The 138,287-nt window shown below is 37.5% G+C and overlaps 8 protein-coding genes across 16 annotated transcripts in view; 2 read left to right on the top strand and 6 right to left on the bottom strand.

The window, feature by feature from the left end:
- Nucleotides 1-1,101, bottom strand: part of LOC121326123 (homeobox protein HMX3-like) — a 1,996-nt gene extending 895 nt beyond the window's left edge. The window contains exon 1 of the mRNA XM_041269295.1: nt 365-1,101. Coding sequence (XP_041125229.1) covers nt 365-656 — 292 coding nt within the window. The 5' untranslated portion in view covers nt 657-1,101. The remainder of the gene's footprint in view (nt 1-364) is intronic.
- Nucleotides 1,102-21,882: 20,781 nt separating this feature from the next.
- Nucleotides 21,883-29,226, bottom strand: LOC121325972 (short/branched chain specific acyl-CoA dehydrogenase, mitochondrial-like). Of its 2 annotated transcripts, XM_041269077.1 has the most exons (11): nt 29,127-29,226; nt 28,548-28,722; nt 28,293-28,393; nt 27,399-27,605; nt 26,684-26,854; nt 25,972-26,097; nt 25,171-25,263; nt 24,847-24,936; nt 24,260-24,397; nt 23,825-23,924; nt 21,883-22,754 (listed from the first exon to the last, which is right to left on the bottom strand). In XM_041269077.1, the coding sequence occupies exons 1-11, from the start codon at nt 29,157-29,159 to the stop codon at nt 22,678-22,680; spliced, it is 1,311 nt and encodes a 436-aa protein (XP_041125011.1). In that variant the 5' UTR covers nt 29,160-29,226; the 3' UTR covers nt 21,883-22,677. The 2 variants fall into 2 exon arrangements, with proteins under 2 accessions (XP_041125011.1, XP_041125012.1); XM_041269078.1 differs by lacking the exons at nt 28,293-28,393; nt 29,127-29,226 and having other exon boundaries at nt 28,548-28,636.
- Nucleotides 29,227-29,610: 384 nt separating this feature from the next.
- LOC121325974 (zinc finger protein Pegasus-like) lies at nt 29,611-33,365 on the top strand. The gene is made up of 4 exons (XM_041269079.1): nt 29,611-29,904; nt 31,074-31,246; nt 31,602-31,784; nt 32,168-33,365. The coding sequence occupies exons 2-4, from the start codon at nt 31,114-31,116 to the stop codon at nt 33,124-33,126; spliced, it is 1,275 nt and encodes a 424-aa protein (XP_041125013.1). The 5' UTR covers nt 29,611-29,904; nt 31,074-31,113; the 3' UTR covers nt 33,127-33,365.
- A 7,810-nt stretch (nt 33,366-41,175) lies between these two features.
- On the bottom strand, nt 41,176-44,217 carry LOC121326124 (L-seryl-tRNA(Sec) kinase-like). 2 transcript variants are annotated; one of them, XM_041269296.1, is made up of 6 exons: nt 43,804-44,217; nt 43,203-43,488; nt 42,752-42,953; nt 42,200-42,275; nt 42,010-42,103; nt 41,176-41,705 (listed from the first exon to the last, which is right to left on the bottom strand). In XM_041269296.1, exons 1-6 carry the CDS (start codon nt 44,020-44,022, stop codon nt 41,494-41,496), a joined length of 1,089 nt encoding a protein of 362 aa, XP_041125230.1. In that variant the 5' UTR covers nt 44,023-44,217; the 3' UTR covers nt 41,176-41,493. The 2 variants fall into 2 exon arrangements, with proteins under 2 accessions (XP_041125230.1, XP_041125231.1); XM_041269297.1 differs by having other exon boundaries at nt 41,595-41,701.
- Nucleotides 44,218-53,607: 9,390 nt separating this feature from the next.
- Nucleotides 53,608-57,735, top strand: c13h10orf88 (chromosome 13 C10orf88 homolog). Its single transcript, XM_041269270.1, has 6 exons — nt 53,608-54,273; nt 54,698-54,901; nt 55,217-55,289; nt 55,465-55,665; nt 56,321-56,760; nt 57,093-57,735. The coding sequence occupies exons 1-6, from the start codon at nt 54,116-54,118 to the stop codon at nt 57,316-57,318; spliced, it is 1,302 nt and encodes a 433-aa protein (XP_041125204.1). The 5' UTR covers nt 53,608-54,115; the 3' UTR covers nt 57,319-57,735.
- Nucleotides 57,736-58,645: 910 nt separating this feature from the next.
- Nucleotides 58,646-64,129, bottom strand: LOC121326098 (CUB and zona pellucida-like domain-containing protein 1). The gene is made up of 11 exons (XM_041269269.1): nt 64,064-64,129; nt 63,603-63,638; nt 62,949-62,993; nt 62,474-62,590; nt 62,266-62,310; nt 61,803-61,947; nt 61,370-61,578; nt 61,006-61,181; nt 59,752-60,140; nt 59,172-59,434; nt 58,646-58,784 (listed from the first exon to the last, which is right to left on the bottom strand). Exons 1-11 carry the CDS (start codon nt 64,122-64,124, stop codon nt 58,738-58,740), a joined length of 1,533 nt encoding a protein of 510 aa, XP_041125203.1. The 5' UTR covers nt 64,125-64,129; the 3' UTR covers nt 58,646-58,737.
- A 14,210-nt stretch (nt 64,130-78,339) lies between these two features.
- On the bottom strand, nt 78,340-98,191 carry htra1b (HtrA serine peptidase 1b). Of its 2 annotated transcripts, none has more exons than XM_041268257.1 (9): nt 97,398-98,191; nt 92,285-92,384; nt 91,788-91,992; nt 82,372-82,566; nt 81,935-81,967; nt 81,192-81,306; nt 80,674-80,731; nt 80,168-80,263; nt 78,340-78,765 (listed from the first exon to the last, which is right to left on the bottom strand). In XM_041268257.1, the coding sequence occupies exons 1-9, from the start codon at nt 97,858-97,860 to the stop codon at nt 78,597-78,599; spliced, it is 1,434 nt and encodes a 477-aa protein (XP_041124191.1). In that variant the 5' UTR covers nt 97,861-98,191; the 3' UTR covers nt 78,340-78,596. The 2 variants fall into 2 exon arrangements, with proteins under 2 accessions (XP_041124191.1, XP_041124190.1); XM_041268256.1 differs by having other exon boundaries at nt 92,285-92,387.
- A 10,360-nt stretch (nt 98,192-108,551) lies between these two features.
- LOC121325600 (pleckstrin homology domain-containing family A member 1-like) lies at nt 108,552-137,614 on the bottom strand. 6 transcript variants are annotated; one of them, XM_041268398.1, is made up of 14 exons: nt 137,488-137,614; nt 129,834-129,945; nt 125,325-125,485; nt 123,812-123,868; nt 123,618-123,663; nt 120,153-120,250; nt 117,959-118,090; nt 117,162-117,302; nt 116,913-116,981; nt 114,665-114,729; nt 113,949-114,012; nt 113,564-113,653; nt 112,916-112,990; nt 108,552-110,100 (listed from the first exon to the last, which is right to left on the bottom strand). In XM_041268398.1, exons 3-14 carry the CDS (start codon nt 125,463-125,465, stop codon nt 109,729-109,731), a joined length of 1,350 nt encoding a protein of 449 aa, XP_041124332.1. In that variant the 5' UTR covers nt 125,466-125,485; nt 129,834-129,945; nt 137,488-137,614; the 3' UTR covers nt 108,552-109,728. The 6 variants fall into 6 exon arrangements, with proteins under 6 accessions (XP_041124332.1, XP_041124331.1, XP_041124333.1 ...); XM_041268397.1 differs by lacking the exon at nt 129,834-129,945 and having other exon boundaries at nt 137,488-137,613; XM_041268400.1 differs by lacking the exon at nt 129,834-129,945 and having other exon boundaries at nt 109,748-110,100; nt 112,950-112,990; nt 137,488-137,613.
- Nucleotides 137,615-138,287: the final 673 nt, after the last annotated feature.

The raw sequence follows: 138,287 nt of genomic DNA on the forward strand, positions 1-138,287 counted from the left end.
AATGGACACAACAACGTAATTATTCTCCTTGATTTAATAAGGCTGCACTGTTAGAACAGTATTTTTTGACAGGTATGCTACTGTATACAGGAAGCATAATATACATAGCCTTAGGCTGCTTGGAACAAGTTGACTGTCAGAACACATTTTTTTGTACTTTTCTATTGGAATTACACTTTTTACAAGAACCCCTGCCACATAATATAAAAATGCGTGGTGTTTAATTCGATTTGTTAAGGATGTCAAAGGCAATGTGCCGGTCATGTATTGTACAAATCTATATCGGATCACTCCCAACCACGTCCGAAATTACATTACAATTTTAACAAACCACGAAAAAACTATTTAACTTTTACGCACATACCTTCTGTTCTGTGTAAGTGGCCTGCAGATGCGAGGGTGTAGGGATACCACCAAGCCGGTGCTCTTTCTAAGTAGTGCGCTGGCAGCGCAAACCTCTGAGCAGGTACGTCAAACCTGGGAAAGCCGAGGTCCCCAATTTGAGAGAGAGCGAAACCAGCACCTTCCAGTGCACCTTTCATCGGGGCAAACAGAGTCTTTGGCTTGGGTGGTTTGCTATCACAGTTCAGTAGGTTCTTTATGGAAAAAGAAGACTCCTTGGGTTGACTTGAGTTTTCTTGCGCTGTCTCAGGCATGGCTGTGTGTTGTTGGTGGCCGATGTCTCAGACCATAAAAATATAGAACGAGGTTTCCGCTAATCTTTTTCGTATGTTGTTGTAGTTCTTCAGTGTCGTTAAAAATATTTCAGCGCGCAATTCGCGATAGATAGATAGATAGATAGATAGATAGATGGATGGATGTGATAATGCTCAAATATAATCTCGCATCCAAGTCTGCTAGAGATCCTCTACAAAATGGGACAATGTTCACTGCGTCAGTCCGGCGCCAGATGCTAATGATGAAATAAAAATGTCATCCAAGTTAAATGCGGTGAGTATACGGCGCTTGGGCACGTACAATGGCTTAAGAAAGAGCGTGGAAAAGGAGAGAAAGAGAGAGAGAATGGTTCTGCAGTGAGTCCACCCTCCCTATACTTTGCGCGTTGGCTTTAGGCTGTAAGCGCACGCCTGTTATTGGCTTTATATAGTCCAATTAGCCAGCAAATGAGGACGGGGCTATTAGCACAAAGGGATATGGACTCTGTTTAAGCACCACTAGAACAGCAGGCAAATGACTCAGATCTGACTATTGGTGCAAATTGCAGCTTCATTTCCAGCTTGCGACCAGAACAGATTTAGTTAAAGCCTCGAGTATATGGGTCTTTCTTTCTTTCTTTCTTTCTTTCTTTCTTTCTTTCTTTCTTTCTTTCTTTCTTTCTTTCTTTCTTTCTTTCTTTCTAATTACACCCAGCAAAACAGATAAACTTTAGGATGTACAAAAAGAAAGCCTGCTTATAGCCAGCATGTATAACAGATGCTAAGACACAGTGATACCGAGGAAAGTCTAATTTATTGCAGAGACGTGAAAGAAGCTCCTTACCAAGAATGAATCAATGGAAATGTTTCTTTTAATTTTGCAGTTCGAATTTATACACATTGCAGATAAAAAAACAAGACATTTTAAACATAAACTCAAATCAATAACAAGTGTGTGTTTCATTAATTCTATTTGATTAAGTATGGCTCAATTTAAACCGTTCATGTCTTCCAAATGGCTCAGTACATGTATTTGCCAACAGAGAATATGTCATGATATTCTATTTGTAGGTAGCATGTCTAAGCCTATAATGTATGTACGAGTTATGTAAAAAAATAATCAGAAGTGTGTGTGTGTGTGTGTGTGTGTGTGTGTGTGTGTGTGTGTGTGTGTGTGTGTGTGTGTGTGTGTATATATATATATATCGGTTTGTATGCATTAAACCCGTGTCAAAGGAATAATACCACTTTTTCACTTCCAATTATTATCCAAGTTATAAAACAACGGTATATAGTTTAAACATAGTTTAGAATTCTGTACTAATAATAATAATAATAATAATAATAATAATAATAATAATAATAATAATAATAATGAAAACCAGAGAACTCTGATAACACATTTGGTTTAGTTTTTGACTTTACTGTAAATCAAATAATTTGTCATGAGAGCAAAACCATGATGTTTATGCCAAACCAGTGTCTGTATATTTCACATTTTTTTTATTCTGTGACTGCTAAGTATATTTACTGTAAAGGAAAAAGTCCATATTCTATCAGTTGTGCATGAATACAAGATACTTTTTTTCATATCTCTTTCATGTCTCCTCTGTTTAACTTAACAGGTTCTAACAATGCAAAGTTAATTAGGTAGCTAAATCTTCTCTTGCCTTTTCTTTTAACTCATTCATCATTTCTCTTGGACAAAGAATAAAAAAAGCGGTATTCACAAAGAATGTCATCTTGAATATCTGAAACGATGAATCGCAGGCTATAGCCAATTATTTTTCACAGAAAAACAAAATCACCCGCGTTAGTCGCAGATGTTTTTAAGTGCAACCTGTGCTTATGGTCTTGTAAGCTAATATATAATAGATAACTAATATCCAACTTGCGACACGCTTTTGGTTGTCAAAAATGTAATGATTGTAATGTAATTGTTGTTGTTTTTTGTTTGTTTGTTTTTTAAATGATTAACTTCAAGTATTGTGTTATTGAAAATTAAAAACTGGTAGGTAATTGTCCCAGCAAAATTAAACAGCAGTGTGTGTGTGTGTGTGTGTGTGTGTGTGTGTGTGTGTGTGTGTGATGCTCCTTTGTTAGGTTTGCACGGTCTGCTTTATGACTTCAACTATCCAGCTAAACAAACGCGTGCCGGACTGTATGTTAATGAGCCCTCATCATTACTATATCATTGCAATAAGAGAGTGGATGGGTAGCAGGCATAATTGGTTTGCTTTATTTCTATTCACAAGCAATATTGTGAATGTTTCTATGATTTTTTGTGAGTTAGAGAAAGATGTCGGGTTTTTTATTTTTTCTGTGTAACTGGATAAACTGAAGAGCACCACAACAAGCGCACCGGTAATTACATGTTGTAAATCTAGGTTATTATTGGGAATCTAAATTGTGACGGGTTTAGGAAGAAGAACAGACAGACGACTTATACAATACGAATCTTCCGTTTTAGGTATAGGCCTATTAGAATTAAAATAGACAGAATACATACTACATAATTACCCAACAAAAAAGTCGCACTCATGAGATTTTGATTTCTTTTAAAGTATTGTCTATTTCTAATCCTTTCCACCTTCTAAACTTTAGCACTGCTTTCGCAGTATTCCTTCTAACAGACAATGTGCCTTTGCTTAAAAATAAAGCTTTGAGCAACAATCCCTGGCTTTCGGGTTATTTGCCAGTGTGTGTGGTGACGTGCATTATTAATAATATCTGAAGAGCATTTAAAAGATTATTATTTCCCAACACCACATCAGTAATTTAAATGCTCGATTTGAAATTGCTTTGATCGGTGTTAACCCCGACTTACTATAAAAATGTAGGCCTACTCGAATTAGCTTTAGGAAAAAGTGTTGTGTTACAAGCCATTGAGTTTTCTTTTCCCAGCTAATATTTTACCTTCATTGTTATATATGATTTTAAAACAAACCCCGGGAAGAAAGACATCAAGACAAGCCCTTGTGGATATATCTGTAGGTCACCTCCACTCCATATCATATTTCTTAGCGCCGTGTTTTGCTATGTGTGTTATGTTCATTAGTAGCCTATTTGTGATTATATGCCTGCACTGAGAGATAAAGATCATCAAACACTCAAATCATGCTGACATAGCGCCCTCTATGGGAGGTCTACAGTATATTCCACTTTTCCAACTGCATGCTTTAGAAAAGATATACAGACAACGCATTCGCTAAATAGCTTGTTTAATTATCGATTAGGAGGATTAGTATATTAGTAATATTATAGTATTAATTTTTAAAGGGGTGGCTTTTGGGTTTAAGCTTACACTGTGAAATCCAACTAGTTAGTAGATCAACATAAATCCTACTGATACATGAGAGCCTCTCGGATACAGTGATAATTCCTCATAACTATATATATTTATTATATATATATATATATATATATATTATATATATAATATATATATATAATATTATATATATCATATATGTATATTAATAATATAATTTAATAGTTTGAGAATATACTGTATCCGAGAGTACTGTATCCACCCTCCCACCCCCCACCCCCACACACATTGCATTTAAAAGTCAGTCTTATTTATAAAGATGCAGTTTAGTGTAAGAGTCAAGAGTCAACCTTTGATTTTCCCCATAACTTTAAAACACTCAATCTTGAGATGTGTTTTCTATAAACATTTTAAACACCAACACAAATAACTTCTCAAAATCTTCTTAAAATAACCTCAGTTAACTGGAAGAAAAGTGATCGCTCTTAATAGTGAATGTCTTAATTCAAATGTAATTAAATATTAACAAGCTTGAAGGATTTACTATCACATTTCACTTAAGTAAACAGTTATTTAAAAATAGCCTACTCGTGAATTCTCACAATCTCACGAATAAGCAAACTTTTTAACAGTATGAGTAGGGCCTATACCCATTTTCTCCCGAAATAATGTTTAGTTCATATGAATTTACTACGAGATCATGTTAGTTAGTTAATAATTTCAGTGTTGCTTCACGTGCAGCGTAAGCATCAAACTATTGGAGATTAACTATGTCGTTTTTATGTTTTGTATTTTGTGCAGATCTCTGACTTCTTCAGTAAACTTCCATTTTCTTTTATTTGATCATTTTAAATTTGTTAACTTTTTTTTTTTTTTAAAGAATGATATGGTTCTTTTTCACTTTTCAATCTATTAGACCTGCAGTCAGACTTGTTTGTCTGATTTGCCGAGTCAAGGTCACCCTAGAAATAACTCCATATAGTCCAACAATTATTATTTACTTATCTTATACGTTAGAAACTTGAATCAATATGTAATTATCGTTTCATTATGTGACACAAATGCAGCAATATGCTATGATGCGATAGAAAAACAATAGACCACACATGAAACTCATACACCCATATTTAACTAGCTAATGAATATCTCATTAATATCTTATTAACAATCATATCGGAGAATGTTTTGCTGTCGATTTCTATCACTCGAAAGGTTGGACCTCTAACCAGACAGCTAATATAAAGTGTAAACAAAAAAAAAAAAAAAAAAAAAAAAAAACAGCTTCTGACCGTTTTTACAATTGACAAAGACTCGATACACAACATATTTTGTTGCAGGGGTGTCGTCTTCACCAGTTGAGTAGCAACTAGAGATATGTAGATTTTTTTTATATACGGTTTTACCTATCCTTGGGTAATAAATTGTTATTTATATAACATACTGACCTTAATTCTGATACAAACAACACCGAATATAATATATCCGTGTGGTCTTCGGATACTTAACTACAGCAACCGGTACGTATGCTAAGAGCGTGCTTGTTTTCTACACCAACTTGGCTAAAAAAAGGAAACATTGTTTATTAAACGTTTATTAAACGAACAAAACTGATTTGACTGCCATGCAGTAACATTAAAAGCCATTTAAAAGCCATTTTATTGTCTTGCCTATTTGCTATAAGGCAGGTGTCACTTGTGGCTGCACCTGTGAACCAGATCCTGTTTGGAATGTTGGTGACAGGAAAATTCTAATGCAGAATATGGGCCTAAATTCCATCCTGAGTCCACTCGCTTGTTTCCATATTGCGTGTGTGTGTGTGTGTGTGTGTGTGTGTGTGTGTGTGTGTGTGTGTGTCTGTCTGTCTGTCTGTCTATCTATCTATATACATACACAGAGGAAATATATGGAGGAAGTTTAATAATGCATGTATTGAATACATTTAAGCTCTGGACTAGACAAGCCATTAATTCTAGTCTAGCCTACCGCTTCTTAAAGGTTAACGAAGAACATAAAATATTTGCAATTAGCCACATGTTCACCATTTGTACAAAGTGGTATTTCACCATATTCTCAAGCATTATACAGTATAATCCCGGTTGTAACTCATTAACCACATCAGCAGGGCCACCCATAAAATTCGATATACCGTAATTCTTATCAATACTTTAAAATGTCCTATGAAGACGAGCAGAAGTTTTTGACAAAACAAGGTGCTATTCTGCTGTAATTAACTTTAATAAACGTCACACAATAATATTATAATAACATATAATTATTATATATTATTATTAATATTATTATTATTATTAATAATAATAAATAATAATAATTGTAGCTTGTGTCTATGTAAAACAAGTTATATTTCTATAGGTCCACCTGCAGCAAACAGTGATATAGCGCACTCTGGTGGTAACATTCAGCATTACCAGGTCTAGTCTTTCCTTTGGATTTGTGTTCACATCTGCATTAACCATTTAAGAGCTCAAGGCACCTTAGAAATTATGCCCTTGTACTGTCTTGTATTATCTGCCCACAGCTCTGTGATATTTTCACCTATTCAAACTGTAAGAAATAAAAATAACATTTTCTTTTTAAAATTTGACAGCACATTCATAAGGGATTTCAACTTTAATACAAATGTGTCATAATAGAAAGATTTCCAAATAGAAAGTTTGAGTTGCCTAATTCAAATACAACTCACAAAGGTTTCCCTGGGGGTCCCCAGAATATTATGGAAATGTCCATCAGCCATCGTGTTTAATGAACAGAGGAATGCTCACTGCTGTGGTGCCAGACAGGTCTCGTGATACAGGCTATATATTGTATAAAAATAATCAATATGAATACTTCTTTGACTTGAATGTAGGAAAGGTAGTGAGACAGGCCTTATAATTCTTACAGGCAATATTAAACGTAGACATTTACATTCAACGCAGCACATGGTCATTCTTATTTCAATTTGCCTTTACCTGGTTGGGGATACTTACCTTAAAATATTTTTTATAAAGCTGTCCTCTAACCAGTCAATGAAAAGTGGTCCTTACACTGAGCTAGCCTCAAAGAAAGATGTATACAGCTGTATTATTACAGACAAAAAAGTGCCTTGTTAATAATAATAATAATAATAATAATAATAATAATAATAATAATAAATAATAATAATAATAATAATAGATGAAAATGCTGTGTTTTTACTTACTCCTCTGTCTGGAATGCTACAGTATTCAAAGCTACATCACTGAACAGAGCAATAAAGGTAAAGGAATACAATGACCAATGGATCAATTTCCATATTTCGTAGGCAAATGATGTTTTTTTTATTTATTTAAAAGAAAAAAGGTAAACCTTGTTGGTAATAAATGTTTCAAACAAAGATGAAGATGGCTTTTGTTTGTACATTTCCTTAAATTCTTGTTTTCATGTATATATTTCTTTGTCCCTGAGCTGGGCCCAGTGTTAGAAGATGTAATATGCTTTGACTTTTATATTATTTATTTCAAAGCCGCGTTATTGATTATTTCGCATGGAAAATGACAAATGGCACAAGAGAGAGACACGGTCAGCAAGTTCTATTAAAGAAATGATAGTATTGCTCATGGATTGTTAAAGGGCTCAGTTTAGATACTTTATAGCTTTACATCCATCACCATTTAATGGACAAATGAGGAAAAATATGAGCTGTGGGGATGGCTGCTCCCTCGCTTTAACTTTTATTTGTAATTGGTAGGAAAACTGGAGATGGATTTTTGTTTTGATACGTGGTTAGAGCTTCCTTCTTGGATTAGAACTCATAATCAAACAGCTGCCACATAACTTTAGATTAAATATTAAATCAGGGGGAGTGGGGGGGGGGGGGGGGGGGTGGGAACCATTTATTGTAAATTGGTAGCCATGTCAGAGACTAAACTGAGTGAAAACATTCGGTAAGCTCTTAATAGCAAATAGAATGGAACGACTTCCACACCACACCCACACAATGTGTGGTGTGTCACACAATAGGGATATAATTATATATATATATATATATATATATATATATATATATATATATATATATATATATATATATATATATATATATATATATATATATATATATATAGGTGTGTGTGTGTACTGCATGTGTTTATTTAAGTTTTTATAGACAGCAATAATAATATTGATATATTTTATTTGACAAACTGGAATTTCATTTGTTGGCTATTTTATCTCCATTTTGCTTATTAAATATTTTGGTATCCCTAAAATATATAATCATGTTTTTCTTTATGGAATAATGCAAAACAGCAACCCATCTCACTCGTGCAGTGGTGTCCTACACATTGTCCAGTTCCAATGTGTGGTATGATTTGTATTGAGCTGTCCTGGCCCACTACTTGCTTCTACACAACCAGACTATTAGACATTAATGGTCCCTTAAAGAAACAGATGTTTGTGTATTTCCTTCATGAGTTGTTCATTTTCAGCGTGTGGGTGAAGAGAATCGTTAAAGCCTCCAAGGTCACCAATTCTTCCCTTAAATTTGTTGTCTGCAGTGCGTGCATTTAACATCTAACTACAGTAATCAGAATGCCCTTTCCCTGACCCTACCAGGTCTTATTGTAATGGGCTGCTTATTGACACTGGGAATGGACAAGACATTCTGAGATATGAATCATGCGAAATACAAAAAGAAGGTAGGATATTAAAAAATGATGATAGATTTCAATATGAAAACTTGTATAAACAAGCAATAGTACTTTTAAAGGGATACAAACATGGAGTATTATTTTAAAAAAATAGTCTGGTCTTACCCAGTAATGTTGCACTTTTACATACTTACCACATGCTTATAATATTAATTTAATGTGCCTTACCGTAGGTGACTGTTCAGAACTCAGCAATCTGAACAGATGTAAATGTGTGCAGTATTGATGTATCCCATCATCTTTGAGTATATAAATATCCCGTATAATAATATAGCCGCTTTTTCAAAGGAGCACATGCACAAAAGATGCATACTTTTCTCTACCATATCTTGGGATACAGGGTGTATATATATATGTGTGTGTGTGTGTGTGTGTGTATATATATATATATATATATATATATATATATATATATATATATATATATATATATACACACACAGTACTGTGCAAAAGTTTTAGGCAGGTGTGAAAAAATGCTGTAAAGTAAGAATGCTTTCAAAAATAGACATGTTAATAGTTTATATTTATCAATTAACAAAATGCAAAGTGTGTGAACAGAAGAAAAATCTACATTAAATCAATATTTGGTGTGACCACCCTTTGCCTTCAAAACAGCATCAATTCTTCTAGGTACACTTGCACAAAGTCAGGGATTTTGTAGGCATATAGTCAGGTGTATGATTAAACAATTATACCAAACAGGTGTATAACAGGTGTAATTTATTTCTTTATGTTTTTTTTTTTTTTTTAGTTTTTTTTTTTTTTGGGGTAAACTTAAGGAACATTCCAGTATTTTAAGTTTTAAAAAGCATTCCGTTTTACTGCACATGTATTTTCTTGAAAACTAAATAAATGAACATGCAAAAGAGCTGTAAAATAAAAACACTGCAAGCAATTCATGTGAGTGGGGTTCTGCCCTTTTACAGGGAACCGTGACAGCTCTTAAAACACATCATTCCTGAACCTAGCGTTCATAAATCGGGAAGCTAGCGACCTGAACAACATACATTTTCAAGCTTATTGCCTGGCTAGCTTGAAGATGATCAATTCCATATTGGGACTCCATTATATCCTGAAAGAGTGCCTGTATCATAACCAAGCATTTTGTTTGCATTATGTCATTTCATATCGCTCTCTCCAGCGTGCACACCTGCCTTGCTGGCTGCAGACAGCCTGGGAGCTCTTTGAGACTCAGTTAGAGTTATACAGAGCCTGGTCCTGATGTGAATCGTACCTGCCTTTCTGTGTCATTACAAAGTGTAATCTGGTCTGGGAAACAGAAAGGTTCTTATCAGTGTCAGCCTGAAATATAGATATGGGCCTGGTTACAAATGACCAAATGCACAGGCGAGAGAAGAGGCTATCAATAAAGCAATTTCTAGTGTCATAACAGCTACGCTTTGTGCAAAGCCACCTTTCAAAAAAATTTTCCCTCTGAAAAACGCTCCAGCCCAACCATTAGGGGCTGCCTTGTGAATTTAATGGATTCCGTACAAATAATATTCCACTATAATGGAAAAGGTTGAAGTCAGTGAAGACAGATGAAGTCATAAACACGTATAATTGAGAATCAAAGACCGATAAATTTTAAACTGCTATTCATTTTCTCTTTTTAGATGATGATCCATGTCGCCAGGGTGCCTGGAAAATGGAAGAGATTACAGGGGGAAAATTATAACAATAAATTTTCTAAACATACACCTTGATTATGCTTCGATTTTTTTGGGGAGGCGAGGATTGCTGAAAGCTTGCAGCCTAAATGGTACCATAAAACAGGCTCCCTGCTCTTTTACCTCTGGAGCAAGACATGCCTGGAGGTGTGATTTTCCCTTTCTAAATGGAGGAAATGAATGGTGTAATTTATTGCAAACTCAAGCACAGTGAGATTAGATCAGCATATCCCATCAAAGGAACAACAATCAATCAGCTCCTAGTTAACAGCTTGAAACGCATAAACCAGGGCTGCTAATGGCTTTCCAATTTAACAGATTGATAGACTTATCCATTCCTAAGGGATGAATTAAGAAAATCGTCTACTTTCACACATGCTACTGGCACTTTTGACAGTTTTCTTTCTATCTTTTTTGTTTAACGGACACAGCTAAAGTTCTGACGATCTTTTAAAAGAGAGGAAGGAGCTCATAGATTTGTTATTCATACGGGCAAGTGAAGTAACCATGAATGAGTTCATTTAAATAACCTTGTTATTCAAGGGGATTGAAACCCAGGAAGTCAAGGATATTTAAGCCCAGCGGCAGAACAATATATAAATGTGAACTAGCTGACTTATTCCACTGAGTGTGCCCACACAGGCCTTGTTCGTCTGCTTTACTTTAATTACAATCACTAGAAGCTTTTTATGCAAAATAAAGAAATTGCTAAGAAACAAGTTTGTTTTTAATTTGTTATATAATATATGTGAGCCGCTGATGTCCACATGGTTACAGAAGTCCAATTCCTACTTTGATTGCATGCAGTGCCACAGTGCTACCTATGGACTAAAATATATGGTGCTGTTCTATATTGATTGTATAATAACATCTTGTTGTAGCGGTGTTGTTTTTCTTCATGCATTCTGACTTTGTTCTTACAGGTCACAAGGTCAGAGAGAGTGGCTCTGTGGACGTGCCTAAAGAAGCCATATTTTTGTATAGGTTGATTGGCCTGGTGCTCTATCTTGCTCTAGGTAAGACCCATTATACCAGGGCAATGGTAGCATCCTGACATCTACTAGCTGGTTTACCTGTAACTCACACCTTCTCAACTGTGTCATAGTTAACTTTTACACATGTGTGAAACATTACAGACTTGATGAGTTCTCATCATTTGGGAGTAAGATACTTGGTACTGCAGCTGAGGTCTTGAAAGTTTATTTACGTCATTTATTTTGCTACAGCAATAGCTCTGAGCGTCACCCCTATGCAGAATAAATGAAAATATTACATTCCAGAAAAAAAGTGGAATTCAACCTTGAATGAGGTGTGTTTCTTCATTCATTGTAAGCACCCACAAGATCTCCCTAAACTACCTGGGAAAATCACTTTCCTACTTTCAGGTCCATTATCACCCACTAACAAAGTTGGCAATATAATCAGCGTAGATCAGCACCATGAATGCTTTAAACATCTTGAAAACCTGGGTGTGACTGATTGCAAGTGTTAAAAACCCACCACATGCATCTTTTTTCTTTCAAACTGACCACTAACGATAAGACTGAGCTCAATCTAGTAATGAAGTATTGCTGAGTCTAAAGAAGCCTGATGTTTTGGAACATTAACAGCACTACTGATTCCAGGAGGATACAGTATTGTTTTTTTTAACACTTCTAATTTCAAGAGTGGCTGCTATGAAGAAGAAACACCTCCAGTTTTATTTGCCGTTGGTGACCCAGTGATTAACAAAGTGGACAATGAGGATGCGGAGATCATCTGCTCATTGCAATATTATTGCAACTACTTGTACTGCAATTGCTATTTGTTTGCTCTCATCCTGTACCTGGTAAAGTATGTTATTGTAGTCTTTCATTAATATTCACATTTTCTTCAGCGCACAGACATTATCAACAAGCTGATGTCACTGCAGTTTGGCTGCATTCTTTCAGTAGCTGTTGGAAATGTTCAATATGTGTGAGCAATACGAGTTTGTGCCGACAAAGAATAATGGCTCACTTTAAGGTTACAATTTTACCATTCACCAACACATATGTGCAGCTATTTTTCCACAGGTCACATTTTACATTAAGCTTCTTTTAAGGACATAATGAAATTCCTCTGCAAACCACATTTATAATTATGCTGTACCTACTGGTTGGATCGAAACACAGAATCTCCTGGCTCTCAGCCATACACTCTAATCACTGGAATTAACCACCTGGCTTCTAACCAGAACTAACCACAATATAAAAATGCACGCCACCTGCTGGACAATGCATGTGTTGCAGCTCATTAAAATGTCTGCAGACAGTGGCCTCCAATTTGAATCTGATATTAGGTATTTTTTCACGACTGATATCTGAATTTCACAAAAAGATTGCTGTAGACCTCAAACGAGGCTTGCTGTATTACAAAGCCATGTACGGTACTGTGTGACCTTTAACTAAGATACAACATAACAGAAAATGTAGTATAGGTATACTTTGATTTTCTTACAGATAATACCAGTGAAAAGGGGGATTTTGTGAAATGATTGAATATTTATGATGTTGGCACAACTTGATTCTCTTCTTACAGCTGAGCAATGCTTTTATTATCTATTGGATCCTGGTTCAAAACCCCACACCTTCCATTCATTGTAAAAGATGCAATACAGACAAGTAAGATTAGAGTTTATTGGATTATACACAAAATGCAATCCAAAGGGTCTACGGGAGACAAGAAGTTTATGCTGAAAGGTTTAGAAGACATAAGGATTATCAAAATAGTTCCAAATTATCTCTAGGAAATGATAACCAGCACCTCAACAAGCAGACTATGAAAGCAATTGTAGAAACAAATAGAAATACATGATTTGTGTTGAAGTGTCATTTCTGATGCTATTAACCCCCTTCCTTTAGTTGTTAAAAGGCATCAATTAGCCCATCCTATTAAACAGTCCAGTATGAATCAATGATTATAAGTACAAGGATACACGCAAAATAAATCCCTAATCTTTAAATGTGATCAGCTGAAACCTACCTGCTCAAACACGAAAATGCAAACAATTACCAAGTGACTGATCTCGTCAGGCAGATTGAAAAGGCCTTACTTACCATTACAGCTTGCTTTTAAACTGCTGTTCCAATCTCAAGGTACGGCTTTGCTATTTATTTCCATACCCGGAATGAAACTTTTCCTTCACCGTGTTATATGTTTAGCTTTCTATTTCTCTTCAATAGCACAGAAATTGGTTACATATTTTGTACAGCTCCCAAGCATATTACCCTATTTTTTCCCTTCAATTATTTATGGAAAACTATTTCATGCTTACTTACATTTCCCACTTATTTCCCCAGAGTGGCCTATAGCAGAATCAGTCCATTTCAAAAGCCTTAAAGCCAATTCTTTATTCGTTTGCAGGTTGCCCATTACAGTTCAGTGTGAATTGAAATAAAGGCAGGCCTGGGATGCTGTTATATGAAAGGATTCAATAGCTCAGATCACTTTGGGACAGGGCCCTAAAAAAAAAAAGTAGATTTATTACATACTGTCAATTTGGGTTGCAGGGTATGAATGTTTGAATTAATGAGAAGCGTATAATTACAAAAAACATCAATAAAATAACATTTGTGTCTAGCAACATGTTGTGTGATATGATTGAAAACACTCACCTGTGCTGTACAGTGTAGGCTTTTTGACCTGCAAAATTACAACCTCCTTTCAACTTATCATAAACCCTTGCTTTCATTAATACTGTTTGAGTCTAGTTTGGTAATTATACAATGTATATGATTGGTTTCATAAAGAACATAGCCAGCAAACTGTTTGCACAGAGATGTCTCTACATATTCATTTTAATATTGTTCCAGAGTAGAGTGCAATAAATGTCGAGTCTGATTAAATCTGTTGTCCAGTTCTGAATTTAGTCGAGCATTGCTGAATCGAGTTGAAAGTGATCTGTTAGGAATACTATACCCCAGCCCAGACTTGTGCAAAACGTTTGTACATGCTATGATAAATTCAAAGGACATTTTAATAAAGATAAATGGACATCAGTACTTAAGTGCTTAAGCTTGTTTTTTTTTTAATGACTCCTCATGTTTGAATTAAGCTTCTTTTACCGCAATCCAACAACTCATATCATTTAGACTTGCAGGGCCACCATGAACGGAGCACAAGGCAACATTCACAAGCACCTCCACATCAGTTCAGCAGTTTAAAAGCAGGCCTACAGTCAAGTGAAATGAGTTTAAGGCCTCTGATTCCCATTCAGAATGAAAGGCGGTACAATATAAAGTGTAATACGCTTTTGGGAGTGCCACATTTATTAATTTTTTGTAAAAATATGACAACATAAACTGTGTTGCCCTTATACAAAAGTGACAAATCAATGATAAGGCGAATGATCAATGTGAAGAACTGTGAAATATATCACTGATTGATATTTACTTTTTATGAACTGAATATGAATTAGAAACATTTCATTGTAAATGAAACATTGATTACATGAACGATTAAGTTCAGGATAAATTCAGTCAAAACCAAATCCAACTGTCAACTGTATCCAGCCCTATGTAACTGTCTGTCTGCTTGTCTTAATGTCCTTCTGCCCACGTGCAAAATTCATTTTTCATGAAATTTGTGTCAGTATTTGTAAAGTGACCTTAATAAACTCCGGCCGGTCCAGCCTGTTTGTCACTGTCATAGATGAAAATGTAATTAATGACACTCGGCCCTGACAGCAAAGTGCATTTGCCTTTAAATACCTCTCCAGCTGACTGAGTTTGTAGGAACCCAGCTGGACAAAGCTGCCTCCGATCAATAAGGTCAGAGTTCAGTCACCGTTCCCATCACTTCTGCCATTCCCATCATTTCCAAGCTAACGATGCCTGCAGGTGGATTATATGGCTTTTTACATTCATAGGCTGCCTCGGTTCACTAACAAGAATCATTAACCCTCCATCTAGAGAGATCCTTGTAAACTGCAAACAGCACTCAACTTTAAAGAAGTAAAAAGCTTCTGATGAACAGCCATTCCGCCCTCTTCAGGGTGCTGATGTAGCCACACTGGTTTCTATACGGTTTGAAGTGGAGGGCGTAAAATAAACAGAGTGTATATATGTAGGAATATCTACATCACTGTCCTGAAAAATGCAGAAATGTATTTTTGCTGCGCTTATGATATCGTGTGTGGTATTTAAATGGAATTTTCAAACCTGTGCATTATCCCACATGTATGGAATGTGGAGGTGGTGTGCATTGTATTTAAAGCATGGCACTGGCAACAGTTAGACAAGAATCAGGCAGGTAGCAGTCATCTGAGCTTCCCTTCCAAGCTCTGCAAGCAAGCACACCTACCTCAATCCTGACATGAACACCCTCAGCCTGCCATTCAGTCCTGGGACTCTCTCAGACATCGACAGCATGCCAAGACAACAGTAAAAATCATTGATGTGTATCAAAGGCGTATAGACTACCGATCAGGCAAAAAGGCCATTTAATGGCCCTATTCAAAATATTGGATACTCAAATAAGGGACAAGCTGTAGAATTTGTGCAGTTCTAATAGGATTCAGCAAGAAGAGAGATACCTACCCAAAAGTTCCAAAGGTACTTCCCTTTTTGAGCCTCCATAGAGGATCCTCACCACATCCGTGTCATACTAAAAATGCTGGGGCCATTTATGGAAATTAATTTGCTTTTAGAATACAATAAAAATTAAAAAACTTAAGCTATGGTAAGAGCCCGGTTTACAAGGTTTGGTTGTATAGCAATGATACCATTGCTACTCAAGGTTTTGCACCAGTAAGCTTGGATGTCTATATAGTCTTGAGATTCTGTGAGCTCTACAGGTAGAATAAGTTTAACAAACTACAATACAATTGCATTCTTCAGTGTTTCACTGCAACATTTAACTATATAAATGTAGTTTGTTTTGGTTTTGGTGAAAATTTTACGATTGAGTGTTTGAAGTTATAGACAATAATAATATAAAGTACAATCCTTACCAGATTTTCTGCTGTTCCTTATGAAACATGATCTAAATAAATAAACAAATAGTACAGAAAGTATAATACTTTCACCAGGGAACGGGCTATATGTTGTAATACTATGTGTAATTTGACATGACAGGGATATTTAAGAATGTGTTGGCGTATTCCTTTCATTATACACCCTGGGACAGACCAATCAGTTTAATAAATTCCTAACACTGAGTGAAATACTTGTTATAGGGTAACTGTGCATTTAGAGATATCATTCACGAATATGAACTATGGCTACCCCAGAAGACAAGCTAGAAAAAAGCTGTACAACCGACGTTTGGTCACTATAACTCATTGCTGGACACTTCATTTTCAGTTGAGTACGACTGGTCCAGTCAAAAGCTATTATCCCATCTTCTTTATTTGTAGCTCACGGTTTTGAGCTTTCAGAGAAACGAATAAATACTAGTAAAATGCCACTTCAATCAAACATATTGCACAATCCTTCTAACAGTTGATTGAGTCCAGATGGTAACCTGATATAGATGGAATCAACCCTTTAAAGGTACAGGAGTGTGCTCATGTATTACAACACCCCATAGCTTCTGTTGTTTTGATTTGCTGTGCATATTAAATCAAACCACTGTCACTGAAAAGCTTGGATAATTGTCAAACTTTGATTGACGACTTTAATAGGCCACAAATGCAATGATTTATAATAATAAAAGAAAAGGAATACATGGGCACAAATAGTAAAATCCATGTGGCTTTTTGGAGGTTGTTTAAGTTGCCTAATTAAAGCATAAAGTAGTGTAACATTCTATATGAAACATCTATTGTTTCTATATCACCGATTTCTGAGCAGAAATTGAAATTCTGACACCCAGAGGGTTTCATGAAGATGGGTATATAAAGGATAGAAATGACAAATCTTGAGGTGCTCGAATAAATTAGCATCTTTAAAAATTAATGAAACACACAGACAAGATTATTTAAATATGTTTCTTAACACACACAACACACACATATATATATATTATATATATATATCTAACTTATATATATAGTTATTATAGAGCAAATAGAAAAGATATATAGTTTTATCTTTGGATTTCAATAGAAAGGTGTGGTTCTTTTTTTATATAATATATATATATATATATATTATATATATATATAATATATATATATATATATATATATATATATATACCCCTTTCCTGATCTGGTCCCACAGATCCTAATCCTTTGCCAGTATTGTCTTGCAAAATAGCCCATCATAGAGCAAATAGATTATTCAAGAAATGGAGGTTCGTCTATTTAAGCGAAGGAGAAGAAAATTAATCAAGGGAATGGGTTTCGTGAAGCGTACAGCAAATCTAATCTGTCCTTTGTGAAAATGTAGCTTGCTCCAATTCTTGGTAATTGTGGACAACATGCTCTTTTGTGAAAAGCCACTTGATCTGTGCATAATTAGACATCTCAGTAGCCGCGTGTTAAAGGGGGGGGGGGGGCACTGCTTGCCAATGTAAAGTGTGATCTACATAATAGTATTTTTATCAAAGGTAGCAATTACATTCATTAGACAAGGTACGGCGAGGTAGCAAGCAAATTAAGTGGGTATGGATTGAAAAGCTTTGTATTTTCTTTCTTTTTAAAGACCCTTTTTTAACATTTTCAAATGCCTTATACAGAGCTGGAAACTTGTGAAATAAATTGTGTCTCACAGCGGGGGGGGGATTCAAAAGCCCTTCTTAGCCTTTTCTGAGTAATGATGTAGCAGCGTCAGTCTGAGGACAGTTACTATAGCTGCACTTTTCAAAAATTAAAAGCCTTTATTTCAACCTAATTTCCTATGCAGCTTTTAAATGAGCCCAACATATGATTCAAGTCTTTGAAAAGCTCTGGGGCTTCGCAGGATTAATTCACTGGTCTTTTCAGACATAAATGAATTGTTTTGTGTTCTATAAAACTGCAAACAGCACATAAATCAACCAGTTTAGAAGAGACACGAGCCTTTTAATTCTCCCTCTTTAAATTTGAATTAGGGCAAGTGGATAACGCTATGACTTTCTTCGTAACCAGGTGTAAAGCAGGGGTGATAAATATTTAGGGAGGCAGGAGCTACAGATGAAATGCAAAGGGAAAGCAGAGAAATGTTTGTCTGTGTCAGCTAAAATGGAACACACTTAATACACACTTAAGCATAAACCCTAATTAATACAGTTCATACTTACAAGCCTCTGTGACAGATTTACTTCTTTATTAATAGTAAATTATGTATTACAAATATAATAACAAAAGCATATTTATGATCTCTTGGTTTTTTCATTTTAGAAAGGTGTTATACACAACAATATATATATATATATATATATATATATATATATATATATATATATATATATATATATATATATATATAAATAAACAGTGGAGTTACTTATAGGCTTTGGATGTCATGGCAACTACAATAGTTTATTTCTATTTAAATCCATGAATGTGAATGTGATGTCATTCACCACATAGTGTAGTTGATGATGTAATTATCTGCTGTTCCTTTCTATTTAACCCTTCAGGCATCCTGGTACTGACTTAATTCTATATTGTATATTGTCTAATTTAACTGTTTCTAAAACTACGAATTTTAGGTTATTCCTGTTCTGCTTGTTCTTTGTAAAGTGCTGAACCACTCATTCATTTTCTTTTGTGTTTCTTGTGTCTGAAGGGTGATTCTGTATGCGTTTGTATAATGCTGTACCTGTCTCTCCTACATATTTAATTTTATTACATTTTGTTTTGCAAATCATAGTAGCAAATTACTAAAAACACATTGTTGCCATAGGTAAGATAATAATTGGTGTCTTCTGTTGCATAGTGTAAAGAAAAAACGGAGAAAATGCCTCCAGATAACCAGCACACATTTAAGTCGGTATGCATATTTGTTTTTTATTGATCTCACAGATTTAACTTGTGTTGTCACAGTTTTAACATCTGCACTCCAGCTATGTATATAAATAAAAGATTCATACTCTAAAGTCCAAAATACATTGCCCAACTAGTCCAGCCAAATATTGTCCTGTAAAGTGACCGATTCAAAAGCATAGCACCCTCTATCATTCAGTCCCAGGGAGAGTGGGGGGACAACACATACACTTACACAGAGCCAGCAAAGAAAATACATCTTTCTAATCATTTAAAAACCCTTGGAAGAGCAGCCAGTTAGCAGACTCCATGGCTTAATGTTGCTTTCCTTTCAGTTCAACATGCTGCACTTGTCAGAGATATCAAACTCTGTTTATGTACTCTGTGTGAACAGTTCATTAGGCTATACAATGCACTACAATATTTTAATTTGATCTGATAAAGTCATTACAGTTTAATTTTTTCCAGCAGCTAAAAGTATGCGCCCCTCCTTTACGGGTCATTAATGTCAAACAGGCTATAATTTTAACTTGTTTCAATATCCATTAATATCAGTTGCCCTTTTATACCTGTATATGAAGTATGACTAATTATGCTCACTGACACAAGCTTTCAGCTAATCAGTCTCTATGTAAATTATATGAGTATTTCTGCAATTCTACATGCATAATTGAACAGGTCAAAAGGTAGGTATTCCTGTTTGCTACCTTTTGTAGGGCTTGTAGTTAATATGATTAATCATAATGTTGTTTCTGTGTTTGGCAAGGCTTCTATCTCTGAAGAGTCTTTGCAAGGGAAACAATACATATGAAAAATATATAAATAATGTTTAAATGAGACAATACTTATTTAACATGCTACACCATTAGAAAATAGAGTCCCTGCGTGTTCTTTAGATTCTAAACAGTAGTGGGTTCTGCATAAAACCAAATGGCATTAAAAAAAGAACCCCTAATTTCAAGGAGTGAAGAAATTATTACTATTTTAGTAACAGATGAAACAATGAGCGATGCTCTAATTAATCCTCTTTTTAACTGATAAATTATTGTCACTGAAGGTAAATTATTTAAACTGAGTTCCTTGTGTCTGAAACCTGAGCATAATTACATTGCAATAAAATAACATTAGTGGTGACAGGTCATTAGAAGGTGTTGTAATTGACTGTCCTGCTTGATAGCAAATGGGTCGCATGAGATAGGCCAACCACTAGCTGAATGGAAGTTCAAACCCAGGGGACTTTCCTTTATTTTGAATGTGGTCAGTTTGTTTGTCTCACAAAATCAATTAAATAAAGAGCATCCTAAAACGTGGAGCATACATTTTCACTAGCACTCACATTTCACCCCTTGAGCTGAAATTCTTCAAAGAGAATGATTATGTTAAAACAGGTTCAAAATATACTGCTACACCATTACTGCTATATAGGAGACTGGACTCAGTGAATGCACCAACAGTTTACATTGTGCTGTAGTGTCATTGTGTTAAAGCGTATAAAACATATTATACTGCAGAATATTATTTTATAAATGTGGTTTACAAAAGGAGAGTGCAAAATAGTTCAGAACTGAAAAAAAAGAGCCGAATACAATTCTAAAAGAAAACATCTACAAAGGACACCAGGCAAAGCACAAAGCGTCTTGCAGTTAAGCAACCTGCTTTTTAATGAAATCCTGTAAACTAATTCCACCTTATTCTCTGCAGGCTCTGGCTGATAACAAATATAAAACACTTATTTGTTTTGAACTGTTGGATTGCTGTTTTTTTTTGTTTTTTTTTTGGTTTGTCACACAGCTCCACCTAGCGGTAATCTTGTTTTACACTCCAGATGCTTGTTGCTTGCAAGGCTAAAAAGCAATATTGCAACAGCACTTTGTTTATAATTAAGCCTTCCAGTTTTCAGATTTTATTTTCCATCTCCCTTTAAACCTTATTTAATAATTGTTAAGCCTTAACTGAATATCAGATTGTTTAAATTAGAGACGCACTACTAGAAACTAACGCAGTGAAAATTAATAAGCTGAATGAGGCAATTACAGCCAGAATGAAATGCAGGTTCAAATAGCATCAGATGAGATCAATACAAACGGCGTTTGTTAACTCAGTCAAGATATGCGGGTAAAAAGAAACAGCTTCCTTTGGTAATTAGTGTTTGATTAAGAAAGCAAAACTGCACAAAATATGTTGAAAGGGACGTGATCAAAAATAAAACCCCAAAACTAGCAGTCCTATTTATTATATACACATATATTGTTTTTTAAAAAAAATATTACAGTCGACTTTGAGAATTACCAGTTATTTATGTAAAACGTCTGTTACAGATTATGAAATTGTGATGGATATGCAATACTACATTTTCTGATTTAACTTATTTTTCTTGAATGTTGCTTTGACACATTCTTAGTCACAGACACTGTGATACGACAGGAGAAGCGTGTCAACACTTGTGCTTCATGGCCAGCAGGTTGATCTGACAGTGATTCCAGTAAATTAGCGGGCACTTAAGAACACTTTAATGACACAAAGATCAGGTCAAAATGGTGCTGGAGGTACCAATCAGTGGTTGAATAGATGTAATATCCCAGGGACTACCTTTATTAAAATGAATAACACTTTGCCATCGGGTGTCATGCGTTCTACTAAAAAGAATAAAACAAAGAGTCACATTTCATGCGAAATTCCTTTTAGAATTATAAAGGTGAAGAATATGAGAAAAACTGAATAGCACTTTAACACCCTTTATTAGAACACCACTTTACTGAATTGTATAAATACCCAGTATATACCAGAAGCATTACCATCCTATCAACGCAGCAAGAGATCATGTTTACAGTTTGAGTAACAGGCGCTGAAATACAAAGAAGAATGAACAGCTGTGCCTCAGCTTGTTCCCAGTTCTTCCACTACGTCATTAAATATAAATGCAAGGCATATTCCGTTTAGTTACATATTAAAACATGATATGGGTTGGTTCAGCTAAAAGAAACAAGTCTCCATTGTCAGTAACACAGAGTTAAATCAAGTGTGAATTGGAAATGACACGTTTCATCTCGTCAATTGGAGATGCCTCCAGTAACTGAGTTTAAGGCAATGCATTCCTTCCGAGTTTCAGTTACTCTCCTTAACTTACATTATACTTACTGCAGGAATCTGCTGTTAATTTAATACGCGGGACTTTGGTATTGCAGTCAGCAATAAAGTTGTATTTACGTTGATTGTAATACTACAGTGCTATGATGTACCATAATTCGATAACAATGGCACAACAGTAACTAATAAATAAAGGATAACATTCAATACATCTATAAACATTAACAAAGCAGATTACAGAACATTCTTAATCACAATATACTGTTTATATAGAAACATTATGCAACAGATCTCACAACAAGTAAGTATTTTCAAATTATTTTTTACATTTCTCTTACTATGTTATGACATTTGATTTTATTCTGAAAGGCTCTTAGTTATGTTGCTTCTGTACTGGGCTGTTCTAATGCTTCTCTATATATTATGTAGCTCAGGCTTCGTATTCCTGGTCGATGACCTTTGCCATTGTTGTAAGCTGTATGTTTGTTGTCCCTTCATAAATTGTGCCTGAAAAAAAATAAGCAGATGAAAAGTTTTTTTTTTTTTTTTTTTTGGTGACTATATTGTATATTAGGCTAATTGTGTTTTGTTGTTTACTAGTGCATAAAATGTTGTACATTTGTTATCCACAAAGGAGTAAATGTACTTACCTCAACTCCCACTAGATGGCAGAACTGGCCTTATTGGCCTTTTTACTTAAAAGTTGAGCCTAGTTTTCAAGTATGACAGTGTTAACAAACCAACAACACACCTCAGGTCTCACAGCTCTTTAACTGTGCAGCCTGCTGTACGAAGTTAAAAATAATAACAATATTAACATTATGCTGACCTAAAACTTTCTTGACCAAATGTAGTAGGGCCTAGTAGTCAAACTATGCATTGGTATGCAGCGCCACCCTAAAGTTGTCAAAAGAAAAGGAGACATTCTGATGTGACAGTCCTTTAGGAGGTGGGCCAGGCTTTTACTGCTGCCGATTTCAGCTCTTTCAAACCCAGGCTTCAGAACATCCAGAAACACACATGGGAATCATATTGGGTTACATGCTTTGCAGAGTACAATAGGTCACCCCATTCATGCTGGCACAAGAGGGCCACAAAGCCTTTTTCATGCACTGGATTCCAAACTTGTGCAAATGACTGTGTTGCAATTTAAACTGATCTCTTTTAGCTCGGAATTGTCTGTTTCTGTGACCTCTTTTGTGTACCTTTGCATCAGGTATCCTCTGTTTATAACACTAACACCCTGTAACATGCATACAGCATGTCATTAATGTGGTCAGCATCTCTTACACGAGGATTAAGACAGATTGATGACATTTAATTGTTGGTGCTTTGTTCTGGGCATACAGCTATGTTGAAGTCTTGAACTTTGATAAAGTCTTGAACTTTGATGTCTAAATAAATACTTTCCCCTACCTTTCTGTAAAGCTATGTTCCATGCATGTCCACACACATTCACATTAATTCCAGAGAAGTATAAGAAGTATAACATTTATAGTGATCACCAAACCATTTTTACAGATTACAAAACACCGGTGAGAGGGAATACAATTAACGAGGAAATAAACAGCACATACCTATTTTGCAGTCTCTGTAGTATTTTTCAATGGGATAATCTTTAGTAAATCCAACCCCTCCCATCCACTCAATACATTTAGAGCTTGTCAAGGTTGCGACCTAATGACAATACAGTGAAGTGAATGAAATGACAGTACCCTCTCTAAAGACAAAACAAGTACAGAAATGAAAAAGGACAATTAGGATTTCGTGGACTAAACATGCATCCTGTAAGATCATTTAAAGTGCACCCCCAGTGCAAAGCACAGTCCATCACCCACCTTGTTTTTCAAAGCATTTACAGCATTCTGCCTGCCCATTTAGAAAAAAGAAAAAGTGTTCTCTTCTGTCGCTGTCTGATCTAGACCAGTGACAGAGGTTTTTATGAAAAACTGGACTTGCAGGTGCCCCCACAGTGAGCCACACGGGACACCAGGCTTTGCACTCTTGCTCACCTCTGCAGCAAAGTATTTAGCCATGCAGGCCTCTTTGATGAAGGGTCTCCCAGTCTCTCTCAAGCGTGCTGCGTTGTACGTTAGCAGCCTCGCTGCCTCCAGCTGGGTAGCCACGTGGGCTATTTGATGCTGCATGCCCTATAAAATAAACTGCTCAAATCCCCACACTTGCAATGCTACAGGTTTAGTTGATCATATTGCCCTGTATAAATAAAATCAGTTCCGCATTACTCTGTGACCTTACCAAAGGTACTTCATTGTTGTACTGGTCTTTATTATTGAGATGGAATTGCCTGTTGTTTATTTAAGGAATTTAATCGTTTAGCCATTCTGAATACCAAAGCATTTATTTAGTCTTAAATAAACTTGAATTAACTAAATAAATAATAAACAACCTCCTGTTAACAAGACTAGAACCAAATAACTAAGTAATATTTCTCTTGCACAGTCTCCTTTCAAAACATTAACATGAACTTTTCAAACAGGTGTTAACTGAAAACTTTAACAAATACTGCCCCCTGTGTTCTGTTTATGGTTACACAAAACTGGCAGAATGGAAGACTTGACATTTTAAAAAGAAAACGTACCTGAAAGTCAAAGATCCTTTTCCCAAACTGCACTCTCTGCTTGGTGTATGGAATGGTGTTGTCAAAGCAGCCCTGAGCCAAGCCCAGCATCTTTGGAGAAAACAAAAAGGTTCATTTGAGAGGTTAGAACCAGACCTTTCAGCATCTCAAATAAAACCCATAAAGCCAACAAAGCTTCTATTTGTTCAACCTTTTGTAAGTTTGTAAATTTGACAATTTGAATAAACAATTATTTTAATGCTCAGTTCTTTGATTCACTTGAAGCATATTTTACAAAATACATATATCACACACACACAAACACACACACACACACAGACAGACCTGGGCAGCAATTCCAATCCTCCCCTCATTCAGCATTCCGATTGCATACTTGTATCCTTGGCCTAACTGCCCCAAGATATTCTTCTCTGGAACCTGTGGATTCATTAAAAAACACAGACATTTTTTTTGAGTTTAAAGTATCTGGCTTCTATTCAAACTTCTAAAAAGTTTGCATGCACACTTTGTTTACTGCATGATTTTTCCTCCCAGCTAAAACTTATTTCAATTGGACCCTAAATGCTGTTTTTTAATTTTATTTCATGAGGCAGATTCTTTATTGTGCTGTTGCTAAGACGCTATTAAAACTGCTGCTAAATTCATCTCTGACAAGTCTTTATAATCCAATCCATGCACTAGAAACAGGATGTTTTCTTTCATTATTTAAGGCTCTTTTCTCTGTTATGTGATTCTCACATGAAATGCGAGATGTGATGGGTGCAGAATGCTTAACTGTTTTTCTTCATTGAATACGAGAGGATATCATTTCTTAACTCAAATATTTAAACATCTATGTTATTGTTCTCCAATGATGTCACCCACTGTCAACAATGTGCCCATTAACGACATGTGACAAGCCCTCCTTAAGAGAGCTCTCTGTATTGCAGACAGGGGCAAATAGCTACCTTCCTCGGTAGTCTAAGCTGTTACTTCAGGGAGGTTCCAGAAGCACAAGTAATATATTTTGTGAATCAACTCGCTCGCTCACCTTTAGCAGCATGCAGTACAGTCTGATTCAAAATGCCACACATAGAAAAACTGTAGAAGGTAAAGGGTGGAGTTTCCTAACCGTGTATCATCTACCTTAACATTGTCAAAGGTCAGGGGGCAGGTTGACGATGCTCTGAGGCCCAGCTTGTTTTCCTTCTTCCCGATGTGAAGCCCCTCTGTGTCTCTGTCCACGATGAAGCAGGTGATCCCCTTGTAACCCTGGAATATTAGGGACATTTGGGTGAACAACCATGCCACCACAAATGGACACTTCAAGGCTTAGAAACCCATTGTCCAGTGTTGTCATGATCATATGCATTCTTGTGAAGACATAATAAAAGCAATCCACCTGCAGAACACTTTAGAAACCTGTGCTCAAAAGGGGAATATTATGTTCAACACTGACAGCTCAAAAGTTTCATATCTTTAAGTCCAAGCCCCAATCATAATGTGTTTTTTTTCTGTTTTGAGCCCTGTGCGCTCACTCATCCAGTCAAAAGAATACAGAAGTTATAATATTCTGACTCAACCTGGAGCAAACCCATTCAAACACAAGGTAAAAAAAATAAATTAAAAAAACACCTTTAAAAGGGGTAGTGATTTCACCCACAAAATAGAAGGTGTTGTTGTTTATTTCATATCTCTACTTGCACAAATATATAATATGACCCTGTCCCACTGTTTTTGAGTGGTTTGTTTTGATAGATTGCCCTTCTCCTTACAACTTCTGGTTAAACTGTTGTAGTTTATGGCATTCCAAGCAAGTGCAGATTCCTATTCAGTGCTAGAAGTTGTTCTTACTTACAGCAGAAGGGTTTATGTTAGCCATAACCAGGAACACGCCAGCCTGCTCCGCATTGCTAATCCACAGCTTGGACCCGTTGATGGTGTAGTAGTCCTTGTGCTTGTCAGCTCGGGTTTTCAATGAAAAAGCATCGCTGCCAGACTGTGCCTCTGAAAGGCAGAAACTCCCTATCTACAATAATGAAAAAAAGACAAGGGGATTTAGACTGACACTGGAAGGCTATGTTTTATTGGGGATGTTTTTCTCAGTGCCACCAATAAAAGAGACTTTTGTGGTCTTGAAAGATTTTGTATACATATTTGAGCTAATCCTATTTAAAAAAAAGGCATCGTCACAAGAAATAAATAAACAAATAATGATGGGCTCAACCTTTCTTCAAACTTGGCCCTTTCATACATGTTACATAATATAGACAGAAAAAACTAACTATAACAACATAGCAAAGTTAAGTTGAGGACAACAGTTTTGTAACAGTGCAATTGTGGAAATAAGACTCCTATTGCCTAGCAGTTAGACCCATTTCTGGATTTAACACAAGCTTGATTAGCCACAGTGTATAGGGAACAAGCTCAGGAGTGTCTTATTAAATGCTTAGTAAAACCAGGAATGGATCAAACTGCTATGCAATAGGAATCTAATGTCCCATCCCTGCAGTAGTTTCCATGGAATATTGGGGTCAATGTTCTGTAACTAATGGGAATCCAAGCTTCCTCACCATGTCGTTGGCCAGTCTGGTGAGATAACACTGCTTCTGCTCCTCAGTCCCATGGTCTCTGAACAGGGTGTTGATGAGAGTGTTCTGGATATCGCACAGCACTGCCACTGATGGGTCCACTTTAGCCAGCTCCTCGATGACCAGGATGGAAGAGAAGAAAGTGGAGCCAGTCCCTCCGTACTGCTCTGAGATCTCAATGCCCATCAGCTGGAACAAAGTAAGAGACACAAGCTCTTCATCCATAACTCTTAAGCACTCAGTCATAAGGTATACAGCAGTACTAAAAAGAAAGTTGGGGACAAAACTCAATTCTAAATCATGAAGTCACTATCAGCAAATGAAAATGCCAGGATTCAGAACATTCCGGTACATCTTATTTTGCCATGTGCTGTCTCTTTCACAGATGACTACTGTACTGTATGACAACAATTTCATATCATCATACACATGAGAGGGGTCATACGCAAAAAATATGTCTATTATATGATAATGAGTATCCCCCCAACTCAACACCACAGGACCATCATGACAGTAAAAACAGGCATAATGATGCGTGTGGTTTTCACAAATTCTACTGTGCATATACAGTATATATATATATATATATATATATATATATATATATATATATATATATATATATATATATATATACATACACATACACACACACATACACACACACACACTATGGGTAAATATCGGGACTTTCTTCCTATGCATCGGGAAGTGAGGCATTTGCTAGGAAATCGGGACTGTCCTGACCATATACACTGTTAGCATGTATGACCAATGAGCTAGATAAGGTTGACTCAGTTTATGATGATGAAAGTGCATATTATGTGTTTCTAAACATTTCCACCACAGAAGTATTTCAAGTAGAAGTATACACACCCCTTGTTCAAATAGCCCGAGTATAACTGACTCGTCCATACGCGAGTCCTCGTCCATTTTCGACACTAATGGAGCAATGCGCTCTTGGGCAAACTTCTTAACTGTAAACCAAAAAACAATATATAATATATATATATATATATATATATATATATATATATATATATATATATATATATATATTATTCTGAGCGCAGTGCCACATCATTCATATCCGTACAGATAAATGTGCTTGCTGTCTACAGCTTTACCAACCTGCTTCCTTCATCATTGACTCTTCTTCGGTGAAAGTTTGAAGGGGAGCGTAAAGGACACCGTTTGCACTGGCATGTTCTGTTGCTGCTGCTTCTGATGTGATAGACCTGGTTACAGATGACTGTACTTTCCAAGCAGACGCCAGGCTCCATGGTCTAACAACATTTCTTCCAAGCTGTTGACAATGGAGTTTTACTTTTTACTATAATCAATGCATGCCCTTTATGAAACTTGAAGTGATCATTGAAAACAACAATGCAGAATACATAAATAACTAAAACCAGTTGCATGGTAATGTGAAGAGATATCAGAGGAGAAAGGCACGGTATTACCACTGACTGTACCACTCAACAGACTGGTTTCGCACACCCCGATTACCATCTAGGTCCTGTGAGTATGGTACTCCACGGTATGTGGGTATAAGAATTACGTTCTGTAAGTACTTTTCAACATATTGCAAACGACCTATTCTAAACTACCTTGCTGCAAAATTATCAGTGGTAGATCATATTTGTTCAACAAATTCGCGAAGTGGTTGATTTCCTTGTCTTTGTTTTCTCTGATAAAACCTTCACTCACCTTAAAGCAGTTTCTCACTAAGGGAGCTGCCATTTTTTTGTTTTGTTTTTTTTTTTTTTTTACCCAGATTAACTCGCGAGAATTTAGTGTTTTAGCCAAGCCCCCCTTTCTTTAACGACAGTACAGAACTAAGCAATTGTATGGAAATTAAACGTGGCGTTTATTATTATGTATATATGTCTTCATATTTAATCATATAATACAGTTCTCCATAATGATTGGGTGTTTTAGGAATTTTACTGTAGATACGTACGCGTTTAGTTTAGCTTTAGCTTAATTTCACTGTCACATTTATGAACCCCTAACCATCGCCTCTTGGCGAAAATATTACCGTCACATCTGAACATATATGATAATACTACTGTTCTTGTTTGCTTGTTTGGTGTATTTGATCAAATTGTTAAAATGACCAAACACCGCTATGCGTATTTTCCATAACACTTTTTTTGGCTGGGAACCTTTCCTCATGTCACTCCGTGCGAGCACTGTTGCCTGTAGAGCTTATTTTCCTGCTGGACTGAACTTTCACCCCAGAAGCTCAACCTTGCTTTCCGTTTTGTTTTGGGTTGGTCGAATGGTTCAGTGTCTCCATGGAAATACTTCACTTAGTTATTATTGAATAGAAATTACAATATTCTTCTTCTTCTTCTCCGAGCCACGAATCCGTTTCTATCTGCGGAGAAGAAGGTGTATGGAGGAAGGCTGGTCGATTTCGACGGAAGTCATCTTCAATGTGGAGCGGAGTGTAAACATTTACATTGAACAAGCAGAACTGCGGGTAAGGTGGCCGTTAGCTTTTTACATCTTTTTTTGACAAATTAACTGGAATATATTTGATCTGTCAAGGAAAATAAATAATAATCTGTAGAGACTTAAGTATCTCAATACGAATTGAATACTTTCGCAGATAGTGTTTTGTTTGTTTGTTTGTTTGTTTGTTTGTTTGTCGTCACCTTAGCTGCAGTGAGTTTTTTGTTTTTAAACTGCCTGTGTATAGCTGACGGTAGATCCTTTAACTTTTAGTACTGGTGCCGTGGAACCAGAGTGACAGCTATTGTATGTATTTCAAAATTATTCCCTGCTAAGTAACATGTTTCAGATTTCGTTTCCAAAGTTTATTTGTTTTGTGTTGCTGTTTACATTAGATGACAGAATGTCTTGTGACTAGACATCTCACTGTCTACTCTGTTATGTCGGTTAGCTGTTGAGTTTAACTAAAACCGAACACAAATGAGGGTGTATACAGGTTTTGTGGCACATGATATATTTTTCCTTATTGTCAGCATAACAAGTATTACATTATATTTTAGTAGCTAGTACATTTCGTTTTGTCGTAGGTTTGTGTTCTAGTCATTGGTGTATAGTATGTGTATGTGAGGTAATAGTAACAGTAATAATAAATACGATTTTGGATTTATGCAGCTGGTTTTATGCAAAGGACATCTGGATACCTTGTTTATGTTACAACATGAATGTTCCGAGCTGTAGATTAATTTTAATGTATAATTTAAAATCCTGCACAGCCTGAAGATGTTTACTCATTAGAATGTGTTGTACTATATGTTGGTATACTGTATCAAGTCAGTATTAAGGCTTATTAAAAATCCTGCCCTGCTATTGTTATTTTAGGTTTATGGAAATTCCGGTGCCCATCTTATTCAAATTCAGAGTGATGCTTCACAGTTTTTCACATTTACGACTAACTTTTTTATTTTAATTGGTTATTGAACCATGTCCTCTTCTTTTCATCGGTGCACATTACTCAATTCACATTGTTTACCATATACATCTAAAGGGAAACCTTTTTTGTTGATGAAGACATTATTAAGCTGTTTATATTGGCCTGACGACAGACCTATATCCTCTGCACAGCAATACAAAAAGCACTGGATGCCAAAATTGTGTTTTAGGAAGACTGCAGTAACTTTGTATGTACATTGTTCATAGGTCTAAGACATCCCCATCACCACCCACAAAAGAATATAAGATGGGCGAAAAGAAACCAGAGCCTCTGGATTTCGTGAAGGATTTTCAAGAGTATCTCACCCAACAAACGCAGCACGTAAACATGATTTCTGGGTCTGTCAGTGGGGAGAAGGAAACGGAGGCACTTCAGGGAGGTAAGAAATGTGTCCCTAACTTGGAGCATATAGTGTAGTCACCCCACCTACCAAAGCATGGTGTTTCGGGGGCATGGTGTAGATTCCATCCGCTGGATGATATATAGTATTGGGAGAGTCCCACTAAATGTGCCTCTTGTTTATGTCATTGAATAGAAACATACTGCAGTGTTGGGGTGTTCTCAAGATTTCCCCCCTTAAGCCTACAGTGAATGAGGTTCAGCTTGAAACTAGCCATCTGATCCCCTTGGGCGTCAGGCCTGCCCAACTAGAGTACACAGACATCTTCTTGCTGAGCCTTAAGGTTGTTTGAATGTCAATGCAGAAAACCGACCTATAATTTCACTGCTGACAGCCGGGACAGAGAATGATCAGAATGGACTGGACCACCCTTCGGTGGAGGTGTCACTGGAGGATGGCTCGGGGATGCTGGTGGATGGGTTTGAGAGAACTTATGATGGAAAGCTCAAGTGTCGGTACTGTAATTACGCCAGCAAGGGGACCGCACGCCTTATTGAGCATATCAGAATCCATACAGGTAAGGTACATTAAAGAGTGCAGATACACCTTGAATAGCCCTGTGGCACATTAATACCTAGCCGTAAGAAACAACTTAGTCTTGTAAAACTGCACCTGGAAAGGTGGCATTCAACAGGTAAGTGCATTAAATAAAATAAAAACAAATTATATTGTATCCTGCCACATTCAACAGCTGTCTGCACATGCTTGAAATAATCTAATCTTGGTTGTAACCAAACAATATGTATATATATATATATATATATATATATATATATATATATATATATATATATATATATATATACACACACACACACCAGTTTGTGTTTTAGTTTAGTTTAGAGTAATGGGCTACTAGGTTTTATTAATGTAATGGTTTTATTTTCTCCACAATGGCAGGAGAGAAGCCTCACCGCTGCCACCTCTGCCCCTTTGCCTCGGCTTATGAGCGCCACCTGGAGGCACACATGCGCTCGCACACGGGAGAGAAACCGTACAAGTGTGAACTGTGCTCGTTCCGCTGCAGTGACCGCAGCAACCTGTCTCACCACCGCCGCCGCCGCCACAAGATGCTACCCATGAAGGGCACGCGCCCCTCACTGGCCAACAAGAAGATGCTTAGCATCCTGCAGAAGAAGTCCAGCAACCTGGGCTTCAGCCGCCGGCTCCTCATCAACTTCAGCCCACCCTCCATGGTGGTGCAGAGGCCTGACTATCTGAATGACTTTTCCCATGAGCTACCCAACATCCACACTGAAGCATATGAGAGCATTACCAGGTCTCAGGTGAGCAGTGGCAGTGGGAGTGGATGTCTTTCCAGGGACCCTCAGGATTTAATGGTGGACAACCCCTTAAACCAGCTCTCCACGTTGGCTGGGCAGCTCTCCAGCCTGCCTCCCGAGGGTCGGACCCCTGTATCCCCGGATGTGGTCTGCCGCGATGAGAAGCCTTTCTTGATCCAGCATCCATCAGACACACCTGTGGTGTCCACTGTGTCAACCAGCATGGCTCGGAGCCCTTCCCCCACCAGCCCTGAGCCCCATCCTCCCCCCCACCCCCACAGGAACTACAGCCCTGTGGCAGGGCCCAGCAGTGAGCACAGCGCCCACACTAGCACTCCCAGCATCAGCAACAGCCAGCCCAGCACCCCAGCCCCTGCACTGCCAGTGCAGGACCCCCAGCTACTCCACCACTGCCAAAACTGCGACACCTACTTTGCAGATAACATACTGTACACCATTCACATGGGCTGCCACGGTTACGAGAACCCCTTCCAGTGCAATATATGCGGGTACCAATGCAAAAACAAGTACAACTTTGCTTGTCATTTTGCACGGGGGCAGCATAAACAGCAATGACTGCAAGACCTTAAAGATGATAATAATAGTGGTTGTTGGATTACAGAGTAATTTTAATTTTTCCTGTTCCATGAATTTCCCGGAAAGCTTTCGTTGCTAATCCTAGGAATTAGATCCGTATTTTTTTTTTTTTTTTTTGGGAGAAGCAAACTTTGTGGGCTGTAAGCTTATTTTCTGCTTAGAAAAAGGTGCAGATAAATTAAAGCCAACGTCACTTCCTTTTTTTTTTTTTTTTTTTTTTTTTTTTTTAGCTCAGTAATCATAAAATAGTTTTTAAAGGGGAGCTCTAAACCTTACAACATCAGTGTACTCGTGAAAGCTGTGACTTTATTACTTCTGCACAAGAATTATTGCACATCCAGCAATTAAAACAATAGCTTGACTTTACTAAAGGCACGAGATAACACTGCGGTAAAGGCTCCAGCACACTTGAGCTGTTCATAGAGATTTTTTACATTAATAATATCATTAAGGCCTTGTAGTCACACTCCCTTACTAGCCTGTAGGTCTTCTAATGTAGGATCAGATCCCTTTGGGGTGATTTACAAACTTGCTGTAATTCTTTATCTTTGCTGTGCTGGATTAAAAGGTGTTGGTCTACAGTTAGCCAGAGGGGAATAAGACTTTCAGTCCTCTCTGCAGCTTAAGAGAGGGTATATCCAGCAGCCCTCTTTAAGCCTGATGCAGTAAGCTGTACTACTGTCAGGCATATGTTCTAGGGAAAAAATACATCTGTGAGAGAAATAAAATAATACTGCTGTATACTCTACCATACCAGCTCGATTTAATAGTGTTTCTAACAGGTACATTTATTATCTTTTAAGGAGGGGAGCTGTAAAGACCTGATTGACTACAGAATAACCAAAATATCATTATAAGACTTCTTTAAACTAGTACAGACTGATACAATTCGCAGTCTGCACTATTAATACTTTTGGGAGGAGCACTGGCATCTGAAGCTGAAAGAATATCTGCCCGGCTTTGTTTATGACATCAGCCGCTCTAAGGTTTCCAAAACATTCAGGCAATGCTGTCCAAACCCAAGCTACTACATTCTACAATACAGTATTATTTCAAGTGCTTCCACCACATGAAAAGGAAATGACTTGTACAGCAAGGATTATCGGTACTTTCTGGTCCATCATGGTGCATTTTCTGGGCTGTTTGTCATGAGATGTGTTACAGTAATACCTCCCCCCCTCCCTTTGTAGATCAAAGTACATTTCGGTTACGTTCATTTTTATTAGCAGGGTTGAGTACTCTGCTGTGTACCAGATAGAAACAGCTGTGTTGCATTATTCCTTAGTTACCAGTGTGTGATGGAAAGGTGAGCGCATTTCAGATTTTCACAAAGAAATCACAATCTGAATGAAAGGAAGAAGTATATTTTCCTGATTTAAAAAAAAAAAAAAAGAAAATACGGAATTTAAACTGAATTATCCAGCACTTTCTAATTAGCCACGGGATATGACTGAAATTGATCATTAGATGTGGAGAACAATAAAGAAAGCCTTTAAGAACTAATTACAAACACATCATTTCAAGTCCAAAGTATTCAATAACATTTTTTAAATATGTATTTTTAAACAGCATATTTTGTATGTGCATTATAGCAACTATTAGAATGTTTTAAACATTTATTTTTTTCAGTAACTTGCACATTTTATTGTGTGTGTGGAAGTGTTGTGCTGTAAATACCTATTACATCACTAATTATGCCTTGAAAATTATTAATTTAATAATGTGTTGGGATTAACTTTGTTTTTAAAACAAACCCGTAACTTTTCTTTGTTTATCCTTGTGTTGCCATTGTGCTTTGGTTACATAAGTATAATTGCAAATGCCATCTAGTCCATTCTACACTGCAGTACAGTACATAAAACAGGGTCCTACTTAATTATCAGAACTTTCTTTATTTTTGTAAATTGACAACATCTGTTTTTTTGCCCATTGAAAGACTTGCCAAATTGCTTTTTGACTCTACTGGGTATGTGTGTGTGATATACACACAGTTGTCGCCACTTTATCAGGACGCCTCGGGAGAAGGAAAAACATCCTGAATAAACCACTGTCCCAGTTAAATGAGAGGCAGTTGAGATGACCTTAGTCACATGTTTTCTTATACTTAATGAAAAGAAAAATAATGAAATCACATCACATTCTAATTAAATGTTAAATACATAATTCAAAGTACAAGTCAATGTTTTTTTTTTTTTTTTTTAATTATTATTATTCCTAAACAAAATGAATCGCACCTGCGATGTTGACACAGCAACTTTCTTTGCAACAGCAGCCTAAGAAACCACAGGATGACTCCTTCTTCAAGAGTTCAACGTGGTTTACGCAGTTTACACAAGGCATAGCGTAATCACATACTCACTGTGCTACGCGACCTGTCTTGCTCTGAAAAGTGATCTCCATTCATTATTTGTAAATACTATATTCCAATTAAACGACATAAATAGCATTAGGGGAAAAACCTTCTCCCAGAGTTGTATCCCATTAAACAGCAATCCCAATTATCAGTATCCCGATTATGCGGCGCTGACTGTTTCTATCTATTTCTATCCAGCTATCTGTCTGTCTGTGTAGATAGATAGATATAGATGGGCTTCAGTGAGTTAAAAGAAAATAATTCCATCTAGGGTTTCTGTGACCGAAGGTCAAGTAACTTATAAACTGCCACAGAAAAACCAGAGATGGAATTGCTGTAACTCACTGAAGCTTGTCTATTATTTTTTATAATACATTGATACCCTTGTGGTGCTAATATTAAAGAAGACGAGGTTCAGCAGTAGTTGTTTGATTTTTTACACTTGGTGTTTCAGTGCTGTACAGATGTTCTATGTCGCCATCCATTATTGCTTCAGCTTTATTTGGATGATTGCCTTTATCTTGTTTTAAGTTCCCGTTCCTCTCCAGTTTTTCTGTGATACAAATGTACCAGCTTTACATCTTTTTTTTTTTTTTTTAACGTATTCTCGTTTTGTTGATCATTAATGAACATTTCTGTACTGTGGGTGTTGTCTGGTGATTGAAAAAGACATTCTGTGTTTGAATTGAAAGTGAATATCTCGAGGAGTCGAGTGGGTCAAAGTTCAAGTATATTTTCCTCTAGAGGAATCACCACTTTTTTGATGTCACTACTGTGGCATTATGCCTTTTTTTCAAATGGCTCAGGATGCAAATATAGCCTTCATCCATGTATTATATACAGTGCCTATAGGAAGTCTACACCCCCTTGAACTTTTTTCACATTTTGGTGTGTTAGTGCCCCAGAGTTTCATGCATTTAAAGGATACTTTTTTTTTCCACTTATCTACACAGCATACTCCACACAGTTAAGGGGGGAAAAAAGTCATATATTAAAAATACAAAACTGAAGGATCATAATTGGATAAATCGTCCCGTCCCCCCCAAGTTAATACTTAGTGGAAGCACCTTTGACAGTAATTACAGCTGTGAGTCTTTTGGGATAGTCTCTACCAACTTTGCACACCTAGATTTGGAAATATTTGACCATTCTTTACAAAACTATTCAAGCTCTGTCAAGTTCCTTGGGGAGCGTTCGTGGACAGCAATCTTCAAGTCATGCCACAAATTTTTGATTGGATTTAGGTTGGAGCTGACTGGGTCACTCGAGGACATTTTCTTTTTTGTTCCTTAGCCACTCCAGTGTAGCTTTGGCTGTGTGCTTTGGGTCTTTGTCATGCTGAAAGGTTAACTTCCGCCCCAGTTTCAGCTTCCTTGCAGAGGGCAGCAGGTTTTCCTCAAGGACTCTGTACTTTGCTCCATTCATTTTCACTTCTATCCTGACAAGTGCCCCAGTCCCTGCCAATGAGAAACATCCCCATAATGTGATGCTGCCACCACATTGCTTCACATTAGGGATGGTGTTCTTTGGGTGATGCGCTGTGTTGGGTTTGCGCCAAACATAACACTTTGCATTTAGGCCAAAAAGTCCCATTTTAGTTTCATCAGACCTCAAAACTTTTTGCCACATGGCTTTAGAATCTCCTGAGTGTTTTTTTTCATACTTCAAACTTCAAGGTGGGCTTTCTTCAGTAATGGCTTCTTTCTTGCCACCCTCCTATACAGGCCAGATTTGTGGAGTGCTTGGGATATTGTTGTCACATGCACACTTTGACCAGTCTTGCCCAAAATGCCTGTAGCTCTTGCAAAGTTGCCATTGGCCTCTTGGTAGCCTCTCTGATCAGTCTCCTTGCTCGGTCATCCAGTTTGGAGGGACGACCTGGTCTGGGCAGGGTCTTGGTGGTGCCATACACCTTCCACTTCTTAATAATCATCTTGACCGTGCTCCAAAGGATTCTGAAGGCCTTTGATATTTTTTTTATACACATCCCCCAATCTGTGCCTTTCAACAACTTTGTCCCGGAGTTCTTTTGAAAGTGCCTTGGTGCTCATGGTTGCAGCAGAGGGAACCTACATGAACTGCTGAATTTATCCTGAAATCATGTGAATCAGTACAATTTAACACAGGTGGAGGCCACTTAACTTGGTGTGTGATTTTGAAGGTGATTGGTTACACATGAGCTAATTTAGGATTGCTATTACAAGGGGGTGGACACTTATCCAACCAAGCATTTCAGTTTTATTTTTTAATTAATTTTCTACAAATTTCTAGAATATTTTTTTCACTTGGAAGTTGTGGGGTAGGATGTATAGATAAATGGAAAAAAAAAACTATTTTAATGTATTTTAATTCCAGGCTATAAGGCAACAAAAGGTGAAAAGATTGAAAGGGTTGTATACCTTCTATAGGCAAGGTGTTTACATTCTCAAGCCACACTGCATTAAATGGGCAATAAAAGCTACACAAATAATTACCTTCCTAGTCACTATTGATTTAAAAAATTGCCCAAAATGTGTTAATTTGTTTTTGTATAGTTTTACTTTTCAGCTAAGAACATTTCTGACTTTGATGGTTTAGATGAAATTACACGTGAACTAGTATGCCACCATAACTGCAATATATAGACATACTGGGAAGCAGTGTAGCCCTTTCTCATGAAGGGGTAGATAAAATGCCCCCATCACAGGTGTAAAAAACTACAGTGCACATTTTGTTTTTCATTGGATGAAGATTGTATGTATATGTTGACTTGTCCCAGGTTGTGGCAGCTTCAAGTTTGCAGTATCTAATAAGTAATAACAAAAAATGAAAGTTTTAACTACAAGTTAACATATTTCTAATAAGGTGGTAGTCAATTTGTAGTCTAGGATTGTTTTTGTTAAGCTGTGCTTAAATTACTTATTTTGCTAAGCTTTGAAAAGTACCAGAATGGATGGGGGATCCACACACCAGTTTGAGAGTTTTAAGTGCCTACCAAAAATACTACTAACCAATAGTTTAACAGAGTTGTGTAGTCTGCACTACAGGGAAGCAACTGGCTAAAATGTCATGGGTTACTTATGACGCTAACCACCCTTTAACAACTTATTATGAGTGTGTGTAGTAATGTTATACAGTGAATATTCATGAGATGTGCATTTTATGGTGTCACGTGTCTTGCATGTATCTGGTATGGACTCAGAATCATCTTATCATTGCATATAATTAGTATTTTTTTCAGTGTATTTGGCTTAACCTAGGTTGTTTCCAAAGAAAAGCATGTCAGATGTGAAAAGGGAACAGTAGCCACTGCATAATAATACACTAATCCTAACTGCATTGCATTTATGCAGCTGTATTCAAATGCAAAATACAAAATTGCTTCAGTACACCATGCCTCTGCTTTTCCTAATGCAACATGTAAACAGTTGTGTTTTAAATGCTGTTTAGAGCGTATATATTTTGCATTCCTGATAGTATATTGTATTAGAAAAATATATTCTGAATTAAATAAACCACAGAATACTATAAATAACTAACAAAGGTTTGTTTTTTGTAGTTTTGTTTTTTTAAACAATACAGACCACAGCTAGTATTTATTGAATGTTTTTGAGCTTCATTGCTTCTGTTAGTTGAAAATGCCTTGTCTATTTATGGCAAGTCATGCTTTCTTGTGATTCACAAGTCTGAGAAGTGATACCGACTGTTACCTAAGGAATATCAACTGCCAGTCAATTCACTTTCAACAGTGCAGTGCATTCAAAGAGCAAGTTGTCCTTGTTTTTTAGCATTACTGGTACTGTATTATGTTTAGTTTTTTTTTTTTTTTTTTGCAATTGCTTTTGCAGCTGAATTGTCTGTCATTAGTAGTATTGTATATTACACATCTCAGTGATTTTCTTTTCAACATAATGTAGATGTTTGTTTTCATAATTGTTAACGTAGCCTAGGTCATTAATAGCTGTAAATGAAACCAGATTCCCCTATGTAAGTTCAAAAGGGGTGGCGCTTATTTTAAGATTGTGTTCAGCTGAAGAGTTCTCCGGTTTCTATAAACTTAGCACAATTGATTAATGACCCTGTGTATGCTAATGGTAAATATCAAAGCAATACCACCTACGTTGAAGCAAATATAGCAATGATACGTACAGCACAGGAGACAGTAAACGGCAGTTATGAAGCTGCACAATACTCTAGTAACACTTAAGCAGATAAATTCTATCTTGTGTAACATGCGCTATTCTTAACAACGAACAGACAAAGTTTTAAAAACAAAGTGTACTAATGTAAAAAATTTATAGAAAAAATATATATATAAAACGTCACCTCTAAAGTCATTAGGAAAGGTATGCTAATATTGGGAAGTAATATATAACTTGTTCTTCAACATACAGTATAGCATATATAATCCAGGCTGTTTGCATCACTCACTTGCTAATTGTCCAAGACAGGCAATGTTATTTTTTATTTGTTTTTTGCATACTCTTCGGATGCATATTTTGTTGTTGTACATCATGCAATAAGTGGTGGAAAATTGTGTTTAATGTAAATGTTTGTGCACAATGTAAAAGATGCCTAATTAAAGAAAAATGAACTAAGCAAAAGTAGAAGTATTACTGTATATGTGGCTTCATCTGTACTTCAGCCTTAAATTACATCTGCATCGCCATGAGATTCCATTAATTATATATGAGACAAATTCATATTAAGTACTTTCGTGAATGTTTTGTCAGTCCTGTAATCTGGTCAATTAAGGGTATTAAAATGATATAGGTCAGGATAATGACAAACAGGACACTATGCTTTCTGATCAAAGGGACGTGCAAGGCTTGGCTATGGAAGAATGTAGTAAACAGACTGAAATCATGGGAAATAACTGCATTAAGATGGGCTAAAATACCCTCATTTTGAAGGTTTCTGAATGGCATGACTTTTGATGGGGATCAACATGGGCCATCACATTATTTGTAGTGTCATTTGTCTTAATCTCTTGTATGGTGTACCCTTTGATTTGCTATTCCCCTTCGAGAAATTGTACTGTTTTTAATGTATTACCTTTATTAAGGGTTGCATTTTCTACCTAGAGAAACAAATACATAGTACAAATAATGGTGCACATTTGTATTATCATTTCAAGAAATAATACATGTACTCAAAGGTCCAGTGTTCAGTTTGGTTTTTCTTAAGTACTTTTATAGAATATACTCGTTTTCAAAATGCTGTCTAACAAGGCTGGAATTTATTTATTTTAAAAGTAGAATATCATAGAGGCTTTTCAAATGTAAATGTTCTCTCAGACATTAACTAAAGGTACATGAAACAGACTTTTAGATCAGTCTTCTATGGCAGTGTATTTCCAATGTGAAAGCCTTTACTTTTCTCCTCTGGATGTACCTGAAATATTAATTGTGACAGTAACGTCATCTGTAAAACATGTGTAAATGACTAAATTGTTGACATCAGTGCATTGTATGTGTAGAAACACAATGTATGAAAGACTGTGTAACTTAAACTAATGTCTATTTCAAACTTTAAAGCTCTGATTTTTGTACTTCATAAGTAAATCATTTTTCTAATGGGCTGCTAGTATGTTTGTGTTTTATTATTAGTTTACTTTTAAAACCAAACTTTCCCCACTCTGCAAACCAGCAATAGCCAAGAGGCGGTGTGATATACTGTACATTATTGCAAGGAAATGATTATGGAAATGTATTTATTTGTTGGAAGTATTAAAACAAAATAGCTTGGGTACATTATTTAAACATCCTTATTAATATACAGAGATTTTCAATATAAAACGGTGCTCCCTAGGTATTTCATGATTTGGTTGAGCCTACGTTGACAGTAAATTGCACAAGCACAATATTTTACTGTACAACTACCTTCACTAATCCACAGTTTTAAATATTAAAAAATTAAGGTCAGACAGCAAAATAAACAGAGCTGGGACAAACCAGGGACTATCTCATCAAATAGGTAATAAACAGGTTAATCTCTAATTGGCTACTTTGACTTCAAGGTGTATTTAAGCAAAATGTACCCATGATGTCCATTTTCAATTGCTCAAACTGTGAGACAACTAACCCAACCACATCCTTCTCCTTGCCACGGAAGCTGATGGGTTTCCCTCGCACCTGTCCTCGCCTCAGGTCCTCAAGAAAAACTCCTTTCAGCTTGTTGAGCTCTGCAGCCAATAATCTCATGTTGTCAGGGGATAACTTACTATCTTTGAAAGACAAACAAATACATATATAAATTATCTGACACTAAAAAAAAAAAAACTGCAGTTTATACCATTTGGGCACCAGGTGGCAACCGAGATGAACATAGTAACCAATTAGTGTTCATGATCTGTATCTAGAAAATAATACTTTATTAAGGCCATCTACTTACCCATACCAGGAAAAAAACTAAAATAACTGCAACAAAGAATTCAAGTTTGGTTCTGCATGTCTGGACTACAGCAGCTGTGTTTCCTGTAAACGGTACCTTCTCAAAGCAGCAAAAAATGCAAGGAAGCTGTGACCTACCTTTTGCCGTTTTCATGGCCAGGGATACAAGGTGCCTACATGCTTGATCAGCTTGGTGCAGAACACTAGTTGCACAACATAAACGGTCTGCTTCCTAAACAGAACCAAAGAAGAAAAAACATTGTGTAATCACTTGCATGCATTAGAATCCTTTCTGTGTATATTTTCTGTATTATATAATTCTCCATACCTTTTGTTCTCTGTTATCCTCCGACGGTTTCAGGGGGTTGTCTAAAGCAGAGTCGAATAATGCAATCATCTTCTGTCTGAATGAGAAAAGAAACAAAATAAATTAATTTTGACAAAATGCACAGTATACAGAAGGCAAGATCACTTATGGTGAAGTTATGAGCAAGACTGAGATTTTGGTCAGAGATAATAATAACTTAAACGCAAAAAAAAATATTTTAAACGGTTTATTCTTGTAAGTGTTTAAAAAAAAAGTCAACTGCTTAAAAAGCAATGTTTAAGTCAAAATGTGCTTTATGTAAAAATATTCATGTATGTTTTGTATTTGCAGAAGTGGTAAACTGACATCATTGATTGGGTCCATTTGAAAATGAACAGCAAATTAAACTACATATTTACAAAACTTTGGATCCAGTGTAAAGTTAATTATTAAATGTATTATTCTTAAACAATTATTAATGTTTTGTATTTACTGGGGCTTCAGCGTGCAACCATGCATTGTTTATGTCTACTTATGACAAATTTGTAAAGACTATTTTTAAACCTGCCCTACATGTGGTCATCTGAAATACAGCCCCCACTCTCCAGCAGCAAACTATTCTGCTCCCAGGGGTGTTTGCTGGGGTTAGGAGGTTCAATCCTGTGAGACATGGCCAAAATGACCTCATCTGGCACCGGGCTACTTCTATGTCGATTCCTCCACAGGCAGGTATCCTGGGAACACTCTAGGAACACCTGGCAGAATCCCAGAGAACCTAAACAACAACAAAAAAGTGTGATCACAGGAATGGAAATAAGATTCCCTTTGCATAGCAGTTCAATCCATTCCTGCTTTTACTATGAGTTTAACAGAGCTTGCTACCTATGCACTGTGGCTAATCAAGATTGTACAAAACCTGGAATGGGTGGAACTGCTATGCTATAGGAGTCTTCTATCCAATTCTGAATTATTTCATTTCTCTTAATTTAAAGCAAACGTACAAGATGCCTCTAGTAATACTTACTCTTCCTTGCCAGCTGGAAAACTTCATATCGCATGCTCCGATAGTAAAAATTATCATCTAAAACAATCAGAAGGGGTCTGGGAGATGACTGATGGGGAAGCTGTTCTCCACTGATTTCTGTTTCAGAGGACAAAGCACTCTGTGGCTGCAGGCTGTGAATAAAGCGCTTCCAGGTGACATCCTCTCTGAAGGGAGGTTTACACAGGGTGGGTGAGCTGCCAAGGAGCTGCAGAAAGTATTCCAGGCACTGGAGCAGTTTGAGTCTGTATGACCTCCAGCTGGGGAGCTGAAAAGAACATCTTGTTTTATTTATTTTTAACATGGTATTTTTGCATTTGTTGGTAAAACAACTATTAATATTTAACAGGTGATATATATATATATATATATATATAGATAGATAGAGAGAGAGAGAGAGAGAGCTTACACACACAATTATTAAAATTATCCAACATTCAGCTGTGGAAAGACGATTCCAATTGCACTGCAGTTTCACCCACTTATGGTTTCACAGGGTGCTTAATTAGTGCCACCTGAGCTTAAGGTACTAACAGAAAAATTCAGTGGTTACCATGTTAAAACCGCTATTGTATTATCTTACCGTTTCATCTACAGTGTCTGACTCTCGGAGATCCAGCTGTAAGTTAAACGCTTGCTCTGGAATGACATCATCGTAAGAAACCACCACGCAGTCCCAGCGCCTCCGCAGCCAGAGGTATTCCGGGAGAGCCCGTGATAAAGTCGACTTCCCCGCCGCTGGAAGACCGAAAAGGAGACACACACATACCTGTCTCTTCACCGGCTCGGTAGCGCTACTCATACTGCTGTGGTGGTGTTTGCCTGGTTATAGAGACATGCTGGTGTGAAAAATATTTATCTGAAACCACATTATCCAAAATACTGCTACATTTTATACTGCTGAAAAAAAAAAAAAAAAGTCGTGTTTTTAAAAGTGAGCAACATTTTTACTTCCTTGTTTTGGAATGAAAAAAGGGACGTTTCCGGAGGTTGTCGCGCAATAAGCTACACACTGCGTAACCAATCCGCACAGTGAATTTAAAAAAAGGCGGTCCTTATACGATTCCTCCTGTTTGGAAGAAGGCAGTTCAGTTTTTAATGAACATCATTAATGGATGTGAATACACGGCTTCAGCAAACTGAAATATTGTTGTTGTTTTTTTGTTTTTGTTTTTGTTTTTTTGTTTTTTTTGAGTTGTGTAAAAACTCTACATTGAAACAACAGTGTTCACAGTTTATAGAATAAAAGAGATACGTGACAAAAATGTTTGTGGGTTGGCTTTGTATCGCCACAGGAAAATAAATTGTTCTAACGGACCACTTTCCTAGTTACACCAAAAGGCAGTAAAAATTACATTTCCAAAGAATACGAAGATTTTATAATAACTCAAAGATTTTATTTATTGAATATGTATAGAAACAATAATGAGTTACAGTGAATACTGTGCACATGTGATAACTTATCAGTGAAAACCAGTTCAAGTATCTGCTTAAATGAATAAATTGCACATTGTAATCAAAACCTGCTTTCCGGTTGCTGTTCAGTCAATACAAAACCTATAGCTTTATTGAATCAGGCACTTTATGTGGTCAAAATGAAGGTGTGGAAACATTAGCGGGGTTTCACTGTATAATACAAGAAAGTTCTGCACCTCAGTCTACAAAGCATTCTTTATCAGTGAAGCCAATACCAGGATCATACAGAATCATGTTCATGAGCTATTAGCATTTACCGTCCACAGTTAAAATACACAGTTAGAATGGTAATAAAGTGCAACTGAAATGCACTTAGAATGCAGTTAAACTACAATCTCATGCACTATTCTGATCTGTTCACTGCCGTCATTCTGCTTGTCATTTGTGATGTAAAAGGTGCTACTGTCCCAAGCACAGCTCAGAATTGAAACCTTGAGCATGCTTAAACTAGTTTATTCAGGGCTGCTTACTCTCTTGTACACTTGATGTAACTGGTATCTGAGGGTCCACAATTCCCGAACCTGTCCCTCCTCATATTGGCAGTGATGAAACACCTATCGGGGGCCCTGCTTGCCATTGAAAAAAATCCAGATTCGCAATTAGGATGCAGATCCTCTTATGAAAAATATTTGTTCATAGAAAAACAGGCATGTTTGTTGCATCAACACTTGTGTGTTTTAGTGCACACTTTCCATATGCTACCCATTGCTGCAGTGGCCCAAACCAATGTAAACCATGTAAATGACTAGTACAACCATGGGAAAAGCATGGTAAAGGTGCAAAAATGCAGTGCAAAGGGCACTGCTATAGATGTGCTGCAACCTGGTTTAGACACTGGAATATCATTAGAGAAGAACACTAATATCATTCCAGTGTCTACACCTTTTTTGTTTTGTACAGAACCCCCACAGTGATAGCGCGCAACGTATTCACCTGGCTGTTGTGACATACTGCATAAACCTTTATTTCATCTTGTATCGAACCCCTAGAAGAGTTACTTAACTGTAGGCCAACTAAACATTACTGTAGCCCTTTAAAGCAATCCGGAAGCTCTTAACTGTAACAGGCATGTGCATGCAGCGGACAGCCCCGATTCTGAAACAATGGCAGATCCATAGATCTATTGAGAAAGCACCAATGTGTGAGGGGCTGTATCATTTCTGAAGTGCTATCAGTCTGAAAGTGTAACTTTCCGTGCTGTAACTTTTCTTGCTTGTGCAGCAAGTGTTTGTTCTACTGAGGGTCAGACTCACCCAGCACTCCCTGTCACATTGCTGAAGTGAATTTACACAAAATAACATGTTTTTTTTAGAAGATTGGTCAGCTCCCCCACTTCCTCTTTCACAGCTGTCTCATTGGACTTCTTTATGAGGTACTGGAAACAAAGAGGTTTACATTAGTTCAAAGTATAACTTGTTCTGACTTTCTTTATTTAAAAAAAATATTAATAAAACAACAACACTCACCCTCAGGCTGTCGACAACCAAAACCAACTCCACATAATGAGCCTGGAGCAGTTCTTCACACTTCTGCTGAAGATCATAGACAGCAGCTATTACTGTCACTACTCAGGAAAGGGAGCCATGTAAGATCTGTAGAATGTTATAAAATACATTGCCCCCTCCTCCCTTTTCCACCAACTCCAACAACAGCTAAACTGTCACATTTACTTGTTCTTTGTTTTGAAATCTGTTGTATATCAATGAATGCCATTTATCTTTATTTAAAAAAGAAGAAATGAAGGAATCCCAGCAAAGAGAATGCTTTAATACACAAATAAATGTACCCTGAAGAACCTTGTCATGGAGTGCACACTGTGCTGGTGGGACTCCGTGTTCTTTTCCTGACAAGTATCATTGGAGACTCCATACACAAAGGGCTCATTCTGAGCATGCTTCAGCTGGTACAGAAGGTGCTCCCATAGGATCAATGCCACAGCTCTTCTCACCAATGAGAAGAGTTATGGCATTGCAAAGAGGTGGAAACAAATGGCTTTCTCATTCGTTTTTGGTGCTGTGGCAGACATCACGAGAGCACCCGCTTGTTTCTCTGTTAACGCACACCTCATGGTGTCCATGTGGGATTATTTTTCCCATACAAACACAATCGTTATATTGTTTATTTCTGGTTTGGTAACTTTTCTTTCTGAAAAGAACTTGCGCTGACGACGGTTTCGAGTGAAGAGCATTTAGGAATCTAGCCCAGTGTCTGCGGTCCCTGGTACTGATTTTGCGCTGGATGAACACTGATAGAGGCACAGAATAAACCCGGCAACAGAAATTGACAATACACATGTTTCAAAATGTTCCATTAAACTTAATTAAATTATTTTTGAAATCAAGGTTGAAAAATAGTTTTTCAGTTATTGACAAGCGACAAGGATTAAAATGTTTCATGCAAAACTCACACGCGACTTGCAAAATTGTAATAATAACAAATGTGATTGTGTGAATGAAGTTATCTTTTGATATTCATTTTAAGCTGTTATAATCAGCTTTCTGGTTTACCAGACTTGTCAAAGCAGCTTTTAAATCACTTGGTAGTGTCTTAAAGTTAGACACCACTAAAACATCTTACCTTGTAAAATTATTTGTAAACAAAAGTAAGGGTTCGAGAAATATTGTTTTCTAGAAATGCAATGGGAATAATTGCCCGGATGTGTGAATCTTTATATAGATTCTATTTTGTTATTGTCTGATGCAAACATAGCACATTACCCTTCGCACAAAAGGTATAATTTACATACATGCTGAATCTCTGATCAACTCACCTGCTGCTGCAGGCCAATTGAAAAAATAAACTGATTTTGTTCCAACATAATTATCAATCTGATACTGCTCCTTAACTCCTTCTGCAAGTTCTCAGAGATATTGCAAGTTATTGTAGTTTATTTTTTAGTCTTTGTTTATGTGCTTTGACTATGTGTTCAGAAGCTGCTTTTCAGTTCTAGATACCGGGCAGTGTCTATATATTAGTAGGTTTTACAGTCCTCTTCATCAGTTCTGATATTTCTATCGACTCTACGTGGTTCTTACTGCAATGACTTTGTCTTCCTCTTGCTGTGCTTTGATTTGAGTCCAGGAATCCGTGCGAGTTGGAGTTGTCCGATTCTCTTTCACCAGACATGTATACAAATACAGGCTTGAGCAGCAAAGAATCTGTTTAGGTGCAGCAACCATGGACAAAGTGAATTGAGTTTCATTTCCTATTTATATGAACAACACCTCCTCTCTTGCTTGGGATAAATCTTACAATTATACAGGCACTTTGCTAATCTAACCTGCATCACACACACACACACACGTCAAAGGTGAATTAGAGCCGGAAAACAAATCTATATATTTATTACTAGTACATAAAATTAAGTTAAAATGCACTCGATGAAAACAAAATTATAACGCAACTTGAAAAAATTAGCAGACTAAACAAATATTATACCTAAAAGTAAACAAACACCTACAACTATTTATCTGTGAAAAGACAAGATATAAGATGTTGCACAATAAAGAGGCGGCTGAACCTGCATTATTTCACTGTGTCAAATATAACACGGATCTGTGTATTTTATTAAAACTTAGAAACAGAGCACATTATTAAAACAGGATTTTGTCAAAGTAAACCGAGACAGATATGACCACATCAAAATTGACCATATTGTTAAATCAGAAACAGTTTGCCACAAAAGTACTTCACGTCGCTGAAGTTTTTACAAGCAAAGCTAAACTATAAAAAGAACTAGCTGCAGTACATTCAAACTAGAACTCTACTATGGTGTTGTCTGTAGAATGAGAAAACCCACCTTTTTTATAACCTAGTGGTCAACTATATTACAGTGGTAACGTTCTACATGTATGCTTCCAAAATGAAACATTCAGTGAGAGCACAAACTGTTAAAGCAACAGTTAGCTACAAATGAAAATAAAACAGCTGCAGTAATTCTAGTCCAGCAGATTTTGTTGCTCTTAATGCTGGGGTGACTTTAAAGGAACTCTAATTGAAAATATTCTTCAGGGAACAGATCCCAGTTATTGTTCTTGCCTTGTGCAATAAATCATCCCCACAATGCTACACTTTAGAAAACTAAACATTTGAATAAAAAACAAACTGCCTTTCATGGGCCATACTTTGTCCATTACTAGAAAAGAATTGTCTACCCAGGTCTACTAAACAAAGTAAAGAACATACTTTAAAATTCACCAGTTCTAAAACTGGACTGGGAATTGTCTTGACGAAAACTTATATTCTCAGATTGCATTGCCTAAATTGTATGCATGAACTAAATCAGAATTATAGTGCAGCTTTTGGTTGCTATGGTAATTGGATGGCACTACAGCTGCACTATCATTTTGATTTAATTCAGCTCATAGCTTTCTGATTTCTAATTGCAATTTCTGGATTTCAATTTCTAACTTCTTTATCTCCAGTCGCATTTTCTTTTCTTCCAGTTTCTCTTTCTTCACGGCCGTCTTCAAGCCAAATTGATTCTCATCTTCCTGATTGGAAACCATCTCCATGTCATGGCGTGCAAACAGTCTCCTACCTCCCATAGCTCCTTTGCAAGAACCTGAACGTGTAATGCAAAAGTAACATTGCAACTTGTTGCATTACTACATTCATTTCAATGTATGCCTTCAGCCAATGTGTTGTCCTGTAAAGTCTCAACAACTGCAATTCCTTCCCTAGTCATACAACCATACTTTAAGATTCTCAATAAACTATGAAACTAAAAAGGGCTGTATTTAAATCCTTGCAAATGGCTGTGCTCAGAAGGTTGTGATCAACCTGTTGAATCAAATAGACCTTTGAAGATATGAGATTCCCTACCAGCCCATACGAATAGGCTGACATTTCCTATTAACATCCCATTCAATAGTTGATCAGAACAATCAGATTGGGTGCAGATACTGCCCCTTCCTTTTGTAAGTGTGACCTATCCCTACATCAGCACAGCCCATCAGGAACAATACAAGTACAATCCTATAGTTGCCTATGAAGTAACCTTTACTGATAGTGATATAAAAGCCTGGATATCTAAACTACTATGTTAATTTCTACTTACAGACACTACAACCGTTTGACTCTTCTTTCACTCTTAATTCTTTAACCTGTAAGGGATAAAGCTCTTGGTTCAATTCATGAAGACCATTTGCTTAAAATGAAAAATGTTATACCACAAAAAAAATAAAAAAAAAAAAAAATAAATGAAATGTGGTTTAATTTTACCTTTGTTTCAAAGGTGGTGCATTCGTGGGAACTCACTCTGGATGCATAGGCACACCTGACAATGAGTCGACGGCCCTCGTACACACTGTCATTCATCCTACTGATTGCCTGCTGTGCGCTATTTTGGTTGGCAAAATCCACGAAAGCGAAGCTTAAAAGAACAAAAGCAAAGTCTTACAGTGGAAAACTATCAAATGCTCCGAAATCAAATGCTGCACAAATGTTGTGAACATCATAAACCAGGCAGCTTTATACAGTATAGGCCACAAGATACAACCAGTGAGGAGAACTCAACTACCGACACTTTGAAGAGTTACCAGTTTTGCTTAAATATTTTTTTCCCCCCAGTTATACCAAGATATTTAAAAGCAACAAAATGCCCCAAGCCTCAGCACAAGCAAGCACAGGTTCTTATATTGTCTAGAAGGCCAGGGTACACACCCAAATAAGGTAGGCCACTTCGACAGAGCTATGCCCAAAGTTTCAACTGAAAATGAAATGGCCCAACTTACCACTTCTCCCTTCGAATGTACTATTCGAACACTGAGTGGATTAAATGCTTTGAACAGATCTGCAATCTCTTGCTGAATACAAAACAAAAATGCAATGTGTTATATGATATATTCCCATTTTCATGTGGCAGATGATTCTATTTTTGCATTTTCTTACATCATTGTTCTGCAATACCTACCTTCCTGACACTGAAGGGAATGTTGCCCACATACACCTCACGCTGTGACTTTTCCACTGTTAAAATAAATTAAATTAATAAAATGGAGTCATTGATTGTATGTAGGTTATGGTACTTCCTATTACTCTCATCAATTTGATTGTGGATCAGTGCAAGCCAGGTGTACAGGCTTGTTACGTGACTTCAGAATTAGGTAATTGTGTTCTAAAGGGTTAGGGTTAGCAAACTGCTGCTTGTTCCTTGTAGAAGAAATCATTTTGATGACTAACAAAAACAACTATGCATTTGCATTTCAATTAAAACCTATCGGAACGCATATTCCACACAGGAGGCTGTGTGGTCCGGTCGTAAAAGAAAGGGGCTTGTTGGCTCCGGTTCAACTCGCAACTTACTCACGGTGTGACCTTGTGCTCCATCTTTGAGGTGAGACATGTTGTAAGCGACTCTGCAGCTGATGCATAATTCACAAACCCTAATCTCTATAAATAACCTTGGATAAATAAACAAATACTACTGCTAACCAGCCCAGTAGTTATGTGTTACATACAGTACTTACCTCTTTTCTGGTAAATGGTTTCCATGGTAGAGTTAGTATGTTCTTTGAAATCCATCTTATCTTCAAGGTATCCTTGGAAAAATACAAAGTAACTTTTCAAGAGTATTGTACAACCTCTAATTTAAATCATTTGACGCGATTTTGTAATTGGTTCATGTATTTATTTATTTATTTTTAAGTGCACGTTTTGTAGTTTGCCCGTTCTCCGTGTTTGCTTGCGGTTTGCACCCGGCCCTCCACTGACAATCCTGAGGCACCTTCACCGTTTACTTTCAGCCAGGCTGTTTTCCGAGAACAAAAAAAAAAGGGAAACACAAACAACTTCTCGAAGAAGAGCTCAATGTTACATCGGAATGACACTATACTTATGAAGGGAAGGAATATGGTTGTTTGTATGTTGCCATATACATTAAATGTGTAAATTATATATAAATAGTCTGCTGTCCTGTGTACACACATATATATATGTATATATATATATATATATATATCGATAATATATATATATATATCTGTGTGGTGTGTTGTGTTTTTATATATATCATTTGAATTGTAAACTTACCTACAGCACACGTGGAAGGAAAAACTGAAAATGTAGACGTTCGTTTTTTAAAAAAATTGTATTAATAAAATAGATTAATACCCACGACACTAATGCAATCGTAACCTTGCAGATGAGCACAAGACTTTCTATAAAGACACGACTCCGTGATCACTTTATCTTATCCACGCGTTCACATGTGTGGCTTATTTTCATTTCCACGTGTTTGCTCAGAAGTTGGCAAGACAGCAGTGTCATCTTTGTAATTTATAGTTGTCATAGTTGTGGCATGTGTGTGTATTTTGGGAATATTAAAATAATAATAATAATAATAATAATAATAATAATAATAATAATAATAATAATAATAACGGGCAAAATAATTTAAAGTGAGGGAGGCTCAAAATACTGTACCTAGTGAAGCCAAGGTTTCGGTACTTAAGATTTAAAGGTATAGCTGTGTTTTGCTTCCTCAGTTTAAGAGTTAGTATTTACCATGTGATGAATAATATATACTGCAACCATATTAACCCTGGTTATATAACCAATGCTTGGCTACTTTTGTCTTAATTACTAAGTACCGGTAGTCCAAGATTAGTAATCAGAGTCTGAAACCAGTCTATAAGGTATTACTATAGCAGGGCCCACACACCTCATGCCACAGAGTGACAGGGTGACAACCAGCTGGTTTCAAATCTTCAAAGCCACTGGAAGGTCTAGCAGAGTGTGCATGCAGAAGGGTCATCTGCATTAGAACCTATGAAAGAGACACCAAGGGAAAATATTATGCACTTGGTTTCACCGACCCCGATAAACACTATTCTTGGACTGCCTTACCTAAGGTAACATCAGATAGTCCAGGATTAGTGTTAATCAGTGTCTATGAAACCAGCCAGTATTGTTTAATTAATATAACATGGTTGTGTGACACTGCACTTCTAAAAGCAAGGTTTCCTGCAGTCAAGTTATCCAGGATTTTCTTTTCTTCTCAATAGTCAGAAGTGAAAGTAACTCTAGTCTTTCTCCAGAATGGGCGGAATGCAGTTTGACGTGTAGATGATTAAGATGTAACATGTACCGTGCTTGACCCCAGGCTGAAACGATGCCAGTTTTGAATTTGACCCCACAGATTTTTGATGTAATCAATAAAGATCAGTTATTTTCAGAGGGTGGACAAAAATAAGAATTATAACCTGCCATTACAATGTCACTTTGGGAGTCCAGACATGACAAAGTTTAAACAGTTCCGTAGGGATAAAGACCACTCCTCAACAACTAGTACTAGGGCTGCAGGTACAAGTGTGTTCTATTGAATGGCCCAAACATATTGTCATCATCTTAAACAGTAATGTGTGCCTACCAAGCTCAACATTCAGCCTTTTATCAGTGTCTGCTGTCCTGCACTTCCCCATTAGCATCAAGGGGATTACGGTTAAGGCATTACAGAATGTGTGCCATTAATGACATTTGAAAAACGTTGTGGAAGGGACAGCCATATACAAAACTTATGGTGTTCAAACTATTTGTACAACCTGTCCTGCCACATTAACAAATAGTTATCTTGGGTAAAGAGACCTATCAGTACTTTTCGTACTAAAACAACCAAAAAAATAAATAAATAATACACGAAACGTACAAGCTTCTCTTGCTCAAGTTACGGCTTTCGCTGGGTAATACAGGTATGTCTGTATTAGGCCCTACTCGGTGATCTATCCTCTTGCCTGTTTCATCTACATTAAAACAAGGTGCACATTTAAAACATAAACACACAGATAAATTATTACAAATAGTTAATAATACAAATTAAATAGTTTAAAATACAAGTTTACATATCCCAGTATTCAAAAGTAGGACATTTGTTTTCTGGCAACATTTGTGGCTACCCGTTTACATGGGTCCTTCAGCAGGTTTGCCGCTTTGAACTGTCGTAACAAATGTGTATGTTGTGTTATTGTGTTTGGAGCAAATTTGTTCAGTCGTTTATTTTGAACTTGTACTGTTGGGTAATAATTCCGCACGATTAGATAACTAGATGAATTGCCTTTGGTATATTTAGTAAACAATGTGATGTGCACAGAGAGGGGAGGGTGAATTGCAAATCACTTTAGGAAAATAAATCAGGTTTTCAATAAAACTTATGGAAGACGGTTACAAAAAAAAAACCAAAAAACACATTTATCAGTGTTCTTGTTTAATAATATGTAGTTTAGCGGCCTCTTAATTCATTATTAATTCGGTCTTGCTGAATCAACTGTATCGTTACGTTTTACAAATTACAGTTCCGTATTGCCAAGTTTGCAATTAATATAACGATAGCAGCAATTGGCGTGCTTTTTTTTTTGGTGCAACTTCCGTTAAACACGTTGAATAGTAATACGGTGATTATAATATTTTAATTATCTAATAATATGGCAAACAAGTGTTTGTACTCAAATAAAAATGCACTCATTTCTGCACGTTCCTCTTGGGAGCTTTCATCTACTGTCCAGCTCTGGGATGTTTTGTGCTTGGTTACCGCGAACTGCCCTGCAGAGTTATCAGAAAAATGTGCAGGTGACTCAAATAAGTAAGTAGTTTGTGTTTATTAGCATTGTGTTTTAAGCCAATAATATTCTATTGAGTGGTTCTAGGTTTGAAAGTAGTTGATATTAGACGCTTTGTGTTGTTGGGTACTAATCATTTTGTGTACGTTGCAGCTGGATCATCAGGAAGCGTTAGTCTTGATAAGCCTGGCTTATTCGGCGTAACAAACGTTAGATTGTTATTATGATTATTCTAACAGACGAGTAAATATGTTACTTCTTGGTCATGTATTAGTGCTGGCAGACCAAGTGCTATTTTATTGTTCAAAACAATAAATGAGAGCAAATGTATGATCTTGGTCTATACACTTGCTTTAGTCCTGTCAGTTCAAAAAGGTAAGCAGTAGATTTTATATATTTGTTAGCTGTCAGATCCCAACTGTTATTCCTTCTGCTTGTACTTCACAGGGATGAGCTTGTGTTTCTGGAGCAGCCGCAGGACAATGGAGCAGATTACCCCTGTGTGCTTCATTTCCAGTGTACCCCACAGGGAGGCAGGGAAATAGCCTTTCTGCAGGTGGTAAGCGAGGCTCGCATCATAGAGGTATATTCAGACACAGAGTACTGTGGCACTTGTCGAGGAGACAAAGTCAGCAGTTTTCAGATCAATGGGTATGTTTTTTGTTATTATTACTTTACATACATAAATGTCTGATAGCGACCCATTTAAATTCCATCCCATTTAAATTCCATTTAGTTCAATGGTCTTGGTTCCTCCAGCTTGATTATAACTGCCTTTTAATATTTCTTACTTCCGCTAGAGGCACAGGTGTTGCAGAGGGGTAGGGGGCTGGTTACACTGATGCACCAGATGTAGATGGCAGGGGCACAGTGCTTTAAACTTCAACAGACTGTAATGACACTAACAGGAAAAGAAACCTAGCAAATCTAGAAGAATACATGAGTAAAAAATATTTTCTGTTGCAGTGTTAATGAAAATATTTCATTGTATAAGAAACGGGTACATCTCGAGTGTCCTGTGACATCTTGTGAAGTGAAGGTAAGAACTCCTGGTACTGTGGAAGCAGGTGCCATTACAGTCCCTCCCGCTATCCTTTAACCGATGGTGCTATACACTCAAGTCACGTTTATTATTGTTTATGGTCACAAAGAAAAAAATGATTTAACTAAAGCACTTTTTTTTATTTATTTTATTTTTTTTTACTTTTCTCCAGTTACTTTCCCTAGGTAGAAAAAACAGAGTGGGCATTAATAGTGTTTTATTAGGAGTGAAACCTGTCAAAACGCTTGCAAGCTTTCCTTCAGGAGGAACGAGCATTGACCTGGAGCGAGTTCAGACAATGGTGGAGTCCATGGGAACCAAGCTTTCCCCAGGGGCACAGCACCTCATGGACATGGTCCAGTTTCAGCAGAAGGTAGGTCAAGTGTTGCAGAGCATATGGGACTGTAAGGGGACAGTGTGTTGGGTGGGTTGAAAAGAGAAACTTATGATGAAATAATAATCATTTAAAATAAAATCAATCAATCTTTATTTTATATAGTGCCTTTCAAGTGGAACACCATCACAAAGCATTTAAGATGTTTTATCTATTAGGGGGTTTACTCCAGTGCTACAGTAAGGAAGGCAACTTGTATTTTCTGCTTGGGAGCTCCATGTTTTCATGCTGCTTGTTTAAGGAACTCACAAGGACATACCCCACCACTGTGCAGCACTGACTGCTAACATGATGCCCTTTAGCCTTTGGTAATGCTTCCTTGCGGACTCTCGTTTTATAAGACATTGCAGTTTGTTTGTTTTTTAAAGCACAACCCCTTCTATTTTTTTTAAGGAAAAAAAAATGAATCCATGATGTTAAATTGAGAAATGGCATTAGTGTTTTAAGAGCTCTTGTACTACTTAGTTGCTTTTTCTTTTTGTTAAATAAACAAGTTTTTAAAGACTGGAGTAAACAATTTTAAAATATCTCTTCTTACATGTTACTAAGTAATAATGCCAATTTGTCCTTAATTTATATCCCTAGAGAAATAAACAGTAATGAAAATAAGAATAATAGTATTTAATATTTCCAGAACCAGCAAGATAACCTGGGAGGCTTTCTGGGGCTTCTCATGGGAAATAGACAGTTTCCAGCTCTTGGAAAAGAAAATGCTAGATCCAGACCGACCCCTAACTTCAATGAACAAACTGAAGAGGATGAATTAGCAGGGGGCAGCTTGGATCACAACTCTGCTTCTAGCCTTGAAGCAGAAGTCACTGCGGGAAAAGTGCTGACTACTGAAAGTTTTCAATGTCCTTTTGAAGTGGAGAACAAGGTCTCTCCTGCAAACCAAATCACAGACATGGTCTCCTCCTACCTGCATAACCAAACGGAACAGAAGCAGAACACTACCGGTGTAGACATGCTGCCGTTCCTTCAGAGTGTGTGCGGTCAGGTGAAACAGCTGCGCATTGAGGATGGAGCACAGAAGAGTGAAGCAGTGCAAAGGAGAAAGCCAAGTCCAGAATTGCAGTAAGTGTCAAACAAGCATTCTGTTACTGTATCAACTAATTTAAAAATACTCTGTTCTACCGTTTCCACTAGAAAGGCATGCACTAGGATAGAGACATGTCTTCATTTAACTTGCTGTATATAAGGAAAGTGATCTCCCTTGTGGATACTGATACTGATATCTGACACTGGTAGTCTTTACAACTTGAAACCAGATACCAGAAATTAAAAATTGCTACAGTACACAATGTTGACATTTTGTACATTTTCCTATAGACCTTTGTTAATAAAAACCTGTCTGAAAGGTTACAGCTGAGCTGTGTTTCACTGCTCTATTTGTGTTTGCTTTACAGAAAGGAACACATGTGCTGCTCTTCATTAGAGAAGGTGCTTGTGAAGCAGATGGAGTTGATGGAGAGCAGACTCATGCACTGTATAGACCAGCGTCTGAATGCACTGGAGGACAGCCTGGAGAGAAAGGTCCAGTCCGCGCTGGACATCATTCGGAGGGCTGACGACCCCAAGACGGTCAAACAGGACTGTGGTTGCCATGGAGCACTAGTAAATGGAAATGCATAACCAAGACCAATCAGACGATGAGCAGAGTAAATGAAATGGGACGCTATTCAATCAATTTACGGGCACATCTAAATACTGCTGATATTTTAAGTTGTTAAATTAGAGCATTTAATATATTAAAAACAAAACACTAAAGAGCACTGTTACAGGATGCCTCACCTTGGTACCTAGTGGGCCATTTTAGACCTACCTTTAGTTTAGCTCAGTTGAACAGACCTGCTTGTGTGTGGTACTGATTGAGTTTAATATTTGAGCTGCATAGCCCCAGGCCATGTAACAAAATAGTAAAAACCCTCATTGTTGTTCTAGCATTTTAGAAAGGGATGTTGTTTTTAAGTAACAGTGTATGTTGCAGTTTGAGTACACTTTATTTTTTCTAAAACTGTATTATACAAGAAACCACTATCAGTTGACTATTTATTTTTTGTGTTAAGTTTTTAATGCACAAAACCATATCCTGCTTTCATGGTGTACTCTACACAACATGATATTTTCAAGATATTTATAAATACTGCCATAAACCTTTTAAAAGGTTTATAGTAATGTTTGATTAATGCAGCATTTCTGTTAAAAGGGAGGTGTTACATTCAGGCACTTAAAGAATATGTATTTATAAAGTTAATGCTTCTGAGTTCTATTTAGTACAGTTAAGATCTGCACATTCTTTTTTGTTCAGTATGTTGCAAATGTGCAGGATGTGTATTTACATTTCAACAAATTTTATTTTGGTGAATTTAGTAGACAAAAGACCACTAGAACGATGAGTACACAACAAAGAAACAGCATAATACCTAAATCAGGGGATCCATTTTTTTATGGTCTTTGAACAGATGCGATAAACCAAAATATACATTAATCAATGACAATCTTATTTGATTTAAAAAAAAAAAAAAAAAACAATTGAAGGAACTACCTGATACCCATTTTAGGCAAATAAGGAATGGTATGGTGAAGTAATTTGAAACTAAAAGAAACATGCTTTTAAAAGCCATTTTATTGCATTCCTACTGTTACAGCTTTAATAAGTAATATAATACTGTCTAAAAGATCATTATTACAAAAGAGAAAAACAGGATTTCAACATTGGGGTATGTTTTTGATTAGGTTTAAACAATGTTTAATGAATGGTTTCTACAGTAAAATTGTTGGCGTGTAAAGATGTAAGTTGCTAAGGATAATGTTGGTGCCTGCAGTGCCATTTATAAATGAAAATGACAGATTTCATTGTCATCCAAAGCTTTTCTGCTGGAGTGAAATGTGTTCTTTTTGTTGATGGTATTAGACCTAAGAAACCTAGTATCCCATACATTTAAATCCTGATGGTTATAGAGTGAGTTAAGGAATAAATAGGTTTGATATATAGTGCCGGTAACTGTAAAAGCTGCAGCTGTAGATTCAGAGAAATAACTGCTTGGACCTTTATGTGGGAGCTTTCGCAGGAGCCTTTTCACTGGCTTTCATCTGGTCTGAAAAGCAACAGATTAGATTTATTATAACAGATTTATTATAGTGTTATATAGACAGTCCTATTTCCTCTAATGTACATCTCTGAAGGATTTTGTAATGCTGCCTAATATAATATTGCCAAATGTAAATGTGGTTTCTTGGGATTACCCTTAAAAAAAAAAAAAAAAAAAAATAAAATGCTTTAGAGACATAAAATGCTTTTATATATATATATATATATATATATATATATATATATATATAAAATGATAAATAGATAGATCTATATATCTGTGGCTTATACAGGCAAGGTATAGACTGATCAATTTAAATACTTTGTGCTGAAAAAGTTAAAGAATACATAAATTAGTTTGATGTCTTTTTAGTAGTGCCTGCTCTCTGATTACCTCCAGGAGTATCCCCCCGCCTCAGTTGGATGGGTCCCACCACAACTTCAGTTTTCCTTTCGGGCAGGCTCAGATCCCTCTTGCTTCTGGGCAAGCAGCCTCTGTAGCAGCGAGCTGAATAATCGTAGACCTGGCACACTACAATTCTACACTGCAGGTACACTGAAGGGTGGCTGCGCAGAAACTTGAAGGCACTGAATTTGAATCGCGAAGTGTTGCTAGCATTAGAGTAATAGGAAGAGTACGTGCCATCTCTCACACACCTGAAAAATCAAACAATCAAAAACAGTACACATGTTGTATTATAAATCATCTACATTTCACAAGTGCTCTGTTAACTCAAATTCTAATGTAGAATTTATAATACGTATACAGGGTAAGTAGAGAGTCCCCTTTGCTCTGTCATTTGCATGCCTTTCTCTTTAAGGGTGCTCTATCCTGCCAACTGAAAAGTTGAATGTGCCACCTTAGGCGAAATTGGCATATATTTGTTCCTATTCCCCTTGCTCATCTTTTATAACTAGAAATAGCTCCTGCTAATGACAACATTGTGCAAGCTCAGTGAGAAGTGTAGTCCTACCCATTTCTAATTAAGTCGTGGGTCTTTGACACAAAGTCATGTGAAGAAGGGGAGGCCACGCAGGTATCCACAAACACAACGAGGTCCGGATCCGAGCTGTTTAGCTGCACTTGCACGAAAAGGTCTTGGTTCAAATCCACATAATATGGCCATTCATGAACAGGTCTCCAGAAGGAATCTGACGTGTAGAATGCCATGCTGATGCTGTATCGGCCCCAGCTGGTTTCGTTGGCAGTCACCTCTTCCTTCGCCATGTACACGATCTGCACTGTTGTGTTCTGTTCCATTTTGCAGCCCACACGAAGCTGCAGGTTGGTTTGGCGGGTGATCACTCCTCCAGAACTATAAGCTCTGATGTTATTGTAATAGGCAATGCTTCCGCTGTTTACCTGCAAAGGAAAATAATATCTGGGTTGTGGTGAAACTATACAGAGGGAAACTGAGCCCTACTCCAGCTATCTAGGTTACATTCTGTAAGTATTTCTGTACCAGCTCAATAAATAGTACATGGACTGTAGGTTCAAATACTAGCAAGGGAAATACAATAGATTTTTCAAAACTCTGAAGATAGATGTCTTCATATACAATACTGTACACATTTGTATAGTTACTTTAATGACAAGTATCTCTGGAAGCTTCTTATGTAACTATTGTTTAACTCTGGCTACCAAAATCGTTTTCAATCCTGGTTTAATTTGAGTAAATATTGAAAGAATCTTATAAAGTACTTTGACAAACGTTTTGACTCAATTGAAGATTGAAGTTTCTATACAGTAGTATTACTGTACTACATATTCTACTACTGGGTACCTTTATAGTTATGGATACAAAACCCCCAGCATTATTACTCATTTGGAAAGAATAAGCTATACCCACTTAGATAACTATTTACAGAATTATGCAATATTGCTTATTTTATTAATGTATTTTGTCTGAGATACACAATTGTATTACATATCAGTATTCCATTATTTATTTATTTATTTATTTGTATTATATTTATTTGACCCTTTCATTTTACCACTGAATTAAAATACTAGAAAAGCCTCTCTAGGTAGAGGACTGTGGCATTGACTGTGACTATGAATACCTGAATCTGTCGATTTGTATGCTACCACTGTATGCAGGTGAATTGGAAAGTGATTATATTGTGGAAACAATCAAATATTAATATTAAAAAGGTATGGCAAGTTGAAAGCGTTTAGATGAATGCAGGAATCCTGACCAGGCTGCATGGTCATGGACTGGCATTACCTCCCGGAACGTTCCACAGTGATTCAGTGGTATTCTGAACAGAACCTGAGAGCCCGTGGTTTGCGGTCTGCAGTTTGGATCATTCAGGTATAATTCACTGGCATTGTAGCCCAGGGACTCGATGTAAGACCTCTGCAAAGTCACTTCCATGGAGACAGAACTGCACTGGATGTTTGCTTTAAGAAAGCAGGAAACAGCCGCAGTGAAAATGGGTTTAAATTGTGCACTGTTTGCAATTTAAATGACTTTAAAAAAGATTTATCTCTGTGTATCCTGTTAAAGAGTATTACAATGAATGAGTTTATTTAGGCTTCTTTTAATATTGAGACTATAGGGGATATAAATAAGTGTGTATTTGAATTACCTCGGTTTTGATGTACAGTGTTGTATTGGGCATAAAACCCAGTAGCTGTGACAGACCCATCTGTTCTGAACACCACTGTCATAGTGTTTGAAGATGATTCAAATTCAGTTGTATTATTACGACAAATAAACCCAATGCGACGGTAGTTGGTTGAAGGTCCATCATATATTGAAATTGAATCACAGTTACAATTACCGCATGCTTCCATTCTGGGAAAAAATAAATATGTTTTTAAAACAAATTGTCACAGATATTTTACAGATTCTGCATATATTGAACAGTAGGTGCTACATTACACTTCTTAAAAATGAACTTGCATTTATAAAATAGATTTTCCTGTGACCTTTCTGTGCCGTGTCAAGTATGTGTTATGTTGACACTGGTGCCAAATGTGACTGCACTAATAATGGGTTGTTCCAAAAAGCATACTTACTGTATTTCAAGGAATGTCAAGTATATTTTATCATTTCTTTCAACCCTTATGTGCCATGTACAGTAGGCTCCATTTGGGTAATTGTAGGGGTAGTTAGGGCTTGAGAATGATCCATAAGGTCCTTCTAGGTAACCTCCACAGGAACCTAATTAAACAAACAAACAAAAAAAGCATACTCTGTTTGCAAGAAACTACTGCAGCTTTTCATATATAGCAAACAAACAAACAAACAAAAACAGCACTATACTACAGAATACTGTGTTTAATATGTGACATTCAAAGGCATTAGCAATATATGACGTAGTTGCTAGCAGTATTTAAACCCCATGTTTTTCTTCTTGTTGGCTTCAGTGCCTTTGTCCCTCCTTTAAATTTTGTTTGTTCCGAGCTGTAGTGCACTTGTTGGCTGAGCCACGGGGGACTCCAGGCTAATAGTTTATGTACTGAATCTTAAAATATCTACCTGCAGCTGGTGGTGTTGTTGGAAAGGGGGTCGAGTAGCAATAACCTGAGGAAACAAAATCTGTATTTAGTGCCTTAGCACACAGGCTGTACATGACCATTCTTATATGAACATTTCCATCTATGCTTGGAATGTGACTACCAACTTCTGACTGCACCTTCCACAGTAAGTCCTCAATTGTTAGTTTAATAGTCAATACATTACTTACCGCTATTCACATAGGAACAGTAGTTACAGAAGTCAGCACAGCAGTTACCATAATAAGCACAACTGGAACTGCAAGAGCAGTTTTGAGCATAACCATGGCACCTGCCATAGCATGATCCTGGTGATGAATAGAAAAAAAGAAAAATTTAGATTACCCATAAAAATAAGTGGTTGATGCAATCCGGGGGAATTCCCTGTTGCTATCAAATTCAGCCCTGACTTTTCACTTGCTAAAACCAAAAAGAAAGTGAAATGCAAAGGTATATGAGAGCACATAGGATCATGATGTGGTAAAAAAGGTTGTGTGCTTATATTGAGTCCAATCTTAATTCAGACAAACACCTTACCAAACCGGGGATGAAACACTAAAATGATACAATACAGCTTTTAACTAGGATCAGATAGATACTGCAGAATAGTAATATACCGGTATGTCAGTAAAACACTGCAGCTGTGTTAAAGCAGTTGGTACTCACTGGATATCGTTGGGTATCTTGTTGTGGTGTACCATTTGAGAGGATCTGAAAGAAACAAATTCATGCTTTTAACCACAGGATGGTGGAGGTTCTACACTGATTGAAATATAAAAGATTGTATCCATAGACCAGTTCAGTTATAGAATAACAAAGTTGATCCCTGTCTTAAAAAATGTATTTGCTCACTAGATAAATATAATGACAACAATGTAATGTTGTAATATATATATATATATATATATATATATATATATATATATATATATATATATATATACACACACACACATATATACACACACACACACACACACACACACACACACATTGTATATGTCGGTTGATTTGGAATAAAAACTTAGTTTGGGATTCTTGCATGCTGGATTGAGATTTGAGAAACGATTCATGACAAATTGTTTTTAAATAAAAGTTCAGCTTCAATTCTGGATTTTGGCTTTTTGTACGGCATTTGAATTAATTAACGAATAGTGCATACTGCATGTTTTTGGCAGCCAATGCTATGCTAGTATTAAATATTGTAATTGCGCGCTGTTTATCATCTTGTTCACCTTGTAGCATAGATCAAATAAAATAAAGGGCTTGAATCAATTCAATTCAACCATACAATGCTGGGCAATGCCAGATTGAAATTACCTGCTGTGTTAGATGAGGTTTGTTGGGCAGAAGATCCTGAAAGATACAATTAAACAGTGCAGAAATATTCTCATATTACACAACAGTGAGCTGGTTGTGGATGCTTTTGCAAAGGTTTGGACTTCAATGAGTTCATATTTTCTACCACAGTAAAACTCATTATATTCAGTGAAGTAGTCTTCATTATTTAGATTAAATGCAACATCTCCAGGCTTCTATGAAGTCATGGGCAAGGTATGAAAAATAAATCTGCACATTTACAGAAAACCATCAACTATATAAATTATATCCATTCGCTTTCCTTGTAATTCTTGTAAAATTTTTGCTGAAACCATACAATGATATTCACAACACTAATAAATTAAAGTATATCATTAAGAAAGAGGCAAGGCAGGGGGCAACTATTATTGCAACATGGTAAATTTTATTCTGCAGTGAAAATTATATCCATGGTAACATACCTGGGAATGCACCGTCAAAAGCAATCAGGGCATATACAATCAGTTTCACCGCAGTCTCCATTTTTCTCCTTTGCAGTCTGTTGTAGCGATCGGTCACACCTGCTATATATACTGTACCCTACCCATTGAACAATGGGACTGTTATTTAGCCCCAATTATTTATCAGAGCCACAATCATCCAGTTTAGAACTGGGCTGAAGTTAGTTACTTATTCTTGAATCGAGATTGAAGTTAGTTACTTATTTCCAATTCAAGACTGAAGTTAGTTACTTATTTGCACAGTTACTTATTGAATATTAGCTTACATTCATCGTTTTAAAGCAAGTGCATTTCTCTTCAAAATAAAGTAGATTAAAGAGTGACACCCGTTTTGTAACCGTACTGGGAGCGGGTAGACGCTGCCCTGGTATTCTGAAGGGTGACAATGACCCTGTCAGGTGACTCAAATGTCTCCGCTCAAGGGCCAGACCTAAAGTTCCAAGCCTGTTAGGTCTGAATGCCACAGAGTCCCCCACGCGTAGCAGGTCACAACAGGCTGGCATCTCCCACGGCTGACCGTACAGGACCTGTGCTAGTGCAGAGAATGAGATGACCAGATGTCCAACACATGTATGCTTAGACTCTCCTAGGGGGTTCCCACACCTAGGTTGGAAGTATCTGTGGTCACCACCGCTCTCCTCGTGACACTGCCCAGAACTGTGCCCAAGCACAGGTGAGCTGATTGCAGTGAAGGGACACAGAGAGGTCCCTACAACAACGGGCCAGCCTGCTTTCCAATATCTAATATTTCCAACAGCAGTGGGTGCACCTGTCATGCTTATCTTCTGCTGGGATGTTCCTCTTGCAAGCAGCACAAGAGTGAAACCTAGGCATGGTGCAAGGTTGAAATAAACAGTTCAGCCATGCCATATATGTGCACACAAAACAGACAGCAACGTTAACTGGAGTGCTGAGAACTGTAGTGTACAAGAATGGAGTACTGGTAATGGTCTTTGTCACCAAACCGAGCCGTTGTTACCGGTTCTGGAACCGAATCTGGTATCAACTAGATGATTTGTACTGACCTCAGTACTGAACAAGGTCCCTGGTACCTAATCTGGTACCTACCAGGTCATTGGTACCGGCCTGTAAAAAACAAGGTCACTGATACTAACCTTGTGCCAAGCAAGGTGGTTGGTAGCAACTATGGTACCAAACCAGGTTACTGGTACAGGCTCTGGTACCAAGAGAAGTGTCGAGCAGGTGAAGACCTAAAAGAGCCACTGGCAACTGCAAGAATGCCCTGCCGAACAGACGGGCTGTAGATTGTCTGCTAACCTGAAAAATCTTGTACCCTTTGTTGATGCTAAAGCACGCACAGCAATGACAAAAGATAATCTGAATAATTTCAGGTCGAAAAGGCTCCTGCCAAATAACAGCACAGTGTAGCCAAAAGCCCTTAACACTGGCAATGTCTATGGCACGAAAAACTGGCTGGAAAAAGCAGCCAGCTAGCGCAGGATATCCTGTGTACAAAGGCGAACCTAGTACAGGGAGACAGACTAACTGGTAAAAATGATACAGTTGTAGTCAAAAGTTTACAGACCTCAATGGAAATATATAATTTCTAGGAATCTCATGAAAACAAAGAATTTCAGGAAAAATATTTCATAGCAAAAGTTTTGCTTTTGTGGATGAGGAAAAAAGGTACAAGAAATACATGTCTACAATTATTTATTTCAGCATTTTTTTTCAAAACTCAAAAAATGCTAATTCAAAAGTGTTCATACCCTTTGATGCTATGATAGTATTGTCTACAAGGTGCTAGAAATTTCAATATGATAACGCAGAACCTAATTCTAAATAAGTCTAGAAAGTGCTGGATTGTAGGTGAACATTCTTAAGAGAGTATAAAAGGTTTAGGCATAGGATGATTGCTGTCATTACCAATAAGTCAATATGGGAAAAAGTAAAGCACTATCTGAAGATCTTAGGCAGAAAATGATTTATTGTCATAAAGCTGGAGAAAGATACAAGAAGATTTCCAAGCATTTACGTATCCCTATTTCAGCTATTGTTTCTATTATCAAAAAGTACAAAATTGATGGCACTGTCACAACACTCCCTCGGTCTGGATGAAAGAAGTTTCTTTCACCAAGAACAAGTAGAAGAATTGTGAGGAAGGTTAATAACAATCCCAGATTGACTGCCAAAGACATTCAAAGTGAACTGGCTGCAAGCGGGACTGTCTGTTAACTTTGAACATGAATTTAGTTATATTTTCTTTTTTGCTTTACATCTGTGAGGACTGTGCTTTTTTGGGTGCATTTCTGATGTATTTCTCTTGACTGAAAGTAGGACTGAATAGCCACAGCTGTGCCCCCAGCTACACATTATTATTATTATTATTATTATTATTATTATTATTATTATTATTATTATTATTATTATTATTATTGTATTTAGCTGACACCTTTATCCAAACTGACTTACAAGTGTTAGAGAAGTGCGATTCATAAATAAATACAACAAATAAACAAGTAGTGTGGCAGAACACAGCTCTGCCGTTTAGAAATTGGCAGGGATAGGGTTAATTTCCCCTACCTGCCTGGGTTTATTATGTTCAGGTGGCTGGGGTTGATTAGTTGATAAAATTATTAACTTAATTAACGATCAATTAGCACCCAGCCAACTGACATAAAAGGAGGCCTCTGATGCCCATTAAGAGGAGGGAGGTGAGGAAGCAGGTTGGTGGTTTTTGTTTGTAACGTTTGAATCCAGTGAAGGCATTGCCTAGCCTGGAAACCCTTATTTTTGTAAGTTTTGCTTGGCCTTTTGTTATTTGTGTTTAAATACTGTTATTTTTGCCCTTGTGCACTTTCATTTTTGTGTTTATTTATGAGGAGTTATTTTTTTGAACTGCAGTCTGTCTCTGGGCCTCTATATACTCTCCAGCCTGTAACACAGAGTAATAAAGGGAGAAGAACAGCAGTAGAATATAGGCTACAATGCGATAGGCAAACTCTCCTGAACAGCTGCTGAGGGAGTGACGTATACAGGCAGCATAGGCTTGCATGCCCAGACCTAGTATACTATATTTTTCATGTTTTGTATGTACATGCATCAGTTTACATACATTTCTTTTGAAATGTTAATTTTATTATAGTTTTTCATGTTTTGTAGTCATGCTGTATATGTACTCATTTTGAAAATAAATCCTTTTATGTTTGATATGATGTTCGTGAATAAAACTGAGTTGTATCTGATAGTTCTTTCATTTTCATATCAAAGCAGTTTAAAAAAGTATGGGTCAAAATAATGACCCACATGGGGGTTCTAGTGTTAAAAGAGGTTATTATTGCTAAAGGTTCCTCAACTAGCTCTTAATGTCGTTTTCCTTGTCAGGGTATGAATACTTCTGAATTACCATTTGGAGTTTTGCAAAAAAAAATGCTTAAATTGTAGACCTTCTTAACTGTTTTCCTCGTCCACAAAAGCAAAACTTTTGCTACACAAAATGTTTCCTGTAATTTCTAGAAATTATACATTTCCTTTGGGGTATGTAAACTTTTGACTACATAGTAAACATCCATGACCTACAATTTGTAGTTTTAGAAGGAAATAAGATAATGTACAATACAGATGAGTAAAGGAAATTAAACAGATAAAGTCTCAATACTATGATCCCTGAAAGTTGAAATAGAAAGGAATAGTAGATCATTAAATCAGCAGTTATGTACTAATTGACATCCTAAACAAACTAATACATTTAAATAGAAATAGCTGAGTGTAGTTGTCATGGAATCAAAACCTTGTAAGTATTGCTACTGTTTGTTTTCAAACACACTTTCCCTTGACAAAGGTATGTTAAATATATCAAAACATTGAGAAGCTGACTCTGAGCCGAGACGTTACATATAACAATTGCTAACAGAATACTTCGACACAAGGTCATTTAGTTTCTAGCCATTTATTATAAACACAAATTAGTTGAATAGTTAGATAAATCCAGAATGTTTAATACAATGGAAGGTGTCATTCAACCACAGCCAATGTTTTGCCAAACCAAATAAATAAGTCTACAGTTAAATTGTTATCTAAAGTGTACGACACTGGCCCTGAGAAATAATTGGGGCTAAATAACAGTCCCATTGTTCAGCGGGTAGGGTACAGTATGGTGTGACTAATCATTATAACAGACTGCAAAGGAGACTGCAGAGCAACTGACTGTATACGTGCTGATTGCTTTTGACAGTGCATTCACATGTTACAGTGCACTCTGTTTATAAGAATCTCATCCATCCCAGGTGATTTGATCCTTATAAGCGGTTGATTCTTAAAAGGGGGCCGATATGATTACAATTTGCAAAAGCGCCTCCGCACATCGGCAGTTTAAATACAGTATACAAATGTCAATGGTGCTCAATCACTGAGAAGAATACATCAAAACAATATAAACAAGTCCTGGTGTGTAAGCAGCTTGTTATATGATCTCGATTATGTTTACTCCAGGCTGCAGAATCCTATTTTACTGCAGTATACTTGAGAAGCAATCATCTTGTGAGGGTGCCTAGTTGAACTGTTGTGCTGTGTTACATGTAATGGCCTTTGAATTAAAATGACATTAGAGTACAATATTTACTGTCAGGACTACTACTGCATTTAACCATCTGTGGTTTGCTTTTTTCAAGTGCGATGCAAATCTCACAGTTTTTCACTAAGCGGAGATGCAAAGCTCTGCAATCCCACAATAACAGTGCTGTACTCAGTATGTATCCAATCAATGTCTATTCACTTTATTAAAACACATTTTCAGTAACAGTCAATATAAACAATACCTGTACAATGCAGTCATGTGTCTTTCGACACACATAAACTGCATGACTTGCTTTTTTTCTACTGGGAGTCGCTGCGGACCAGGGATTATACTGTATACACGGTGTGTACATACCCAATCACACAAGATGTGATCAAATTCAAATTCAAAAACAGATTTATTGGTTGTACACGTCATTGCACTTGATACAGTATCATATTAAATGCAGTCAGTTTGCCCTGAAATGATTCTTATAAGTGGATTGCATGATTCTTACAAGAGGAGTATTTTAGCATGGTTAGTATAGGAGTTATTTTGTCCCAGTGGTTTTGATCACTATATGCGGTTGATTCTTATATCAGTAATTCTTATAAACAGAGTGCATTATACCATGAATATAAATTACACTGTAGAATAAATTTTAGTGTTGAGTCGCCCCCCACCTTGTCTCTATCGTGATGATATACTTGCATTTATTAGTTTTGTGAACTAATTGTATGGTTTCAGCAAACATTTTACAACGAATGGGTGTCAGTTATATAGTTGATGGTTTTCTGGAAATTGTCAGCTTTTTTTTTATAAACGATTCCCATGACTTCATCAAAAGTAAATCCTGAAAACTACTTTGCTGAGTATAATGAGTTTTACTGTGGTAGAAAATATGAACCCATTGAACCCCAAAACTTTGTGTAAAATGAGAGTATTTCTGCACTGTTTAATTGTGACTTTCAAGATCTTCTGCCCAACAAACCTTGTCTAACACAGCAGGTAATTTCAATCTGGCATTGCACAGCATTGTATGATTGAATTGAATTGATTCAAGGCCTGTGTTTGATTTGATCTATACTACAAGGTTAACTTGGTCTATTGATGATTAACAATAGGATTAGGATTGAAAAACAAGATGATAAACAGTGTGCAATTCCAATATTTAATGCTAGTATTGCATTAACTGAAGAAAATATCATCCCCTCTTTCACACTTTTTGTTTCTTTTATACTTTAAGTGAACCTGTAAGGAAAATAAATTAAACCCCTATAACATTCAAATGATTCAACTTTAAAAACAACAATGTGGGTAAGGTAGCAGGTTTGACTAATGACTCCAAAATAGTTATATGCTCCCAATTAAACCCAGTACATTCAACACAATTAGTCTTGCCCTGTCAATTCTGTGTTCAGAAGTTTGCCAAATCAAATAAATGTGATAAGGAACTCTCAATAAATATATGCTGTTTAATAAAGTTAAATAACTTTATAGTTTCTCAAAACTCCAGCTGCCTTTAACGCAGCATCATAAAATCATATGAAATATTATATCCATTTGCAAGATTACGATGCCAATGTTATACAAGATAGAGCTCTTCCTTACCATTATATGGCATGTTAAAAGCATGAATTAGTTTCTTTCAAGAGCTCTTTCCAAAAAAATTTCAGGCATTCTAAAATGGTACAGCACAACAAGATACCCAAAGATATCCAGTAAGTACCAATTTCTCTAACACAGTTCCAGTGTTTTACTGACATACCAGTATATTACTATTCTGCAGTATTTATCTGTGTAGCGTAATAATTAAAAAAAACCTTTCCTGGGCCTGTGGAAAGAACTCAGATCCTGATTAATTATGACTACCCCCATGATCCTCATCGTATCATGCACTGTTAGCTTGCACTTTATTTTTGACGTGACCATGGCATGAACCCTAACCCTTTATTTGAATCAATGGTTCTTTTTTTCTTAACTTTATTTGTCCCTTACACTTCTAAAACAGCCCGTCTCTACAGAAGCACAGCCACTTCCAATACGTACTGCTTCCTCTTTTCACATGAATTTTCTTTCACTACAACTGTCTGCAAAGTACCAGACCTTATCAATTATGCATATTATTATTTCATTTTTAGGACCTTGTGAGGATCAACTGACTGGTGAAAGAGGAGAATTCACAAGCCCCAATTACCTGTACTCCTACCCAATAAATGCTCACGGTGTCTGGTACATAAAGGTTTATAGACACAGTCAAATACGCCTGACTTTGACAAGTGTTCAGTAAGTAGTACATTGTTCAGTGTGTTACTAAGAAGGGAAATTCATTTAGTACAGGGGTGTCCAATAACGGTCCTGGAGAGCCATTCCACTCCATGTTTAAAAGGTCAAATTAAATAATTAACTACTGTAGGATGTGAAGATTTATTTGGTTTAATTAAACAATTTAGAACAAAGTTGGAATAAAGATCAGGAGTGGAACCCCCCTGATTTAGAATATTCTCAACGGAACACGTGGCAGTTACTGTTACCATGGTGAACTGATAGCATAACAGAAGCAATCCTGGTGCATCCTGGTATTCAAGATGTGAACAAAAAAAATTAAAAAATTATATTTTAATTCATTAATAACACCATGAAGGGGAAAATTCCTCATTTGAGGTTAATCGTGTGACTGGTGCTTTTCTTTCAGCAACGACAACATACATACATGTATATGACTTTTTTTTTTCCAGTGAATGACCAATCAGCTGCTTCCCCTATTGACAGAAGACACTGTTCAGGTGAAATGACCCAGGAAGTGCAAACAGGTGACCCCCAGAATAAAGCACAGAAAGTGAGAGCCGCCTTCAACCAGAGTACCAGATGAGAGTATTCTCTCTCGTTCAGGGCTGAAGTGTGGCCTCTTGACCAGGGCCGGTGTGCAGTGTGCTAACCCTCACCCTCCCCAAGATTGCGAGGACCTTAAGTCTAATGTCCGGTTGAAGCAGCCATCTTGGGGGAGGTAAAACCACACATGTGCTTCAAACTCCATGTTGATGAGTCATTGTCTTATTAGCTACACCTGTTTCTTAGAGACAAGTGCAGGACTGATTCAACTGGTGGGTTTGGACGTATATAAGGGAAAGTGTGGCTAAGGGGGGGGGGGGGGGGGGGGGGTCATGCTGGGGAGGTCAGGATAGAGGAGAGGAGCCCAGAGTCTATGCAAACAACAGTAATATATATAGATATATATTGTGGAAACTAACCTTTTTGGTTTGAACGACACCAACTGACTGGTAGCTGTGGAAACAGGAGCTACTTTGAGACTGTTCCGGAACCTGCTGAGTGAGCCTGGGGAGAATACAAGGCTACCTGCACCTGGTTACCTGCTAGAATGAAAGGAACAACATCCAGGACCCTATTGACAGTGGTGACCAGACAGCAAAAAGAAGGGAGGTCATGATTGTTGGGGACTCCATACTGAGAAACACAGCAAGTTCAATTCGCAGTTTGGACCCCCTTACTACAACAGTGTGCTGCCTTCCAGGAGCCTCGGTCAAGCACATCACTGAGAACGTGGACAGGCTCCTAGAACGAGCAGGGGACGACCCGGTAGTAGTCATCCACATCGGTACAAACAACATTGGAAGAGACAGACCAAAATCCCTGCAAAACAAATTCAGAGAGTTAGGAAGGAAATTAAAAGAGAAAACCAACTGTGGTATTTTCTGGTATACTACCGGCACCTTGCAAAGGACCATATGGACAGCTGGAAATAATTAATCAAAACGCATGGCTGAAGACGTGATGCACACGAGAAGGCTTCACCTGTCTTGATCATTGGACCACATTCTACAACGAGGACTATCTGTATAGACGGGACGGACTGCACTTAAATAACAAGGGAACCAGTCTACTTGGAGAAAAGATCTTCGAGCAGGTTCAGAAGCATTTAAACTAGAAAGGGGGGAGAAATCAACAAAAAAACAGAAGGGAGACTGCATCAAAACAAGGACAACAACTCAGGTAAGACAACCATTAAATGTATTTATGCAAATGCTAGAAGTATCAGAAACAAAATTATAGAACTTGAAGCTACTGCACTAACAAGTAACTATGATGTGATAGGTGTTACTGAAACTTGGTTGTCTGAGAGTGATGGGGACGAATATAATATTTGTGGGTATACACTGTATAGGAAAGACAGGCAGGACAGAAGAGGAGGAAGGGTAGCGCTATACATAAGAAACAGTCTTGAAGCCCAGGTGTTAAACCTGGACAAAGAAAATAAAGCCGAATCAATCTGGGTCAGAATAATGGACAAAAATTCAAAGGACATAATAATAGGAGCATGCTATAGACCACCAGATTCAGACTGTGAGCAAAATAATCTGTTATACAATGACATTAGAAATGCGTGTAGCAAAGGAGAAGCCATACTAATGGGGGATTTCAACTTCCCCCATATAAAATGGGAAAACCCGGTGGGTAGCACGAAGGATGAAATTGAAATGGTGGAAATGACAAATGACTGCTTCCTAACACAATTTGTCAAGGCACCGACTAGAGGGGAGGCATGCCTTGATTTAGTCTTTTCAAATAACGAAGACAGAATAACTAAAACAGAGGTCAGAGAACCACTAGCAAACTCAGACCACAACATGGTCTCATTTGAAGTGTTTTTTAAAACCCCAAAAGTAAGGACTAAAGCTAAGGTTTACAATTTTAGAAAAGCAAACTATGAAGGTATGAAACAGACACTAACAGAAGTAGATTGGAGTAAAATAGAGAAAACATCCACAGAAAAAGGATGGCTGTTCTTCAAAAATGTAGTACTAGAGGCGCAAAACAATTACATCCCTAAAGTAGACAAATCTAAATGTAAAACTAAATTGCCAAAATGGTTTAATAGATCAATTAAAAAAAATATTCAGCAAAAAAAGGCACTTTACAGCGCATTGAAAAGGGACCAAAAAGAAAGTACGCAGAAAGAGTACACGGAACTGCAAACGCAAGTCAAAAAGGAAGTTAGAAAGACCAAGAGAGAAATAGAAATGGACATTGCTAAGGGGGCTAAAACCAATTCCAAAATGTTTTTCCAATATTACAACAGCAAGAGAACATTCAAAGAGGAGGTTAAATGTTTAAGAGATACAAATGGCAAAATCGTAGATGAAGAAAAAAAAAAATAGCAAATATATTAAATGATTACTTTTCACAAGTTTTTACAAAGGAAGATACGGACAACATGCCCCACATGTCATCCAGTTCCTATCCAGTTTTAAATAACTTTAGCATAACCGAGGCAGAAGTGTTAAAGGGACTAGGAGCTCTTAAAATAAACAAATCCCCTGGGCCGGATGAGATCCTCCCAATAATACTCAAAGAAATGAAAGAAGTTATTTACAAACCGCTAACCAAGATCATGCAGCAGTCTCTTGACACAGGGGTGGTACCGACAGACTGGAAAATTGCAAACGTAATACCAATCCACAAAAAGGGAAACAAAACTGAACCAGGTAACTACAGACCAGTAAGCCTGACTTCTATTATATGCAAACTTATGGAAACTATAATAAGATCCAAAATGGAAAATTACCTATATGGTAACAGGGTCCTGGGAGTCAGTCAACATGATTTTAGGAAAGGGAGATCGTGTCTAACTAACTTACCTGATTTTTTTGTGGATGCAACATCTATAATGGATAATTGCAAAGCATATGACATGGTTTATTTAGATTTCCAGAAAGCTTTTGACAAAGTCCCGCACAAAAGATTAATTCTCAAACTGAACGCAGTTGGGATTCAAGGAAACACATGTACATGGATTAGGGAGTGGTTAACATGTAGAAAACAGAAAGTACTGATTAGAGGAAAAACCTCAGAATGTGTGGTAACCAATGGTGTACCACAGGGATCAGTATTAGGTCCTCTGCTATTCCTAATCTACATTAATGATTTAGATTCTGGTATAGTAAGCAAACTTGTTAAATTTGCAGACGACACAAAAGTAGGAGGAGTGGCAAACACTGTTGCAGCAGCAAAGGTCATTCAAAATGATCTAGACAAGATTCAGAACTGGGCAGACACATGGCAAATGACATTTAATAGAGAAAAGTGTAAGGTACTGCACGCAGGAAAAAAAAAGTACATTATAAATATCATGTGGGAGATACTGAAATTGGAGAAGGAATCTATGAAAAAGACCTAGGAGTTTTTGTTGACTCAGAAATGTCTTCATCTAGACAATGTGGGGAAGCTATAAAAAAGGCTAACAAGATGCTCAGATACATTGTGAAAAGTGTTGAATTTAAATCAAGGGAAGTAATGTTAAAACTGTACAATGCACTAGTAAGACCTCATCTTGAATATTGTGTGCAGTTCTGGTCACCTTGCTATAAAAAAGATATTGCTGCTCTAGAAAGAGTGCAAAGAAGAGCGACCAGAATTATTCCGGGCTTAAAAGGCATGTCATATGCAGACAGGCTAAAAGAATTGAATCTATTCAGTCTTGAACAAAGAAGACTACGCGGCGACCTAATTCAAGCATTCAAAATTCTAAAAGGTATTGACAATGTCGACCCAAGGTACTTTTTCGACCTGAAAAAAGAAACAAGGACCAGGGGTCACAAATGGAGATTAGACAAAGGGGCATTCTGAACAGAAAATAGGAGGCACTTTTTTACACAGAAAATCGTGAGGGTCTGGAATCAACTTCCCAGTAATGTTGTTGAAGCTGACACCCTGGGATCCTTCAAGAAGCTGCTTGATGGGATTCTGGGATCAATAGCTACTAACAACCAAATGAGCAAGATGGGCCGATTGGCCTCCTCTCATTTGTAAACTTTCTTATGTTCTTATGTTCTAAAACACAGGATGGCTCGCAAGATCCTAGACGGATATCAATAGCGGCTGTACAGAAGAGACAGAAACAAATCAATTTTTTGTTTGTTACCGTTTTTTTTGTTTGGCTCTTCCCTGTAAATACCCCTGGTTTAAACGGTCATAGACCAGGAATAAAGGAAAGCTGCTTAAACAGCATTTACTTGGTTTGGGCTTCCAGTTTGTGTATGTTGTCTCCATCACCCACATGTGCTATTTCTTACAGGTATGAAAAGATACAGATACCTTTACCACAGCACAATGAGGATGGCTGCAGACACCACATGTACAGCAGAAAGAGAACTACTGTATAACTCTTATCAGTCATAACTTTTAGAAAAAGTACTTAAGAGTATTTACATTCATAATTTATTTCACCACCCTGTTACAAAAGGTGAAAATAAATTAGATACTGTAATGTACTTTAATGCCATACATATTTGCGAGCCTTTTAGTATGCGTTTTTTGTGTAGGAATAAAAAACTGCAAACATTTTTGGCACAAATATCAAATTCCACTAACATTACATATATCAATGCACTTGCAATACAAAGTATTGCAACAGGTTGGCAACATTTCTGGAGCAAAACAGGTTTTATGGATGTGATTCACCAAATATTTTGGTCACAAATATTTATGGCTTTACAGTAATTGCTATAGGTCCCAAAAATCATACACAAAAACAATTATGCTCTGCAGGCATCAAGTAATTGCCTGTGAGTCACAGCGTTGTGCGAATGGCAGGTATGTTTAAAACAGTTCTTCATAGGCTGCTGTTGATTTTCTAACAATTATTGTTATTTTCAACTGCTAATAATTACATTTTGAAAAAGAGAAAAAGCGTTTCACATAATTGTGAATCATACCCATGTTTTACAAAGCTGGTGGACACCACTGCATTTTGTGCATACAAAAACATGGCAGAACATTGCATTATTGGGCATACAGAACCATGCAATGGGTAATTACCAATAACAATTCCTGCTCTCACAGGTTAACCTGGTAGAATTATTGTGCAATTGTGTACCATGTAATTACACCAGGTATCCATTACACAGTAGTTACCAAGCAGGAGCAGAAACCATTGGTATTACATCAGGTTATTACAATGTAATTACATGGCTATTCACAAGCAGTGTTCCACTGCATTGTTATTGCTACAATTAACTTGAAATTGTGCAGTGACTGGATGGTATCACTAGATTTGGGTTTGTGGTTAAAAGCAGCATATCATTGCTTTAGTCTGCACAAGCAACTTAAGCCTATGGGGATTTAAAATGAGATTCCAGTTAACATACTGACACAACCACTTGCTACACAGAACTATCTGTTGGTCAGATTCTTAAAAAGCTGACAACAAATGCATTGAATGCAGAAAGAGAAAAGCCAAGTTGCTTTGTAAGGGTTAAGAGAGTGGGGGAGTGGAGAGATGAATAGGTGATAACGGCAGTTATGAAACCAGGCCATGGGACAAGGAGTGACCTAATTCAGTCTAGGACAATTTTATGTGTGATATTTTTGGCCTGGGCTTTTACCACAGTCCCAGATGATTTTCCTGTTGATCAGTGACGCGTGACCTCAGATGTGGTAAGTGGTAGCACCCTTCCATTGCAGTGGAAATTGTAAATAAAGTTCCCAGTATTCTGTCTTTCTTAAGACTCATCATATTAGCCATTCAGCACAGATGGGAAAAGATTGATGTTTTTGTAAATAAAATCAAAGCAAGTGAAATGAATATGTGGAGTGATCAGGTGAAGTGGTGTGGAAGTACACATTTAACATTATGTAACATTAACAGTTTCAGGGATATGGCAAGAGATCAAGAAAAAGTGGCAACAAACACTTCCCAGGAATGTCTGGCCTCGATAAATCTGCAATACCAGACAAATACAGCAGATGGCAGCAACTAATGATTAAGGACCTTGATTTTTTTTGCCGGCCACCAACAAATTCATAACTGAAGTACAGTGTAAAAACCAAAAGCACACACACTGTAGTTACAATAGTTTTGCAATGCATGTTATGATTTTGAACGGCTATTGAACTATTTTAACAGCCGAAGCATGCCCTGCACTTCTCGCCTCAATTATTGTGGTAACAATTAAAAAAAAAAAAAAAAACAAACAGACAAAAAAACACAGCAGCATTTTCTATGGGATACAGCACCAGTTGAAAGACTTTGAAAATCCTGGAGGAAAGGATTTTTTTTTTTTGTGATTAAAAAAAACCCAAAACATTTAACATTGAGCTTCCCAGCCACAACACAGATAACCAAGCATAATAACAATAACCACTGGGTGCATGTACTGATTCACTGAAACATCACTATCGCCTGGCTTCCACACTTTACATTACAAGCACTTCGAAAATCAGACAGGTAAGTTAATGCAAACATAAAGCTAATTCAGCAGAGTTGATGCAACTGTTAAAAACAAAAAAGTAGCATTGATCCCCTTGTATATTTTGCTTTTGTAAAGGAAAACAGAATTAGCCATCAACTGCATGAAGACCCTCAAATCAAGAACAGCCGTGATCTCTGACTCGGTATGATGAATATATGGAAGATGTCAAGAATGCTGTAAATATTGTACAACCTAAAAATATTTCTCTTTTTAAAGTATTTTATTCCCCTTTCTTGCAGATATCATCCAAAACAATTTTTGATAACAACAATAAACCATCCTTAAAAAAATATATATATATATATATATATATATATATAATATATATATATATATATATATATATATATATATATTTTTTTTTTTTTTTTTTTTTTTTTTTTTTTTTAAAGTTTTTTTTTTCATATCGATTTCAAACATTAGTCTCTGGTGGGTCTTGAACAATGATTATAATATAGATATATAAAAATAGAAACACAAATTGTCTGCTTGTATAGCTCTAACAGTAGTTAACAGCTTTCAAAGCATGCACTTAATCCCTTAACAAGTAAATACATGGGAAAAGAAGGAAAACAAAACATGGATGTAATCTCAGTTCTCTATATTATCAGAGTAGCCCCAACATCGGCAGGTTGTAACGGGGGGAGTTCCGCAAGTCACGTCCTGCAAGGGTCCATTGGGAAAGGCGAGAACCAGCTCGTAGTTGCGATCAGGGGTCGATCTCGTCGGGGATGACGGTCAGAATGACGTCTTCGTTCCCTCTGCGCACCACCATGCGCAGGGTGCTGTCCTTCTTAATGGCATCACTGACATCGCTGGATGAGGTTATTAGCTTCCCGTTGATGCTGATGATCACATCGTGTTCCTTCACCCCACCGCTGCAACAAGGAATCACATGGTCAGCTCTTCTGAACCCACCTCAATCCCATCAAGCACTCCTGTCTTTCCTAGACTTCCCCGTGTTGTTAAAAGGAAACTGCTCCCAAACTCTAATAGCAAAGTGGCTGTTGTTTTTTTTTTTATTTTCTTTTCTGATAGCTGTATTTGAAATGTTATTTTATTTTATTTATTTTCTTTCTGGCTGTACAATGGGAATACTGAGGCTTAGTTGAAATTGTTTCAATCCACTTGTCCATAATTCTCTCTCTGTCTCTCGATCCTCTACCCTGTTCTTACACAAAATAAACACCGACTGGACTAGCAGAAGCCAGTTTGATCAGCTCCCACTTCCGGTAGTGTACATATGTTATGGGTCATGCATTTTCAGACAGTGCTGTGGCACTGGCATTTCTTCCTATGCAAGTTCCAAAAAACAAATAAACCAAACTTTGTGAGATATTGGAACTAACTGGAAATAAATGGACAGTACCATGGCCAAACCACTCATCTTCCCAGCTCCTCAGCTGGCCTGGGCCAAGGATATTCTCTCTGAGTGGGCCACTGTCTGAAGTGCTGTTTTAAGCCAAGTTCTCCTAGCTTCCTGTTCTAGGTCACAGGCTGGCTCTTGTTGCATTAATAGAGCTAAGGCACAGTTTAACTACAATGTCTCTTCTAGTGCTGAAATCTACTTCCGCTCAGCAAATGGGCCAGAGGTCGCCATCTAAAGAAAGAGTGGCTTGTTAATTGGGAAGCAGCAACGCTGTACTGTGAACCCCTCTGTTGTGTGAAGCGGCAGTGCTGTACTGCAAACCCCTTTGTTGTGTGAAGCGGCAGTGCTGTACTGCAAACCCCTTTGTTGTGTGAAGCGCCAGTGCTGTACTGTGAACCCCTTTGTTGTGTGAAGCGGCAGTGCTGTACTGCAAACCCCTTTGTTGTGTGAAGCGGCAGTGCTGTACTAGGAACCCCTTTGTTGTGTGAAGCGGCAGTGCTGTACTGTGAACCCCTTTGTTGTGTGAAGCGGCAGTGCTGTACTGCGAACCCCTTTGTTGTGTGAAGCGGCAGTGCTGTACTGCGAACCCCTTTGTTGTGTGAAGCGGCAGTGCTGTACTGCGAACCCCTTTGCTGTGTGAAGCGGCAGTGCTGTACTGCGAACCCCTTTGTTGTGTGAAGCGGCAGTGCTGTACTGCGAACCCCTTTGTTGTGTGAAGCGGCAGTGCTGTACTGCAAACCCCTTTGTTGTGTGAAGCTGCAGTGCTATACTGCAAACCCCTTTATTGTGTGAAGCGGCAGTGCTGTACTGCAAACCTCTTTGTTGTGTGAAGTGGCAATGATATACTGTGAACCCCTTTGCTGTGTGAAGCAGCAGTGCTGTACTGTGAACCCCTTTGTTGTTCCACTTACGCTTCAGCTGGTGTTTTCGCGATGACTTCAATCACGTACGCTCCAGAGGTGACATCTGGAAAATCCTTGTGCTGTTGCTTCAGTTCCCTGGCAAGCCTGTAAAACAGTGCAATGAGTGTGAGGGAACCCAGCAACCTGCAAGCATTCTCAAAGAGACTCTAGGAGCAATCCCCCAAGACTTTACATTGTGTATACAAATCCACTTCACTGGAAAAAAACAAGCTTACATCTCCACACCACATGAATCAAGCTGCCTTTCTAAATTCAAGACATATTTCAATAATTGTAACTTTCAGACCAAGAATTGGATTTTATGCCGCAGTGTAACTGTGCTAGCTCGTTTGCATTGGATATTCTTTTTTTTCAGCAATGCTGCTATCTTTAGTATTAAAGCATGTTGCTTCTGAGATGGGTCGTACTGCGGATACATTTTATCTACTGGACTCTCTGAAATTGTTTTAAGACTAAGAACCTCTAGCAATGCTGTGTTGAAAGGGCTCACTCACGTGGTAGTGAGGCTCATCATTCTTACTCCAATATATTTTTTTTTTGGTGCAGTCATCCCTAAGTAAAAAAAAGCAGAAAGTCAATGAGTGAATGTTAAAATCACTGGCATATACACAAACACATGTAAAACATAGTAAATACAAGTATGGTCTAGGCATTACAGTGCACAATATACTTTGCAAATATACCATTCACCACAACTAGATCACAGCCAACATGGTAGGCAATCTAGGATGTTCACATCAGGCATCAATACCTCAAGCACACAGAGAGGTCTGCACATATTTATACATGCACAGTAATGAGATGTGTTGCGTCCACTTTCATTGGCAACGCACTACTGCAAAGTTTCCCCCATATTCTTCTGCAAGGATGTTATAAGTTTATGTTGAGATCTTCTTGGTAGGTTTAGAACACTCATCTTGCAGGAAAATTAAGCAACCTTTGCACTGGTGCAAACAGAATGGAAATTGGATCCGTTGCTGTATCCAAGGCAGAGAGGAAATCCTGGAGGTACCTTTCGCCTGTCGGTCGTGGGACTCTGCGAGGAACTGTCTGATTTTATCAGAGGGAATGGCGAAGGAGATGCCAGCCGTCACCTTCAGAGTGTTGATCCCGATCACCTCGCCATCCTTCAGAAGCAAAGAAATCCAGCTCAGCTCACAGGTTTTTTGCAGGAATTGTAGGTGGAATCTGGATGAGACCAGCTACTTGTATGCATTAGTTTGACGTGATTTACCATTGTAAGCATCCCCCCTTTGCACTTCCACCCCAGCTCCTGTTTCTCTGATCCAGATAAATTTATTCAAAAGCATGTAGTGTAAAAGCAGAATGATGTATGCACTGGAACACACTGGTCTAGTTCTTGCTTTTTGTACCACCCCAGTTCATCTTACTGAAGGTTTTTGTTTTAAAATGTTAGAACATTTATGCATATTATACTTAAGCATTACCACAATGAGGGGTATCAAGTTCCCCATGTTGGCACTAAGGTTTACTATCATTCGCAAAGGCTTAACAACAACCAAACCCAAAACGTGGTGCCCAAAATCACTGACTATGTAAGTTTCTGAGAAATTCACACTTACCTCACAAATGCAGCAAGACACACACACATTATATATATATATGCCCAACGTGAGTCTGGGTGTAACAAAGCTTTCTTATGCACCATGTCTGTTGTCACTGTCGTGTTATCATAAGAATCCCAGAGAAACAAAAAGGGGAAAAAAAAAAAAAAAAAAAAAGAAGAATGCTTACCAGATTCACCAGTGGGCCTCCAGAATTCCCATACTGAAAGCAAAGGCACAACAAGTTTGTTCAGCTGCCAAAGACTGTGCAAGATAAACATCAGCACTTTCCAAACACCTTATTTAGTTCCAGTATGGATGATATCATCCTTGAGCTAGATACTGTCTTTAAGTGAATCTGTTTTTTTAAATTTTTTTACTGTACTTGAAATTCAGTTCTGCAAATTACTAGATTAAGTACTCAGTTTGTTCCCTATAGGCCTTCAGCCTTAACCAATAACCTTAACCTTTACAAATACAACTGGAATGAATCCATTTAAGGTATTGCTTTGAACTATTAATCTGGACTCAGTGGATCCTGTGTTGGAGGGTTTTAGGACACCACAGCGCCTAATAAAACCTATAAACCTGACCCTAACCCCAAACCTTAAGCAATAGAGTACGCACGTTAATGATGGCGTCGGTCTGGATGTAGTCCATGTCCGAATTACGCAGGCCCAGCTCTTTGCCTCCTCGCTGGGTGGTGCTGACGATGCCGGTGGTCACTGTGTTCTGGAGGGAGAAGGGGCTCCCGATGGCCACCACAAACTCCCCCGGCCGCAGGTCAGCTGATCGGCCCAGCAGCAGAACAGGCAGCTTAGCCTGCGGAGAGGAGCCGGCGAAAATCAAACAGCAATGAAACCACTGCAGCCACTTCCACTGATACAGAAAGAAGAGCTCATCTAAACACAGGCTCCTAAGAGACACACCAACACCAGATAAGCAAATAGAAAAAAAAACAGATGGATTTAGCATACATACAGCTGTCTCTTTATATAAAGATTGTGTGCAATTATAGTGCATTTTCCCCCTGTGTTATGACTATGTAAAAAGACCTATAAGTGAAACCTGGCTAGAAATTCTGGAATAGAAATATAAAAATATAGCACGCTTTAAGGGGTGTGTGTGTGTATGATGTCATTGTTTGATTCCTGGTAATGCTTGTTTAATCTCTGGTCATATTTTAGAAACCATTTGGAGACAGAATTATTTACAGGATTATACATAAATTATCAGGGCAAGGAAGTGCACTGAGGGAAGAGATCAGTAAATCATCAACACGGACAATGATACACATAAATTCCCAAGGAAGTGCATCTGAGGGCCAAAACTATTTTGCCAAATACTTTAGGGGATCGTCTTGAAACATAGATAACGTCAGGTTCATCGATTTTCTAAAAGGGATTTCACGGTTCATTCGTGACACATAACATCTGAATCAGAATCTGTGTAGGCGCTGGAATGGTTGTGGCCTTTCAAAAAACACGAAAGTTTTTAAAGTATTATAAAGTATTAAAAAAAAAAAAAAAAAAAAAAATATATATATATATATATATATATATATATATATATATATATATATAATATATATATATATATATATATATGTCTATTTAATATAAAGAGTCTCAAATTCTCATCCAAATTCAGTGTTTGAAATACAGTAACTTTGGGGAAAAAATGTCCATGCAAATACAGGCATCTAGTTGTTTGTAAAATTGATCTAAACAGAGATGACCAAAGTTGGCCTTTCCACTCCTGATCTCTGTTCCAAACTTGTTCTAAATTGTTTAATTGAACCAATTAAACCTCCATCCAGACGCTGAAGTTCTTCATTATAGCATTTTACCTGTAAAGGTGGAGTGGAAGGGCCCTTCACAACCATGACTGGACACCCCTGGTTTTAATCAAAGTGTCAGTTTTTAGGTCCGACTTTGTATAGACCAGTAGAATGAACCCCCATGGTCTTTATACACCCAGCCAGCTAACTGAGAAGCAAGGTAAAAGCATGGCAAAGCAAAATTCCAGCAGAGCATTCTCAGAACAGAACAGCCATTCTGGAGCATTTCCACATCAAAAAAAAAAAATACATATCTAGCAGCATCGCTGCAGGCCAGAAGCCAAACAAGAACGACGTGTTACTGTTGCTGAAAAGACTTAACTAACACTTTGAACATGCACTTAGTACTGAGCTGGGCGAATTCCTGCAGATCCTTCCCTGCCAGTAGTAATCTGACTGTCAGTAAAACCCTGTAGTCATTTTTACAACTGCAGAACTTTACCGCATTCATGGATATTAGAGGTGTAGCGGCCCGAAGGTCTACATCATTGTGTTTGGTAGCGCCGAGCACACAGGATATTCATATAGGGAGGACAAAAAAAATTACAAGATATACAGTGATACAACTAATTTCATTTTCAGTAACAATGATGAAGGCGTTCATATTGGAATTTATATTATGCTTAAAAGGTGCATGGTACAGTGCATTTGTAACATTCTAAAAAACGTTCAGTGCCTGCAATGCATTGACATTTTAGTGCCACTGCCACTGAATATAATTGGAAAAGAGCTACGCTACTTTGAGACTAACAAAGTACTACACAGGACTCCTTGGCACTAGTTTACCCTTTGACTGCCACACAATCCATGTTCCTGCTGTGCTAGTACAAATGGCACTTTCACGTTGTTCTATTTAAATGGTTGTTCACAAACATTTTACGAACACGAACATTAAATTGCTCATATAATCTAAGAGAAAACACTCCAGTGCATTGATAACTTATAGATTTGTACGTGAAATCACATCTTTGCAGCAAAAGGAGAGTTTTAAAAGAGAATGCCACATGCCAGACAGAGGCAGTGGGTTTTTTCAAAGAGACCATACTATTTTTTTTTTTTTTGTAAGTTGCACATTGTTACAGCCTTTATGTTTAACCTTTAAGTTATCAGCGCATTAGGAAAGACTGTAAAACTTCTCGTCACTAAAAAATTTTAGCAAAACTCTCATCCCACGAGTCAGTGAGTCACGTTAGTTAGAATCTAAGTGCCAGAACTACAGCTGCTGAACGGATGGGAATTGTTTTCCCTATCTGGAGGTCTTTAAACCTATGACTAATGAAGCGGAATCCGTTTTTTGTGCTGAGCTGGCAAGCCTGAAATTCAGACAATAACAATCGTGAAACCACAAGGTTGCACCCAATCATGTCAAAAGTGTTTATAATCATGGGTCAATGTATGGGATCTGCATCCTCTGGTAAAATAATATTTGGACCAACCCTGTGAGTCACTCTCTCAGTTATTCAATGTAACGTGAGAGTTCCAAGACTCCAGGCTTAGCAGAGTGGTAAGGACCAATGCACTTGCAATCTGTCGGCTACTTCACTTAACGATCACGTGTCTTGCAGTAGCAGCCTGCTGCGATTAGAAATTTAATCGGATATCTGCCCTGAAATTTTATCAATTTGTTTCTTGCCATTTTATGGCAACACATGAATGCGATTATGACTGGAATTCATACAGTATGCGTAATTCTACATGGCCACATCACAATGCTCCCAGGCTCTTATTCCTGAAATCTTCACTTTTTCCCCCCTCTTATACACCCTACCATCTCACTGGAAAGTGTTTTTGAGTATCACCACTGGTAAAAGGTAGTTACAATTTAAAATTAGCCAAAAAGACAAAATGGATCATTTTTATAAGTGCATCTAAGGGGAATGTTTTTAAAGAACCAGAGCCGTGCTGGACTGGCTGCGAGTTCAACATTCACATGCCTGGGGGATGCGGGGCTCAGGATATTACATTCACATCCCACTCAATATACAAACACCTATTGTACAGGGCTTTCTGCCTCATTCTGATATAACTGAATACGAATGTTTTGCATTCCAGACTGTCATATCTGCAGATAGACTATCGGTTTAATCTCAATGTAACAGCATCACTTCTTTGTCAGCAGCTGCTGCACTACAGTAAATCACAGATTTCACATTCTATTGCACATGAAAAACTTCTCTGGGTTCCTCTTGCATTTTTCTGCTGAGAGCCAGTCTGCCATCTTATCAGGAGCGTGGGTGTCATCCTTAGACCACCTGACCAAACCAGTTAACTGCCCAGGCACAAAGTTAGGAACTCCATCTATCTTTGTTAGAAACAATTGTTCAATAGCATTTCTGTAGCTGTCAAGCAACAGTAGGGCAACTTCAGTTCATAATAAGGTAAATTAGATATCCCCCCAGTTTTCTACCCAATTTAAAATGGTTCAGTTCTTCCTGTCTCTGTCCGGCCTTGTCATAGGGTCAACTGTGATAATGCAGATAGTACCCTTTAGCCCACAGCGACACACTCTCCACATGACACTGTCTTTACTGTGCGAGCCATGGGTGACTCTACAGTACATTTGATCATTTTTAACAAACTTTATCTTACCAGAACAGAACCAGTTCCAACACTACTTGAGGAAATCACTTTTCAAACAAACATACCCCAATATATAAATTTCAACAGCTCATATTTTTAGGTGCCATCCAATTAACATTATGTTAATTGGATGGCACCTAAATTTGATTCAGATTTCAATATCTCAGCCAATCAGAAGTCAGTAAAATAAAAAAGCAGGTCTGCTCGTAGAATCCCTTATAAAAGTGGTATGTTTGCACAGTATGTTTTGCAATGTTCCTATGTGTTTCCCATGGTTATGGCATGTATTTACCATAGCTTACCTTGGTTTGCCATGTTTATTAATATGGTTTGCCATACCTGCCTGTTCTTCCCAATATTTTTCCATATTGGGTTTTATTACACTGTGCTGTGCTTCTCTGTGGTAAACTATTGATAAACCAATGCACAGTGGGATGTGCTTGGACTAGTAAAATAGAATCCCCCCTATTCAGGTACCAGACTCAAACAGATTCATGGTATCTGGGGTGAGTTTACTTGAGATCATACAGCTGGCACAGCACAGCAGCAAAACAGGAAAGTCAAGGCACAGACTCCAGTTGACTGTGTATAGCTGTATGGTACATGGGATTCTATGTGCCTCTTTTAAAAGAGGCTGACACCAAGTAACAAGACAGAAAGAAAAGGCTTTGGCATGCACCTCAATTGCTGGGTATTGTAGTTTATTACAAACTAAAGTGGAATTCTTGTCAAAATGACTTTCTCATTATAAAGAACCACGGTTATAGAACCCTAACCAAGCATTTTAGTACTGCCCATTTTTCAAAAAAAAAAAAAAGATTTAAATATTATGCTTTTAGTTAAAACCTTGCATTGTAAATACATACTACCTAGTACATCCTGCTATTGATGTGAAACGGGGCATCTGGAACTTCTTTTATCAGTTTGTATCAAATGGACATGATGTCATAATAAAAAAAGCTATGCTGTTTAATTACTCTTATTTAACTCAACTTATTTATATATATATATATACACACACACACACACACACACACACACACACACACACACACACACACACACACACACACACACACACACACACACACACACACACACACACACACACACACACACACACACACACACACACACACACACACACACACACACACACACACACACACACACACACACACACACACACTGGAGTATAGGGGACAATGTATAATACAAGCTAATTTCACCTACTCAAGGTCAGAAGAGCCAGTACGCGAATACCAGCCTACATTTAGGCAGCACCTTACAAAATTCTATATTAAGAAGACTCCCATGTTGATGTGATGAAGCCAGCTGAAATGTCTTTGTATCAGATGGCTTACATAAGATTAGCCATACAGTTTCATTATAAATTTATACCTATTCGACTACATGATATAAAAAATGTAGTACTGGCTTGGTGTAACCCAAAGCAGAAACCTATTCTGATTATGAATTACACAAGGCAAGATTCAGTATGGAGCAATGAAAGACAATACAACAGAGCGGTGTCTGTGTGCCTCCGAGTTCATGCTGCACTTGACCCACACTGCAGCTTGGCAGCCCTTGAGATTCTACATCATATTATGTCCTCGTAATATTAGAGCTTTAAATGTGCAATGATAAAATGTAATTTTATCTGAAATTTTACAACTCCACAATCTCTCCTTATATTATCAACTGTCTAATTCAAAACAAAAACTCCCTCATGCAATAGACCTAATGCTGGCGTTCTGCTCCCACAGTTCCCATTCTAGCAGACGTGGCCGACAGCTTATATTTGGATACAAAACACTGACGCTGTGCTGGAAAGCATGACGCTGTGCTGGAAAGTCTGGAACCTTGTCGATCCGAGGCTAGCTAAGTCGGGGAATGTGTTTGGCATCATTCCTTGCTTGATTTATGACACAGGATATGTGAAAACAATTATGATAATGTTGAAAAGGATATTGCAGTGATGTGAGCAAAATACACAGGAGAATGCATTTGTTGAATACTCTACAGTAACCCTTTACAGGTGTCAGAAGAATGAAAAGGGGGTCTGAACATGTAGAACAGCATGCCATGACATACCCAGACAAGCAATTTCCAAGATATACTTCAATAAGTAAATAGGTGGCTTACATTCATGCTATGGGACAAGTTTTCAAAGCTTAAGTAAATCTCCAAATACAAACAGAAGAGCATAATATTACATTTATTTAAAATGCCACAGCAAAGCAGATTCATTCTACTGAAATTAATTTAAAAAATTAGTACATTTTGATAAGCAGGCCCCAAGCATATTAACATCTTATGGCACATGTCCATAGATCAGTTAATTACTGGTCTTTGCTTCCCCAAACTGTATCACAAGATATCATTATATTCTGGTGAGAATTTCCTCAAGATACAGCCCTAAAAAACTCAGCCAGCAAAGTGTCAGTAAAGGGAAACAGGAACGTATCATGACCTACATTCACAGTACCGTCACGCTAAACGACATGACATTCACAAATAATGTACGGAAAAGCTATTTTCGATATAGCTCAGGCTAATTTGCAATTAGGTATGCATAAATCATTCAACTGTTGTGAAAGGGAACACAAAAATATAACTTGGCCACCTGTGCTTTCCTGTTCATCGGTTTCGTTTTTATTTGAAAACAACAGTGTTACCATATGTTGAAAACTTCCACGGACAGAAGTTTAAAAAAAAAAATATATCATAAAATATAAATCTTTGAGACAGATTTGTTTTATCTAGCTTTACTACACATCAGGACCTGCAGATTCAGAAATTTGGCTAGAAACCAACATAACCACAAAATGTTTCTAGCCATGTTTCTGTAGCTCAGGGGAGAGTGAAGCACATCCAAGCAAACTTCACTTCCCAGTATAGTACTTTACAACCTGGTGAAATGAGTCTTTTCCCAGAGGCAGTTATTCCGTATGAACAAGCTGAGGTTATTATCCCTTACAATTGTGATTTGTCATTTGATGTGTCATTTATTTAAAGGGGGGTTGACTGCACATATATGCACTAGCTGGCCAAAAAAATTTGTCAATCACCGTCGTATCCCAGAATTCAAAGCTTCTGCTGCATTGTTCAGTGTTGAAGGTGTCACATGATCACAAAACTTTGCTCGTGCTATTCTCCAGTACTATTTTGTAACCTAAGCAAAAATAGTACAGAAGAATCGCATGAATAAACTCTCTGAGTTAAGAATAAGATTAAAAAGCCACTGAGCTCCTTGTTCTTTTATGTTTCCACACAATATCCCTGTTACTTTTCTGTGGCCTGCAGTATTCTAATGGCTTGTTTGATCAGAAATTACAGGAAGTAAATACAAGGACAAACAAAAAAAAAAAAACATGTTTTAAAGCCTTTTTGTAAGATTGTTTGGTAACCACTGCCTCAATCAAAACTGCCAAACCACAAGGCTCCACCACGAGAAGCAGCCTTGCAGAATGGAAATGACTCATGGAAATGGAAAAAAACAAGCACGCCAATTAGGGAGTTTCTCTCCAGAGGTTCAATATCCATTACAAAAAAAGAGAGTTATTTCCACCAGGAGCTGATTATATCACAACAAGCCACACGGTTATCCAGACTTCATTTTTTATTTAACCCAATTGAGCCAATTTCAATGGCATTCTGTTTGGTTTTAGTATTTCTAAATCTAGCACTACTGTGTGTTTAACACGGTTTAACTGGGCTATGCAACTTTCATTGGTTGGTTTTGGGTCTGGTTTTCTGCAAAATAAAAATTAAAAAATTGGACTTTCTCCCATCGACTCTAGACCAGCTAAAGATTTACCACCTTGAACAGAAAGTAGTTTTGTCCACAGTTCTACTTTGTTCTATCTGCAATTCCTATCCTATTACTGTACAGAGCAGACTTGTCTGTACATGTTTTATTCTACAACTGTACTCATGTGTTGCTTGCCAATCTGAGTCAGACCTAACCGACAATAGCTCATTCATTTAACCCATGCTTTTATTTTTGATTACACTGCATGTTGCTTTACTTACCAATTCTAGCTACTGGGTTCATTCTCCAGCAAGAGCTGCCGTGGATTAGAGATGCACTGTAGAACAGGGGGATGTTGTAGCTAAATCGCATGAGGGTTATCATGTATTGTTTGTATTGCAATAGCATTTTAGGCTAACATATATCCACGAAACAAGCAGGCATGCTGTAATTACACTTAAAAGAGAACTTTCTGTTAAATGAGAAGTCAAGTCGACTGTGTTGTGTTCACCCTGATTAGCTACTAAACCAGATCCAATAAAGTGAAACACTCAACACTGTTCACAGAGCTTTAACTCCTTGGCTATTTAAAAGAATTTCCTACGGTTTTCACAACTGTCTAGGCCAGTTTCATTATATATCACACTTTATTTTATTCATAAAAAAAAAATAAAAAATAAACATTTGGAAAAAAAACATTCTTTAAATAATTCATCATTTAAAGATTTGTGAGTAGGAAACATCAGTGCTGTTCCCAAAGCAAAACTGCAAATGGAAAAGGCCAAAATTTCCCTGTACCTTTTCCAGCAGAGTAGGAAATGAAAATGTATTCTTTCTGTAAATGTGAGTAGAAGTTTTCAAATCTACATAAAACAAAAACAGCTGAAAAGCCAGGTTTTGAAGAGTAAACATTAAGAAGAAAAAAAGGTATTGCTGGCTAATGTGGGGAAAATCCACATTAAATTAGAATGTTTCTCTGTGGTACCACAATAACACTGCCAGTCTGCGAGCTGACACAAGCCGTGACATCCTTCACGACACACATTAAAAGCAAGGAGTGGTTTAGCTGAGGGCAATATGGCACAGTTACCTAACAAATGTCTCTCAACAGCTCTTAAATATCTGTGTCAGACGAGGTCAATGCTGTATTCCAGTGTAATCACCCTACCACCTCACATGAACCTCCGAGTCCAGTGCTGCAGTAAATGCTCCTTGGCTTTGTTTTATTCTGCTGAGCCCAGTTCCAGGGAAAACAAAGGAATTATCCACCTCTATTTCTCAATCCTAGCATGAGAACTCTCTCCCTCTTTCTTTATCACAGATTTTGTTTCCATTTTAACTAAGGGGACCAAATATATCTTCCCACCACAACACTATGCATTCAATTCCTGAGCTTGTACAGCTGATAAGTACTTAGTGTTTACACAACGCTGCACATAAAAGCCGCAACCTGAAATTGCCCCTCAGAGACCTTGAGAACCACAGTAGGGATCCAATATTTCAAAGCGCTAAGAGGAGGAGGGATGGAGAGGTCATGGCTCTCAGTGTGGGAAATTGAAAAGAATGAGTTTATTGGAAAAATGCCTGGCCATGTCTGCTGCTTCTGCAGTCTTGCATCCCCCCCCCCACCCACCCAATATTAGCTGTGACTGAAACAGCTATTAAAAGGCTTGAGCAATGCCAAGGAAACACTGGCTTGATACTGAGTGAGAGGGATTCCTATCAAGAGGGAAGATTCATGCAGTTCAGATGTGGTTTGATTGCTCAGTCCCACTGCCGTCCACCTAAAACAAGAACTTTAAATCAAGTCTTTCTTACCCTTTTTCACTACTTTTTAAAATAGCCCTCTATAGACAGAGTCCAGCTTACCGCAGTATCTATTTTAATTAGTGCAATGTCCGCCTTCTCGTCCACGTCCGTGATTTTGGCATCGTAAGTGGCCCCATTCTTCAGCTCCACCTTCACTCTGTGCTTATTGGCCACCACGTGAGCATTTGTAACAATCAGCCCATCCTCTGAGACTACAAAACCAGAGCCACTCGCCACGGCAACCTCCCGCTTCGAAAACGTCAACCTGAGAGACGGAGAAAGAGAGACTCGAATCCAATGAGGTGTAGCATTCAATATGTGCCTCCATTGTCACTGCTGTATTTTGTTTTTTTGTGGTGGTGGGGGGACTGTACAACACTAAAGTTAAGCTTGTGATGAAAATGCTTTGATTGGAAAGGAATACTGTGGTATACTATATGGAATACAGTAGTAATATATACTGTTTTTTTTTTTTTTTTGGACTACCTTAAAGTAGTACAGAATGTTCACAGGGGATACAGTGATAGACTAGAGGATATCGACTGACACACACGTACTTGCGGTACAGTTCAATGTGAACCACAGCGGGCGCAATTTTCTCCACCACATCGGCAATGAAGTTGTATCTGTGCCGGAGGCTGTCTGGGTTTGCTTGACCTGCTGAAGACAAAAATAATTACCACAATGTTCCAAAAAGCATAAGAGGGTAATTGCAAATTTCACACAGGAGTCTTCTCGTGACGTGAATTCGCGCACCAAGAGGATTTAAAACATGATTTAAAACATGATTTACTGTGTCCCTCAATAATCTTCAGTTTTCCACAAAAAACTGAAATATACACACACACACACACACACACACACACACACACACACACACACACACATAGATACAGCAGCAATAGACCTATTCTCTGTGTCTAGAAATCAAGGGTTAGAAAAGTTTGGCCTATGATATAATAGACCTTTTCTAACTATTGAAATCCAGCACTTGTTTTCAACTTGCATAAACCTTCAATTCGTAACAGATGTCAACCAAAACTTTTGCAATCACATATTTTATTTTATTTTTTTAAACCACTAAATCCAACATAGTCAAGTGTATCCAAACCAATCTATTAATTCAGAGGGGTCTGGCCCACAATCATTTCCGACGTTGCCTCTTATAAAACACGTTTTGAACTGTGTGAGGGGGTGATATAACAGAGTGACGGCAGGAAGCTCATGGAGTCAGCTTGGTGTTGACTCCAGCTGTTGACTTTCATCTCCCTGCCCAACGGCAATCAGCAACAGATTGTGGAACCCTGGGCCAAGCTTGGACCGAATCAATGCATTTATAATCGTCAAAGGATACTCTGCCAGTGACTTGCACAACAATGATTTGGTTTGGTTAAATGTTTATACAGCCGAGTCTCACTGATCCAAACTGACCCCTTGTGCATGTGCTTTACCATGCTTTCACAATGCAGTTACTCTTCTTTTGCTATGGAAAAGTTCTGTTCTGCAAATGAAAATCATGGGGGGCGCTAACTGCAATTCAGCAAGTAAGGAACGCTACTTTATCACTTTAGAAATTTTCCAATTCACCTATGCAACTATAAGCCAAGGAAAGTCATTGCTCATCCTTATGGGATCAACAGCATCAAATCAACAGTACAAAGATCACTCTTGAAATCGGGACTTAAAGGATGTGCTGCAGTAAGAATACCTCTGTTAAAAAAGGGGAACAAGACTAAAAGGCTAGAATATGTACAAGAAAACAGAAATTAGACTATGGAACAAAGGTCAAAGGTGCTTTGGACTGTTGATGGATGGACAACAACACCTGTGTCTTCTGCCGGTTCTTCTGTCAATTCAACGCTTGTCGTCTTTCTGTTCCTTAAGGATATTATCTTCAAGTATTGCTCATCCTTGTTAGACAGCTTTTTGGGTCTTTTAGTCCTAGGTTTGTCAATTACAGATGATGTATATTGCTGTTGGAGAGTGCTTTTCAACGTCATCCCAAGTCAGTTTTGTAACTCTGACTGGGCATGATACAGTTACTGTAGACTCTGGGGATTGTTTATCATGTCCCAAACAAAAACATCGGCTGTGCATGACTGGAAGAAAAATAAAGATTAAAAAAAACACAACAAAAAAAACCACACAGATTTCAAAATATGGTTATAAACCAAACAAACAAGACTAGAACAGAAAAAAGTTCAAAGTAGGTTTTGAAAAAATAATAAAAAAATAAAAAGAATAAATAAATAAATGGACAAATAACTATAGTTTTAGTCTGAGAGGCTTCCTGGGGTAACTGCTGCTTGTTTTGGTGGCCCCTGTAACCCTCACCATGAGTACTGGGGTTCATGCAGGAGTGCGGGGGTCAGACAAGACTGAAGCCATTAATGTCCGCTGTCACGTTTTATAGAGCAGTCATATACTTCTCCTGGTGCCTGACTTTGCCTCTTCATTGTTTTCATACATATTTCAAGCTGTGCTCATACCAAGTTTCTGTAGCCATTCCAACATCAATATACTGAACAGGTACTTTATATCAAGGGTCCTGACATGAGAACACAAACAGAACATATTTCCTGTACTATACGATACACCGCAGTCCTAACACAGCTACCAAGAATGAAATGAATGCACAAAAAATAACACTCCAAAAATACAAACAGGCATGCGACTAATTATGTAAGGTAAAATGAAGAAACAAATTAAACTGAAGCTTTGGAAGTTATGGCAGAGAATTAGTGAACATATAAAATTAAATAATAAAAAAGCCCCAATGACTGCTGCTTGTGGCTTTTCCTTCCTCAATGTATTTTCTTCAGAAGGCAAGACCTGGCCTCTCTATTATTACCCCCCTGCCTGCATCAGTCTCAGGTGAGATTCTCTCCCCTAGCTGCCTCAGCAGCAGCAGCAGCAATAGTGCATATGGGATGCACAGCAAACACCTTCACTGCAAAGTACATGTTTACCAATAAATTTAAATGGGGAAAAAATACATAGTTTTGAGTCTTTGAGCTGAAGCCTATATTTGCAGTTGGGGCTGGGTATATCCTGAAGCTACAAAAACATGCTGACCTACAAAAAAAAAAAAAAAAAAAAAAAAAAAACTGCTGCAGAAAAGCTGCATCCACTGCTCTCATGCCATCATAGCCTTGAAGAGCATGTGCTGTGGTTGCTTGACATGACAGGAAGCTGCTGACAATGGCTGGCTACTTCTTGTACGACTTTAAAACCAACGGCATCAGGGTCTTTCTTATTATTATTAAGGAGTCATCTTTTTCGTTGATACTACAATAATTGATGCTTTAATTGCTTATAATTTACAGGGCAGTAAAATCTAATTAAAACCACTTGTTTTATTGGTGCATTGCACAAAGCTGGAACCGAACTGCTAAATGTGATGGATGTATCCAACAGCTGCGTTTCTAGTTAAGAATGTAAGTCTGGCACAAGTGCAACTATAAGAACCGCAGCCATTAAGGAACACAATGAGCAGGGACACAAAATGGTTTATGTATTGATGTATTCGAAATGATGCACATGGAGAGGGCTTTAAATCAGTAGGGCAATAATATTCTAATATAAGTGTGCTTGATTGCAATGGATTACAGTATTCTCCAGAACACAACTGGGTCTATTTTAATGATCTTTCACAGGCTCCTTAAAGGAAGACCCAAAAAGTATAGATACTGCTTGTAGGCCACTAAGAACCCTAATTTATGGGATCTTACAAGCATCTAAGCTTAGCAAATCAGCTCTAATGCACTTAATAAGTTGTGTTATAAACTCTGGCTTTGTGCACCACATTCATTTGCATCCATTCCAAGAGCTATTAATAAATCCTCCTGGCAAAATCTGTACCACAGGGCTGAAGAAACAACAACTCGTATTTCCTTAATGAGCTCTGACTGCCCTCCTGCTGCTAAACTGGGCACAGATCAACTCAATGATCTTTTATACAGAGGACAGAATTATGAAGTTCTTCCTTACAAACTAGCAAAGCGCCCTTCGACTGAGTTGGAGTCGCTAGTATCAGAAGTCTTTGGTACTCAAAGGGGAGGCCTACAACCTTGGAGGAGCCTGACCTTGTGATCTCAGAAGCTAATCAGGTTGTGGGTCTGGGTGGTGCCTGGATAAGGGGCCTCAAAGGAAAACCATGTACTGTAGCAGTGTATGAAGTGTTTTTTCATGGCTCAGTAGCCGACTCCCAGTTTACTAAGGTAAGTTTTAATGCTGCAGATTGTTAAATTCCAAACACATACAAATAGGTTACTGCCACCCTTAACCCAACCCAAACCTCAACTCTATCCTCAACTCAACATCCAACCCCAACCATATCTCTAAACCCAGAAAGCCACCGAGCTTGAGCACACACTAATACTTTTGCAGTTTCCATGCTATACCTATGTCTATATAATGAATTAAGTGTACACTAACAATCTAACAATATTTTTTGTTTTTGTTTTGTTCTTTACCATAGTTCCCAGTGATCTGTCATGTTTATCTGTGAGTTATCAGATTTCAATGTGCTATATCTCCCCTTTGGTCACTCTGTGAATAACTTTCCAAGTTTCCTATCAATTTCACAATGCATACACCAGTATGTTTTTTCAAAGTTTCAGCATGGCAACTTCTCAAACTCAACAGAGTTCACACAAACTGGTTTACTGTCTTGGAATGTACTCCATCATTCTGCCTTTTTATTTAATTTCATCAGCAGGGATTGATTGTCAGAATCCCATTCCATAGCACTTAAACCCAATCCAGGTTTTACCATGTGCTGAATTAGCCAACATGTATAGCTAACATGCTCAGGACTGTCTTGCTGAGCTCGCACAGTGTAACCTGGATTACATTAAACTGCAGTGCAATGGAAGTCTCTTTTCCATCCCTGCTACATTGTGGAAAATAGGTTCTAAGGGTGAGATGAGCTCAAACAAAGCAGACTGTCAACAAAGTTTCCTTACAAGTTTCTTTACAATTTAACAATGTACAGAAAGATAAACTATGGAAGACTAAAGTAAAGTGCAACAAATTATTTGTAAACGTGCACATGACAGTGGGGTACTGCAGACATACACTACTTAACCTAGAATCACTGCAAAAACTCAGACACTGCCATCTGTCAAATCTCAACGCAGGCTGGCGAGTCTGGCAAGTTTCACACCACATAAACGCCAAGAAATTAGTCAGCCAGACCACTCACAGCATGCAGCACACAGCAAAACAGTCTGAGGCTGCAAATTCACTAAGTTGGCAAATGGACCTAGTGTTTGTTTTGGAGAGAAAAAACAAGAAGGCTTTTTCATCCTTAAAATTGATACTGTTTTAGCACAAAGGAGTTATTATACTTAAGGACCTGTTATTTGTATCTGTTTAAGTACTGCGTAATTATGTACAACGACACTAAGCCTACATATCATTTAGTGTAATGTTGTATACGCTGACGAACAATAGGGTTTTATTTTCTTTGCTGATAACTTGACTCAGTAATAATATACTCGGTGGTGTTATCTGCCTGGAACACACTTAAAACTGCAGTCTGACAGTACTTAAGGTAATGTTTATATTTAGTACAATTAATCAGTGCAACATTTTTGGGACTGGTGAATGATACAGCATGCTAAGTGTTCTACAGAAAACCGAACATGAAGAATATTTTTCAATTACCTTGTCCGCACGCTCCTCTCTGAATGAAGATCACAGGCGGCTGTTTAAGTTTCTCCGCACGCTGGCTGACACTTTTCAGTTCACAGATATTTCGGTAGGTCAAGCCGTCGCTCCCGCAAACTGTTTCAGAGCTTTCGCAGACGCACACCCCAGCTTTGCCCCTTCGTCTCACCGTCAGGGAGTGAGCTACGCCGTCTGAAACAGAGCACTCCAGTCCTTCTCCGCAGACCGGTTCCCCTAGCCTCCCTGAGCCGCCGCAGGACTCTCCCTCTCCGACTGCACAGACCGGGCAGCAGTCGCATTGGTCAAGTGTGTCCCCAGCGAGGCATTCTGTTGGAATCAGAGGACACTGGGACTTGTCGCATCGGTCGGAACAACCAACGACATATCGCTTAGAGATCCTGGCTTCTGCAACTAGCAATGGTACAAATAGCAAACCGGAGCAGAAAACGTGACAAAACATGATTACAGCTTATTTAAATAATAATTATAAATAGAAGGGAAAAAAGCGATGCAGAATTCAATTAAAAAAAAAAAAAATACAAATTCGACCTCCAAAAAAGTTTTTTTTTTTAAATTAATTATTATAAATGAACTTTGCATGGGTATGAGGTATTCAGTGAATACAACTTTAGTCAGAACGAAATACAAAAACGTAACTTAGTGAAAAAAAAGGATACTATATATCAACCGGTTCAAGTTCAAGGATCTGGTATGGTTAGTTACAGTACAGCTGTGTAAACCATTGTATTCAACCTCTCTTACGAAGCTCTGTCTTGTGCACGTTGTTCGTGTTTTTCTTTGCAAAGCTTTATAGAGAGGCTCAGTCATTCCATCTGACGTGACCCGCTTTGGAGACAATATACAAGGCCAACGATTGGTGGTTTGACCGTGACGTTCAATTTGGGAAGATTATTGAAACGACAAACACCAGCCCTCATGCATTATACAAACTTTTAGCAGCAGAGTACAGCTCTACCGTATTCCAATAATTCGTTTTCAGAACTCTGTTGACAAAAAAAAGTTAAGAAGTGGTACATCGTCAGAATGGGGTATGCGTACCAAAACGTGATCCATGTAATGTCAGAAAGCGATACATTGTCATATTGAAGGTGGCACGGTTTCGGGAGGTGCAATCAATTGTGATCTGATGGGTGTTTTTTTATTGTCAAATACATGTACATTTACAATTAATTATACTTTTTTTTTTTTTTTTTGGAAAATTAAAACACGAAACAGACAATCAATTTCTCTTTAAAAAAATCACGGCAAACAAGACACAACAAGACGTCAACAAAGCTGTACAATATATATATATATATATATATATATATATATATATATATATATATATATATATATATATATATATATATATATATATATATATATATATATATATATATATATATATATATATATATATATATATATATATATATATATATATATATATATATATATATATATATATATATATATATATATATTATATGAAATACCCAATACTCCCCCACTCTACCAGTGCCAATAGGGTTGTGCTTGATTTTGCAATTAAACCCCCAATGCCTGCTTTGTACCTGTGGACAACTTGATATCTCCATCCAGTTACAGCCCTGGTAAAACGCACTTTCAGATCCTGCCCAGCCCTTGGTTTTAAAACCAGGGGCTAAAAAAGAAAAAAAAAAAGCTTGAATACTTTATGAACATTTTTCAGAAACTGAACAGGAGACATTGAAATACTGGAGTAAACACAACCCACAGAGCACTATTACTAGAGATATATGTTGTGAAATTTTTGATTGCTGGTGAAATTTCTCACATGGTACCACTGGGGACTCAGAGTCAGTGGGACTATCTGCTGTAACAGATATCTGACTAACAGGTGTAATTTAAAATCTGTTTGAAGGACATCTGAAAGGGTATAGAGTCATACTAAAACTACCATTTTAGCAATAGTTATTTTTTGACACCTTTACAATGAGTTATACGCACGCTACCCTTGTTTTTGCTATTGGGGAAATGGGCGCCACATCATTTTCAGCATACAGAATACTGCTAAGCCTCTTTCTCAGCTGGAATTATATGCAGTGGGTCTCACTCATTTGAATTGTTATAACTTGTGGCCACGGCCATACAGACGGGTGCTGAGAGAAATATTGCTGTGTTTTGTGTCATGTGTTGTAGACTCATTTGAACTCGAGAGTTGAAGCTATGAAGCCATCGCTAACCCCAGGAGCATCTACCCCTGCACACAGCCACAACCCAGGAGAGCATCCATGCCGCAAGGTTAACTACTACGGAACTGTAAGGCGGTGCTCCTGAAGACATTGCCCAGCCGAGGCTGTGTGAAGAGGCTGGGACCCTGGGAGCCCAGAAGAAGGTTAGTTTAGGAAAGGTTGATCCCAAACAGTGTATAGAGAGGGTTTTTGCAGTGCTTGCCTTGTGTGGTAAATTTAGTTTTGTTTATTAAATGAGACACTATGGCTACCATTGCTGGTACCCTAGTGTCAGAGCTGGTGTTGATTAAATCTGTGTGCCTGTGTGCCGTGTCAACACCCAGTGCTCTGTGTCTGATTCATTATTATGCAGTGATGACCCACACAGGTAACAAACACCTGTTACACTTAAACACTGTGGTTAACCAAGCTTGTAGTTAAACCTGGAATGGGTGAAATTGATATGCAATAGGAGCTTTATTTCCATTCTTGTCCATTGTAAAGAAGTATCCCCAAACCTCACTCCCACTCCAGATGCTCTGACCTTGGCATCTCTGGAATGTGGCAATGGGCAGCCAGACTATCAACAGAAACCGTCAGTGAATACAGATTTCTGAGTTTACATCCCGTCCTTCATCTCAACAGTTCAGAACATGCTGTGCTGTACTCCCCATTACCATCATGAAACATGAGATACAGTACTTAGTGAGGTCACTGAGATGTGTTATTGTTCATCTGTATCAGCCTGTTATCTGCCCGGCACCTTGGGCCTCTATTGGTTTTTATTTATTTTGTCTTTCATAAAATGTTTATGGTCTGTTCTGCACTTGTTTATGCTGATATGGTCAACTTAACATATTTTCATCCTTCTTTAAGGAAGGAGTATGCCTTTAAATAAAAGCATTTGATTAGTTTACTGTGTAATAACATAGCAAGGCCCATGCAAGCACTGTACTTTCATACCTGTTTACAAAACTGACACAGTTACACTGGAACAAATGTATCCTCATGTTGTTTTGAACACAATGATGTATAACTGAGTGATCTCTACTTAGCTTTAAAGATAGAAGCGAGTAAATGCAGTACCATATTCCTTTATTAGCTTTAATATCCTATTTGTGTTCGGTCTTGTCCTCCATTGCTGTTTCCACTCGGCTCACTGCATTCTGCCATGCTTGTTAACTATTCCTGTGCCTGAAAGGGTTCCTCAGGACTTATTGTGAGGCGGGAAGCATATTAGTGCTGCATTGTGCACTGAAGCCTGTGTAACTCCGATATGCTTATACACAGAACATACATAGTGAGATATTTAACACGTTTGCTTGAATTAAGTCGCTTATTGTAAATTGAGGGCCAGACACGACACTTTACGGTGGGTCCACTAGAGGGAGCTCGTGTGCCATGTGGAGAGAAGTTCACCTTTGTTTACATAACGGGTTGTGTGTGTGCGCGTGTATACGATCAGGTATTCACCCATTCGATTCTTGTGGAGGATTTAATATGTCAAGTGGCCTTTCTCTTTTTTTTTTTTCAAAGTCTTGTTTATTAATAAAACATAGGATTTATATATTTTTTTTCCCCCCCAAGAAGCTGTCTGACAGTTTCGTGAAGCAAGGTGACTGTGCTGTTGAAAAAATTCATTTATTTGAAGCTCTAGGCACAAGCTAAACCATAAGACTGTTAGCTAATTGATATTTTCAGCCTGAGAAATGACAACTCTCTACACACATATATATATATATATATATATATATATATATATATATATATATATATTGCTGTTACCTTGGTAACCATATTATTTCCAGCTGCTCTTGTTGTTGTCACTTTACATGTCTTCCACCAGCACGTAACATCAGTCATGACTTCACCAGCAATGGCCGGTCTCCATCTGTCCACTGAAAATAGTTCACTCTGTTCTCGGAGCCCACTGGCAGCGAACCAAAAGGCAGTTACTAATAGGGGGTGGGTCACCCATCTTCGGATAAAGTACCAGATTTAGTTTGGATTCATGTTTCTGTTGCTGTTTTCAGTACATAAGGATTTTATGTATTTGAACAGCCCAGCACTGTGGATTTCTGCCTTCCATGCAATGGCCTAGCGTTTCAGAATTATGTAACTACATATCTAACTGGCGTGCAATTGTGAATACAGTTTGCTTTGTTTGCTTCAATGCTAGATGGAATATGGTGAAAATAATGTATTATCTTTGCCCTTTTTTTCTAGTTCTATAAATGCCATAGCAACAGAAAAACACCCAGCCTGTTCACCGTACAAAGTTTAATACAGGAATAAATCCTAAACCTGTAAACAAAGCAATAATAATCAATAACTGCATATTGCGATTCAGTAGATTTGGGTTATTGACTTAGTCTGTATTTATGTGTTGCTTTTACTTCCTAACCCTCTTACTTTACTTGTGTTGACTGCTGGGCCCACCCTGTTTGATTATCTGCTCTGAACCGCCCTGCAGCTGTGTGTATTTCTGGTCCAGTTTGCTATTTGCAGTTGCCAGAATCTCTAAGCGATATGTCATACAAGTCCCAGTGCCCTCCGATTCAAACAGAATGTCTCGGTCTCGCATTAACAACTGCATGACATGTTCCATGTGTTTGGTGACAGGAGGAGTACTGGGGGATTACAATAGGAATGTGTTGTATTCCGAGTCACTGTTTTCAGATGTCTTGAGTTCATTGGGAGTGAATTCCAGAGAACAGGCAGCCACACATATGAAGACAAGGAATTTATAAATAAAATAAACACTGGATGTTTTTTAAAACCAGTCTACCTGAAAACAATCAATCAAAGCATTGCAGCACAAACATCATAGTGCACAATTCCATTTTTTTTTTTTTTTTAACTTAAAGCATCAGCTTGTAACAGCCAAAAGGTCAAATAAGCAATACTTTTCAGTTTTTACACATTTGCGTATTCACATTGGCTATAACATTTTATAAATAAATTGAACTCTGCAACTGTTTAAGAGCTGAAAACAAGTAAGGTCTAATTAAGCAAATTATCAGTTCAATTAAAGGGTCTAGTTAAGTAATTGACAGTTCTGTTGGAATGAAAATCAGCACACATTAGTCGCTTCACCTACAATTCTTCCTTGGCAAGATTAACTACAAGCACTCTTGATACCAATAGTGGTAAGAATAACAATACTGCACTAGGATGGCTGCAGAGCTAACTCCTGAGCCTTGGGTCCTGGGTATGTCTGTTTCCGTAAACTAATGAAGGCTGTAACTTTATTGTTTCCATCAGCCAGGCTCTTGCTTCTGGAAAGTGATGGACTCTGGGGCTCTAAACTGCCTGGATCCGCTCCCAGAGCCGGAGATTAAAGGCTGCAACGCAGTCAGGGATTCAAGCTTGTTGGCAGAGTATGGAACCTCTTTTTAAGTGAAGAGCTAGGAGTCCTTCTTGCCCAACCTCCAAGCAGCAGCCGACAAACAGGCTCTGAGCTTAAACATACACACCCCTCCAGGCTTCGCTAACATTCATTGCAACGTTAAATTGAAAGAACAAAGTGGAAGATATATAAAATCTACGTGCCTTCAACACTACACCGATGTTTCATTTCCTGGTATTAAATGAATACCAAGTTCTATAGAAACGAACATTCTTCCACTAAGCTCTAGGTCCATTCAGTCCACTGGCTTAAATTCCCCATTTCCATTCCCATTCCCAGAATTTACTTGTCGTTATTAGGAAGCCCTAATACATATTTTACAGTCATGTTAGGAAAGAACACTTAAAAAAAGAAAGCCTGTTTCAGTAGATGGCACTGTTGTCTCAACATGCACAGCAATTGCATGAAAATCTGCAAAAGGTGTTTTTTTGTTTATGAAGAATCAATAGCCTTTTAACATTTCATCAGGACACTATAGCATCTATTAGCTCATGAGCTTAAAAAAAAAAAAAAACACATTTGAAAGCATATTTTTAATATTTTTATGAATAAAACACTGTTCTACATGTAGTAAACGAATCTAGACTGTTGTGGGTTAGAGCTATGTGTTTCAGGCCTAATAGCTTGAACAAACTCATTTTTTTGAAAATATTCAATAACAAAAAATAACCTTTATTATTCAGTAGTTTTCTTTTTGCCTTGTGTAAATGACGAACACGAACAACAGGAGTTCAAATGGACAAGGTAACTAACTGCCTGTTATCTGACAAGAGAAATTGAATATGATACACAAACAGAACCAGCAGGAATGACCTGGCCTCATTAAAGGGTGTTGTAAGAAATCAAATCACTGTGTTTTTGTGTAATTGAAACTCTGCTCAAATCCATTTGTGAGGTCCTTGAAATAGCTGCTCTGGAGGCACAGGTCACAGTTCAACCTTTAGGGCAGTCACACTTTACTGAAGACTTGATTATTACTGAAATCCAATCCCCACCAATATAAGTGGTGACAAAATCTTTACTGTAACTCACTGAACATTATACCGTTAGGTTTGATTATTTGATACGCTGCAGACAATGGACAGTTTTTTTGTGTTTTTTTTTTATTTTATTTTTTAATTAAAATGTCTTTAAAAAAATTTTGCATGAAAAACTGCAAGTTAATGACTAATGTCCAAGTGAAATTTAATTATCCTTGACGTGCCACATGAATATTGCATTACAAACCTTTGCATCCTGCAATGCACTTACATACAGTGAAGCATTGGAAGGACAATCCCACTGCACCACCCAGTTACACGAGTGAATTGCACTGTACAGTGGCGATTTAACAGGGAGGCTTGTGGCAATATCTGATCGTGATTCGTTATCAGGAGTTGAGCGATAGTCACACATTAGCATTTAGCAGCATATTCACTGGTCCAAAACACATAAAACTCAGTGAGAATGGGGCCATCTCTTCAATAAGAAAGACTATTTTAAAGCCTTGGTTATCATTGGGAAAATTTGAGAAAGGCAGAACACAAAATGATCCCAATCACCGCATGTATAAAGAGAATGACATCACAGGAAAAAAAAAATATTACTGTTTATTACTTTTAAACATCTATATTAAAACTATGTGAAGGTTACATTTATTTTTTTATTAGACAAGACTAAAAACATGATCATTTTGACATTAGGGGATTTTTTTTTTTTTTAATACAACTTTCAAAAACATTTGAACAATTCTCACAGATTTATAAAATGTGTAGTAACAGATAAATAACACACCAATTACAGATCAGAAGAAGCCAGAAATGAGAAGTGCACCCACTATATAGACATTACAACCACATTTACACAAACCCTAGTGCTTGCAACGTTTACCTTAACAAAACACATGCATCACTGGAGGAACAAAGCCAAGACACAACACACAACACATAATAAAACTCTAACAATAATCACGCACAGGTTTGAAAAAATCAAGCTAACAAAGCAACAGGTTTAACTTAATTAAACAAAACAAATGTATGTTAACTGTAACTATTACAGTATTTGTTTTATTTGAGGTGGAGAAGGGGCAGGCAGTGATTAGTTAAAAAGTCTAGTTTCAAAAGAGGACATCCTGAGATTTTTATTTTTATTGATCTACTGTGGTCCCAATAATTTTTTTTTTTAAGCCAGTATATATTTGGATTGGCAGGTTCAACCCAAAATAGATCACAACTCCTCCCTCGCTCAATGGCTAGTCGGTTTATTCTTTTGAAAGATTTTATTGTTTTGGAAATTACTCGACATTGTGTGTAATATAATATATATATATATATATATAATATATATATATATATACATATATATATATATATATATATATATATATATATATATATATATATATATATATATATACTATATAGTATACACATATATAGATACACATATATATATATGGATATATATATATATATATATATATATATATATATATATATTATATATATATATATATATATATATATATATATATATATATATATATATATATATATATATATATATATATATATGATAAATATATATACTATATATATATTATACACATATATATATATATATATCTATAATGTTCGAAGTACAAGCTACTGTTCATAACAGTAAAACGACATCAAAAGTTCGGTGACACACCGATTAACCAGATAGTAAAACGACATCAAGAAGTTCGGTGACACTCGATGTCATGGAACTCCTTGATGGCTTTTTACTATCCGATTATGAACAGGAGCTTGTATTTTATTTCGTATAATACCAGCACAAAAAGAAAAAAAAATAGGTAGCTACAATTAAACAAATCTTTACTAAAAATCACAAATTACTTTTTTTTTTTTTAAATAATAATAATTAGGTGCTGTCGGTTGGTATCTTGGCTTTTTCTTTTGGCTAACATCATATTCATAAAATTTCCTGTTGACTTGAGTTATTAAAAATGCAGTTATGCCCAAAAAGGCTGTATCTTAGTTTCGCGTGAATGGTCTTTGGGTGGTGCTGCAACAGATAATACTGGTTGCAGTTCACTGATCTCTGCATGGACAGATCAGACATGGTTTTCCTTAGTGTTGGAATTTTGCTGCTGTGCTACAAAGTTCTGCCTTTCAGCCTCTGACAACTGACTTTTTTTTTAAATAAATAAGCTTTCTATTTGGAAATTGTCTACTTGAACATTCAAAGCACTTTGAAACCGGACATTCTTTAAAAGTTTGTTCCATTTACATCAGATAGCGTCTGTAATCAAAAATATCAACGCTATCTGTCGTTATAAGAGATTACAGGATAGTACTGTCATCACAATAGGGATTAGGGTACAATGCTGTCGTCAGTAGTAGCCTGTAATCATTGAATTAAGAAAAAGAGTTTATAGGTAAATATCAGTTACACTGGTATTATACCCAGGTAATCCACTAATACAATGCTTCAAAGGACAGCACTGGACTGCTACAGAGTCCACAAATAAATGCCTACATCACAACAGTGGGGGTTAGTGGTCCTCTGCTGTTGTGTTGGGTCTCATTCTGCTCCCTGTTGCTGTGATATCACTCTGTGACGTGCAATAGAACACTGCTTGGTATCCTTGCAAAAAAAAAAAAAATTATATATTATATATATATATATATATATTATTTTATTTATATATCATCAAATCAAAACTTGCAAGCTATTGCCAACTTTGACCATTTTTGTGGTGTGCTGCATTAACAAACTTGAGACACCTCATTGTGGTTCAAGAGTTTAAATTGTTTTTTTGTTAGGAAAACAGCCTGCCTCTTCGCAACTGAATTAATGATTAAAAGATATTTAAGTGCATAACTTGAAAATACTCAAATCGTATGATCTGTAGTCACTGTAGAAGAAACAAGCTTCTCTTTTAATAATGGTATTACTCTTTTTGTGTTATTGTTATTGGAAGGATTAGCAAAAAACTGTATTAGCACCGACTTGGCTGCTTTACCTGTAAAACAAATTAGATTTTTGTCAGTTATTGATAAGAAATGTTATGATCTGGAGAAGGACTTTCAGCCCCTTGCTTGTTCTATGCCAAATATATCACTTTATTAATGCCACAGATTTTATGCAGATCCAAATGTTGTTCAAATAAAGTGAAAATTACTTTACATTGAATCTGATGCCTAATTAAAATTAAACAGTTATCGCAACAGTTCCGAGTTTATTTTTTTAATCTCTCTGCTGATGTTTGATTTACGGTACTACACTGTAGCCTCGCTCGTAGGTATTCTTTGCGAGGATGTCAACCTTTCCCTTTTCAACAGGTGGTATGCTATGTAACATAAAAGCAACTCAATTTTATTATTATGAATTATATTCAAATCAGCTTTATTGAGATTATAAAAGGTCTACCATTTATTGTTTAGTTTCAGGACATGCAAATATTTCTGATACAATGCTATGGATAAACTGCTGTATGAATTTGAACTATTGAAATAAATTATGATTTAGGAAGAAGCAGCAACTTTTCACCTGTAGTGTCCAAGAAATACCTACATATCTGAAGTATGAAATACGATAAAAACCAACAGCTTAAAAAAATAAATAAAACCGAGCACACAAAATATTGCCATCCATTTAATTTATATTGATGGCAACTGTCAGTAGCTTATGAAACAGCGAAACAAAAAAAGGCTTTGAACACCTTTGGCATTCACATATATGTGTGTGTGTGTGTGTGAGATTATATATATATTTATAAATATATAATATATATATATATAATCTATAATATATATTATATATATATATATATAATATTTACATGTCTCTTATTCCAAAATAGTCAGCCTGCTAGTGGGTTGGATCACACTTAAAATCAACAGACTGGAGTCTACACATTTGGTAGGTGTTGCATCTAAAAACAATTGTGGTTTTGCATTTTTCATTCAGTATTACCATAACCATGCTTAAACTATTTAAACCCATATTGCACACACTCAACACAAGTACTGTACTATGAAACACTTGGCAATTGGATTGTAAGCATGAGTTGTTTTCTCCACTGTTTGATCAATATATTTAAACTGTGTTTAACGCCAGGTAATAATATAATTCTGAAACAGCAGGTGCACAATTTCAAAAGTACAAAATTAAAAATACCAGAAGCTTGCCTTTATAGAAAGGAGACAGGCACAAAATGACAGGCCACAAAGATAGAATCACCCACATGCTCGACAGCCGAGGCACAAGATGAAAACCCCACAAGCATTTTATCATCATTAAAAATGCACAAAACAATAGTTACTGTATGCAATGTAAATACATGAAACAAACGGCAGTCTTGTGCCGAGGACTAACGGATAATCATTCTGTCAAAGAGCAAAATACATGAAACAAACGGCAGTCTTTTTTATATTTTATATATATATATATATATATATATATATATATATATATATATGATCTAGATTTTATTTTAAATATATTAGTATACATTCATGAATATATGTATATATTAGAATATTAGGGTATGGGATATATATAGAATTGGAGAAATATATTCCTCCACATTCACATCAAAGTACTTCAGCCTGCAGAACATGCAGACTTGGGCCGCTCAGCTGTGCTAGCTGCTAAGCCCACAGACCTGCAAATACTGTGTGCTAACTATTGAACGTCTGAAATTAGCACTGTACAGTGATGCCCTTCACAGAGGAAGATGGTATGGAGAAGTCGCATTAATACACATTAGGAAAGGTGTCAAATGACTGAAGCACAAAGTAATTCAAAGGGCTCTTCCAATAGTAATATGTCTTACTATACCGTGTTAGTCTTACTGTTAAACTTTGATTATAAAAATTTTGCATTCAAACAATGGGATCAAATATACTAAATAAACACAGAACAATAAATGACTTCTAAATTAGAAATCCATTTAGCTACTGGTCTAGACAACTGGGTTAAAACAGAGAGTGCTCCTTGGGAATGCTAAGGGTAAAATGCTATGCTTGCAGCACAAAATAAGTTTGGGGTTATTACAAATTCAACACTTTAGGTCTCCTCTCTGGCAATAGTATTTTTGGTTTTCATACTACAAAAAAAAACAAACAAAAAAAATAGTAAAAAATATGCTACAGGTTTTTGGGTGTTGTACTAACCCTTCACCTCTCAATCATTCTTCCATTTGGACTTGTACAATATGTCCCCCTTAACAATCCATCACCATTTCTTTTAGATGGCACCACTGACTTGCCACCTAGCCCCACCCAAATACAATGACTGACCCAATTACATGGAAACCCCATCTAATATTGAACCAGTGTGACTGCCAAAGCCCCCACTCTAAATGAAACCCTGAGTAGTGCCCAGTCACAGCATAAGGGGCCTCCTTGATAACAGCTGAGGTACCAGAGCCACAAAGGGATTCTCCACATGCAACATTTTGCCTCAGAAGGCATCTTGTAAAAAACCCTTTACAGCTGTATCACAGTACACAGCCATTACCCCTTTAGATTACATCAACAGAATTATATAAACAAATAAATAAAAAGAAGCAGTCGTGTTCTGCATTAACTCCAATAGAACATTCCTGCAGATCTTACTTATTTCATTTTATGACAATTTCTGTCTTCCTCTGGTTACCTTTCAAATCCAACTGGCAGTACACTTCCTCTAGCCACTACCTACCCAAACACCACCACCATTATGTGCTGCAAAGTCAGACATCACTGACAGGCAAATTATCATCATCCAGGTTGATGTGCTCTGAGGGCATTTCCTGAGTGCCGTCACAGGTTTGCGTGGTCCCCGGGGGAGCCGTGCAGGGAGTCACTTTGGAAGCTTGGTCTCCTGCAGGGAAAGCCGGGATCGAGTGCTTCCCTGGATGCAGGGTCTTGGAAGGAGGTTCATGAAGTCTTCGCTTTTCCAGGCCAGGCTGTTTGTGGAGAGTGTCTGGGGGTGCAGGGAAGGCGTACTGCGAAAAAGATGGTGGGGGGTAGGCTGCCGCCGCAGAGATTGGCGAGCGAGGGACTGGGGGGCCCTGGTCGCGGATGAAGAAGGAAGAGTTTGAGGAGGAATGGTTGCCGTGCTCCTGTAAAGAGGAGGGGTGTGTCGGTCAGAGACACAGAAACACAGTCAGGGAGTCAGTTACTTCACACTTCTTAGCACTGGTAGTAGCAGCAGTCATTTTTGGCATGTTAGTATTTCAGAGTCAGATTTTACTCTCTGAAAAACAAAAGCAAGGAGACAAAACAAAACAAAAAACAAGACAAGGCAAAAGCATCAGCAAACAGGGTTAAATTAAACAAGCATGCCTTGCTCCCGTGAAGCAATGCATTATTTAATGACTCTCCTCGTCTCATTCAACGCAGGCCTGCAGTAGCAGCAGAAAAAAGCCCCTGATGACTGCTAAAGCATATTAAATATTGAAAGCTATTCAATATTTAGCACTCTGTATGAACACCGCAGGTTGCAACAGGCTCTGTTTCTTTATTAGTTACAGCAGAGATAGAGATTGAGATGAAGTGCAAGCATACTGGAGGCCGCTTCACTGTTGTACACACACACAAATAATGTACATATGGTATATAATGTATATGTAGTACATACACACACACACACCTTTGCACAGCTACTTTTTGTCCAGATACTGCAAAAGCTCAAAATAAAAATAGTCACATTTATGGAAAGCCTAAATGGATAAATGTGTCATAAGCTCTTTGCCTGTGACAAGTAGTAAGTAACACAATGAAAATGTTAGCTAAGAAAGCCACCACAAGCCAGAGAAAGCCAGCATAGTTACAGCAGCAGTGTAAAGTGCATTATATATATATATTCAAAACAAAAAAGATGGGCACAGAAACATAACACACAGCTTCATATTCAAAAGGTACACCTAGCATGCTCAGGAAATAAAAATAAAAAAAAATATATAAAACCTACTAAAACAAAAAAAACAACCTTAAGAATCTTGTCTTCACACAACAAATATATTTCCAGAAACTGCAGCTATCTTCACAGAGCAGAACATAAAATTTAGGGCCTATTCAACTGTTCAAAACAGCAGCAGATCTAAAATACCTTTGTTTAAAATCATTCAAATAAATCAACATCCCCTAACTGTGTGCGCAAGTCTCTAGTGTTTTTATATTTAATAGCAAGTAAAATGTCAGGCTTGTTTCTATTAATTAATTTATTTAAATCAAAGGTATTTAGTAAAGCCACAATTCAGATCAACTGAATTGTCCCTTTTTCAACCCCAGTAGCCTCTCTGCCTGCCCTTGAAGAAAGGCTTGCATTTCCCTGTTACTAGCTCTTGCACCTTCTAATCAGATTAAACACTGTATTCCCTGCTGAAAGGCCCAGAAGTGAAAGGTACATATTAGGATTATTTACCGTGGGACTGAGTCAACAGACTTTTGCTAGTCACTAAAAAACATTAAGGAATGTCATGAGAAGAGCTTTTCTTTTTATAAAAGCCAGTTTGTAATGATTGAACTCAAGTTTGCCATCCACAAAACCATCTGAGTTTTTAGAAGAACAGTTTAAAAGCTAAAACATTCCTTAAAAACATTACTTGAGCTTGGCAACAGACGTCATTTTAAACAAACTGCTGCTCCCTTATGGAACTACTTCGACATTGCTTAATCTTTTAAGGAAAGGCACATTTCACTCCATAGTTTTAATGCTTTATTATACACGTTGGGTACCTTTACATTCTTGGCCTTTCAACAGTAGATAAATCAATATTCATAACAACAACATGCATGCATCACACATCCACATTCTCTTAGGCAGGTCAACAATCAAGTTGATGCTGGTTAGCAATATGGGAGAAAGGACTGAAATCAGAAGCATTTAGTTCAGCAGGGGGGTTAATTAAATCACATATGGTATGAACTCTCATGCGAACTAGACAGAATGTTAGCTGTAAAATGGGAGGGTTTCACAAAAGTTAAACCACTCTGTTTATGTTTTGTTCTTTGGAAGGTTTGCAATGGTGTTTAAAATGTGCGATGCAAGGTTTGATCCACTTTTTCTTTGTTTAATGTTTTTGAAACGGTAGCGATTTTAAGGCAATAGTTGTGGTCTGCGGCAGTTCCCTGGACACTCGTGTAGTAAAATGTGGCTGCTTCAGGAGTGCTTGACACCACTAAGGCAGGGATGCAAGTGCAGTTGTGGGACAAGGCAACTCAATTTGGGAAAACAAAGTCCTACAAGTCACTGGTCGGTAAACAGTGTTGAAACAAGCTGGAAACTACCAATATATAGTGCGGCTACAAATATACTGCGGCTTGAGGAACATGGCCCAGAAACCCATCACTAAATATAACCTTAATTAAAAAAGCAACAATTTGGTTTGTTTATAATTAGTTTCTCAAATCTATAAGCTACTGTGTGTGAATTTCCACGAAATGAAATCTTAGTAGTAGGGAGTTTCAGTAGTTTAGAAGGGTTTAACATAAATGCCCTGCATTATTTACAGTACGTGGCATTGGTGATGAGCGGTAATGCAAAACAGTTTAGAGTGAAGCCACAATGCAGCATCCTGGAAGAGTGATGGATGTGCTCATAATAAATGTAATTACCGAGGGAGGGTTTTAAAAGGTAAATGGACATGGCAACACTATCATTGTGAATGCTGAAGCCGAGTTGGTTTTGCCAGTAATGCCTTGCTGAAGTTGGAAATTAAATTTAAAATGAGGATGGCTGGGATGAGTTAGTCTCATTGATTTCAATAGCTTGCATTGATCAAGCGAGGTCAAGATGGTTTGGCGGGGAAGAGGGAAGAGCTGATTCGATTTATAAGCAAATGAAGCCTCCCAAGTCACATTCCTCCTGGGTTGTAAACAAAAAAAAAAAAAAAAAAAACTAAAAACAGCAGCCAGTTTGACATGAGAGCTCACATCCGTGCTGCATTCACCATGTGGGGATGTATACCTCTGTATACAAGGACTTGACAGCCGCCTGGCCTGCCGCATCTGCAAGAACACATTGCAAAGCTGAGATTAGAAGAACTTGAGGAGAAGAGGAACAAAAACAGGGGAAAAAAAAAGGGGAGAGAGACAGAAGCAGCTGGCTGGTAGATGACACTTTGGCATCCTTTCCCTCAGTTGATCCGATGATCACCACCTTCCCACACCAGAACCCTTTCAGACACAACAGGTATACATGCATTTGACTCAACACAGTATGTGTGTTATTATACGTATATAATTACACACAAGAAAATTACCGATAATTCAGGAAGTTCAGAGTACAGTATGGACACAAGCATGCAGTATTTTATATATGCGGTATAAAATACATATTAAATAATATTAGACATTCAACACATATTCTGAATAAGAGTGCACGCACATATGCAGAATATACGTACATGTAATGGCATATAACACAAATACAATGTTGTATCTGTATCTCTAGAGATAACAAAACTGTTAGCAGTTACAATTCAAAAAAGCGCTGAACTGATTAGACCCAGGAACCTAGAACCACCCCACACCCCCCAAACTCCAACTAAGCCCCAACCTGTCCGCACTGGAGATACATACAGTAGCTGCTGATCTGCCTGGGCCGCGCTGGGCAACGATGGCCCCTGAGATTGCCTTGATCCAGCTGTGCATGTCCTCTGGGCTGTCCGTCTGAAACGGGGAGGGGGAGAGAGAGAGAGAGATGACATCATACTGCTGTGAGAACTGCAGGGTGAGCGGAATTACAGACACATCCTGTTCTCGGGAGTTTGTCTTCTGTTAAACCGCCCTCTCAATTCACAGGCAAAAAACTACAGTCATGAAATGTTATTTTTTTTATAATTATTTTTGCTCATTACAAAAAGACTAGGCAATTATATTTTAAAAGTTTGTTAATTGTAAGATTAATAAACATACAATTTATAGGCATGGGGCATCTAAGAATCTTATTGTACTCATTTCTTACCTGTACAAAAAAGGTTCTTGAAGTTGTTACTACTTTGAATAGATTGTCTCTCATCATTATATCACTAAAAGTTCAAAGAAAAAAGTTCAAAACACCTGCATTTTAGGAAAAAAAACAAACAAATCACACAAGAAAAAGAAAGAAAGGATTGCAGCAAATCTATACTTTTGATTGATCTACAGATCACTGTGGGAGCAATGTTTATAAGAAATGATCTCTCCTGGTAAGCGTTCAAGAAAGTACAAAAAAAAGTAATTCCCTACTTAAATTTACCTAGGATGACCCAAATAATTTTTTAAAAAAAGAAATGGAATACGTGATGGCAAACACAGGGTACAGCAAAGGTAAAGTGTTTCTATAGCACTTGAAAGCATTCCTGATAAGGAATCAGCAGACTAGATGCACTTCTGTGATACTGGAACTCACTTTGACAGTACATATAAATAACCCTCTTTCTATCCAATGAACCGTCAGAAAGTTAAAAATAAATTAAAAAAATAAACTTCCCATTTCACAAGTCCTTCAGTCTGAGTGCACTGCTACAAAATGCGGTTCTGTGACCAAATCTTATATTCAAACTATTACTACACTCATTCATTAGTGGCATGCACTAAACCGGTGTTGCAGGAAATGAACTGCAGTATGCATGAACGTTGGTCGTGTACATTCCTCCTGGTATATCTGCACCTGTGCAATCACAAAGCGGCACGTCTCACCTCTGTTTACACTCCTGCACTTTGTGCACCTCCTTCAGGGGGATCGTTCGGAGGGGTTCCTTGTCCTGTGAGGGGAACCACAGAGAAACTTTGTATCATTAGCAACCAAATGTTAGAAGCCCCACTGTTTCACCCTTTATTATACTTAAGTCACTGCAGCTATAAAATAGTCCCACAAATATGACTTGCTTTACACTTCCATTAGCAACAGTACCAAAAAGCATGGCTTACAAGCACAGCTTTCTCACTTTCAGTTTGGAGCCTCGAGAGGGTTTAGCGTTTTCCTTCCTGATAAAATCCTTATTGGCTTCACTGCCTTTCACTTTAGGGTCATGGTTCAAAAGCAATCTTGCTATGGTGTATTGGGTTGGATTAAGAGATTATTCGTTGTTGTATTTAATATTTTATTCTACATTCCACCATAAATAGCAGGTTGCTTTATCTTTATTAAATTGATCTTTTTTTAAGGTTCTGTAAATGTTAATTACTACTAAAAGGTTAACTATTGCAGAGCCACTAGAAGTTCAAGGTTGCATGTAATTAAATACATCAGATCAGTCCCTGTAAGTTGTTTTGTAGACCTCTGTGAGGGCCGAGTTTAGAAATCAGTAACACCTGCCAAGGTCACCAGAAACCGTAAAATAACAGAACAGCAACATTCGGCACGTACTAACCTATCAATCACAGCTCACTTCACAAAGAACCATAACAAAAGAAAAAATCCTGTCAAAGTGTTTTAAAAACACACTTAAAACCCTCCAACTCGGCCAGGAGACTTCATCTTTCCAGAGTGTATTCCTGAGGTTTTCTGCTGTCTATCAGAGTATATCCTGAACGCAGAGGCGGTGTGGAATGGAACATGAGTTGATTTTAATGTAAACGAGTCTGGGTCCCAGGCTTCACTGACAGTAAGAATTACAGTAACCCTTTTATGCATGCCATTTTGAGTTATCTTTCTATGAAGTGAATAGTGCTCACAATACAATCTTCTGATACGGTGCCCATTCCTGACAACTACTCACCCTCACCCCCCTTTACAAACAAAACAGGCAGCTAAAAGCGTCTAAATCGTGTGGGCGGAAGTACTTTGCACATAAGTCAAGAAAAGAAAATTCATGTTGTGTGTTGAGGAAGTCCAATTAATCTGCCTGTTATTTGACACTAATGACACATTGCAAGAAAGAAAAAAAAAAAAATCCCTTTTTTTGCTATTAATAGGTATGAAAGCCATGGTGTTCGGATAACATCCTCAGAATGTCAGCTACAAATAAAAATATTTGTTTGCAAATTATTGTTTTTTGCATTATAGTGTGCATTTCTCTTTAAATAAATAACTCATTCATACTTTTGCCCAGTAGACTGAACACCAAGTGATTAAAAGAACAACTTGACAAGGGTCTGAAATACAACTAATTTAATTTATTCTTCTGTTTGCTTAGAGCACTTTCATATAACAGCCTGATGATTTTCTCTTTAAAAAAACACAACAAAAAAAATAATAACAAATCACCCATAAATCACCAGACTTGGATAGTGTTTTTCTTGTTTCAATTAAGCAATTCATGAGTATTAGGACTTGGGACTGTGAAGGCCCAGGCTGTGCATCCATGATTCAGTTCTCTTGGATAGACCACACACAGTTAGTAAAAATGAATTAGAATGCAGGACTGGAGAGGGGGTCATCTAGTAGCAAAGAAACTCTGTACTGGAATTCCAATCCAGAATCCCTGGGCTCACAGACCCGCTGCTCAAGCAAACTGGTCTTGCTGCTTTACAGTGAGATAGATATATAAAATATCACAGGAAAGCATAGCCTTCATTAAAATTAGTGGAGGGCTCAGGGCTACGATAAGACAGGCGGACAGTAATCCCGCCTAAAGCCGACAGCACTTGGTTTGGTTTTAAATCAGGGGTTGACTGGTGGTATTTCAGACTGCTTGAGTTGATGGTGTTGGATGCCACTGGCATGTCGAAGCCTGTTCAGAATTCCTTGAACAGAATTCAGTAGCATGCCTCCCAACACGTTTAAACAGCATCCATACTATACCTCGTCACAGATGAATGGTGAAACTCAACAAACGACTGCCCCTTTGTTAACTCAACGTTTCTAAATTGTGTGCAGGTTTTCTGAACAATGGACGACCTTAAATGAACTTCATTTGATTACTTGTTTTACATTCGGGTGCAGCATGCATGCCACGTCTATGAATAGATAATACGTACCTCACTTATAAAATAAAAAACATACCAGCTCTGATTTGAAGTAACTGACCGAGTTTTCATCCAATAGGAAATATCTTCTTTTCCAGTTTTTCATCTGCAAAAGCAATTGAAACAAGTGTCAAGAAAGCCTTAGATACCAACAGAATTCTTTTTTTTTCAGTTTTGTTATACAAATGAATAAAACAGTGAAGTTGTTGGAAAGGTGCTGCACAGAAACACACATTGCAGGAGATAACAGTATGTAATGGGTTGACTCCATTGTCTGTACACTCACCACAGCTCCTTGCTTGACACAGTAGCCAGCCTTGACCACGGTCTGGTCCTGAGCAGCTTTGCCCATGAAGTACGGGAGCTGGCTAAGGGAACGCTTCAACCCGCCTCTGTCTGCGCCCTCCAAACCTTCCCCTCCCTCCTGCTGGAATAAGCAACACAGAAAACAGATCTGAGCCGGGGCATAGGGTTAACAGCTCTCGTGGCTACAAGAAAGAAAAGAACACATTCTCATTCTGAAATGAAAATCCACCCATTACAATTCTAAAATAACAACAAAATGTAAAACTAACAAAACTTACAATATGTTAACAAATTTGGATGGGGTTCAAATAATGATTCCGAGTTTTCACAGGTACGGATTATACATTAAAAGCACTTCTTTGGAAACAAAGCAGTTTCACGTCTTCCATTTTATTAATAAAAGTATGCTATTAGATGTTGCCTCCACCCTCCTGCTACCTGCTCATATCCATAAAACACATGAGACACACACCTAGCTCTCCTGAACCCACCGACAATATTAATAACGGTTCAGTCTGTCATCCCAATGAAACAACTCTGTAGTAAGTAGTTGACTGGGGTTGACAGAACACTAAACTCTCCAACACAGTACAGAGTTTAAAACAGGTTTCTTGCCAAATAACTTGTTAGTGTCTGTTTGCTTCCCACACCAGCTTAGTATCAGTTGTTCTGACACACACCACATATCCTTAAGCACAGCAGGAAGATGGTCTTTTAAAAAGGAATACACCAAGATTTCACGAACATCTCTTTTTAAATGTAAAATTCTGTTGGTACCTGTGTAGGGGTTTTTATGGGAACACCCCCAATGATTTCGGTCTTATAGGAGACCTGCTTCTTGGCACCTGGACACTCCAAGGCACTTTTTTGGTTTTCAGAATTTTGTTGCACATCAGATGACTTTGGCACCTGTGACAAAGAGAAAACACCTGCTCTAAAAACAATAGGTGGCTTAATAATAGAATATGTACCTACTGTACCAGTTCCCCCAAATGCATACGAATGAAAAAACAGTGTGTTGGTGGCAGTACTGTACAGTAGTGTTGAGTAGCGCCCTCAAAACTTATACAAGTGTTAACCACTGTCAGGAACATGCATGTCAAATGGTAGGGTGAAAATATAAAGCTAATTGATTTCATATTCTATAATTCTTTTAAATCTCCAGGTATAACTGAGGCTATAAACACATTTTTACTTAACCATAAAAATTCTACGCACAAAAAAGCAGGGAAAAGACCAAGTGCTGTACATTTTCCACTGAAAAAAAAGGATCTTTACCAAGCCGGTTTCTTTTCTCAAAGAATTTCACAAACTCTCCCTTGAGTGAACTCTGGAGAGCTGCAGAGGGACAGTCAAAGGGCTTGCCATGGCCTGCCCTCCGCATGCAGCACACATTCCCTCCACCATCTACCTCCTCATATGGACAGCTGGGAGACTCCCTCACACAGAGGCACTTCCGCTTGGGTTTGTTTCATTAGCAGACAATGCAAGTAAGAAAGAGACATATCCCCCTCATACTAATATACAGAATTAGAAGGGGGAATGGCCTTGAACATTTTTTCCTTTAAGGAGGCGAAAAAACAAACACCACTATATATATTACAGATTTTAAACAAAATGCAAAAAAATGCTTTCTCTGTTCCTTCAAGAAGGAAGTGACAGGTTGCACCTCTCGACAGCAGTTTCCACACCCTGCTCTCAGTTGTAGACTTTTATTAAAAAAAGGATGTGGTCCTGAAGTGGTCTCTAGTCTTTTAGCCCAGTTACAAAACTAAATAAATCACCCAGACATGACATCACACAAAAAAAAAAAAAAGGAAAGTATACAAGGAAATTCAGTTTCGCCTCTTTCCCCTTTTCCAACGTTTATGTTCTTGTAAGTGGGTTGGTTTCACAAGAATACCTTATCTGTTGTAAAACCAGGTCAATTTGTCTCAGAGGGACCGAAAGTGGATATTAAAATTGGTAGTTATTACAGTGGACGTGGGAGTGCCACTCTGAATCCGTCATTAATCACAGCAAGTAAATGAATTACTGACTGACTCAACTAAAAGAGAAGAAAAAAAAGAGACAATTAAGCTTTTAGCAAAAACACTCCCTTTTATGGGTATGAAAAACCTCTGTTGATAGAAACTATTTAATTAATGAACAGGGCCAACAATACCTACCCCCCTAACCTGCAATAATTTTGAACACTGTCTTGTAACTCTCTATAGGTGTATTATTAAAATTAATACAGGATTAAATTCAGTGCAGGTTAAGAGAAGTTGCCAAGAAACTCAAGTGCACAATATAACTGAAATTTTTTGGCCAGTCTTGTCTCCTGTTTGCTATACTGTGGGCTAGGGGCTGTGTCAATGCTGTGCTCCAATACTGTATTGTATATCAGGAGTGCATGTTTCTGGGTGCAGTCCACTGTATTCCCAGTTCTCCAGCTCAATGGCTCTTTATAAAGCTCACTGTCTTCTCTCTGTCCAACGGCAATCACATTGCTCTCAGCTGAAAGATGCTGTGACTAAGTGACTTACTAATGCTGGCCTAATTGATTACATTCCCACAACATTGCTAATAAGAGCAGAGCTGTCTGAAAAATGAACAACCTCAAAGAATGAGAAATGGAAAACGCAAGCATGAGAGGTGCTATTAAAACACAAAGAGGTCTTCAGGACAGCAGCCGATACCAGAGTCTGCGACCAAGTTAGAACAGAGCTCTACTGTTTGAAGCATTTCCCCCTGCAGCATGCATATATATTTTATCATGGCATTGCTTTATAACGCCCTTTTATACTCTAGATGCATTAATGATATCCTTCCCGTTTAGACCAATAATGGACAGTTAGGGGAGGTATTTTTGGTAGCTGGTTAAGAATGTCAAACCGCACTGAAACCCGATTGCAATGGGACTTCCTCTTCTAGAGCACCACGCAGAGATCTTCAACCATTCAAGGGAGTGATCTGCTTGAACACTTACAGTGATTTTGGTAGCTTTGTTCAGCACATTAACCCACTCAACCAGGTCTTGCTGATCATTGGCTTGCAAGAAGAATTTCCTCATCCCTGCATTAATAACTAAAAAAAAAAAAAAAAAAAAAAAAAAAAAAAGAGGGGAGAGAGAAAATAAAATCAATACAGTTCCCATCAGGTCATTTGCAAACTTGTTGAAAGACGTTCTATTGCCAATTAGCTTCACTGGTTGCTGAGCAGCTCACCCACAGGAAAGCGAGACTAATGGCTGTGAAAACGCAGTGCTTACTTTTTCACAACAGGCATTAAACACTGCAACTCTGCAAACATCAAATCAGAAAAAGGCTGTGCCTGTAAAATTTAACTTGTTTCTACTGAAACATACTGTGCTGTACCTTTATCGTGAATTCACTGTTGATGCAAGACTAAGCAGGGACCCCTAAATAATCAAACCAGATTTGAGTCAGTTAACCCTACCCTTTTACAAGTTTTCCCATAGTAAAAGCATAGAACACTAATAAAAGCATGGTGAAAGCAACAGAAAAGCACAGGTTAGCATTGTACAGAATAGTAAGGTATGGTAAAGCATATTAATAAATGTGGCAAAACAGGGGAAACTGGTAAATGCATAATAGAATCACGTGGAAAGCATGGGAAAACTGCAAAAAATACCACGGGAAACTTTAAGGGTAATGTTTAAATAATGTTTTAGAATGTCTTCTCTTTTTAGGAATAATTGATATTCAAGCAACTGTTCCACATTGTTCTTAAAAGAAGATGACACAAGTCCAAAAACACACACACACATATATATATATATATATATATATATATATATATATATATATATATATATATATATATATATATATATATATAAAAACAAACAGACTTTAAAAAATGAAGTCAAATAAAAATCCATGCTTTTTATCTTCGTGAATGGGTCCAGCTGGTGTATTAAACCTCCACTTCACCTAGTGAGACTCTACAAGGTTAAGCGACATGTGATACATTAGACCTACAATACATGAGCTGTGCAAGAGTTGTGTGCAACCATTCAGCAACAATCACTTGAAAGCAGAAGGATCTCTGTGACTTCATAAGGTGTACAATAGTGGGTGTAGGGATTGTTGTGCTGCTATTGAACTCTGAGTCAGACTGATGTAAGGAGCTTCTACTGGTATTACCAGTGGCTGCCGTGCTAGCTGCTTATTTTTTGTTCCTTGCTTGCTGAAGCTTATGTTAACTTTGAATCCCTCTGGACTTTAGGGTGGCTCTAATCTCAGGAAAACTTAAAAAACAAAAACTGCTTTCCTCTTGCCATCAAATCAAACAAACAGACTCCCTTGCTCAGTCAAGATCTCCTTGATATTCAAAAACACTGTAGTCAGAATATCCAATTGGTCATTTTCCTTCTAAAAGAAGAGATTTCCAGGTATGTTAGCCCATCTCGTCATAATAGAATGTACAGAGTTAACTTAGTCTAATCTTTTAGTTCTAATATCAACTTACCAAAGGGTTCCCTTCTGAACCAGATGTAGAGTATTGTAAGTATATGATAAATCCATCTATAGCTTAAATAAACAAACATTTAAAAAAACAACAGGATGACTCAAAGCAGGAAATGGGTATGAACAGACAGATTCCTACTCTAAGGAAACCAAGAGTGCCATTTCTTTTTTCTCACATATTTTGCCTTTCATCCTTGTTTTAGTGACATGCTTAAACCATGAATCATGCTCTTTGCTATACTGTGTTACTGTAAAAAAGGGTGGGGGGACATTTAAGCTTTCCCAGAATGAGTGGTTACAGGCCAGGGAAATTAATACAGTAATTAGGAACAAGTCAAGCCAGTCAGAAGAAACCGTGCTGAAATAAAACAGGCATGAGACAAAGCATTGGACTAGTTTTCTATAACTGCATCTGACTTTTTCATAATTTCCATATTAAAAAAGGAGTGATAATTTTAAAACCATAGTTAATTGTCATACATCTTATTGGCACTAGCAAATGCCATCACTGTCCCTTTGAAGTTATTGTGTTGTTCTTTTGGCTTTATTATTTTTATTTGTTTTGATAAATACAACTCCATGGATTACTGGTGCATGTACCTTAATCAATTCATGTGCTGTAAGACTAGCAGCACTCAAACCACATGACCTACAAATAAGGTACGAGGATGCAGTAGCACAGTATATCTAAAGCAATGTACTGCATTCGAATAAAACACATTAAAAAAAATGTCAACAGTGCACAGAACAGCACCATCCTCTATAAATATCCTGCTGGTTTGGAATGTAGTCCCAACTTGAATGCTAGCATCCTGTCGAAAAGCAGGGTATTTCCCCAATCCTGTAGAAATCCAAAGTGCACTCAATAGCAGGTCACTGTAGTGTTTCCTTCAATTCAGTCAGAGAGCAGCAGCATGCCGTTATGGGACAAAAGCACTGCATTGCATCTGACCAGCTAGGGGCAGGTGCCCGGACGACCCTGTCGTTTTCAAGCCAAGCATCACAAATCATCACCCAGTCGAAATGCATGACAACTACATGTCGATGTTTTTCTGTGTCCATTTCACACACACACACACACACACACACACACACACACACACACACACACACGAGTTAGAATAAAAGGGATCAATCTCTAAACAAGGCACAGTCGGTGCTAACTTGACATCACCTTCCTCATTCAGAAATCCAAAATTGGCAGCTCTTGCACATTTGCATTTATAATTGTGAGCTTAAAAAGAACAGATTTGATGGCACATTAGAACATGGTAATGACGGCCAACAAAAATGCAGATTAACACTTTTAATGCAATATAAAATGGAGAGAAAAACAAACGCCAGGTGCAACACACATTTCTATGCTTATGTTTAGCCACACCTGCAAATTTGTACTACATTAAAATTTACATTTTCAAAAGCTCCAACTTTCTAAAGTGCGCTATACGTTTTGTTTGAATCCGGATTTGAGTCTATACTGTACAGCCCTCCTACATCCTTTAAAAAACAATACAAAGAGTTGAAAAGTCAAGGGTATTTGGAAACAGTAACAACAACCCCCCCACCCCACCACACACACCCCTCCCATACAACCTTGATATACTTTAGCACAATGCCACACTTAGTTAATAATACCTGTGCAAGGGCCCCAAGTGTGTGTTGCTAGTCTTATCGTAAGGACCGAGCATCACTTTAGGGTACTGCACAGATATGTGTTCCGTTGAGTTTTTGCACACATTTATACATGTTAAAAACAAAGCCATCAGTGCCCAAACAGCTTAGATTTATTATTCTGCAAAATACACGGTAAGCTGCTTCTCGAATGGCAGGAGAGGGTTGAACTACACATCTTGGCTTTATAAATAACCTTGAGTAACACCCATGCAAGAAACATAACAGAAAAGAGTCTGACTGCTGTAAGCATGTGCATGAGAATGAATAAAAACCCTATGAGGACTTACCAAAGCAGAACTCTGCCTTTGGTCTTTGCTTTGTTGCATCGCTAACCTTCAGAAAAAAGAAAAAAAAAAAAAAAAAAACACATGTGATCCTGTTAATTACAGACATCAAGAGTTGTTCTTAAATATTAACATTTTGGGAAGGAAGTCCCACTTAGTAAGATATGCACAAGTCTTACACAACATAACAGACTCACCTTAGAAATATAAGTTAGTTTGAGAGCTCCAACAGGCTGCGTTCCAGTGGGCAGGTTCTGTAAAAACAATAAATACAAATAGCGAATGTCACACCAAGATCAGGACAGCTTGGAAGACTGTATGTCTGTTTGCAAGATTGTGTATGCAACTTTAAATACCCTGCTTTTACTTCGAGTATTACATTACCAGTGATTCAAAAGAAAAATGGCAAAAGCTGGCATGGACAAAGAGACTGTGCAGGAGTTTGCAGCAGCCATCTTACCAGCAGGAGATGCTGCTAGAAAGCATAGATAAGGAATGGGCTGAATAAAAATATGCTGAAAAAAATAGTTGCAATATGGACAACACAGGATACAGCAAAGTAATATGTTCTGCAACACCTGCAGCCCAGGGGACTTAACTGCATTTACTCAACAGTACCAGATGGTGAGGATGGTTGTCATTACTTTTGAAGTCTATGCTGTGTAGACGTGTGGGGTAACACGTTATCAATAAGCTCTACCCACATCCACTGGCAATGACAAGAGTATGACTGCCTGGCACAGCGAGAGATGAGCTAGCAGTCTACCAGAAAATGCAAACTAACTGGACATGGAATAAGGTAACACAAGCCGAATTATGGAAGAACAGAGGAATGAATTAGTGTCACACCCATCATAAAATTACCCAAAACAAATCCTGTATTATTCATAAGTGAATTATTTAATCTATTGAGCACGAACACAGGAACAGGGGGGAGACTGTTCCTCATAACCTTGCTTTAGGAAGTCATTAGCAGTAATCTCATACTACCTACTGTTACCTTAAGTAATATAGTCCAAGATTGGCACTGATGTTAGATGTAAGAAACCAAGTTTTCATGCTGCAAAGACATATGTACTGCACTTTACTGTATTGTAGCGAGAAAGGTGGATGCAATAAGCAGGCAGATGGAGAGCAGATTGTATATGAAACCTTTTTGCCACATTTGTATGTCTCTGTACCATTTTTTTAAAATAAAAATCATGCAATAAGCATGTTAACAGGTCTACAGCAGCAATCATTCAATCTTTTAAGCAAAAGATGTCAAAGTTAAATACAATCAGTATAAACTGTCGGTGAAGCAAAAAACACCTTGGACAGTACGGAGAAAAAAAAGAAAATGCAGTTTTCAATATCTAAAGTACCATGAAAGACTAGCTTTATGTTTAAGCAGTATTTTTAAAACTGGTACAGTAAAAAAATATTATTAGTTTAATAACTGCCTTCACATATCATGCTTAGCACTAATACTGGACACCTGAAGTTACAACAGTCATTAGACAACCAGGGTCTGTGAAACCAGCCATATATACTTGCTCACTTAAATTAGACAAAACATTTCTTTTTCACCAAAACTGCTAAAAAACAATGACCAACAACATTTAACTATTAATACCTCTCAGGTTTATGGTATCAACATTGATCCACTTTCGCTCAATGTGCAGAACAGTACATCTGTTTTTAAAGGACTATACAGTCTGTTGCCCTTACCTGGGGGTTGTCCATATACCAGACCAGGCTGCCTTCCTGCGTGTCCAGGATGAAGTACCTGCGCAGGAACTTGCCGCTGTTCTCATTCTCCTCAATGTCGAGAAACCCACAGATACGGTTCTGCCGATCCACGTAAGGCATTTCTGAGCCTGCACATTACACTGCCAAGGAAAGAGAGGAGGAAACACAATGTTGCACTGCAGCGCTAAAATAAAAAGGTGGCACTCCATTCCCAGAAGAGAAATGCTAATCCAGACTGACTCACTCTTCCACCCACTACACACATCTGGCAGCCGTTCGCACAATTAGGACTACTTTAAACTTGCCGGTGCAATATAAAAAATTGCAATACCATGCGTGCGTTTATTTTATTTCCACCCACGACTCTAAAAGCCCCTTGTACAGTTTTTACTGCTGATGAAGGCGTTAGTTTTACCTCAAATTGTCTGGATGAACCCATTAAAATTTTTCTGATCCTGCCTTGCTGTGTTCATTTATATTCATGTCAAATTATTTGCAGTATAACAACGTCACCACAAAGTTATAAACAATGCAGCAGGGGTGGCCAGGAAAGTTGCAAAGCCATACTGCAGCAAAAATAATGGAGGTACAGTATAATATCACAGCTCCCTGCAAGAACCTACAGCAGGTTATATGAAAGGGTCATTCCAAACAGGAAGCTAAGAGCTTTGCAAATCGCCCCTTGTTAAAACCAATCCACACCCCACCCTGCTATGCAACAACATAGATTTTGTAAAAAAAAAAAAAACAAACCAAAATCTTCCTGATGAACTCCAATAAAAATATTGCCCTACTCATTTGCGCCATTAAAAATCGCAAAATCTCCCCTCCTGCTAAAAGAAGGTACAGTAATTGAACTGGAAACATGGATTCTTTGACCGTTGGACTTCCATACAAAACACACGTAAATCCCGGTTAATCAAATGTTAAACTAAAATTAGCCCAATCGGAATCTTAAACCACTACCTAGGTATAATGCATGTACTATATTCTGAAAAAGATTTTTACTAAAAGCCTTGAACTGGCCCATTATCATGAACACACAGTAAATATTTTAGTGTAGCATGTAAGCAAAGCTCAGCTCTCTCAGTATAAACTCCTTCTCTTGCTCTAGTACCATCAGTTCTGTACAGCCCACATTTTTTTTTCTGTTAGTTCAAGTTTTATCATTATGAATACAAATGGGCTTGTTTTCCAAGCACAGCTGAAGATTTATTTATTTAAATGTACAAATGTCAAGTGTCAAAAGTACAGCAATAAAACTTCTAAGTTCTACTGTGCTTGCACTTTAGTCTTATCGCATCAGCCAAGATTGTAAAAACATGAGCTGTTCTCGTGTAATTAAAAATAACATTTAAAAACAAATTAAAAAAATAATGGAAATTGCAATCAGCCATCATTTTATAATATTTGCATAAATTCAGGCAAACAGTAATTAGACTTCATTTGCATTAGACATACAATGCAGTACCTCCATGTAGATTTCACCACAAGAAAAAAAAACAAAAAACTATGCATTCAGTGACACTATGATGTGCTATTTATATTCTTTAATGAGTTTATCCATTCCTGGTTTTACTATTAGCTTAAAAAGACACACCTTTTGTTAGGAGAATGTGGTACACGCAAATGTACCACAAAACCCCTTCCCTCCCCCTTTACACAACAAAGACACATTACTGGGCACTAATGTACAACACTATTTCCCTTTGCGTCCCTAATACCCTTTCAGAGAACAATGCCTGAGATTCCTGGAAACTGTAATAGCACACCAATCATTAGCCCGAGGTTACATCACCCAGCTAACTCGTAAAAGCTTTCGCCTGCCATCCAGTGATCTTGTGCAGTCTGTGGTCCTGAGTTTAATGCGTGTGTAACAAGGACCAGGACAGAAAACAAACATACAGCCACTCAGCAGCGTCTAACTAAAACACAGTAGTGTTAAACCTTGTTAATCGGAGTTCCAACTCCAATCAGAGAGGGGGACCTGTTTACTGTACATACATGAATCCATGTCAAACAATGGTTAACACATTTAGATCAAACAGAGAACTGCAACCAACTACTGTAGGTCTTCAGAGTTTACCATTAAAGAACTACCTTTTGTCAATGAAGTACATTAAATACCATGAAAAAAAGCAAACATTTTCAAGCAATTCTTTAAAAGAACATGCTTTCAGTACATAAATATTTACAAAATTCTATGTTTTTCATGATATGAGCATATACAAATTTTGATTTTGAAAAGTTGAGACCCCATTTTCTGCTTATTTTTTTAATGCAAAAGAAACCGCAAAATAAAATTTAAAAAAAAAAAGACATTTGCATAAACTGTTGAGAACACTCTTAACCAAGCTCTGCCACAGGAAACACACTGTCTGTGGATATGAACAAGAGTGCTCTTCATGAAAATGGGGTCCTCTGTAGACCAGCTATCCAAGCCCCACGTAAAAGATGTATTTTTAAAACAGAGACACTTTCCACACTACAGTACACTGAAGACCTAACAGGGCAGAAAATGTATACAAATGCAATCTTGAGCATGCATTTTTTATGCATATCTGAGAGGAATTCTAGAAAGAATGATGATGAATACTTTGCCAAAAAAACTCCTAATGGGTTAATGCATTAAACAAATAAATAATCAAATGCATTATTTTAGAGATTCGTTTTGAACAAAATTTTTAGTAAAAAAGCAGTTCTACAGCAGTATTGTCAAACAGATGGGTCTCCACTCATATGCAGCATACACAGCTGCATAATATGGCTCTTTTTAAGTGTCCCCTTTAAAGGTTTTTAATGGGTTTGCAAAGACTGCAACAGTCTAGTCATGTAGAAGAAGCAGCAGTTAATTACGCTAAAGCTGATGACTAATGTTTAATGAGCAGAAAACGACTGAAGCAGTGTCCACGTGCAATTAGTACTATAGATCAGATTTTTACAAAATTAAACTTGCTCTGATCGTTGCAAAAATGACATGAAGCCCATTCCATCTCCTCGCTCTACAGCAGCACATTGTCCATATGGGGTTTCTTGTTGTATAGAATCAGTACAGGCTGCTTACCAGTCCGTGCCTCCAAGACAGTACAGATAAATTAACTGGACTGCTGCAAGGAGGCTCTATTATACCAACAGGCTTTTGCACTGACTTAAACCTTTTTTTGCCCTTTGTACTTAAACTTGATTTTTTTTTTTTTTTTTTTTTTTTTTTTTTTTTTTAAGTTCAGCAAAGCCTGTTTGAATGCTGTAACCGTCACTATATGACTCACATCTCATTATTCATTTGTAAGATTTATGCCTGGCAGGGTCACTGCACTGTAATTGTAGGTCGATTGTGAAGTATATATACATTCTTTGTGGATTTAATGTTTAGAAGAAAGCTCTGAAATATAATTTTTAAAACTTCAGTTTACTTCAGGGCAAAAGACAACAACCCCGCCCCCCACCTTCTGTAAAAATATTTATCAAAAGATATTTGAGTAAAGTTCATACTGGGGCTGTTGTGAGAATTATCTTGGTTACATCTTAGGCAAATCAAATAAATGCATGTTTATCACAGCAACTCGGAAGACATTTTAAAAAGATTACCCACACGATTAGTGTCATCTGCTACAGGTGAAGTATGTATCAGGCAACTGCAATGTGGTCAGCCACAGTAAACAGGGCAGTGTCCATTTAAAGAGCCCCATTTACTGCCGTAACTTGCTCTTTATTTAGTCATGTTGCTTGTTAGGATGGGTTACATGTAAATACAGCATGGTAGAATAGCAGAAATAAACAGTTTTAATTAAAGGGTGGGCTTAGTCTTTATAGAAGCAAAACGACAGAGACTTCAAGTGAACAGGTACTTTGGATCAAATGGAGCTACAGTAGCACTTACTACTTAATACGAAGACACTGGCTGATCTGGCCAGTACGTCTACGGCAGGCAACCAGAACTGAAGCGAAGCCATCTCAAAGCACCTTAACGTAGGGGTGTGCTGATTCATCGACTCACACGGTGAACCATGTTTTTTCTTGATGGTAGGATAATCGATAGTTTTTTTTTTTTATTTATTCATTTAAATAAAATTTGATCTTCTAGAAACATGAGCATGCATTAATTTGTGTCTACACTGATAATTAACCTCACCTACCAAATCACTGTGTTCAGGGTGTTTTTGTCTGTATTAATGCGGAAGCTGAGTGGGAGGTGGGTTATTAATGTCGATAATCTCATCGTGGCGACGGCAAAATTCAACCTGCTCTGGCCGGTTTAAAACCCAACATAGACTCGCCTCACACTCTTGGTTAGAGTTTGTGTGTATTCAGGGAAAACAACTAATCTGAGTGTCCATGACACCATCAAACTGACAGCACATCATCGCCATCAGTTACAGGCAGCGTCAGGTCGTGAAGGTATGATACCTCAACATACGCAGGCTGCAGTAGAAACATTAAATCAATCAAAACAATCTGCAACATTTGTGCATGCTAGCAAAGCATTACCTGTGCATCCCAGGGACCAGCCTCTGCTGACGGAATGTTGTCCACTGCTGGAGATGTGGTAACAGCACAGAGAAGTGCACTCAAACCAGGACATGAAGATCACTTAGTGTTCCTCAAGGAAAAAAAAAAAAAAAACTCCAAATATAAAATAATTCTATTTGTTTTAAAAGTAATCTGCATTTAGGAGAACAGTTTCTCTTTTTTTGTCAGATTCAAAACTTTGGAAAAGGTTTTGTTTCCATGAACTGGGCACATTTTTATTTTAATTTTATTGTTATTACAGTATTTGCACCGAATACAAATGCTTGTAAGCACAGAGGTGATGTATTGACACCAGCAGAATACGGTAACCCTCATGCAACTGTTGTGACGGTGACCAAACGTGTTCAAGAGTTGTGTAAAAATGTAGTATTTAACATCAGAAATAGCAGAACCAACGCACTGTAATTTAAATTTGTTTTTGCTGAAAGATAGACGTGTGGTCTGTGTTGTACGCTGTCAGATCAGGACTTGACTGACATGGCGCATGCGAGCTGCAGCATGCCGTTTCTCCCATGTTACAACTGTACACAATTAGAAGAGCCGTCACCAATTCCAGACAACACTAGCAAAAAAATTAATAAATGAACATGCCGAGCACATTGTCGTCATCAGCTGCAGAGATTAACCATTCAGCAAAATGAGGCAACAAACATGAAGTTACTATTTTAGTACCACTTTGGCGTCTTAACAAGTTGTTGTAGTTTAAGCAGTTGACTATGGTAACAACCAACTTGCTCCTGAAGTGGCACCAAGCAATTACTTTTGGCCTGGGAGCCATTGGCTCCTAAGGCAAAAAACTGTCTGAAGCCCTGATTTTTTTTATTTTGTTTTAAGGAAACATATTTTAAGTGCTTTACCAGTGTTACTGCAAACACTTGCACAAGCAAATGCGATAAGTGTGTGATTTTTATGTTTCACGCTTAATTTACTGTATCGTGACAAAGTGAAGACACCGCCAATACCCAGCCAGGTCCTACCTTAACACAGACTTTAAAGGTTATCTGAGATATTGCAATATGAACCAAGAATAACGCTTGCAAACATCACAAAAAGGCAAGAGAACAGTATAGTACATATAAAAATAAATAAATAAATACACAATTTGAAACCACTTATTTATTTATGCTCGGCTTGCTAAACAGCCAGACAGTGCAGCTGATTAGCAAGCACAGAACTATCACTACCAACGTAACTGCAATTGTGTTTACTAGGATCAGCAGTTTTCATTAAACATACATCTTTCTCAGAACTGCACCAGATTCAATATTGTGGCGAACAGTTCAGAAGACAGGATCTGAGAAATAGTGTGAAAAAAGTGCTGCATTTAAAAAATTGTAAGCCAGCCTACAAAACTAATCTTTGCACTAAATGTGTCAAACTTAATGTAGTAAATCACTTCCAATCTTGCACACGGCTTTCTTTACCATTTCCAAGGAACAGGACGTTATTCATAAGACTAAAGGGAGCACTGTATAGTGTGTCTAACTGTCTGGAAATGTGGATATGGTTGGAAAATAACCAAATCCACACATATACAAAATAGACCTTTTAAATGATATGAAAAATCATTTTTAAATTAAAAGCAATGTACTAGCAGCAACAGGTTTAAAACGTAATGCCATGAATTTAAAAAAGTGCAACTGTATCAAATACTGTACCACCCACACTATGTGAACATAAAGACCTGAGAAGCACTCAAGAGCTTTCTGGAAAGTGAATCCTGTTTGCACTGAAATCCAGTGGCATGGGAGAGAAACAAACAAAGCATGTTAACAGGCTTGACTACTGTAAGAGAAGAAAAAAAAAAACACCAGAAAAATCTTTTGCTGCATTGTAAAGAATGTTTTGTTAGCTTTTGAAATGCCCAAGTTGGCCTCGTAGCTGATACCACTATTCACCAAAGGCTCCTTTCAAAACAGAATGCATCTGCATTCATTTGCCTCATGTAAATACAGCGTTGTCCTCAGCTGGCATCCAAGTTACCAGGCTATAAAACAGCACAATGGCAGTAATAGGAGGTTGCTGCTGCTGACTGGGAACAATGCCGTCTTGACACAACAGCAACATTATTTCTATGGAAACGAGGCAGAATATTTTGTAGCTTGTGTGCAAAACACTATAGAGGGGCTTGTAAAGCAATGGGGTCTGAATTATAATTCAGTCGCATTTTTTTTTCTTCCATCTCTGTTCTTTAGTTGAGTTTTCAAATTCCCCCCACCCACACAAACCACTCTTTATCTCAGAAAAAAAGAATTATCTTTGTTCTCAAGTACCAGGAGACTACCAGGCTAATCACATTTAGAACACACCCTACATGAATGCTGATTGGTTGACACTGAATCAGAATGCAAGATTTCACAGGGCAATGGAATTTCGCAGCTTTTATTTTGTCAACAGAATAGCATCTTCTAAAAAGGAAGTATTTCCATTAATGATCATGCAGAAAGTCTTCGATACATTTAATTGATGATCATCAGGAGTCAATCAATGCATGGGATTACTTCGCTAGAGAAAATACTTCAGAATGTGTTTAACAGAACCTTTTACTGCATTTGTTTTTCTCTTTTAATATCCAAATAAAAGCAAGTCTGGTTGAAAAGGTTCACTGCAACATATGTATATTTCAAATCACATGCCCTAGTCTAGCACGATCTTGGAAATCTAGCTTTTATATAGGGATTGTGTGTGAATGGTTCATTAACCTGTTCTGTGATTCATGGAGGATGTCATTGAAAACTGCTTGTGTTTCGTTGCAGAACCTGAATGAGCTGCAAAAATCTAGTTCTTAGTGCAAGGCCAGGAATATCTTGTTCCACTTGGAAAATGTGTTAGCCGTTCCCTTTCTTTGACATTTGAGATGCTAGGATTTGCTCAACTGACCTGAACTGCGAAGGATCCTAATAGCGTCAAGGTTTAGATAACTAAAATAGGGCTCTTTGTGTAGCAAAGTGTTCATTTCTATGACTAAATATATGTAAAATTCCAGGGGGTACTGTTTTAATGATTTAAAAAAGGCCAGCAGGATTTAATGTAAATCAGTGAGGCACACCTGAGTGATGGCCCTAAAGATCCATTGCAGTCCAGGTCTTTTGTTCCGATCAAGTCCCAAATTACTGAATTGACCCTTAACAGATTAAACTAATTTAAGACCTGGACTGGAATGGATCTCGGAGACCAGTGTTGTGTGGCGTTTTATGTGAACTAAACATCTCTACAGAAAGTTTCAGTTTCCACTTAATAACGCAATGTAAACTGGTACCGCATGCTGAACATGCTAAAGCATACTGTGCAAACACTGTAGAAAGAAACACAACAATGTCCTGAGAGACCCTGCAGAGCAGTCAGCTGCTTAACAGACCTGTATTGCGCTCTGCCCACTGTACAGGAAGCATGGTTTGCTTGTTTCTGAACACAGGTAAACCGAGATGGAAACACACAAAACACAGATGAGTCAGTGGACCTCGGTCAGCAAACCGCATGAGAATATCTCTGAGCGGTTAAACACCTAAACTGCTGCCTGATCTGGAAATTCAACAATCTTTCCATCGCATCAGCTTTTTTATTCCTTCGGGACGTGTTATTCTCGTTTTCTTCTTTTTTGTTATATACAGTATAAGGAATAAAAAGCCGGTAATATTTAAAAGCTTTTAATTTAGAAATGTGAGACAGAAATAAGTAACAATACACTAAATGCAGGTAAGAAGTTGCTAACTTCTTCAAAATGAAACTTCATCATTAAATGTTACAATTGTAAGAAAGAAAATACAATAAAAACACACAAAAAAGTGGGCGAATCTGGAACTGCAGCATTAATACAGATTACCGGTAAACAGATTTTTGTGCTTGATATGCGAGAAAAACAAACTAATTATCTACAATAGCAAATGTATCCAAATCCAGTAACTGAACTTCTCATGTCTGTCATGATGTACACAAAGGCATCTTGCCACCCTCAAGGGACCTTAGATTGACTCCGCCTGCTAGACAAGCATTCTCACAGACTAGACATTAAACGAAGCACAGCCCACTGCCTCGGTGAAGAACGCCTCGACAGATCAAAGGGTCTTAACTAAGAAGACACTTTAAGATCAGAGTAAAGACCAGACCTTTCTTTTACTTTGAAAATAAAGGTAACCATGTTTCTTTGGTGGTGCAGACACAAGAAAGCATTCGCAATTACAGGCTGCTGCAGACACCGGGAGCTTTAAGAGACTGAGCGGCAGCGTCTGACAGGGTCATGTAGCTGGACTTGGATCTCAGCAGGTGAGGTCTGAAGTTAGAAGCAGAGCAGCAGGTGATGTCAAAGAGGAGTAATTGAAATACTGTGGCAGACACTGTGATCTGTTTTGCACAGGCTAAATAATTTTTACAGTGCCCCATACATCTTACAAGGCAGATAATGGATTGCTGGAGCCCATCCATCAATTTAACCTAACTATCTGTATGCACTCTACCACAAACATATCTGTATCTCAAGGGTTCTTATAAAATAGAGGTTCAAGATGTTTTCTTTTATTTTTGATGCAGAGGAGTGAAAAGAAAGAAATAAAACAAAAAATACTAAATATAAACTCAATCCAAGTTACAGAAACTTTATAAAGGTCACCTATATTCACCTTCACCTCCAAACCATATTAAAACACAAATTAGTGTGAAGAACATCAAGTATTACAATACCAGCAAATACAGAGGTAAGAATGGCTTAATAGATCAGACAGTCATATTTACTATGCCTTTAATAGACTAATACTACTTTTCACAAAAACAATAACTTCTTATAGTCTTGAAATTGTCTGCAGTACTGTATTTCAAAAGGTCACAGGTCTGCCCATGATACACTCATTTAAAAAAAAAAAAAAAAGAGGGCTTCCTCCTCATTTAAAAATGTTGCAGAAATATATGCTTGTATGTCAGAAAGGATAAACCACACTGAAAGGGAGACTGTTGGGATTTAAGTTAAACTTTAAATTAGAAATGAAACACACAAGCTTGTGGTTAGAAGAGGAACAAAAGTGGAGATTTGAATTTCGATGTTACAGTAACTTTGCTTTTCACTCACTGAAGTACCCAAATGCACCAGCAGCAAAGCCCTGTATACTGAATTGCAGCTGCACATGTAACTCCGCTGGGAATGAAAATCCTCCACATTGCGTGACCAAAATATTGACCTACTTCTGTAGTTTTAGGCTTCTGCAGTCGGGAATATTATTGGGTACAGGGATCAGATAAACACACAAAAGTTCAGGAACTGTGATAAATCCACCAGCGCTGGAAAAAAATAAATAATAATGAAACCCTGCATGTTTTGAACTTGTTCTCGTAATGTGCAAGGTTACACATTTAGATCACCCTATACCCTGGGTATACGCCCCGATAAGAGGTTTTACCGCCCTGGGGAAATCAACATGGATTGCTTCAAACCACAATTACAGGGATGAAAATAAGGCTTCTATTGCATAGGAGTCTGACTCATTCCAGGCTTTAATAAGTGCTTGATTAGCCACAGTGTATGGGCAACAAGCACAGATGTGTTTCATTAAGGGCATAGTAAAACCAGGAATGGATCAAACTGCTATGCAATGGGAGTCTTATTTCCTTCCCTGGATTACCCCTAAGAAGAAGTGTTTGATGCAATCCAGGTGGACTCCCTGATACAGGCAAATGCAACAATGACATCTGTAGATTGTCTAAATCAAGTCCTATGTTACGTAGCCATACGTTTTGGCTAGTGCCTTCAGTGTAACTTAATGTTTAAACCAACATTATTATGATGCCAACTAGTATTTTTGCCATTGCAGTTGAAGGAAGACCTGTCTGCCGTTTACTCTGGTAAAACCCGAGTGACATGTTAAACTTTCTGCAGTATCCAATAGTTACTGTGATTAACTAATTTTGTGAATACATTTCTAAGGTGAAGTTAGAGTGAGTAGTGGGGTAGCAAAAAAAAAAAAAATTGTGTTACACGTCCCCATGTGATGCTACAACTGTTTAAATAACGTACCTGTAATTTGTATTTCATTGTTAACATCCTGCCATCTTTTTACACTTATAAAACTTTAAAGTCTGTTACATGGGTAACAAATAAAAATTCACTGTACATATTTTAAATATCCTGCTGCTATACCTCTGTACCATATACTACACATGAAAAAAGAAAACGGTTAGAATGAGGTCCATAAATCGAAAAGGCGATGCGAGTCCGTTTAGTACCACCAAGTTTGCCATTTTGATAAGTACCTACTGTTCAGCAACAAAATGTTAACCTACACACTCTTTCAAAACACAAGTCATACCACTGCCCACACAGAAAACAGCTTGAACATTAACATGCCCCAGTAGACGGAAAGCTTAGATTTATATTTGCAATATTTTACAAGACTGTATTGCCTGTAATATCGTGATATAGAACACAAACAAAACACTGCACTCAGGTGAATAAAAAAAAACATTTTTGGTGGGTGCGAGCAGTTGTCCGCCTTTCCCTGTACCAAACTGCAAGCAGCGATAATGCTAATAATATACTTCCATTTCAATTAATTTACCCAAGGGAATGTAGAAAGAAGGGCTAATTTCGATACTATTCTCTTGACATTCAAACGAAAGATTAACTAAAAGGCAAGACGCATAACTCAGTACAACACCATCGCATTTTAAAAGTTCAGCGCACACACACACACACACAGAGTGCACAGTATGGCATTCTTTCCACGCATCTTCAATATTATTTCCACAATACGTCGGCCCGAAGGTTTCCTGAAGGTGTGAAGTTTACTGTCAATAAATACATAAATAAACGCATAACACACCTACAACTAAATGACGTATCTAAAATATTCTTGCGCGGCACAGTGCTATCGCAAGTAATGCAATAACACTCGCAATATGATTGAGAATAAAATGCATTAGAAGCAGACGTGTCTTCTGCTCGAGCTATAACTATGCGATCAGGAACCACACGCATGACATAAAATGACACCATTGCATGCGGTTTGTGAATAAAATCAGTTTGCCAAATAAACACAGTAAGATTTAAAACAGCTGCGTACGTACTTGTCATTCGTAGTAAGTAACAGCAGAAGCACAATAACGTGTAATGTAAGGTTAAATGTATTATTCAGAACCTCAACTAGTTGGTATGTATTAGTAATACTAAAAGCTTAATTTTAAACAATGTACAGTGCATCAGTGACCTCGACGAGCCAAACGAGTGTGGTTCGTAGGAATGTGTGTACTGCATGACACACTACACTAAAAAAACCAAAAAAAAAAAAACTTTGCAGACCACGATGACGTTCGTTAGTAAACTGTGTAAAACAAGTGTACATAAACTTCTTTCAAAGTACAATATAAATGAAAAAAGTGTATCTAATGAATTTATTGGTATGAATTTATGATTTCTCCGTGACTTCTCTACATACTAGTAGAAATAAGACAGTAGTACAAATAGTACGCTACAACCATCTCCCTAAATTCCCATCTTGCTACGCAATGTAAGCAAAGAAGTGTAACCATCGCACATCTGTTTTTCTTGTTTTTTTTTTTGTTTTTTTTTACCGCACTAAAACAAAACTGCTAAAAAAAAACATGATGAAGTCATTCATTTCATACTTACTCAGTTCTTCACTACGAAAAATGTTGAGTTACGAGGCAGAGGCAGAAACAGAGACAGAGACAGACCTAAGCAATACTTTATTGCATTTTCAGCCCATCTCCCACTGACCGACTTCCTCCTACCTATCCCGAACTAGACTGCAGGGGAATGGTTTTTTATTCCGGGGGGTTTGCGGAAAACGTTTTATGAAGGATTCTGGGACTTGTAGTCCGCTGTGCCGTGGTAGTAGAACGTGATAAAACTAGATGAGATCAAGCTAAAACATCGGCAAAAACAAACCTGACAATTTACCATTATAAACTTGTATAAGCATTAATAACATCTGCAGGTGCTGATTGCTTCTCAGTTTTACAGGTTTGAGGTCAGTTACCCCTAGCATATCAGTTGTGCATTACTGGGTGAATTAACAGCTTTCCTTTCACATATCATTGCATGTGTGTATGATCCTGTTAAATGATAAATGTGGTTAATATTTTTTTTCTTAATTGCCAGACTCAGCTAAGGAAATATATAATGTGTATTTTGAGGACCTAAAATGTAATGATACTAGTTCACATCTAATTACGTTACCGTCTTCACTTCATGACACAGTCTATGATGGAAGGGAAGAAGTCTTCGATAGCAGTTTCAGCCCTAACAAGTTTTACTATGAGCATAATTAGCCACAGTGCATGCCAGCAAGCTCAGTTGAGTTGTAGGAAGCTCATGTAAAAAGCCTGACATTGAATAAACTTCCCCTCCTTGTTATTTCACACAAATACACAGTAGGGTAATTTGGCTAATCCCAGAACCAAACAGTA

The sequence above is a fragment of the Polyodon spathula genome, chromosome 13 (assembly GCF_017654505.1).
Source record: "Polyodon spathula isolate WHYD16114869_AA chromosome 13, ASM1765450v1, whole genome shotgun sequence".
NCBI classification, from domain to species: domain Eukaryota; kingdom Metazoa; phylum Chordata; class Actinopteri; order Acipenseriformes; family Polyodontidae; genus Polyodon; species Polyodon spathula.

Excerpts from the sequence above, each read along its gene's own strand:
- LOC121325972 (XM_041269077.1), bottom strand. The coding sequence starts at position 29,159 with ATGGCAGCTCCCTTAGTGAGAAACTGCTTTAAG. Across the intron at positions 25,264-25,971 it reads TGACCTTTGACAATGTTAAG|GTTCCAGAGAAGAATATCTT; the intron begins GTAGATGATACA and ends ATGAATCCACAG. Across the intron at positions 23,925-24,259 it reads CTAAATACTTTGCTGCAGAG|GTCGCAACCTTGACAAGCTC; the intron begins GTGAGCAAGAGT and ends TATTGTCATTAG.
- LOC121325974 (XM_041269079.1), top strand. The coding sequence starts at position 31,114 with ATGGGCGAAAAGAAACCAGAGCCTCTGGATTTCGTGAAGGATTTTCAA. Across the intron at positions 31,247-31,601 it reads AACGGAGGCACTTCAGGGAG|CCGGGACAGAGAATGATCAG; the intron begins GTAAGAAATGTG and ends CACTGCTGACAG. Across the intron at positions 31,785-32,167 it reads GCATATCAGAATCCATACAG|GAGAGAAGCCTCACCGCTGC; the intron begins GTAAGGTACATT and ends CCACAATGGCAG.
- LOC121326124 (XM_041269296.1), bottom strand. The coding sequence starts at position 44,022 with ATGAGTAGCGCTACCGAGCCGGTGAAGAGACAGGTATGTGTGTGTCTC. Across the intron at positions 43,489-43,803 it reads CAGACACTGTAGATGAAACG|CTCCCCAGCTGGAGGTCATA; the intron begins GTAAGATAATAC and ends TGTTCTTTTCAG. Across the intron at positions 42,276-42,751 it reads TGTATTTCAGATGACCACAT|ACAGAAGATGATTGCATTAT; the intron begins GTAGGGCAGGTT and ends TTTCTCATTCAG.
- c13h10orf88 (XM_041269270.1), top strand. The coding sequence starts at position 54,116 with ATGGCAAACAAGTGTTTGTACTCAAATAAAAATGCACTCATTTCTGCA. Across the intron at positions 54,274-54,697 it reads TGTGCAGGTGACTCAAATAA|GGATGAGCTTGTGTTTCTGG; the intron begins GTAAGTAGTTTG and ends TGTACTTCACAG. Across the intron at positions 55,290-55,464 it reads TGACATCTTGTGAAGTGAAG|TTACTTTCCCTAGGTAGAAA; the intron begins GTAAGAACTCCT and ends ACTTTTCTCCAG.
- LOC121326098 (XM_041269269.1), bottom strand. The coding sequence starts at position 64,124 with ATGGAGACTGCGGTGAAACTGATTGTATATGCCCTGATTGCTTTTGAC. Across the intron at positions 62,994-63,602 it reads AACCTCATCTAACACAGCAG|ATCCTCTCAAATGGTACACC; the intron begins GTAATTTCAATC and ends TGTTTCTTTCAG. Across the intron at positions 61,948-62,265 it reads AACAACACCACCAGCTGCAG|GTTCCTGTGGAGGTTACCTA; the intron begins GTAGATATTTTA and ends TTGTTTAATTAG.
- htra1b (XM_041268256.1), bottom strand. The coding sequence starts at position 97,860 with ATGTTTTGTCACGTTTTCTGCTCCGGTTTGCTATTTGTACCATTGCTA. Across the intron at positions 92,388-97,397 it reads GAGAGGAGCGTGCGGACAAG|CAGGTCAAGCAAACCCAGAC; the intron begins GTAATTGAAAAA and ends TTTTGTCTTCAG. Across the intron at positions 81,307-81,934 it reads GAGGCCCACTGGTGAATCTG|GATGGCGAGGTGATCGGGAT; the intron begins GTAAGCATTCTT and ends TTGCTTCTGAAG.
- LOC121325600 (XM_041268398.1), bottom strand. The coding sequence starts at position 125,465 with ATGCCTTACGTGGATCGGCAGAACCGTATCTGTGGGTTTCTCGACATT. Across the intron at positions 120,251-123,617 it reads AAAGGCAGAGTTCTGCTTTG|TTATTAATGCAGGGATGAGG; the intron begins GTAAGTCCTCAT and ends TTTTTTTTTTAG. Across the intron at positions 118,091-120,152 it reads ACAAAGCTACCAAAATCACT|GTGCCAAAGTCATCTGATGT; the intron begins GTAAGTGTTCAA and ends TCTTTGTCACAG.